The sequence below is a fragment of the Oncorhynchus gorbuscha genome, linkage group LG06, assembly GCF_021184085.1.
Source record: "Oncorhynchus gorbuscha isolate QuinsamMale2020 ecotype Even-year linkage group LG06, OgorEven_v1.0, whole genome shotgun sequence".
Lineage (NCBI taxonomy): Eukaryota > Metazoa > Chordata > Actinopteri > Salmoniformes > Salmonidae > Oncorhynchus > Oncorhynchus gorbuscha.
This window is the reverse complement of record NC_060178.1, coordinates 36255854-36400032: the sequence shown is the minus strand read 5'-3', so window position 1 is coordinate 36400032 and position 144179 is coordinate 36255854. Positions and strand designations below refer to the sequence as shown.

General features: G+C 42.3%; 3 protein-coding genes across 11 annotated transcripts in view; 1 reads left to right on the top strand and 2 right to left on the bottom strand.

The window, feature by feature from the left end:
• gfi1ab (growth factor independent 1A transcription repressor b) overlaps positions 1–9041 on the top strand; it is an 11968-nt gene extending 2927 nt beyond the window's left edge. For both annotated transcript variants that reach the window (XM_046351770.1, XM_046351771.1), the window contains exons 2-7: positions 5806–6018; positions 6538–6729; positions 7062–7471; positions 7630–7767; positions 7886–8051; positions 8293–9041. In XM_046351770.1, the coding sequence (XP_046207726.1) occupies positions 5907–6018; positions 6538–6729; positions 7062–7471; positions 7630–7767; positions 7886–8051; positions 8293–8480 (1206 nt within the window). In that variant the 5' untranslated portion in view covers positions 5806–5906 and the 3' untranslated portion in view covers positions 8481–9041. The remainder of the gene's footprint in view (positions 1–5805; positions 6019–6537; positions 6730–7061; positions 7472–7629; positions 7768–7885; positions 8052–8292) is intronic.
• Positions 9042–75599: 66558 nt separating this feature from the next.
• LOC124037895 (AP2-interacting clathrin-endocytosis protein-like) lies at positions 75600–121033 on the bottom strand. 8 transcript variants are annotated; one of them, XM_046353113.1, is made up of 19 exons: positions 120913–121033; positions 119837–120015; positions 118006–118200; positions 113748–113863; positions 112871–112991; positions 109078–109167; positions 104184–104264; positions 96647–96743; positions 95516–95604; positions 91964–92066; positions 89963–90145; positions 89061–89231; positions 88022–88151; positions 86664–86725; positions 84845–85475; positions 83460–83547; positions 82945–83081; positions 80823–82847; positions 75600–76894 (listed from the first exon to the last, which is right to left on the bottom strand). In XM_046353113.1, the coding sequence occupies exons 2-19, from the start codon at positions 119938–119940 to the stop codon at positions 76353–76355; spliced, it is 4965 nt and encodes a 1654-aa protein (XP_046209069.1). In that variant the 5' UTR covers positions 119941–120015; positions 120913–121033; the 3' UTR covers positions 75600–76352. The 8 variants fall into 8 exon arrangements, with proteins under 8 accessions (XP_046209069.1, XP_046209072.1, XP_046209068.1 ...); XM_046353116.1 differs by having other exon boundaries at positions 119837–120020; positions 120913–120988; XM_046353112.1 differs by having other exon boundaries at positions 119837–120020; positions 120459–120982.
• A 1995-nt stretch (positions 121034–123028) lies between these two features.
• On the bottom strand, positions 123029–140352 carry LOC124037117 (epoxide hydrolase 4-like). The gene is made up of 7 exons (XM_046351769.1): positions 139737–140352; positions 133125–133210; positions 129692–129849; positions 129176–129304; positions 126927–127030; positions 125962–126110; positions 123029–124188 (listed from the first exon to the last, which is right to left on the bottom strand). The coding sequence occupies exons 1-7, from the start codon at positions 139977–139979 to the stop codon at positions 123948–123950; spliced, it is 1110 nt and encodes a 369-aa protein (XP_046207725.1). The 5' UTR covers positions 139980–140352; the 3' UTR covers positions 123029–123947.
• Positions 140353–144179: the final 3827 nt, after the last annotated feature.

Here is a 144179-nt window from a genome sequence, read left to right as displayed (position 1 = left end):
AACCTGACAATGATCCACATCATATGGGTAGGCAAATCATGTAAGTGTGTTATGCAGCAAAACACAAATATCCTTTTTTAGGATGCAAACCAGTAATATGATCTGTTGATCCATCCTGTTCTGATCTAATGAGATGGATGTAGGATTTTCTACGGCCTAGAATCGAGGCCTTTCCCAGTCATGACGGACGAAGCTAGGCACCTCTTGGTTCTCATAGGTGAAGACTGAAGTCAAGTCTCCTATACCACTTTGCCCAACATGTTATACCCCAGAGGTTGTAAATAAACTATGTTTAAGGTGATATAACTTGTTTTATTATAGAGCTGTGAAACCCATAGCTTCAGTCTGAATGGCTTCTGGCTGAACATTTCTCACTGGAAATGTTTGTTGACATTGAACATAGCTTAGGGTTATTATGGTATTTAATTCATTTCAGACTCACCTATGCCACTATTCCTAACATCTTCTACCCCAATAGGTTGTAAATAAACTCTTTTTAATACTTCTTGAGGATCGGACCCTTAATCTCAATTTCCGACCCTAAAATGACATCCCAAAATCTAACTGTCTGTAGCTCTGGACATGAAGCAAGGACATGCATATTATTAGTACCATTTGAAAGGAAACACTTTGAAGTTTATGGAAATGTGCAATTCATGTAGGATAATATAACACATTAGATCTGGTGAAAGATCAACCAAACAAAAAAACATGCATTTTCTATATTTGTTTATTTTTGCATCATTTTTGAAATGCAAAAGTAAGGCCTTACATTTACCTAGGAAGATGGGTGTAAGTTAGATGTTGTCCACAAGAAGACAGAAGTCTGTGTGTAAAGTTTGATACATTCAAGAATGAGAACTCTACATAATATTTTGTATCAAGTTTCCCAGGTGTCCTTCACAAATTTTCCCAAATGTACCCAAGAGGCTGAATCGTTCAATTTATACATTTCCTAGTACATAACTATAGAGAACATAATGAAAATGCTATGGCAATAGACAAGTTTACACACTCCATGAATGTCATACATGATGAATCATTAGCCTCCCTACATAAAAGGTACTAACCTCCACACCTCTAGATGACCGGGTGGGGGTGGGGGTGGAGCCAGAGACAGCAGGGGGGTCAGACTGGAGAAGCCAGTTCCTACATTTGAATGAGTGGGGGATGGAGTACTCGAATGTGGTGTCTTCTAAGTTGGCTCCCACATGTCAACTTACTCTCTACCACTATTGAGGTACAACAACAACAACAAAATCAGTTGGAACTCAAGTTTACTACTACTTATTTGATTTAACCTTTATTTTAGCAGGGGGGTGAGCACTGCATCAATTCATCAAATACACAACACATATCTAGAAGCATATACACTTCAAAAGTTTGGGGTCACTTACAAATGTCCTTGTTTTTGAAAGATAAGCACATTTTATGTCCATTAAAATAACATCAAAATGATCAGAAATACAGTGTAGGCGTTAATGTTGTAAATGACTATTGCAGCTGGAACCGGCTGATGCGAGAAATTGCCAAGAAACTGAAGTTCTCGTACAACACTGTGTACTACCCCCTTCAAAGAACAGTGCAAACTGGCTCTTCCCAGAATAGAAAGAGGAGTGGGAGACCCTGGTGCAAAACTGAGCAAGAGGACAAGTACATTAGAGTGTCTAGTTTGAGAAACAGACACCTCACAAGTCCTCAACTGGCAGCTTCATTAAATGGTACCCGCAAAACACCAGTCTCAATGTCAACAGTGAAGAGGCGACTCCGGGATGCTGGCCTTCTAGGCAGAGTTGCAAAGAAAAAGCCATATCTCAGACCGGCAAATAAAAAAAAGATTAAGATGGGCAAAAGAACACAGACACTGGACAGAGGAACTCTGCCTAGAAGGCCAGCATCCCGGAGTCGCCTCTTCACTGTTGACGTTGAGACTGGTGTTTTGCGGCTACAAATAAATGACAACTAGATACAAATATTTAATAAAAAATGATTCACACAAAAGTCAAGAGTTGGCTATAACATGAGTACAAAAAAAGTGAGTGTGTGTATATGTGTGTCAGTGTTTGTGTGTATGTGTATTATAATTTCCCACCATAAAAAATGTTTCACCATTCCCCAATCAAATACCTTCATCAATACCACTAACAACAACAAAAAAGCTGTATTCTTTCTCCAATCTGGTAACCCTCATACAATTCGACATAGCCTTGTATAAAATGCATTGTGAAAGAAATGGTGTAATGTACACAACAAAGTGGAGCCTTGTAATAAATGCATTATGAAAACAATTGTGTAATGTAGGCTCCATGAAATATGAAATGCATTATGAAGAAAATCATGTAGGCCTACTGCTGCATACATTTTTATTTTATTTTTTTTATTTCACCTTTATTTAACCAGGTAGGCTAGTTGAGAACAAGTTCTCATTTGCAACTGCGACCTGGCCAAAATAAAGCATAGCAGTGTGAACAGACAACACAGAGTTACACATGGAGTAAACAATTAACAAGTCAATAACACAGTAGAAAAAAATGGCCAGTCTATATACAATGTGTGCAAAAGGCATGAGGAGGTAGGCGATGAAAAAAGGGCCTTTTTTCTGACTGCTGTGCACCAGTAACGCAAGGTAGCCTAGTGGTTAGAGCATTGGACTAGTAAGCAGAAGGTTGCAAGATCGATCCCCAAGCTGACAGAGTAAAAATATGTCGGTCTACCCATGGCCACTGTTCCTAGGCCGTCATTGAAAATAAGAATTTGTTCTTAACTGACTTGCCATGTTAAATAAAATGTAGTGATAAAAAAACAACAACAACGTAAGGCTACTATTATTATTTTGGTGACTACCTGGTTGATTGACAATGTTGGGTTGTTAGCATGTTTGTTTTTATATATAAATAAATTTGGGGCACACACAAAAAGGCAGTGTAGAACACCATTTCCCATCATGCATTGTTCTAACAACTTTCAAAAGAGTGTTCCAAAGTTTTCCCCCCAAAAATGTATTTTCCTATGAAAGAAATCACACAAAAATGTGTCTTTTCACGCTAATTAAGCTACACAAAAACGCACAAAATCTGCTGAAATACTTTTTGTACATATTTGCAGGAATTGAGTGTGAGATTGTGTTGCGGCTAAAGGTCAAATGTTGGTATGAAAACTCAGTAGAGTTAAAAATGTGCGGGATTTTTTTATTCTGCACATGGGAATTGAGTCTCAAAAGGTATTTTTTAAATGCACTACATCACTCACAGCCTTTTATTCGCAACAAGTTGCCTACATTTGATGGAAACACATATCTGCCCAAGGTTATTCGAAAAACTTTGAGGAGCTTACAGGAACCCTTTTTGAACCCCCTATTCTATTTAGTGTGTTGAGAGTAAATCTTAATACTGTTTTTATGTGGATTTGTGTCGTCAGTGGGATGGAAACCTAGCGAGTGTCATTGATTCAACCCTTCAATTTTGGGATTATATTGAACATTTCAATAGGCAAACCATTCGTGTTTTAAAAACAAAGAAGTTAGCCTAGTAATTAGAAATATTTCAGCAATTATATTTGTTTGTACCCTACTCCATAAAATAAATGTGCCTATTACAGAAAACTTTATGCACATAAAACAGCTGATAACCCATAATTACAAAACATCTGGAAAAATACACCAAGGACCTGTTTCATAAACGGTGCATAGAGGTCAAACAAATGAATTAGATGACTGGTTTGAATGGGGACACACGCAAGAAACGCTCTACCAATGCTCCTTGTGTGGAAAGAGTTTTACCAAGTTGAGGGGCCTAATTATTCATGACAGGACACACTCAGGAGGGGATAAAACCTACCACTGCTCCCATTGTGGAAAGAGATTTAACTACAAAACATTGAATGTATAGGCCTGCTGCTGAATAATGATACATGGCCTCATAATGTATGTTTATTTACATAAACAAACAACAATAACTGATAGGCCTTGCATTGGTGTTGCCAAAGGCATTCATAAGATTTTGGGTGGCCTATCGGATTTAATAACCTCAACTCTTAGATGTGTTTGTGCTATTATGTTAAATTAGAAGTCTATATTGAATTGCATTCAACGTTTTTCCATTGAAATAGGCTAATGTACTTATACCTTAATGATTTGCTTGGATTATGCTAAGCATTTCAAATAACGTTTGTGGTTTGATGAGTTTAATAGATTTTCTAGGTTGCTATGTGAAAGAGAAAGTCAAATTGCACCACAATTTGGGCAATGGTTAACTCGCGTCAGTGTATCTTATGTTTTTATCGTAGCCTGTCTTATCTCCTCCAACCTAATGCAAGGTCCGGATGCAGCGGTGATGTTTCTAATCGACAGAGGGCATATGGCGCTTTGATTTCCTGCAAGTCACTGTTTTTTCTACTGTATCATGGTCTGGAGGACCTGCCTGCCTTCCTGCGCCTGATAGAATACTTCTGCATTAACTGACAGAGAATTAACCGAAAACATGCTATGTCATATGAGCCTGGTCTTAAACAAAAATGAGTGACTATTAAATGTTTTAAGTCTATTGCTGACACCACTTTATTGTCTCACGTCAAAGTTCATAAACGAATAGGCTTAATCAATTATTTAGTATTTGTAGCCTAAATGGTATCTGCTATAGGCCCGGCAAATCGTACCAACATTGCCATTTCGTTTTTCTTTATTTTCTCTTAATAATTTAATTACGTTGTCGTATTTTCTACGTCATTTCAAAGACAATACAGGCCTATACATATGTTTTGTATGTTAATAATTTCATGTGAAATGTTTATCAAATGAATAGGTCTGTCATGTTTGGACATTGAAATGATGTATTTTCACTGCACCAATACAACAATTTAAATTATTCTGAATGGCACGGGCCGGCGGCTGGTTGAAACATTCTAAATGTGGCGTACAGATAGTCTCGGTCCCACTGGTTGTCTGGCGTGTGAGCTCCAGCTGAATGCGCTCGCTGCATGCCTTATTGTTCTGTGCGTAATTTGGCCAGAACAGGTCATCAGCGGTCCCACTGTGCAGACAGGGAACAGACGTATCTGTTTACTCACTGAGCATATTATAATAATACAGGAAATACGAAACTCCGGTGACACCGCAGGCAGACGTGTGCAGTTGTCTGCAGTTATCAAATATAGCCTGTATGTATGGAGACACCGAACAAATTGATGTTTGAAAATACACTTGTGAATGACGCAAAACAATTCAATACCGATGCAGTGTTATCATGCATGAGTCTTTTAACAACATTTCGTCATTCTACAAAATGCTATAGCCTATATTATAAACCTATATTATAAACCATAAACATATTATGTGACGTGACTATTTGGTCACATTACCATTATCAAGCACATTCTACATGTCTCATGATGACGAACGTGTGGCACGGTCCACTGTTCATAGCTGGCACCCTGGTGCTGCATACCGCGTTTCCTCTCTCCCCTGTCCTGTACTGCAGCTAAGGATAGGGAGGGATTAAGTAACACATTGATAAAGCAGTGTATCACTTATCCGGATTGATATGGGTTGTAGTTCCCCCAGTAGAGCTACAGGCTGATCCGTGAGATGGAGCTGCCTGGGGAGCAGTTGGTTCTGGAGGCGGACCAATCATAGCCCCCCGAGCGGCAGCAAACGGAGGAGGAGTTTCCTCTAGCTTAGGCACCTGTCCCTAAAAGGTCCCCACAACACCTGGCAGACGGGAGAGGGCGTGTGCGCATGCTTCATCCCCAGCTAGAACTCTCTTAAAGTTGACCACACATTGTCAACCAATAGTCTTCTAATCTTTTCAGGAATAAAACAGCAGCACCGCATCCCAGGAACAGAGGAGCAGATTGCTGTTGGATCGCCAGTGATTTTGGATATTAGCAAAGGTCGAACAAGGAGAGTGAAAATGCCTCGGTCCTTCTTGGTGAAAAGTAAGAAGGCGCACAGCTACCACCAGCCCCGCTCTTTTGAAGATGACTACAATCGACTGGATACTATCTTAGCTCATATATGTGCAGGTATGTGGATGTTATCTCCATGTTAATGTCTGGATGCTGTATGAGGTGTACATATTTCATACAAATGCACAACCTCATTCGTTTTTCTGTAGCCTAATTATGTTGGTATAAATATACACTTTTATTTGTATTTTTGTACTAATTATTAGGCTATATTTTGAGGCATGGCTTCATTCAAAAGAACCTGCAATATATTATAAATATAAGACTATGATTTAGAATTTAAATTCTAGCTGTTAATTGAAAGAGATATATAGCCCATGTAGGCTTATCCTGTATGCAAATCGGAATGTTTACCTTATTTTGATAGTTAGGTTGACCTCAATAGAATGAATTTGCAAATCCTATCGTTATTCTTCATAACATATCATTGTGCTGACATTTCTAGGCTATTAATAACGGTATTATATTATGTCTTCTATGAATAATTAGGCTGTCATTATCAAAGTTGTATTTTTGTCGTTATACTTGTAAGCTAAGGCTACTTTAATAGGCTACTGCTCGTTTTAATTAAAACAGAGAATAGTAAGATTCCAGAGGACTTGGATGCCTTGACTGGCGGCGATGCCATAGGCGGGTTCTCCCCGGACTCTCACCTGGCTGACACGGCTGATTTCTCCAAGTCCCCGCTCAGCTGTGGGGACAGTGTGTGCGGTCCAGCCTCGGATTATGAAGACTTCTGGCGGCCTCCATCGCCCTCAGCATCACCAGGTAGAGATCTAGTCTGTGGTGCATTCAAATGTAGTCCTTTAGATACCTGAATATGAGAGATAGTAGCAGGCGCAATGATCCTCTTCATACGTTTATCGAAAAAATAATATTTGAAAAGTAATTTGATGTTTTGTGAAAGCCTCATTTTACATAGGCTAAGTTAAACAATCATCATCAGACATATCACATCGAAAATCAACATGAGTTTACTTTAAACTGAACGTTTGTGATTACAATTTCACCATTTTGATGACGGGACATCCTGTTTGCCTGTCTCCTTCCTGAGTTAAGAACTGCGCGCTAATCAATTATATTTATTTGCAACTCAACAGTAGATTCTGATAAATCCCTGTCTCCCTCCGTGGACGAGACACAACCCTTTGCTGTTCCATTCCGACCCTATGCATGGAACAGTTACTCTGGTTCTGACATTCGGCATCTGGTCCAGCAAAGTCTCCACCACCAGCACCACCATCCCATGGACCTGGACCGGAGCCCAGCTCTGGGTTACTATGGTGACCGGGCCAACGAACCGACCCTCTTCGAGGGAAGCCCGGTACCTGAAAATTACAGTGATTACAGGGCCGCTGCCTGTTTGTTCGATAGAGCCACCGCCCCCGGGGTTGGGTTGTACTCGGAAGGGAACCTGCAGGGGAAAAGCTCAGAAATCAAGGCTGAGTCTGACCTTCTGTGCTCACGGCTCATTCTGAATGGTGCCTACAAGTGCATCAAATGCAGCAAGGTAAGATAATATATGCAAATGTAGAGGATTGAAACATCTTATGCTTGCAATGACATGCTTGAGGATTTGTGGTTGTGGACACACTTTTTCCGGCATAATGATCACTATCTTTATCAACCTGTCACCATCACCCTCACGAATTTCAAACAACTCTGCAGGTGTTTTCGACTCCCCATGGGTTGGAGGTTCACGTTCGCAGATCACACAGTGGCACGAGGCCCTATGGTTGTGATATATGTGGCAAAACCTTCGGACATGCTGTCAGCCTCGAGCAACATAAAGTTGTGCACTCTCAGGTGACCATTCTGGAATCTAGACTATTCTCGTCTCGTTTGTCACTGATTATTCAACGCAAACTAGCAATATAGGATATATGTCCGATTTAGACTAATATTTGCCTGTATACTTCCACAGGAAAGAAGTTTTGATTGCAAAATCTGTGGTAAAAGCTTCAAACGGTCGTCGACTCTCTCCACGCACCTCCTCATCCACTCGGATACACGGCCTTACCCATGCCAGTATTGCGGGAAGAGGTTCCACCAGAAATCAGACATGAAGAAACACACATTCATCCACACAGGCAAGTATACGTCAGAAATTGTAGTGTATTAGTAAACATACCTCGATGCAACACTAAATATGTTCATTGCGTAAACGGCCACCTCAAAGCGGCTAATAGTGATAAGTCATGCCTAATTGACCTGACCGGATACAATAAAATAATAATAATAATAATAATAATAAAAAAAAACAGCTTGCTTGCCTATATGGTTTGGCTAATAAAGGTAAGATGACGGTTAATGTGTACATTTGTCATGCAGGTGAGAAGCCGCACAAATGCCAGGTGTGTGGGAAAGCGTTCAGCCAGAGCTCCAACCTCATAACTCACAGCCGGAAACACACGGGCTTCAAACCGTTCGGATGCGACCTCTGCGGCAAGGGATTCCAGAGAAAAGTCGATTTAAGAAGACACAAAGAAACCCAGCATGGATTAAAAGCCTCAAACTAAAATCAAATAATGGACACCAAACACTATTCAAGAAACCACTTTTTTTTGGAAACCGGAAATAAGCTAGTTATCCATTCCTCAAACATGTTAGACTAAGACATACTGGTGGAGTATTGTAGAGTCTTTTGTGCAGTATAGGTTAAGACAAAACCGGTTTGAACCAGGGAGGGGCATTATCTGAACCCAAAATATTAGTACAAAATAACCGGATAGGCAATATAACCACCAAGAAAGCGCAAAAACAAAAACAACAGACGAACAATTTCCAACGGACAGTTGGGAAAACAGCCCTTGTCTAAAGAATGTCACTTTGTTTTCAGTTGGACGCCATGGATGCTGGCACAACAGTCACTACAACAAGGCTATGTGATTTAATAAACAAAAGGTTTGTGCTTTTATTTTATAAACCAGAAATGTTTTTTTTTTTTTTTCATTTTCGTTCTTCCAATTCAAGTTGCACATTTGTATTTTATATCAACCAGACTGTATATCCAGATGTTGTTTACTATCATGCTATACCTTATTTATTGATCAGATTATCATTTGAATAAAATATGAAAACTGTAATCAAACATGTTTTGAGAGTTTTGTTTATTTTATTTTGTTTCGTAGCCTACTGCAAGGTGTTTCAAGCAGTAAAAGCCACGGATTACTCAAATACATATATATCACTGTCAACCCCAATACATTTTTTACTCAAATTTTAACTCAAATAGTTACAGTAAATTCAACTCAAACTCAACTGAAGTCATTATTACTTCAAATGTTTGTGGTACTGAGTAAAAACTAAATAAGAAGTCACATGAACTCTATTTGTTTTTCCAGCATACCCTGCAGGTCGATTTCTTGGAATTGTTTAAAAAAAATGTTTTTGCATGTACATTGAGTGATTGATTGATTAATCTTATGCTACACAAAGACAAATAACATAACATTTTCTAAACTAACCAGTCATTTAGTTATAATTTTTGCACCCTTTCCTGAAATGGTTGTTCCTATTTAATTGGCTCCTCCCACTGTTCCCAAACCTGGCAGTCATTATAAATGCAGATTGCTGGTGAATAAAATTAAACTGTTGGCTATCCTAACTCAGCTTGGATACCAATAGGAATACACATCACTTTGCAAGACAGTGATTTGCAGGTAGGGTACCAAAACGCTGGTAGATTTCCTATGCAGGTTTTCCAGAAATCCTTTTTGTAAGATTCCTGGAAATCTTTCAACCAGTTTTTATTGAGAATCTGGGAATTCTGGGAAAGATATTGGAATTTTGCAACCGTTCTTCCAGGCCTTATGTGGCCTGTAAACTATGAATTTCAGGCAACTGCATTAGGGTAAAGATAGGTCTCAAAATATGGCCTCATGAAATATGTCATGTATTGTCATAAAGAGTTCAATTAAGAGTTAAATTAAATTATACTGATAACATTCGCCTAGGAACTCACTTGGTGAAGGCCACAGGACAGAAAATGTCAATAACCATGTCTCATGCCATTAACAAATACGGTCATGGGTGGTAACTACAATTCATTCACTCGGAAAAGGCAAGGCGTACTGGAAAATTATATTGGAGTCATTGCTTAGTGAGGGCGTTACTCAAAATGTTCAAAATGATTCAACTCAAATGTGGGCCCCCTACACATTGTCACAGTGACTATCGGTTTGAGTAATCATTTTTAATTAACTGTACTCAGATATAGATGGCTTCTTCAACAGTTTTGAGTAATGGCAGCACATTGGGGTTTACCTTGTAGGTCATTCTGAATTCTTAGGACTGCCAATGTAAATATTCATAAATTATTTTTCAGTCGAGTTCAGATGATCTGCATTCCTTATAGTAAATCTTTGGTCCAAATAATACATATACATTCATAGACAGCATACAACCCCTTGAAATGCATCTGTCTTGGAGGGGGACCTGTGATATTGTTAATATTAGGCAAATCATTGAACTGAATAGTTTAATCCATTATTGTTATATTTCCACTCTGTGTCGGGATTGTCCTCCTGGTTAACCTTCAGTGAATTTTCATAGAAAACATTTATCTCGTCTATTCATTGAGGTGTGTAATATTAATCGAAAAACTTGACTGAGCACAAATTGATTTGAAGTCTCTTTTAATAAGACTATGTGAAAAAGTACCTATACAGCAGCCAGGTTTATTCTCCACTCCATGTAATAGGTCTTTAAAGTGCTTTCTTGCCGTTGGCTATTTTACTGGAAATCTGAGAGGAGACCACAAAATAAGTCGTGTCGCAAAGGTCTTCAAGTGCCTTTAGACTGGAAGGTTTCTGTTCTCCCATTATTCATTAATCAAAACATCTAGTTTTCGTCTCGTTTCTATCTGATCCACGAAGTTTTTTTTAAGGCTTTAGAGTTGACATCTTAGTCATCTATTTAGCAAATGTTTTCGGTTTGAATAAATAATTAGATGCTTAAAATATTTAGTTAACAGTTATAATTTTAAATCTAATTTTAAATGATATCCAGGCATAAAACCATTTTTTGTTATCATGATGAAAGCAATAAAATATAATTTATACATGGAAATTGGCATGGGAAAAATAAACTCGATTCCTCCCAGACCTAGGGTACATGATGCTGCTAAAAAGCTCCTATATCTGTCTCCTATATATCTGTCAAAAGCTCCTATATACATTTAGTTTGTTTTTACCAAGGCAGTAAGAAGTCTTTTGTTTAGACCTCAAACATTGCCTGAGCGCATTAACCGTTAACCTAATGCTTGGTTTGAGGCTTTGGCCACTGTGTATAAAACTCAGGTTGGGCACCTAAACCACCGCTGTCCGGATTACAGCTTGTTGGCGCAAGAGCATGAAAAGTGACTCAGGTCTATGTGTAGGCTACTGATATCCCTTCAATTGAGGACAAGAATAATTAATTTAGTCAAACATTTGTCATTCGAAATTTGCTAACATAGAAATAGACGATGGGAAAAAAAACACGTTGAATCGACGTTGTTGTGATGACTTTGAATCAATGGGGACAACTAATTTGACTTGCAAAAACGAATCAACATCAGGGCATTTCGTTTTTTCCCACCCAACTTTTAACCTAAATCCAATGACATGGCGAATTTATTTAGTTGATTTCCCATTGAATTCACGTTAGTTGAGAACTGTAAATCAAACTGGATGTTGAACTGATATCTGTGCCCATTGTGAGGACACATTATAAAACAAGAGAATGAATAGGAACAAAAACAGCACCAAACAATACAAGCTGCCCAGTCATACAAAATGGAAAGTTAATCATAATCGAGAACGTTGTAGCCCTTTCCTGCAGTCAAATGATCTAGTGGCCTCATGGGTTGAATGTTATTCATTTGTTTCATAATGTCATAATTAATAAACACAATTGTTTAAAAGACAACACTAATCCAGTGTTTCTATGTCAAACGGTTTTGTTATTGTTCAGTCTTCTGCAATCTATATAAAGTGTAATATTGGGATGCAAACTCAAAATTGAATACATGTCACCTCTATATCTGACATGGTACAGGTGTCTTCTTTTTCTTAAAGCTCATGTGTGTGAGGTGTACACTTTTTTTCAACTAGATTTGCATAAAACTACCAAGAAACCCTGATTTAGCCCACTGCAGTAAATAAAAAACATTCAATGTATATATTCCTTTAGTTAACATTTTTAGGCCTGACATACTGTATAGACCTATTTTAGTCAATTATACAATATTCCATATCTTGGGAGGCCTATAGTCTACATCAATGTTATAATTTCATCTCCAGACAAAATTAAATCAGGAAGTGCTTGTTCAAATCAAATCCAATTGTATTTGTCACATGCACCGAATACAACAGGTGTAGTAGACCTTACCTTGAAATGCTTACTTACAAGCCCTTAAACAATGCAGTTCAAGAAATAGAGTTAAGAAAATATAGGTCCTGGATGGCAGGAAGCTTGGCCCCAGTGAGGTACTGTGCCATACGCACTACCCTCTGTAGCGCCATACGGTCGGATGCAGTTGCCGTACCAGGCGGTGATAGAACCAGCCAGGATGCTCTCAATGGTGCACCTGTAGAACCTTTAGAGTATCTAGGGACCCATGCCAAATATTTTCAATCTCCTGAAAGGGAAAAGGTGCCCTCTTCACGACTGTCTTGGTGTGTTTGGACCATGATAGTTTGTTGGTGATGTGGACACAAAGGAAGTTGAAACTCGTGACCCGCTCCACTAGAGCCCCGTAGATGTTAAAGGGGGCCTGTTCGGCCCTGTCTTGGTCACATTGAGGTAGAGGTTGTTGTCCTGGCACCACGCTGCCAGGTCTCTGACCTCCTCCCTATAGGCTTTCTCATCGTTGTTGGTGATCAGTCCTACCACTGTTGTGTCGTCAGCAAACTTAATGATGGTGTTGGAGTTGTGTTTGTCCACGCAGTCGTGGGTGAACAGGGAGTACAGGATGGGAATGAGCACGCACCCCTGAGGGGTCCCAGTGTTGAGAATCAGCGTGGCAGATGTGTTGTTGCCTACCCTTACAACCTGGGGGGCGGCCCGTCATTAAGACCAGGATCGAGTTGCAGAGGGAGGTGTTTAGTCCCAAGGTCCTTAGCTTAGTAATGAGCTTTGTGGGCACTACAGTGAAGACCCGTCATACAGGGCAGGTGGGGCAGAGCCTATTTTGAGCTCCACATAAAAAAAAAATATGTGTCACATATCAGTTTGCAAACAATGTAATATATATATATATATCATTGAGTTAATAAAGCCACATACAAGCATGGTCTCTTTTTTGTTTTCTTGAGTAATGCAGCTCCAAAATGTGTGTATTTCAGCCCAGTTCAGTGCTTTCTGTGATGGTGAGGCAAGCCAGAAGAAAATACGGAGTATTGCGCCATGATTGGCTGTGTTCTGTCGCTCATGGGGAAACTACATCACGCAAAGTCTCAAAAATTCTAGCCCTTTGGGTGCTGACAAGAGTTACATTAGAAGAGCCCATCCAAGAAGGCTCAAGGTCATTGGCCACAGATAAAATTACGTCAAATAAATGTATATGTACAGTAGCTTTGATTGAACTGATCATGTCAACGTCATACTTTCAAAATCTTAGCTATCAGTCATCATCATGAATAAAGTCAACAATCTACTGGCAAATCCTTTTAAATCCAAGTCATATGAAGAGAAATAATGAAGAGAAATTATAGATACAACGTATTGTGCTCATTGGACATTAACATTACAAAAGAAGTTGGAAATTGCATATTCAACAATGAGTGGTTTCGAAGGAAGTAAGCACAGCACAACAAGGTGAGTCTAAAAAATGTCTTGTATGCTGCTGCATAAATGATGTAACATGCCAGGGAGATATGTATACTGTAGCTAAGAAAGTATTACTAAGTGTATGTTGTGTTGTAAGCTGTTAGTAGCCGATGTGCCTGACACTAATATTTTGGTCCCTTTTCCCTTATTCATTTCGTTTACTGTTCTGACCTGGTGGTGCACATGCACATGTAGCCTATGGCCTGTTTTAGAGAAATGTAATCACAGAATATTGAGCTTTCATTGACTGCTTATATGTCCCCATTATTTATCCTACGGTTCTGACTTGGTGTACAGGGAGAATATTGTAAGAACGGGCCATGTTCTGAATTCTGTTGCTGTACATTTCAAAAGTGCTGAACGAATAGTTATGTTGACAAAGTCCATCCTAGCTTGCTCATTAATGTCTTAATCAAAATTATGGATAGCCTCCTATAGTTTGTACATCTAAATTGTCAGTTGAAACCACATTTGTTTAAACAAGGTAGCCTTATCACCTATATTTTCTTAAAGGCAGTAAATGAGGCTGAATTATCTGTTTCGCTGCCAGACAAGGCTCCTTTGATAGCCAGGTGTTGCAGTGGAGAGATGTTGGGCTGCTGTTTGCACATAGGTGTTCATTTTGTCCAGGTGGGAAATGGCAGTAGGGAGGGCGATTGAGATCCCGAAATCTGTGTATCTTTTGGGGCGGTATGCAAATTGGAGTGGGTTGTGGGTTTCCGGGATGATGGTGTTGATGTGAGACATAATCAGCCTTTCAAAGCATTACATAGCTACCGACATGAGTGCTACGGGGCGCTAGTAATTTAGGCAGGTTCCTCTACTACAGGGTTCCCATTTGACCTGCAGGTGATTTTACCCCCCCCCCCCATGTTTTCTGAGCAAAAAAATAAATACAGTGCATTAGGAAAGTATTCAGCCTTGTCACGCCTTGGTCATTGTATCTTGTGTTTTGTTATATGTTTGGGTAGGCCAGGGTGTGACATGGGTTTATATGTTGTATTTCGTATTGGGGTTTGTATTAATTGGGAGTGTGTATTATTAGGGGTGTGTCTAGTTAGGCTTGGCTGCCTGAGGCGATTCCTAATTGGAGTCAGCTGATTCTCGTTGTCTCGGATTGGGAACCGTATTTAGGCAGCCTGAGTGCACGTTGTATTTCGTGGGTGATTGTACCTGTCTTAGTGTTAGTCACCAGATAGGCTGTATTTGTTTCACTCGTTTGTTGTTTTTGTATTTTCAGTTATCTCATGTACCGCATTATTCTTCATTAAAAGTCATGAGTAACCTACACGCTGCATTTCGGTCTGACTCTCTACAAACAACAGACGAAGTTCATTACAGAATCACCCACCACCATTCACAGACCGAGCAGCGTGTGAACTGGCAGGATCTAAAGGAGGACGCTATGGACGGCAGAAGCAGGGATTATACGACGTGGGAAGAAATCGACAGGTGGGCGGCCGACCCAGAGCGAGTGCAGGAGCCCGCCTGGGATTCCCTACAGCAATGCGAAGAGGGCTATACACGTATGGAATCAAGAAGGAAAGCATTGCTATACAGAGCGAAAACTGAAGGTAACAGGGGAAAGCGCAGAGAGAGAGTGGCTGAGTCAGGAAACAGACCTGAGCCTACTCTCCCTGTTAATCGTGAAGAGCAGTTGCAATGGGAGAGAATGCATCATTTGGAGATTTGGACATGGGAGGAGGAATTAGACGGTCAAGGACCCTGGGAGCAGCCGGGAGAATATCGCCGTCCCAAGGAGGAAATAGAGGCAGCTAAAGCGGAGAGGCGCATGTATGAGGAGGCAGCACGGCGACGCGGTTGGAAACCGGAAAGTCACCCCCCAAAAAATATTGGGGGGGGGCTAAAAGGGAGAATAGTTATGCCAGGTAGGAAACCTGCGCATACTCCCTGTGCTCACCGTTGGGCTAGAGAGACCGGGCAGGCACCGTGTTATGCTATGGAGCGCACGCACGGTGTTTCCAGTGCGGGTGCAGAGCCAGCTGCGACACATACCAGCCCTTCCTATTGGCCGGGCTAGAGTGGGCATCGAGCCAGGTAAGCTTGGGCAGGCTCGGTGCTCTAGAGCTCCAGTGCGCCTGCACGGTCCGGTCTATCCAGAGCCACCTCTACACACCAGTCCTCCGGTAGCAGCTCCCCGCACCAGGCTTCCTGTGCGTGTCCTCGCGCCAGTACCACCAGTTCCAGCACCACGCACCAGGCCTCCAGTGCGCCTCGCCTGTTCAGCGCAGCCAGTGCTTTTCTCCCCTCCTGCGCTGCCGGAGTCTCCCGCTTGTTTAGCGCAACCAGAGCTGTTCTCTTCTCCTGCGCTATCGGAGTCTCCCGCCTGTTTAGCGCAGCCAGAGCCTTTCTCCTCTCTTGCGCTGCCGGAGTCTCCTGTCTGTCCAGCGCCACCAGTGCTCCCAGTCGGCCCAGCGCGTCCAGTGCGCATCGCCTGTTCAGCACAGCCAGTGCTTTTCTCCCCTCCTGTGCTATCGGAGTCTCCAGCCTGTTCAGCGCAGCCAGAGCCTTTCTCCTCTCCTGCGCTGCCGGAGTCTCCTGTCTGTCCAGCGCCACCAGTGCTACCAGTCGGCCCAGCGCGTCCAGTGCGCCTCGCCTGTTCAGCGCAACCAGAGCTTTTCTCCTCTCCTGCACTGTTGGAGTCTCCCGCCTGTTCAGCTCAGCCAGAGCCTTTCTCCTCTCCTGCGCTGCCGGAGTCTCCTGTCTGCCCAGCGCCGCCAGTCGGCCCAGCGTCACCAGTCTGCCAGGATCTGCCAGGATCCAGAAGTGCCAGTCTGCCAAGATCTTCTAGATCGGCCAGACAACCTGAATCATCCAGGTCCACCAGCCAGCCTGGATTTACCGGAGCCTACTACCTGTCTGAGCTTCCTCTCAGTACTGAGCTTCCTTTCAGTACTAGGCTTCCTCTCTGTACTGGGCTCCCTCTCAGTACCGGGCTTCCCCTCAGTACTGGGCTGCTTCGGTCCCGGGCTGCCCCTCTGTCCCGGGCTGCCCCTCTGTCCTGAGCTGCCCTGCTGTCCTGAGCTGCCCCTCTATCCTGAGTTGCCCCTCTATCCTGAGCTGCCCCTCTGTCCCGAGCTGCCCCTCTGTCCCGAGCTGCCCCTCTGTCCCGAGCTGCCCCTCTGTCCCGAGCTGCCCCTCTGTCCCGAGCTGCCCCTCAGTTATGTGGGGATCAGGGTGAGGACTATTAGGCCATGGTCGGCGGAGAAGGTGGATTATCCTCGGACGCGAAGGGGAGGAACTAGGACATTTATGGAGTGGGGTCCACGTCCCGAGCCAGAACCGCCACCATGGACAGACGCCCACCCGGACCCTCCCTATGCTCTTGAGGTGCGTCCCGGAGTCCGCACCTTAGGGGGGAGGTTCTGTCACGCCTTGGTCATTGTATCTTGTGTTTTGTTATATGTTTTGGTAGGCCAGGGTGTGACATGGGTTTATATGTTGTATTTCGTATTGGGGTTTGTATTAATTGGGAGTGTGTATTATTAGGGGTGTGTCTAGTTAGGCTTGGCTGCCTGAGGCGATTCCTAATTGGAGTCAGCTGATTCTCGTTGTCTCGGATTGGGAACCGTATTTAGGCAGCCTGAGTGCGCGTTGTATTTCGTGGGTGATTGTACCTGTCTTAGTGTTAGTCACCAGATAGGCTGTATTTGTTTCACTCGTTTGTTGTTTTCGTATTTTCAGTTATCTCATGTACCGCATTATTCTTCATTAAAAGTCATGAGTAACCTACACGCTGCATTTCGGTCTGACTCTCTACAAACAACAGACGAAGTTCATTACAAGCCTCTTGACTTTTTCCACATTTTGTCATGTTACAGCCTTATTCTAAAATTGATTACATCGTTTTTTCTCTCATCAATCACACAATACCCCATAATTACAAAGCAAAAACAGGCTTTTAGAAATGTTTTCTAATTTTTAAAAAACAACTGAAATATCACATTTACATTTGAATTCAGGCCTTTTACTCAGAACTTTGTTAAAGCAATTTGGCAGTGATTACAGCCTCGAGTCTTCTTGGGTATGACGCTACAAGCTTGGCACACCTGTGTTTAGGGAGTTTCTCTCATTCTTCTCTTCCGATCCTCTCAAGCTCTGTCAGGTTGGATGGGGAGTGTTTCTGCACAGCTATTTTCAGGTCTCTCTAGAGATGTTCGATCAGGTTCAAGTCCGGGCTCTGGCTTGGCCACTCAAGGACATTCAGAGACTTGTCCCGAAGTCGCTCCTGCGTTATCTTGGCTGTGTGCTTAGGGTCACTGGCCTGTTGGAAGTCCTGAGCGCTCTGGAGCTGGTTTTCATTGCTCTGGAGCTGGACCTCTGTACTTCATTCCGTTCATCTTTCCCTCGATCCTGAGTAGTCTCCCAGTCCCTGCCGCTGAAAAACATCCCCACAGCATGATGCTGTCACCACCATGCTTCACCGTAGGGATGGTGCCAGGTTTCCTCCAGATGTGAAGCTTGGCATTCAGGCCAAAGTGTTCAAACTTGGTTGTAATAGACCAGGGAATCTTGTTTCTCATGGTCTGAGAATCTTTAGGTGCCTTTTGGCAAACTCCAAGCAGGTTGTCATATGCCTTTTACAAAGAAGTGGTTTCCCTCTGACCACTCCACCATAAAGGCCTGATTGGTGGAGTGTTGCAGAGATGGCTGTCCTTCTGGAAAGTTCTCCCATCTCCACAGAGGAACTCTGGAGCTCTGTCAGAGTGACCATTGGTTTCTTGCTCACCTCCCTGACCAAGGCCCTTCTCCCCCGACTGTTTGGTTTGGCCGGGAAGAATCTTGGTGGTTCCAAACTTTTTTCATCTAAGAATGAAGGAGGCCACTGTGTTCTTGGGGACCTTAAATACTGCAGAAATGTTCTAGATCTGTGCCTCGACATAATCCTGTCTCTGAGCTCTACGGACAATTCCTTCGACCTCATGGCTTGGTTTTTGCTCTGACATGCACTGTCAACTGTGGGACCTTATATAGACAGGTGTGTGCCTTTCTTCAATCATGTCCAAACAATTGATTTTACCACAGGTGGACTCCAATCAAGTTGTAGAAACATCTCAAGGATGTTCAATGGAAACAGGATGCACCTGAGCTCCATTTCTAGTCTCATAGCAAATGGTTTGAATACCTATGTAAATAAGGTATTTCTGTTTTTTCTCTATTGTGTGTAGATTGCTGAGGATTTTTTTGTATTTAATACATTTTAGAATAAGGCTGTAAACATAAGACAATTTGAAAAAAGTCAAGGGGTTTAAATACTTTCCCAAAGGCACTGTTTTTATGTTTTATTGTTGGACATAAAAGACTAAAAACACCAGCAAATCAGCTTGAAGTGATATTACTTTTGGAAATCTGTTCCAAAGTATTCCCACGCATAATAAAGAGATATCCGAATGTATATGTGATCGTTTACAAATGTAAGGAAGGTTGGAAATAATTGTTTTAGTGAAATAATATATCTGTTTGTTCCTCTTGCGGTCAATTTGCAGTCTACAAATGATTTGTAATTATGTTACGGCCTTCTGACCATCCACTCAAGAACAAATCATCCCGTGGCTGAATCTAGTTGATGATACCTTCTCTACTAACATTGATTGAAATCACTGACTCACAAGGATTTTACACGCCTCACTTCTCACAAATCTTACAACGTAGAGGCCTGCAAAAATACTGAATATTTTAAACCCCCTGACGAATAGACTGAGGAGTACAGGAAAATGCCTGCTTATTTAATGAGGGAGAGAGAGAGGCCAGAGGAAAGGAGTATAGGCTTTGCTTTCGGCCAACAACTACAGAAGGTAGAGCTTACTTAAAAAATAACCTGTGAATTATTTGGGGAAAGACCAGGACTAACCATGATAGTGGTATGCTACTGTGTATAATAATGATTTACTCTCTCCTTTATCCACTTGCAATAATCAAGGGGCTCTATTCAATCCACATCGCGGAAGTTCAGTTTTACAGCGCAATTGAAATTTAAAGGCAAGGTTCCCGCTTAAGCGGAGGCTGCATTCCCAGTAAACGCTGCATACGTCTGCTCAATCGTTACCTTTACATTTCTATTACGGAATGTGTAACGCTTCAGCAACACAGATTGAATAGAGCCAGAAGATTGTTCAATGTTTTAGAAATAGCAAACAGGGAAGGGTGTAACTGACAGTTAGACTTACAGGTTATGTCGTTGTCTTTTGTTTGAATTGTTTACGTGTCCTCTGTGCGGGGGAAATGATAATACAAGCGGAACTACGTAGCTAATACTGTTATGACGGGGATCTTTATTGTAGCAACAGACTTTTGGAGGGAAGGCAATCCTGCGCTGCGTTAGCTAAGTTTTCATGTCATCGGGTGTAGTTCATAAAGGTTGAAGAGTGTATGTTAGGATGAAGTGTGAATTCATGCCAGGAATAATAAGTGTGAAGTTTGATATCCTCCCTTCTGTAATAAGCAGCCAATGAGGTATTTGTTCCTTTATTCATGTGTTTAATCTGAACCCGTTATAACGCCGGTTAAACTGTTATGTATGTGAGCACTTCAGAGTTATACCAAGCTAATAAGTCACTCGTAAGATAAGGTTGTAAGAGTGTGCTTAACTGTATTTTTCATTTACTTTATAGTTCTCACGGAAGGTGATAATTCTGACTAAAACTACAGAATAAGGCCGCCAGTTAAAATCAAGGAACGGTTGTGCTCGTGGTTACTGAAGGGAGCTACAAAGGGACCAATTGTGGAGCTGCATTGAGGGAAAGATAATTTATTAAGTGTGTACTAACTACGAACGTCATAGTAAAATAAAACAAATAAATACAAAGTAAACTGTAATTACTGATCCTATTCTAGACAGCTGATTCTGTCATCATTTGCTAAGTGACAGGAGCCCTCTCCACCAGGGCAGGTGTATGTATGATCTATCCCTCTACATCTGATCTGAGCTGTGTCTGGTTCCATGGGGACTTCTGGCAGAACGAACAGTAGGCAGCTAGCTAGTACTCTATGAAGTGGCTTTAACACCCGGAGGCAGCCTGAAGCTACAACACTATTTAATGCTCCCATCCCCATCGTCATAGCTACACAGTATAACCCAGCCCAGGCCTGTGCCCCTAACACCAAATGGATTCCTTAGGTATTAGTTAGTGACTCAGGTTACCCAAGTCACAGGGCTTTAGTGTCAGCCGGGTCAGGTTGAATGTGTCATGGGCCGACTTTGAGCGATCATCAATTTGCAAAGCACTACGTTGAAAGCCTACTGTGAAGAATATGTAAGTCACACGATTTCCTAAATACAATGGCTTTGGGAGACAGAAAGTAATCAATGTTTCGCTCTCCGCATAATGCTGCCATAGTTCAAAATGCTGTGAGATATGTTTGCAACAGCAGAAAGCATTGACTATAACTGAGTAACCTATATTAACTATGCCTATAAGAGACAGGAGAGCAGTCCTCCATCTTTTCGGCCGAATGACTGACTGGTTGGCTCTAAAATAGACTCAGTAACTCCAATCTTTTGTGGTTTACTCTGAGAGGAGACCGAGGAGGCTTTTCAAGCAAAGCCTTCAAATGAGCCATTAGTCTGGCCAGATTTTTTCTCCAAGGCCTCTGGCTGCTGCCTGGGCTGAAGTTTTAAAGCATTACCCCATTGCCCCCAGGCATATCAAATATGAATAGAATAAGTCCTGAAATGGTCCAATCGATTCGAGCTGGCGAATAATCAGAGCACTGCATTCTGTTGCTTAAATCTAGGCCTTCTCTCTCTCTCTCTCTCTCTCTCTCTCTCTCTCTCTCTCTCTCTCTCTCTCTCTCTCTCTCTCTCTCTCTCTCTCTCTCTCTCTCTCTCTCTCTCTCTCGCTCTCTCTCTCTCTCTCTCTCTCTCTCTCTCTCTCTCTCTCTCTCTCTCTCTCTCTCTCTCTCTCTCTCACACACACACACACATGCACACACACACAGTATACTACACACACACAGCTGAGATGAACAGCTGAGACATCTGAGATGAACCAATTTCATCTCTCTTGACGAACATAGTTGTTCAATTAGAGAGTTGAGAGTTGAGTGCGGTGGTTTTGGTGGTTTGGGGCAATTTATTATTGATGTCAAATAACACATGAAATATAAAAGAGATACATTTTAAGTCATGCTTTGGTTTTTGATAAAATTCTTTGCATCTTCCGCAACTACAAGTAAAGAGCATAGTGCATAGCGGTAATCCACTGATTTGGAGAGACAAAACAGCCTCCGCAACAGCTACGTTTAGGGTTCAAACACTGTTCCTTACCAGCATCTTTTTCTCCCCTTTCCATGTACATATAGAGCCAATACATAATGTGGCCTGCTGTTGTCCGGTACAGAGTACCGGCACCTATACATTTTCTATCGCTCGAGTACACTTCAGGTACCGTGTAGACTAGAGCGCATCCCTCAATCTGCAGACCCATAGACAGACATACATCACCTTTCTCATCAGGGCCTGTTTGGACAGATCACAGTTCAGTTCTCTGTAGACCAGCCTCCACAATGCTACCTACCTCATAATATCAACAATCCAGCTGCTGCAGCCGGTGGAGAGAAAACAAATAAATCACACACAGTCATCAAAGCCTGTTTACAGTTTACTATCAATCATTTTAGTGCAATTATCACAAGTAGGCTATGTGGTACATTTTCACAACTCTAAGCACAACAATCTAAACAGATCATCAAAATGGCTCATGTTTCAAAACTAAGCACATTTTCAATTGACTAAGTCACTTGTTTACTGTTCCAAATCACTCTTTGAGAGTACATACTAATTCAATATACACTGAGTGTGCAAAACATTTGGAATACTTGCTCTTTCCATGACATAGACTGACCAGGTGAATCCAGGTGAACGCTATGATCCATTATTGATGTCACTTGTTAAATCCACTTCAATCAGTGTAGATGAAGGGGAGGAGACAGTTTAAATAAGGATTTTTAAGCCTTGAGACAATTGAGACATGGATTGTGTATGTGTGCCATTCAGAGGGTGAATGGGCAAGACAAAAGATTTAAGTGCCTTTGAACGGGGTATGGTAGTAGGTGCCAGGGGGGTATGGTAGTAGGTGCCAGGTGCACCGGTTTGTGTCAGGAATTGCAACACTGCTGGGTTTTTCACACTCAACAGTATCCAGCCAACCTGACACAACAGTGGGAAGCAATGTAGTCAACACGGCATGCTTTTGACACCTTGTGAAGTCCATGCCCTGATGAATTGAGACTGTTCTGAAGGCAAAAGGGGGAGTGCAACTCAATATTAGGAAGGTGTTGTTAATGGTTTGAACACTCAGTGTATGTCTCTGGTTTACACAATACAATATTCACATTACTTTTTCAATTTGTAATTTTATTGATTGTTTTAGCAAAAATTATTGCACACGAACATAGGATGTAGTTGCACACAATAATTCATAAAGCAAGAAATATAATTTCATGCGTCCCCACCTGTAACGATCCTTGTTGGAAGGATGTTCGGACCAAGATGCAGCGTGGGGTAGGTTAATAATTTTTATTTATGATAACCGGCACAAAACAAGAAAGAGTAACAAACGAAACGTACAGTTTGTAGGGCTAAAAAGCAACAATACAAAATCAAGATACCACAAAAAAACAGGTGGGAAAAGGCTGCCTAAATATGATCCCCAATCAGAGACAACGATAGACAGCTCTGCCTCTGATTGGGAACCATACCAGGCCAACATAGAAAATAAAAAACTAGACAACCCACCCTAGTCACACCCTGACCTAACCAAAATAGAGAAATAAAAGGTTCTCTAAGGTCAGGGCGTGACACCATTCATTACTTTTTTGTTGTTGTTTGTTAACAGTTCATTTAACTACCACTTAATCACACCGCTCAAAACTGATAATGACTGAACCAAAATTGTATTGTGAAAATTGACCTAATTTTAGGTAGAAATAATCAAAATAATTTATGGATGTGGCTGTAAATACTACATGATCATCCTCCTTCAGCCAGTGTGCTTCAATGGGTCAGGGAAAAGTGGAAAGAGTCACTATGCGCTACCATTGGAAATGATGGTGTATAATACAATGCACTGCTGAAATACTTTTGTTGTAAATTACAGTATATTCCACTCATTATCTAAATTTCATTGATACACTCACTGTAAGCTGGGGATTTTAGTTGGTGATACTGTAGCAGTTACAGTAACAAGTCACGTATAAAGGTTTACGTTGTGCAATGGGTCAGAAATGACATACATATACCTAGCCGAATTAATTCAACTCCACGATTTACGATGGAGTTGAGCAGCGACTAGTTTGGGAGGACTGGACCTCCGACATCACATAAAATGAAGTTTTTATCAAAAACTACGGATTTCAGCAACCAAAGAATAGCATAAACAGGAATTCTCCTGTTTATACGAACAATAAAATGGACATTCATTTTACTCACTGTAGCTGGTTTTAATTGTTAGACCTTGGCAAATCACCCAACAGGTCAGAGAGAAAGATAAGGTAACTCTTCCTCACCTGCCACCCCCCTGACTGGAGAGGTAGGGAGGGGGACAGTGTGGGAGGGAGGGCTTATATGGGGGAGGCATTCATTTGACTTAGCTTTGTTGTAAATGTTAGACCTTGGTTATCCAACAAGTCAGAGAGAAAGAGAAAGTAACTTTTCTCTTCACCTGCCTCCTCCCCCCTGACACGAGAGGTAGGGTGGGGGAGGGATGTGGGAGGGAGGGCTCATATAGAAGAACGGCTCTGACTTCTTTTGTGGCAGGGGGTTATTCATTATTCACCTGATCTAAAAAAAAATGACTGAAGCCAACTGCACAGCTGTCATCAAGCAGCAAGACTAAGGCACAAATTATTAATGATTCTGGAAAGATAAAGGGAGGAGAATGAGAGAAAAATAATAACAAGAGACATGGCTGAACCAGGCAGATGACAGGCTGGGCAGGGTAGGGTGAGTGGGAAAGGTGGCATCTACAGGGTAACAAGAATTCTCTGCTCTGAGAGGCTTGGGTCACCTCCATCTTTACTGGCTTACACTGGAGTGGGCTTTATGCACTCTGATAATCAAATTAATTATTTACATCTCCATGCAATACAGCAGCCAATTCACATTATACAGCAGTGCATTTAAGTCTATAGCCATGTTTTTAATGTCATATATTGGCATACATACAGTGGGGCAAAAAAGTATTTAGTCAGCCACCAATTGTGCAAGTTCTTCCACTTATAAAGACGAGAGAGGCCTGTAATATTCATCATAGGTACACTTCAACTACGACAGACAAAATGAGAAGAAAAAAAATCCAGAAAATCACATTGTAGGATTTTTAATGAATTTATTTGCAAATTATGGTGGAAAATAAGTATTTGGTCAATAGCAAAAGTTTATCTCAATACTTTGTTATATACCCTTTCTTGGCAATGACAGAGGTCAAATGTTTTCTGTAAGTCTTCACAAGGTTTTCACACACTGTTGCTGGTATTTTGGCCCATTCCTCCATGCATATCTCCTCTAGAGCAGTGATGTTTTGGGGCTGTTGCTGGGCAACACGGACTTTCAACTCCCTCCAAAGATTTTCTATGGGGTTGACATCTGGAGACTGGCTAGGCTACTCCAGGACCTTGAAATGCTTCTTACGAAGCCACTCCCTCGTTGCCCGGGCGGTGTGTTTGGGATCATTGTCATGCTGAAAGACCCAGCCACGTTTCATCTTCAATGCCCTTGCTGATGGAAGGAGGTTTTCACTCAAAATCTCACGATACATTGCCCCACTCATTCTTTCCTTTACACGGATTAGTCGTCCTGGTCCCTTTGCAGAAAAACAGCCCCAAAGCATGATGTTTCCACCCCCATGCTTCACAGTAGGTATGGTGTTCTTTGGATGCAACTCAGCATTCTTTGTCCTCCAAACACAATGAGTTGAGTTTTTACCAAAAAGTTATATTTTGGTTTCATCTGACCATATGACATTCTCCCAATCTTCTTCTGGATCATCCAAATGCTCTCTAGCAAACTTCAGACGGGCCTGGACATGTACTGGCTTAAGCAGGGGGACACGTCTGGCACTGCAGGATTTGAGTCCCTGGCGGCGTAGTGTGTTACTGATGGTAGGCTTTGTTACTTTGGTCCCAGCTCTCTGCAGGTCATTCACTAGGTCCCCCCGTGTGGTTCTGGGATTTTTGCTCACCGTTCTTGTGATCATTTTGACCAGAAGGGGTGAGATCTTGCGTGGAGCCCCAGATTGAGGGAGATTATCAGTGGTCTTGTATGTCTTCCATTTCCTAATAATTGCTCCCACAGTTGATTCTTCAAACCAAGCTGCTTACCTATTACTGATAACAAGTTCAAACAGGTGCCATTAATACAGGTAACGAGTGGAGGACAGAGGAGCCTCTTAAGAAGAAGTTACAGGTCTGTGAGAGCCAGAAATCTTGCTTGTTTGTAGGTGACCAAATACTTATTTTCCACTATAATTTGCAAATAAATTCATAAAAAATCCTACAATGTGATTTTCTGGATTTTTTTTCTCATTTTGTCTGTCATAGTTGAAGTGTACCTATGATGAAAATTACAGGCCTCTCTCATCTTTTATAAGTGGGAGAACTTGCACAATTGGTGACTGACTAAATAATTTTTTGCCCCACTGTATACTAAGCTTTTAATTTCCACAAATCCTTTTACCTTGTCTACAGTAGCACCATCTCTAACTCCATGTCATGTAGAGGTCTAAGACGCTGCATCTCAGTGCTAGAGGCGTCACTACAGTCCCTGGTTCGCATCTAGGCTGTATCACATCCGGCCATGATTGTGAGTCCCATAGGGCAGGGCACAATTGGCCCAGCATCGTCTGGGTTTGGCTGGGGTAGGCCATCATTGTAAATAAGAATTTGTTCTTAACTGACTTGCTTAGTTAAACAAAGGTTAAATAAAAATAAAAGTACTGTGGGAAGATTTACATCTAAATCCAATATGTGATTTGCGATATGTGTTCATAAATTTCAGAGATGCCCGTATGTAAGATAAAGACAGCTAAACACCAGCTAAATACTAGATGGACGCAAAACACTAGATTACCCTCTCCCAGCTTGATGTGACACCTCCCTGCCTTCTCAAGAGGAATGGGAGGCTTTACAGACAGCCTACTCTGGGTCTGGGATGTCCCATGTGCACATGATGTGATCTACACTTTCTGAAGCCCTTGTTTTTTTCAAGCATGTTTACATGGCAAGTCCCCTGTGTGTGTGTGTGTGTGTGTGTGTGTGTGTGTGTGTGTGTGTGTGTGTGTGTGTGTGTGTGTGTGTGTGTGTGTGTGTGTGTGTGTGTGTGTGTGTGTGTGTGTGTGTGTGTGTGTGTGTGTGTGTGTGTGTGTGTGTGTGTGTGTGTGTGTGTGTGTGTGTGTTCATGTGTGTGTGTGTGTGTGTGTGTGTGTGTGTGTGTGTGTGTGTGTGTGTGTGTGTGTGCTTGCATGCGTGTACGTGCAGGAGGGCTAGCCTGAGGGCTGTCAAGCCAGAAGAATGGGGTGGCCAGTGCCCGCAAGCAGGCGGTGACATCACATCAGAGCAAGGCAGGCAAAGGCCAAATGAGAGCGGACGTTTTTGTGGAGCATCATGCCTTGAAAGCTTTCCATTAGTCCTGCAGGGAGGGCTGAGACGGGGCCAAGAGGGGCCCTGAACAGCATGGCTCCTAAAGGAAAGACCTGACCCTGCACCACTAGGCTGACTGATAAAAAGGTGCGGTCGGATTCTAGTCGGATCCCAAATGGCACACTATTCCCTATATAGTGCACTACTTTTGACTAGATCTCTGGTCAAAAGTAGTGCACTATGAAGGGAATAGGTTGCCATTTGGGGCGCAGTCTCTGACTGACTGCAAGGTCGTCTGCTCATTTAATTTAAAGACATGTTTATCCGCTTCATTTAGCATTACATATCACTACACTATTTGGATGTGAGCTGTCACTCACTCAGTCTGAAGAAAAGAGGGGGCTGGTTTTTCTGCTCAGCATGCAGTGCACTACTGTAGTCTACCGTATGTATCAGTCAGATTCCTCAGCTCTCACTGCTGCAGACACTGACAGACAGGCCTCTTTTCACATTTATGCTCATATTATATTCTGCGCCATCATGTTTCACAAAGCATAGAGACAACCTTCGTCAGATGGGCCATTAAAAGTGTAAAGCGAAGAAGCTTTTATTTCTACAAATTATTTTACCTTGTCTACAGTGGCACCGTCTCCAACTCCATGTCATGTAGCCTTCATTTCATCTTGATTTTAAGTTCCGTCTAATGTCAGGTGACTGTGGTGCTAAAAGGATTACATTTGGTTACAAGGGTTGATGACAAAGTGTTTCTCCAGGAGATAAACACAGCATGGAAATCCAGAACACATCAAAGTGTCAGTCAGAGAGAAGACCTTAGAACACCTTGCATTTGAAAAAAGGGTCATTCTTGAATTGTGGTGGTAATGCTGCTCCTGGTCTTTGACATTGTGTAAAACCAATTTAAAATGGCAAATGATAATTGTTTTGTTTTATTAAACTGTTATTTAATAAGAAAACATATGTATTTCCTTTTACTGCAAAACATTATTTTTTTAAAGCATTTTCTCCTTCCAATGATGATGTGTCGAGGTGTAGTACTTTTTTTTATATATATACTGAATAAAAATCTATAAGCAATGTGATGTTTTGGTCCCATGTCTCATGAGCTGAAATAAAAGATCCCAGAAATGTTCCATACATAAAAAAGGCAATTTGTCTCAAATGTTGTGTACAAATCTGTTTACATCCCTGTTAGTAAGCTTTTCTCTTTTGCCAAGATAATCCATCCAACCGCAGACCACGTTGTGATGTTGAGCGGTGTGCTGATGTCAACGTTGTGAACAGAGTACCCTGTGGTGGGCGTGGGGTTATGGTATGGGCATGAATAAGCTGTGGACCACGAAAATAATTGCATTTTATCGATGGCAATTTGAATGCACAGAGATACCGTGACGAGATCCTGAGGCCCATTGTTGTGCCATTCAACTACCGCTATCACCTCATGTTTCAGCATGATATTGCACAGCCCAGACCTTCCATAGCCTACATACTCACAAGACATGTCACCTAATTGAGCAGGTTTGGTATGCTCTGGATCGACGCGTACCAAACCAGACGTGTTCCAGTTCCCACTAATATCCAGAAACTTAGCACAGACATTTAAGAAGGGTGGGACAACATTCCACTGGCCATAATCAACAGCCTGACCAACTCTATGTGAAGGAGATGTCTCACGATGCGTGAGAAAAATGGTGGTCACGCCAGATACTGACTGGTTTTCTGATCTACGCCCCTACTTTTTTAAAAGGTATCCATGACCAACAGATACACGTCTGTATTACCAGTCATGTGAAATACATAGATTAGGGACTAATGAACTTATTTCAATTGACTGATTTCCTTATATGAACTGTAACTCAGTCAAATCTTTGAAATTGTTGCATGTTGCATTTATATTCATGTTCAGTATATACAGTGTATTGTTTTGAATGCCATTAAGTAATGAATAGCATTAAACAGAGCATTCAGATAAAGTATTCAGACACCTGGACTTTTTCCACATTTTTGTTACGTTACAGCCTTATTCTAAAATGCATTAAATACATTTTTTCCCTAATCAATATACACACAATAACTCACAATGACAAAGCGAAAACAGGTTTTTAGAAATGTTTTCAACCCTTTTATTATGGCAAGCCTAAATAAGTTCATGAGTAAAAATATGCTTAACAAGTCACATAATAAGTTGCATGGACTTACTATATGTGCAATACTAGTGTGTAACAAGATTTTAGAATATCTACCTCATCTATGTAACCCACTCATACAATTATCTGTAAGGTCCCTCGGTTGACAAGTGAATTTCAAACACACATTCAACCACAAAGACCAGGGAGGTTTTCAAACGCCTCACAAAGGACCCCGATTGGCACATGGTTAAAAATAAAAAAATAAAGCAGACATTGAGTATCGCTTTGAGCACGGTGTAGTTATTAATTATACTTTGGATGGTGTATCAATACACCCAGACACTACAAAGATACAGGCATCCTTCCTAACTTAGTTGCTGGAGATGAGGGAAGCAGCTCAGGGATTTTTCACATTGAGGCCAATGGTGACGTTAAAACAGTTATAGAATTGAATGGCTGTGATAAAGAAAACTGAGGATGGTTCAACAACATGGCAGTTACTTCACAATACTAACCTAATTAACAGAGTGAAAAGAAGGAAGCCTGTACAGAATAAAAACATTCCAAAACATGCATCCTGTTTGCAACAAGGAACTAAAGTAGTACTGCAAAACATGTGGCAAAGCAATTCACTTTTTTTCCTGAATACAAAGTGTTATGTTTTGGACAAATCCATTACTGAGTACCACTCTCCATATTTTCATGCATAGTGGTGGCCGCATCATGTTATGGGTATGCTTGTAATCGTTAAGGACTAGGGAGTTTGTCAAGATAAAAATAAATGGAATGGAGCTAAACACAGGCAATCTCCTAGAGGAAAACCTGATTCAGTCTGCTTTATACCAGACACTGGGAGATGAATTCACCTTTCAGCAAGACAATAACCTAAAACACAAGGCCAAATCTACACTGGAATTGCTTTCCAAGAAGACAGTGAATGTTCCTGAGAGGCCAAGTTGCAGTTTTGACTTAAATCTACTTGAAAATCTATGGTATGACCTGAAAATGGTTGTCTAGCAATAATCAACAACCAATTGGACAGAGCTTGAAGAAATTTGAAAATAATAATGTGAAAATATTGTTGTTAGAGGCTTACCCAGAAAGACTCACATCTGTAATCACTGCCAAAGGAGCTTCTACAAAGTATAACTCAGGGTTGTGAATTCTTAGCTATGTTAAATATTTATGTATTTCATTTTCAATAAATTTGCCAAAATGTCTAAAAACATGTTTTCACTTCGTCATTATGGGATATTGTGTGTAGATGGGTGGGAAAATATATATTTAATCCATTTTGAATTCAGGCTGTAACACAACAAAATGTGCAATAAGTCAAGGGGTATGAATACTTTCTGAAGGCTCTCTACATGTGTTTAAATCAAATGTGTCATTGGTGTTTGTCATTCTTATGTAAAGAAAAATATAATTACGAGACAAAACAATTAATGAAATAACAATTCACGGATGTTCGTATGAATGATTTACTCTGGTAACTCTCTGGTGACTCTCCTGCTGGTAACACCAGTGACTATCAGTAACACCAATGACCTTTTTGTCTATGTAAGTTATTATCAAAGTTCCTACAAATATGCTATCAACACAAACAAGCATTCCGTGTTGTTGTGGTATCTTATCCAAATCCTACCTCGTTACTTTTGTTAGGTATGGACAACTTACGTGCAGCAAAGAAGCAGAAGCTGTACAGACAATGCAGGGAAACTGCAACAACAAAAACATCAGCCTTTTCCATGTCAATTGGTGTCGAGTGCGAAATTGTAACATATTCTGTTTTAAGATGTAATAAATGATTGAATTTATTTTAATTGGTTTTACATTATGTGTGGTGTGTAACAGCATAGGTTGTTGGTATTTTCCATATGTTACAGTACCTAATTGTAAAATCATTAAAAAGTAAACATTTGAAGGACACAATTATTACATTTTGATGACTCACCTTTAATTATTGATGACGTTACAGCAAAACAAAGGATAGTACAAATAGAAACATTTTGCACAATACAAACATACACACATAGCTGATTAAGTTCAAAGAAATAACAATCAAAACCTTTCTTCAAATTACCATGACCCTTTATCTCCTTGATTAGATATGCAAATTGATTGACAGAAACAGCATTATGGAAAGCCAGAATTGTAATTTAAGGTATGAATAAAACCAATGGCAAAATGTCAGCACAAGTATTATTTGAATGTATTTATTCAAATAAATAAAATTAATCCAGCTATAATTCATGTTGGTTAATAATGTTAAATAGTTACCTAACATTGTACAATATGTTTTGGTATAGAAACATCTATTTAAACAATTATGCAAGTTGAAATGCCACCGCAATTCAAGGACGACCCCTCATGTAAGAGTCAGTGCACTAGCTTGTTCATATTTCATAGCATAGGTAATACTGGTGCTCACACACCACTTACAATATGTCATCTACAAGGGGAAATGTCTGGGGTTCATCCCAACCTAATTGAACAGCACATTGCATTTCCGACCTTAACTCACAGAATCTGATAGCACACACACATTTGTCAGAAAAGCACAAAATTGTTTTTCACAATGTTCCATTCAGCCCCACTCACATGCCTCTTTCTCTCCATATCTGTAAAAATCTTGTCTATGCAAACAGCATGTGATTTTCAGAGAGAGAGACAGAGAGAGACAGAGAGAGAGAGAGAGAGAGCAGCAGATGTTGCTTTGTGATACAGTGTCCCACTTAACCAGGCCTGATTGCAGCTATGAATCTCTTTGAAACATTTATAAGATCCATTTCGCCAGGCGTGTGTGTGTATCCAAATAGGAGAGAGAGAGAGAGAGAGAGAGAGATAGAGAGAAAGAGAAAGACAGTAAGTGTTGGGAGCTTTAAGAGAAGAGAGAGAAACAAACTGGAGGAAAAAAGGAGAACAAAATGACAAAAGATTTATTCTCAGCTATTTATAAAATATTAATGCAGAGGCATTCAAGTAAAGTTACTTTTTGTGTTCTGATTTAATGAATGATTTGAGCGGTTACGGTGCATGCGGTGCGGGGGAGACACAGATGCTGGGGTAGCTGAAGCCTGGTCTAATGGTCGTTCAGGGGGCTGTGTGGTCATGTGTCAGACTGAGGCAGGATCAAAGCAGCGTAATGCCAGGGCCCAGGCAACGTGGGGACCAGAGTGGAGCGGTGGGGATACACATGGCCGGTAAGTACTTCCACAGCCCTAGAGGCCTTCTCCTCTCTGCGTTGGCTCGTGCAAAACAGGAGAGAGAAGAGAGCCCCAATGAAAACCAGCTGCCATGTTGGGTATAAGTCACCCACGTGCATGGGATGGACACGCACGGATAAACACACACACGCAAGCATGCACGGACAAGGGCAAAAATCACAAAACACAATGACAAAATACCATAAAGATCAATGTATCAAAATAAACTAGAAAATACTTGTATTTTGAAATGTACTTATTTCAAATACATGTACTTTGTATTTTAATGTACATACACTACCGTTAAAAAATTGGGGCCACTTAGAAATGTCCTTGTTTTTGAAATAAAAGCATTTTTTTGTCCATTAAAATAACATCAAATTTATCAAATTGGCAGCTTCATTAAATAGTACCACCAAAAACACCAGTCTCAACGTCAACAGTGAAGAGGCGACTCCGGGATGCTGGCCTTCTAGGCAGAGTTGCAAAGAAAAAGACATATCTCAGACTGGCCAATAAAAATAAAAGATTTAAGATGGGCAAAAGAACACAGACACTGGACAGAGGCCTAGAAGGCCAGCATCAAGGAGTCACCTCTTCACTGTTGATGTTGAGACTGGTGTTTTGTGGGTACTATTTAATGAAGCTGCCAATTGAGGACTTGTGAGGCATCTGTTTCTCAATCTAGACACTCTAATGTACTTGTCCTCTTGCGCAGTCGTGCACCGGGGCCTCCCACTACTCTTTCTATTCTGGTTAGAGCCAGTTTCATCTTTCTGTAAAGGGTGTAGTACACAGCTTTGTACAAGATCTTCAGTTTCTTGGCAATTTCTCGCATGGAATAGCCTTCATTTCTCAGAACAAGAATAGACGGACGAGTTTCAGAAGAAAGGTCTTTGTTTCTGGCCATTTTGTGCCTGTAATCAAATCCACAAATGATGATGCTCCAGATACTCAACTAGTCTGCAATTTCCAGCTACAGTAGTCATTTACAACATTAACACTGTCTACACTGTATTTCTGATGAATTTTATGTTATTTCAATGGACAAAAAATGAGCTTTTCTTTCAAAAACAATGACATTTCTAAATGACCCCAAACTTTTGAATGGAAGTGTAAATAGCAATAGCAATTAGCAAGGCCGAGCAGCAAAAACATTCGAAGTAATGTTTACAGAAACTTTTTACTTGCTATAACTGTGATAGACCCTCTAGTGAAAGTCTACACACCCCTTGTGAAGTCTTCACATTGTGCTGCCTCAAAATGTTTATCTAAAAGGCATTACATTTGATATTTTTCCTACCGATCTTCATATGCTACTCCACATTTCCAAAGTAAAAAAAATGTGCGAAAAGTATCCAAAATCAAATATTATTTTCAACCGAAAATGTCTTGATATGCGTCTGTTTTCAGACCCAAGAGTTAATACTTGGTGGAAGCACCTTTGGCAGCCATTACAGCTGTGAATAATTTGGAATAAGATTCTCCCAAAGTCGGACAATTCTTAGAGCAACATATCCATTGTTTTTGTCAAAATCGCTCAAGCTCAGTAAATTTAGTTGGGGATCAATGTTGGACAGCAATATTCCAACCTTGTCTTTGATTTTCAAGCCGATTTAAGTCAGGACTGAGACTGGACCATTCAGGAAAAGTCAACACCTGTTGAAAAGCTATTATTGTGTGTCTTTGGCATAAAAATGTGTGTAATTATCCTGCTGAAAAATACAACTTTATCCCAGTGTTAGGTTTTCAAAAGACTACGGCAGGTTTTCTTAACATTTTTGCTTGGGCTTTGCTCCTTTCCACCACAATACTGAATAACATATTTATTTTGATCCTGACAAACTCCCCAGTCCCTGCCGGTGACATGCATACCCATAACATGATGCTGCCACCACATCGCTTGAAAATACAGAGGATCAACAACGTTGCACTCACTCCATATTATTGGCCTGTATGAAAAAGTAAAATGAAGGAAGGCTGTGTTAAAAAATCCACTCCAAAACATGCATTCTGTTTGCAATAAGGCCGTTAAGCAATACTGCAAAACAACACAGCAACAAAGGATTAGACTTTTTACCAAAATAAAAAATGACAGGTTCGGGTCAGATCTAATACAACACAACCCCTCTATATTTTCAAGTATTGTGGTGGCCACATAAGTGCATTCAGGCTACCCGGAAGGCCAAAGTTATTTACTTTAAGGAGGAGTTCTCTCCGTTTGGGTCTAACCCCAAGAAGTTCTGGAAAACGGTTAAAGACCTGGAGAATAAACCCTCCTCCTCATAGCTGCCAATGTCCCTTAATCAATCAATCAATAAATCAATCAATCAATCAATCAATCAAATGTATTAAAAAAGCCCTTTTTACATCAGCCGATGTCACAAAGTGCTCTACAGAAACCCAGCCTAAAACCCCAAACAGCAAGCCATGCAGATGTAGAAGCACTGTCACTTGGAAAAACTCCATAGATAGGCCAGAACCTAGGAAGAAACCTAGAGAGGAACCAGGCTCTGAGGGGTAGCCAGTCCTATTCTGGCTGTGGAGATAATAACAGAACATGGCCAAGATGTTCAAACGTTCATAGATGGCCAGCAGGGTCAGATAATAATAATCACAGTGGTTGTAGAGGGTGCAGCAGGAGTAAACCTCAGGAGTAAATGTCAGTCGGCTTTTCATAGCCAATCATTCAGAGTTAGAGACAGCAGGTGCGGTAGAGAGAGAGTCCAAAACAGCAGGTCCGGGACAAGGTAGCATGTCCAGTGAACAGGTCAGGGTTCCATAGCCACAGGCAGAACAGTTACAACTGGAGCAGCAGCATGTCCAGGTGGACTGGGGACACCTTAATGTTGATGATGTGGTTGTTACTGACAAGGACATGGCTGAGCTCTTTAATCACCACTTCATTAAGTCAAGATTCCTAATTGATTCAGCCATGCTTCATTGCCTGTCCAACATTTTCTCATCTCCCACCCCTACAAATGTGACTAGCCCCACTGTTCCTCCCTCTTTTTCTCCTGCCCTGCTACAAAGTTTGAGGTGCAAAAGGAGTTCCTTAACTGGGTCAGAGGGTTTAGATCCTTTATTCTTTAAGGTTGCAGACCCTATCATCACCAAGCCTATCTCTGACCTTTTTAACCTGTCTCTCCTCTCTGGGTAGGTTCCCATTGCTTGGAAGGCAGCCACGGTGCATCCTTTATTTAAAGGGGGAGATCAAGCTGATCCTAACAGTTACAGGCCAATTATTTTTTTGCCCTGCTCATCAAAAGTGTTGGAAAAACTTGTTAATAATCAACTGAATGTCTTTCTTGATGTCTATAGTATTCTCTCTGGCATGCAATCTGGTTTCCGCTCAGGTTATGGACGCGTCTCTGCAACCTTAACGGTAGATGATGTCACCATTGCCCTTGATTCTAAGCAATGTTGTGCTGCTATTTTATTTGACTTTTGATATGGTAGACCATTCCATTCTTGTGTCTCTGAGGGATCTTTGGCCTGGTTTGCTAACTACCTCTCAGAACATCTGCTGTCTCAGCCACTGCCTGTCACCAAGGGAGTACCGCAAGGCTCGATTCTAGGCCCCACACTCTTCACAATTTACATCAACACCATAGCCCAGGCAGTAGGAAGCTCTCACATCCATTTACATGCAGCTGATACAGTCTTTTTGTGTTAAATGCTCTACAACAAAGCTTTCTTAGTGACTAACAAGCTTTCTCTGCCCTTAACCTTGTTCTGAACACCTCCAAAACAAAGGTCATGTAGTTTGGTAAGAATAATGCCCCTCTCTCCACTGGTGTGATTACGACCTCTGAGGGTTTAGAGCTTGAGGTAGTCACCTCATACAAGTACTTGGGAGTATGGCTAGACGGTACACTGTCTTTGTCTCAGCACAAATCAAAGCTGCAGTTTAAGGTTAAATCTAGACTTGGTTTCCTCTATAGTAATCACTTCTCTTTCACCCAAGCTGCCAAACTAACCCTAATTCAGATGACCATCCAACCCAAGCTAGATTACGTAGACGTAATTTATAGATCGGCAGGTAAGGGTGAACTTGAACGGCCAGATGTTCTTTACCATTCAACCATCAGATTTGCCATCAATGCTCGTTATAGGACACATCACTGCACTCCATACTCCTCAGTAAACTGGTCATCTCTGTATACCCGTCGCAAGACCCACTGGTTGATGCTTTTTTATAAAAACCTCTTAGGCCTCACTCCCCCCTATCTGAGATATCTACTGCAGCCCTCATCCTCCACATAAAACACCCGTTCTGCCAGTCACATTCTGTTAAAGGTCCCAAAAGCACACACATCCCTGGGTCGCTCCTCTTTCCGTTCGCTGCAGCTAGCAACTGGAACGAGCTGCAAAAAACACTCAAACTGGACAGTTTTATATCCATCTTCATTTAAAGACTCAGTCATGGACACTCTTACTGACAGTTGTGGCTGCTTCACGTGATGTATTGTTGTCTGTACCTTCTTGCCTTTGTGCTGATGTCTGTGCCAAATAATGTTTGTACCATGTTCTATGCTGCTACCATGTTGTGCCGCTGACATGTTGTGTTGCTACTAGAGGTCGACCGATTATGATTTTTCAACGCCGATACCGATAACGATTATTGGAGGACCAAAAAAGCCAATAGCGATTAATCGTCCGATTCTTTTATTTATTTATTTGTAATAATGACAATTACAACAATACTGAACGAACACTTATTTTAACTTAATATAACACATCAATAAAATCAATTTAGCCTCAAATAAATAATGAAACCCTAAAATGAAACCCTAACCCATGTTCAATTTGGTTTAAATAATGCAAAAACAGTGTTGGAGAAGAAAGTAATATGTGCCGATATGCAATATGTGCCATGTATGTGCCATGTAAAATATGAGCCATGTAAAAAAGCTACCGTTTATGTTCCTTGCTCAGAACATGAGAACATATGAAAGTTGGTGGTTCCTTTTAACATGAGACTTCAATATTCCAAGGTAAGAGGTTTTAGGTTGTAGTTATTATTGTAATTATAGGACTATTTCTCTCTATACCATTTGTATTTCATTAACATTTGACTATTGGATGTTCTTATAGGCACTTTAGTATTGCCAGTGTAACAGTATAGCTTCCGTCCCTCTCCTCGCCCCTACCTGGGCTCGAACCAGGAACACATCGACAACAGCCACACTTGAAGCAGCGTTACCCATCGCTCCACAAAAGCTGCGGCCCTTGCAGCGCAAGGGGAATAACTACTCCAAATCTAAAAGCGAGTGACGTTTGAAATGGTATTAGCGCTCACTCAGCTAACTAGCTAGCCATTTCACATTGGTTACACCAGCCATTAGGCTGATAGGCTTGAAGTCATAAACAGCGCTGTGCTTGCGAAGAGCTGCTGGCAAAACGAACGAAAGTGCTGTTTGAATGAATGATTACGGGCCTGCTGCTGCTCAGTCAGACTGCTCTATCAAATCAGACTTAATTATAACATAATAACACACAGAAATACGAGCCTTTGGTCATTAATATGGTAGAATCCGGAAACTATAATTTCGAAAACAAAATGTTTATTATTTCAGTGAAATCGGAACCGTTCGGTATTTTATCTACATTTTCTTGTTACATTGCACAACCTTCAATGTTATGTCATAATTACGTAAAATTCTGGCAAATTAGTTCGCAATGAGCCAGGCAGCCCAAACTGTTGCATATACCCTGACTCTGCGTGCCATGAAAGTAAGAGAAATGACACAATTTCACCTGATTACTATTGCCTGCTAAACTGGATTAGTGATTATGATTGATTGTTTTTTATAAGATAAGTTTAATGCTAGCTAGCAATTTACCTTGGCTTCTACCGCATTCGCGTAACAGGCAGGCTCCTCGTGGAGTGCAATGGTTAGAGAGTTGGACTAGTTAACTGTACGGTTGCAAGATTGGATCCCCTGAGCTGACAAGGTGGAAATCTGTCGTTCTGCCCCTGAACAAGGCAGTTAACCCACCGTTCCTATAACAAAAATACAATTTTTTTTTTTTAAATCGGAAATCGGCGCCCAAAAATACCAATTCCCGATTGTTATGAAAACTTGAAATCGGCCCCAATTAATCGGCCATTCCGATTAATCGGTCTACCTCTAGTTGCTACCATGTTGTTGTTGATGGTTCCCCGACCAAACACACACACACACACACACACACACACACACACACACACACACACACACACACACACACACACACACACACACACACACACACACACACACACACACACACACACACACACACACACACACACACACACACACACACACACACACAGTGTACAAAAGATTAAGAACACCTGCTCTTTGAGACTGACCAAGTGATTCCAGGTCAAAGCTATGATCCCTTATTGATGTCACTTGTCAATTCCACTTCTGTCATTATAGATGAAGGGAAGGAAACAGGTTAAAGAAGGATTTTAAAGGCCTAAGACAATTGAAACATGGATTGTGTATGTATGCCATTCAGAGGGTGAATGGGCAAGACAAACGTTTTAAGCGCCTTTGAAAAGGTATGGTAGTAGGTGCCAGGCACAACAGTTTGTGCAATGCTGCAGGAGTTTTCACGCTCAGCAGTTTCATGTGTGTATCAAGAATGGTTCACCACCCAAAGGACGTACAGCCAAGTTGACACAACTGTGGGAAGCATTAGAGTCAAAATGGGCCAGCATCCCTGTAGAGTCCATACCCCGACAAATTGAGGCTGTTCTGAGGGCAAAAGTGGGGGATGATACTCAATATTAGGAAGGTGTTCCCAATGTTTGGTATACTCAGTTTATACTGGAACAACAAACATTGTTGCGTAGTCATAGCAGTAAAGTGTTACCCCTTTACCTAATCTTGGCATTGTGACTAGGCTGAAGGTAGCTGAAGGCATGTGGGAAGCAACAGCAGTGTTGCAGGAGAGGAGGTATATCTCAGGTCACTGCTATCACATAGCCATGTATATTTAATAGGCAGAACAACAAGAAGATCATTATTGTGTAACCTGACCAGCTAATAGATTCATCATGGCTCTGCAGGGTTACACTCCAGGATTATGTTTTTGTTTATCTCTCCTGAAAACAACCATACAAAAAAAATATATATATATATATTATGATATATAATTTATGACGTTATTAATGACATTTATATAGACAATTAATACAGGGTTGAAATAATGTGTTTATAACAACATTTTATTTGTATGGTCAAGTATATGCAGCAGGGGTATGCAACTCCATGGAGGACCTAGAGTCTGCGGGTTTGAGTTTTTTCCCTTTCAATTAAGACCTAGACAACAGGTGAGGGGAGTTTACGGAGACTGGGGAATTTGTCAGGCTTGACTAATTAGTGACCATAATTCATCAATCAAGTATAAGGGAGAAGTGAATACTCTCAGACACTCGGCCATCCGTGGAACGAGTTTGACACGTGATATACAGTATACATACAGATTTAAAATACATACAGTAATACAGTACATACATAAAGTGCTTTCAGAAAGTATTTACACCCCTTTTCCTGTCACACCCTGATCTGTTTCACCTGCCTTGTGCTTGTCTCCACCCCCCAACAGTTGTCTCCCATTTGTTCCCATTATCCCCTGTGCATTTATACCGGTGGTTTCTGTTTGTCTGTTGCCAGTTTGTCTTGTCTCGTCAAGCCTACCAGTGTGTTTTTCCATACGCATGTTTGTCTAGTCCCTGTTCTCTAGACCTTCTGGTTCTGACCTTTTCTGCCTGCCCTGACCTTGAGCCTGCTTGCCTGCCGTCTTGTACCCATCTGACTCTGACCTGGTTTACGAACTTCTGCCTGTCCACTTCTCTGTCTCTTCCCTGCCCCTTGTATATTAATAAATATCAGAGGCTGCCTCCTGTGTCTGCATTTGGGTCTCGTCCTATGTCGTTATAGTACGAACTGGCCATGACTAATCCAGCAGATTCGGACCAACTCCACAACACTGTCTCCCTGCATGGAGCCACCATTGGAAGACATGTGGAGCTACTCCAGAACCTTATGGAAGGACTCCATACTTTGGCTGAACGCCATGACCAGGGTTTCAAATCCTTACTCAAGCAATTCCATGGACTATCTATCAGGCAGCATGCCACAACGGAGACCTCCCGGACGCTCAGTAATCACCCTACCAGTAGGGATTTTGTCCAGCCTACCTCGGCTTCCAGAGAACCCCACTTACCTCCTCGAGGAGCACTATGCTGGGGATCCTGGAACCTGCCAGGCGTTTCCTTCCCAGTGCTCCCTCATCTTTGAGCTGCAGCCCTCTTCATTTCCTTCGGATCGTTCGAAGATAGCGTATGTCATAACGCTGATGTCTGGAAGGGTGCTCACCTGGGCTACGGCGGTTTGGGAGCAACATTTGCCTTTGTCTGGAGGATTTCATGGCAGAGATGATAAAGCTCTGACGAAGGCTGTGAGGCCGATACGTTAAGCTTATTAAAGAGCAGTGATACTATCAAGGGTAGTGTGCAGGTTTCTTATTTTTACTCATGGCAGAGGTGAGGAAGGTTCTCTGGTGTCTGGGAGAGAGGCGACCCCAAAAGCTACCTCTGCTGCGTCAAGACTCCTGTAATGTGGAAGACTATGTTGTAAACTTTTGCATGTTGGCCGCCGAGAGTGCCTGGAACCCGGAGTCCCTGTTCGACACCTTCATTCATGGATTATTGGAAGAGATGAGCTCGCAGCTCGGGAGTTACCCTTGGACCTCAAATTCCTCATAGCCTTAACCATAAGGATCGATGGGCAATGGAGAGAAGGACTGTTCTTGGCCACACTCGCACGTCCACGGCTGCTTTCTCGCCTCCGAAGAACCCCGGAAATCCCCGATGCCTGCATTCCTGAGAGGAAACGAAGTCACCCGAGCCCCCTCGGGAATTATCGGGGACGGGCAACTCGTTTACTCCAGAGCCTTGTGCTAGTCTCCACCCCCCACCAGGTGTCTCCCATTTGTTCCCATTATCCCCTGTGTATTTACACCGGTGGGTTCTGTTTGTCTGTTGCCAGTTCGTCTCGTCAAGACTACCAGCGTGTTTTTCCGTACTCCTGTTTTACTAGTCCTCCGGGTTCCGACCTTTTCTGCCTGTCCTGATCCTGAGCCTGCCTGCCGTCCTGTACCCATCTAACTCTGAACTGGTTTACGAACTTCTGCATGTCCCCGACCTGCCTCTTGCATGCCCCTTGTCTATTAATAACGTCAACGATCCACACAAAATACTCTAATGTCAAAGTGGAAGATATTATTTTTATATTCGTAAAAACATTATGAAAAAGAAAACACTTACATATCTTGATTTAGATAAGTATTCAACCCCCTCAGTCAATACATGTCAGAATCCCCTTTGTCGGCAATTACAGCTGTGAGTCTTTCTGGGTAAGTCTCTATGAATTTCACACAACTGGATTGTGAAACATTTGCCCGTTATTATTTTCAAATTTCTTCAAGCTTAGTCAAATTGGTTGTTGATTATTGCTAGACAACCATTTCAGGTCTTTTCATAGATTTTCAAGAAGATTTAAGTCAAAACTGTAACTCAACTACTCAGGAACTTTCACTTTGTAAGTGTAACGGATGTGAAATGGCTAGCTTAGTTAGCGCCAAATAGCGTTTCAATCGGTGACATCACTTGCTCTGAGACCTTGAAGTAGTAGTTCCCCTTGCTATGCAAGGAGGCCGTGGCTTTTGTGGAGCGATGGGTAACGATGCTTCGTGGGTGACTGTTGTTGATGTGTGCAGAGGGTCCCTGGTTCGCGCCCGGGTATGGGCGAGGGGACGGTCTAAAGTTATACTGTTACATAAGTAACTCCAGTGTAGATTTGTCCTTGTGTTTTAGGTTATTGTCCTGCTGAAAGTTAATTAATCTCCCAGTGTCTGGGTGGAAAGCAGACTGAACCAGGTTTTCCTGTAGGATTTTGCCTGTGCTTAGCTCCATTCCATTTCATTTCTATCCTGAAAAACTCACCAGTCAACTACAATGTTGTTGATCCATCCTCAGTTCTCCTATCACAGCCATTCAACTCTGTAACTGTTTTAAAGTCACCATTGGCCTGATGGTAAAATCCCTGAGCAGTGTCCTTCCTCTACGGCAACAGAGTTAGGAAGGACGCCAGTATCTTTGTAGTGACTGGGTGTATTGATACAACATGCAAAGTGTAATTAATAACTTCACTATGCCCAAAGGGACATTTCATGTCAGCTTTTTTTGTTGTTACCCATCTACCAATAGGGGCCCTTTGCGATGCTTTGGAAAACCTGCCTGGTCTTTGTGATTGAATCTGTGTTTGACATTCACTGAGTCGAGCAGTGAATGTCAAACACAGATTCAATCACAAAGACTGAGGGATCTTACATTTGTCTGTATGTGTGAGTTCGTCCACCTCCAATCACAAAGACTGAGGGATCTTACATTTGTCTGTATGTGTGAGTTCGTCCACCTCCTAAGGATCCACCCCTTTTTTCAATTTTCGCCTAAAAGACATACCTAAATCTAACTGTCTGTAGCTCAGGACCTGAATCAAGGATATGCATATTCCTGATACCATTTGAAAGGAAACACTTTGAAGTTTGTGGAAGTGTGAAAGGAATGTAGGAGAATATAACACAGTAGATCTGGTAAAAGATAATTGTATATTTTTGTACCATCATCTTTGAAATGCAAGAGAAAGGCCATAATGTATTATTAATTTTGATTTTGGCCAATGGACGGCAGCGGTGTATATCCAAGTTTTAGACTGATCCAATGAACCATTGCCTTTATGTTCAAAATGTTGTATCAAGAGTGCCCAAATGTGCATAATTGGTTTATTAATAACTTTTCAAGTTCATAACTGTGCACTCTCCTCAAACAATAGCATGGTCTTTTTTCACTGTAAAAGCTACTGTAAATTGGACAGTGCATTTAGATTAACAAGAATTTCATCTTTCTGCCAATATCTATGTCAAATCAAATCAAATCAAATCAAATTTATTTATATAGCCCTTCGTACATCAGCTGATATCTCAAAGTGCTGTACAGAAACCCAGCCTAAAACCCCAAACAGCAAACAATGCAGGTGTAAAAGCACGGTGGCTAGGAAAAACTCCCTAGAAAGGCCAAAACCTAGGAAGAAACCTAGAGAGGAACCGGGCTATGTGGGGTGGCCAGTCCTCTTCTGGCTGTGCCGGGTAGAGATTATAACAGAACATGACCAAGATGTTCAAATGTTCATAAATGACCAGCATGGTCAAATAATAATAAGGCAGAACAGTTGAAACTGGAGCAGCAGCACAGTCAGATGGACTGGGGACAGCAAGGAGCCATCATGTCAGGTAGTCCTGGGGCACGGTCCTAGGGCTCAGGTCCTCCGAGAGAGAGAAAGAAAGAGAGAATTAGAGAGAGCATATGTGGGGTGGCCAGTCCTCTTCTGGCTGTGCCAGGTGGAGATTATAACAGAACGTGGCCAAGATGTTCAAATGTTCATAAATGACCAGCATGGTTGAATAATAGTAAGGCAGAACAGTTGAAACTGGAGCAGGAGCATGGCCAGGTGGACTGGGGACAGCAAGGAGTCCTCATGTCAGGTAGTCCTGGGACATGGTCCTAGGGCCCAGGCCAGTTGAAACTGGAGCAGCAGCATGGCCAGGTGGACTGGGGACAGCAAGGAGTCATCATGTCAGGTAGTCCTGGGGCATGGTTCTAGGGCTCAGGTCCTCCGAGAGAGAGAAAGAAAGAGAGAAGGAGAGAATTAGAGAACGCACACTTAGATTTACACAGGACACCGAATAGGACAGGAGAAGTACTCCAGATAAACAAACTGACCCTAGCCCCCCGACACATAAACTACTGCAGCATAAATACTGGAGGCTGAGACAGGAGGGGTCAGGAGACACTGTGGCCCCATCCGAGGACACCCCCGGACAGGGCCAAACAGGAAGGATATAACCCCACCCACTTTGCCAAAGCACAGCCCCCACACCACTAGAGGGAAATCTTCAACCACCAACTTACCATCCTGAGACAAGGCCGAGTATAGCCCACAAAGATCTCCGACACGGTACAACCCAAGGGGTGGGGGGGGGGGGAACCCAGACAGGCCGACCACAACAGTGAATCAACCCACCCAGGTGACGCATCCCCCCCCAGGGACGGCACGAGAGAGCCCCAGCAAGCCAGTGACTCAGCCCCCCGTAACAGGGTTAGAGGCAGAGAATCCCAGTGGAAAAAGGGGAACCGGTGAATCGCATCAGCCTATGTTAGCTCAACTGTACCATGTGGGACCCACCGATCCTGTAGAGGTTTTAATACATTGCTACTCCTGAACTTATTTTGGATTGCAATAACAAAGGGGTTGAATACCTATTGACTCAAGACATTTCGCCTTTTCATTTTTTTAAATTAATTTGAAAAATATAATTCCACTTTGACATTATGGGTTATTGTGTGGAGGTCAGCAACAACAAACATCTAAATTTAATCAATTTTAAATTCAAGCTGTAATACGTCAAAATGTGGAAAAAGTAAAGTTGTGTGAAAGTTGTACTTTCTGAAGGCACTGTACATACAGTACCAGTTAAAAGTTTGGAGACACGCACTCATTAAATGGTTTTTCTTTATTTTTACCATTTTCTACATGGGAGAATAATAGTGAAGACTTCAAAACTATGAAATAACACACATGGAGTCATGTAGTAAACAACAAAGTGTTAAACAAATCAAAATAGATTATATTTTTGAGATTCTTCAAAGTAGCCTCCCTTTGCCTTGACAGCTTTGCACACTCTTGGCATTCTCTCAACCAGCTTCACCCGGAATTCTTTTCCAACAACACTTGTTGGCTAATTTTCCTTCACTCTACGGTCCAACTCATCCCAAACCATCTCAATTGGTTTGTGGTCGGGTGGTTGTGGAGGCCAAGTCATCTGATGCAGCACTCCATTACTCTCCTTCTTGGTCAAATAGCCCTTACACAGCCTGGAGGTGTGTTTTGGGTCATTGTCCTGTTGAAAAACAACTGATAGTCCTACTAAACGGAAGCCAGATGGGATGGTGTATTGCTGCAGAATGCTGTGGTAGAAATGCTGGTTAAGTGTGCCTTGAATTCTAAATAAATCACCGACAGTGTCACCAGCAACCCCCCCACCCACCCACCCACACACACCATCACACTTCCTCCTCCTTCACAGTGGGAACCACACATGCAGAGCTCATCCGTTCACTTACTCAGTGTCTCTTAAAGCTACGGCAGTTAGAACCAAAAATCTCACATTTGGACTCATCAGACCACTTTTCTAATGTCCATTGCTCGTGTTTCTTGGCCCAAGCAAGTCTCTTCTTATTATTGGTGTCCTTTAGTAGTTGTTTCTTTGCCGCAATTTCGACCATAAAGGCTTGATTCACACAGTCTCCTCTGAACAGTTGATGTTGAAATGTGTCTGTTACTTGAACTCAGTGAAGCATTTATTTTGGCTTGAATCTGAGGGGTAGTTAACTCTAATGAACTTATCCTCTGCAGCAGAGGTAACTCTGGGTCTTCCTATCCTGTGGCGGTTCTGAGAGCCAGTTTCATCATAGCGCTTAATGGTTTTTGCAACTGCACTTCAAGAAATCTTTAAAGTTTTTGAAATGTTCTGTATTGACTGACTTTCAAGTCTAAATTGTAATGATGGACTGTCTGTCAGCGCCGTGTGTATAGGTGGCAGGGAAGTCAGGCGCAGGAGAGTCGACATAGAGTGTAAATGGAGTCTTTTAATAACTGTCCACAGAACATGCTCCATCACACTAAAAAGTATAGACATGAAAAACATGGGTACGAGGACCCGTCACACACCAATACAGCAAATAAACAACACTGACAATAAAACTATCTCTAACAAAGACATGAGGGGAAACAGAGGGTTAAATACACAACAGGTAATGAATGGGATTGAAAACAGGTGTGTGGGAAGACAAGACAAACCCAATGGAAAATGAAAAATGGATCAATGATGGCTAGAAGACCGGTGACGTCGAACGCCGAGCACCGTCTGAACAAGGAGAGGCAACGACTTCGGCAGAAGTCGTGACACTCTAGTTTCTCTTTACTTATTTGAGCTTTTCTTGTCATAATATGGACTTGGTATTTTACCAAATAGGGCTATGTTTTATATACCTCCCTTACCTTGTCACAACACAACTGATTGTCTCAAATGTATTGAGAAAGGAAAGAAATTCCACAAATGAACTTTTAACAAGGTACACCTGTTAATTGATATGCATGCCAAGTGACTATCAGGAAGCTGGTTGAGAGAATGCTAAGAGGGTGCAAGGCTATCATCAAGGCAAAGGGTAGCTACTTTAAAGAATCTCAAATATAAAATATATTTAGATTTAAAAAAATACTTTTTGGGTTACTACATGATGTGTAATTTCATAGTTTTGATGTCTTCACTATTATTCTACAATGTAGAAAATAGAAAAAAATAAAGACAAACCCTTGAATGAGTAGGTGTGTCCAAACTTTTGACTGGTACTGTACATATACTTCCATGAAACAACCCAAAATCCCCTCTCTCCCCCTTTTCCTTATTTTCTCCTTAGTGACCTCTTAGAGAACAAACACACAGAGTGAGTGGACCATTTACCAGCCAGCCATCTATCTCAGCCCTCAACCCAACACAGTGTGAAGAAACAGGCCCCCAGGGGCCCCTAACAGACTGACTCTCCCTTCTGCTGCTTGTCAAGAAAAACTGCCATGTTTAGGTCCTCTCCCTCAGGTCCCCAAACCCACTTCAGCTGCTGTTTACTGTGGTTGGTCTGGACTGAATGCTGCGTCTGATTTCAAACACAGATATTCTTCTGATATGCTAGCCTTGATTTGCTTCTTTCAATGGATGGTGGTTTCCATTTTATCTCAGAGTACTGTAACTTAAAGAAGAGAAGTAATAATTGAGCACAGAGTAAATTAGCAGGAATCTCACAGTTTTCTCTCTGATTTGTAGTTCCTTTTTTTAACCAAAGGTTAGCTAGTATGTGTAGAAATTGCCCACATAAGAAACATGACGTTTGCTGAAATATCAGTCTCTACCTTTGCAAAATGTTACTGCAAAGTTGCATCACAAAATATGTGTCAAGTTCCCTTGAGTCAAGTATGAACCCATAGACCACATTTTCTTAAGAATCACCAGCTTCATATGAAGTGCTTTCTTGTACTTCCCAAATTGTGCTAAGAAGTCTACACACTCCTCTACAAAACCTAGTCCACAAAGTGAAAGAAAGTTATCAAACATTTTCCAAATTAATAAAAAAGAAAATTAACAAATACAGTTGAAGTCGGAAGTTGACATACACTTGGAGTTGGAATCATTTAAACTCATTTTTCAACCACTCCACAAATTTCTTGTTAACAAACTATAGTTTTGGCAAGTCGATTAGGACATCTACTTTGTGCAGGACACAAGTAATTTTTCAACAATTGTTTAAAGACAGATTATCACTTATAATTCACTGTTCATCATCACAATTCCAGTGGGTCAGAAGTTTACATACACTAAGTTGACTGTGCAATTTAAACAGCTTGGAAAATTCCAGAAAATTATGTCATGGATTTAGAAGCTTATGATAGGCTAATTGACATACCTGTGGATGTATTTCAAGGCCTACCTTCAAACTCAATGCCTGTTTGCTTGACATCATTGGAAAATCAAAAGAAATCAGCCAAGACCTCAGAAAGAAATTGTAGATCTCCACAAGTCTGGTTCATTGTTGGGAGCAATTTCCAAATGCCTGAAGGTACCACATTCATCTGTACAAACAATAATAAGCAAGTATAAACCCCATAGGACCATGCAGCAATCATACCGCTCAGGAAGAAGACGTGTTCAGTCTCCTAGAGATGAACATACGTTGGTGCGAAAAGTGCAAATCAATCCCAGAACAACAGCAAAGGACCTTGTGAAGATGCTGGAGGAAACAGGTACAAAAGTATCGAGTCCTATATCGACATAACCTGAAAGGCTGCTCAGCAAGGAAGAAGTGAGGTAGGGAAATTATGTGGATATGTTGAAGCAACATCTCAAGACATCAGTCAGGAAGTTAAAGCTTGGTCGCAAATGGGTCTTCCAAATGGACAATGACCCCAAGCATACTTCCAGAGTTGTGGCAAAATGGCTTAAGGACAACAAATTCAAGGTATTGGAATGGCCATCACAAAGCCCTGACCTCAATCCTATAGAAAATTTGTGGAGACCTACAAACCTGACTCAGTTACACCAGCTCTGTCAGGAGGAATGGGCCAAAATTTACCCAACTTATTGTGGGAAGATTGTGGAAGGCTACTCAAAACGTATGACCCAAGTTAAACAATTTAAAGGCAATGCTACCAAATACTAATTGAGAGTATGTAAACTTCTGACCCCCTGGGAATGTGATTAAATAAATAAAGCTGAAATAAATCATACTCTCTACTATTATTCTGACATTTCACATTCATAAAATAAAGTGGTGATCCTAACTTACCTAAGACAGGGAATTTTTACTAGGATTAAATGTCAGGAATTGTGAAAAACTGAGTTTAAATGTATTTGGCTAAGGTGTATGTAAACCCCCGACTTCAACTGTATGTCTTGATTGCGAATGTCTTCACACCCCAGAGTTCATAATTGGTGGAAGCACCTTTGGCAACCATTACAGCTGTGAATATTTTTTTATAAGATTCTACCAACTCTTAGGGAAAAATACAGTGAGCCCCAAAAGTATTGAGACAGTGACAGATTTTTGTTGTTTTGGCTATGTGCTCAAGCCCTTTGGTTTTGAAATTATACACTGTTTATGGGGTTAAAGTGCAGACTGTCAGCTTTAATTTGAGGTTATTTTCATCCGTTTTGGGTGATCCATTTAGAAATAACAGCACTTTTTGTACATAGTCCCCCATTTCAGGGGACCAAAATGATTGGGACAAATTCCCTTATATGTGTAAAGTAATCAAACGTGTAATATTTGGTCCCATATTCCTAGCATGCAATGATTATTGCAATTGATGGCAAGACGGAGCTGCTCTTCCTCCCGGGGAAGGACTGCCCGTTCCATGATCTCGCCATCACGGTTGACAACTCCATTGTGTCCTCCTCCCAGAGCGCTAAGAACCTTGGCGTGATCCTGGACAATACCCTGTCGTTCTCAACTAACATCAAGGCGGTGGCCCGTTCCTGTAGGTTCATGCTCTACAACATCCGCAGAGTACGACCCTGCCTCACACAGGAAGCGGCGCAGGTCCTAATCCAGGCACTTGTCATCTCCCGTCTGGATTACTGCAACTCGCTGTTGGCTGGGCTCCCTGCCTGTGCCATTAAACCCCTACAACTCATCCAGAACGCCGCAGCCCGTCTAGTGTTCAACCTTCCCAAGTTCTCTCACGTCACCCCGCTCCTCCGCTCTCTCCACTGGCTTCCAGTTGAAGCTCGCATCCGCTACAAGACCATGGTGCTTGCCTACGGAGCTGTGAGGGGAACGGCACCTCAGTACCTCCAGGCTCTGATCAGGCCCTACACCCAAATAGGGGCACTGCGTTCATCCACCTCTGGCCTGCTCGCCTCCCTACCACTGAGGAAGTACAGTTCCCGCTCAGCCCAGTCAAAACTGTTCGCTGCTCTGGCTCCCCAATGGTGGAACAAACTCCCTCACGACGCCAGGACAGCGGAGTCAATCACCACCTTCCGGAGACACCTGAAACCCCACCTCTTTAAGGAATACCTAGGATAGGATAAAGTAATCCTTCGCACCCCCCCCTTAAAATATTTAGATGCACTATTGTAAAGTGGCTGTTCCACTGGATGTCATAAGGTGAATGCACCAATTTGTAAGTCGCTCTGGATAAGAGCGTCTGCTAAATGACTTAAATGTAAATGTAAATGATTACTTCAAGCTTGTGACTCTACAAACTTGTTGGATGCATTTATTGGTTGATTTGGTTGTGTTTTAGATTATTTTGTGTCCAATATAAATGAATGGTAAATAATGTATTGTATCATTTTGGAGTCCCTGTTAATTGTAAAAGAGAATAGAATATGTTTCTAAACACTTCTACATGAATGTGGATGCTACCATGATTGCAGATACTCCTGAATTAATCGTGAATAATGATGAGTGAGAAAGTTACAGATGCACAAATATCATACCCCCCCCCACAAAAAAAATCCTCTGTTATTGTAATGGTGAGAAATTAGCATGTCTTCGGGGGATGATATTTGTGCGTCTGTAACTTTCTCACTCATCATTATTCACGATTCATTCAGGACTATCCGTAATCATGGTAGCATCCACATGAATGTAGAAGTGTTTAGAAACGTATTCTATTCTTCTTTACAATAAAAGTGACTCCAAAATGATATTATTCATCATTCATTTCAATTGGAAACATAATCATCTGAAACACAACCAAATCAACCAGCAAATGCACCTAACAAGTTTGTAGAGTCACAAGCTTGATATTATCATTGCATGCTAGGAATATGGGACCAAATATTAAACTTTGGACTACTTTAATACACATAAGACAATCTGTCCCAATACTTTTGGTCTCCTGAAATGGGGGGGACTATATACAAAAATGTTGTTATGATCTAATGGTCTAATGGTCTAATGTTGTTATGGTCTAATGGTCTAATGTTGTTATGGTCTAATGGTGTTATGGTCTAATGTTGTTATGATCTAATGGTCTAATGTTGTTATGGTCTAATGGTCTAATGTTGTTATGGTCTAATGGTGTTATGGTCTAATGTTGTTATGATCTAATGGTTATCTAATGGTCTAATGTTGTTATGGTCTAATGGTCTAATGTTGTTATGATCTAATGGTCTAATGGTCTAATGTTGTTATGGTCTAATGGTCTAATGTTGTTATGGTCTAATGGTGTTATGGTCTAATGTTGTTATGATCTAATGGTCTAATGTTGTTATGGTCTAATGTTGTTATGGTCTAATGTTGTTATGGTCTAATGTTGTTATGGTCTAATGGTCTAATATTGTTATGGTCTAATGTTGTTATGTTCTAATGTTGTTATGGTCTAATGGTCTAATGTTGTTATGGTCTAATGGTCTAATGTTCTAATGGTCTAATGTTGTTATGTTCTAATGTTGTTATGTTCTAATGTTGTTATGTTCTAATGTTGTTATGGTCTAATGGTCTAATGTTGTTATGGTCTAATGTTGTTATGATCTAATGGTCTAATGGTCTAATGTTGTTATGGTCTAATGTTGTTATGTTCTAATGTTGTTATGTTCTAATGTTGTTATGGTCTAATGGTCTAAGCATGGTCTAATGGTCTAATGTTGTTATGGTCTAATGGTCTAATGTTGTTATGGTCTAATGTTGTTATGATCTAATGGTCTAATGTTGTTATGGTCTAATGGTCTAATGTTGTTATGGTCTAATGGTCTAATGTTGTTATGGTCTAATGGTCTAATGTTGTCATGGTCTAATGTTGTTATGGTCTAATGGTCTAATGTTGTTATGGTCTAATGGTCTAATGTTGTTATGGTCTAATGTTGTTATGTTCTAATGTTGTTATGGTCTAATGGTCTAATGTTGTTATGGTCTAATGTTGTTATGATCTAATGGTCTAATGTTGTTATGGTCTAATGTTGTTATGGTCTAATGGTCTAATGGTGTTATGGTCTAATGGTCTAATGGTGTTATGGTCTAATGGTCTAATGTTGTTATGGTCTAATGTTGTTATGGTCTAATGTTGTTATGGTCTAATGTTGTTATGGTCTAATGTTGTTATGATCTAATGTTGTTATGGTCTAATGGTCTAATGTTGTTATGGTCTAATGGTCTAATGTTGTTATGATCTAATGTTGTTATGGTCTAATGTTGTTATGGTCTAATGTTGTTATGGTCTAATGTTGTTATGGTCTAATGTTGTTATGGTCTAATGGTCTAATGCTGTTATGATCTAATGGTCTAATGCTGTTATGATCTAATGTTGTTACGATCTAATGTTGTTATGATCTAATTGTCTAATGTTGTTATGGTCTAATGGTCTAATGTTGTTATGATCTAATGGTCTAATGTTGTTATGGTCTAATGTTGTTATGGTCTAATGTTGTTATGGTCTAATGGTCTAATGTTGTTATGATCTAATGTTGTTATGATCTAATGTTGTTATGATCTAATGGTCTAATGCTGTTATGGTCTAATGGTCTAATGTTGTTATGGTCTAATGTTGTTATGGTCTAATGGTCTAATGTTGTTATCGTAGAATGTATGCACACATGACTGTAAGTCGCTTTGGATAAAAGCGTCTGCTAAATGGCATATATTATTATTATATTAAAAGTGCTGTAATTCCAAAACAGCTCACCCAATATGGATGAAAATTTCCTCAAGTTATAGCTGACAGTCTGCACTTTAACCTTATAGTCATTGAATCATTTCAAATCAGGGCCAAAAGAACCAAACATTTGTCACTGTCCCAATACTTTGGAGCTCACTGTATATCATTTTTTTTTGTCCAAATAGCTCTAGGTTGGTGGCAAATTATTGATGCGTGGCTTTGCTCCTTTAATATTTTTTGGACCCTGACAAACTCCCCAGTTCCTGCCAGTGACAAGAATACCCATAACATGATGTTTCCACCGCAATACTTGAAAATATAGAGGGTTTCACTCTGTGTTGTATTTGACCTGAACCTGTAGTTTCTAATTTAAGCCAAAAAGTGAATGTATTTGCCGTGTTTTCTTGTTGCAAACAGAATTGATGATTTGGAGTAGTTTTCTTAACACAGGCTTCCTTTTCACTTTGTCATACAGGCCAGTAATGGGGAGTGAATGCAATGTTGTTGAGCCTCTGTATTTTCAAGTATTGTGGTGGCTGCAATAGCATCATGTTATGGATATGCTTGTCACTGGCAGGAACTGGGGAGTTTGTCAGGATCAAAATAAATATGAAACGAGCAAAGGCCAGGAAAAAAGTTAGTCTTCTGAAAACCTCACCCTTGGATATAGTTTTATTTTCCAGTGGGGTAATTACACACATTTTAATGCCAAAGACACACTAGTATTGCTTTCCAAGAGGTGATGGGTGTTCGTGAATGGTCCAGTCTCAGTCACTCAGACTTAAATCTGTAATTTTGTAATGTGGGTGAACTTTACCTTTAACTTTGGGGCGTAAAGAGATACACACTCAATACATATTTTTCTTTTAAATTAATTTGGAAAGTGTTCCATCATTTTTCTTTCACTTTGAAAATGTGAAGTAGGTTGTGTAGATCTGTAGGAAGAAATCCGATGTAGTTGCTATTTAGAATTCATTTGAACATTTTAGGTAATTGTGAAAACTGTGCAAGGGGTGTGAGACTTTTACTAGCAACTGTATAGGAATAATTGTGTGTCACTGTCAGGGAAGATTTTAGGAATAGGTTTTGAAGAGCAAGACTAGTTTTGACAAGGATAGTAAAAATAATAACACTTGTATAGCACTTTTCAATGCATGTAACAAAGTGCTTCACATCATAAAATAATCAAATAAAATGACTAACAAAGACAGTAGGAAGGAGAATGAAAGAAGATAGCCAATTAAATCTTACATTGAAATCATCTTTATTAAAGTGTGTCTTCAGCAGAGATTTAAAAAGAGATAAAGTGAGATGCCCTAGTGGACTGAGATAATGGCGCTCCGGACCTCACAAGGGAACATCCAGTCCATACCAAAACAATTCAAGGGAGGGGCTGTGCCTCTGTGTGGGAGCAGAGGACAGCTCTAAGTGTGTCAATGCATTTGTGGGCATTTCTGTGTACTTTGGTGAAGGCTACCGTGCCATGGTACGCATGTTGTCTGGCCCTTTTTTTAATCGACATCTTTCAACAGGCCTTAATGCTGCTTTATCCAGCAGAGTAGAGGGAGGTGACAGCATCCAAGGCACAGGGACAAAGGCCCAGACGATGAAGCAGGTTTCACTGTTTCCTGGACACTAGTATTTGCCTGTTGGCCTGTTGTCTGGGGCCGCTGGGGGCTAACACACACCAACAGATCCATACTGACTGTCGCTGTCACTGTACCATGCTTCCTCGACCAGCCTCTGCTCTGCTTGACTGTTTGTAAATCGGCATTTTGATGACAATTACCAGTGTTGAGTTGTTCCCCAATCAATACAGACAGAGAGGGGACCTTTAATAGACTTTGGAGGGAGACACTGCTGGCTGTCTGCTGTGTCTCTGAGAATGACACCCTGTCTGGCTGTGATCAATAATCGACTGTGTGTCTCGACTCACAGACATGGGCCATGGTCGAGGCCTCTCTCTCTGCTATGGTGTTCATGGCAACTCAGGCATGGTTACCCCCGGCGACGGAGCCCCGTCTCCCGAGCAACTCTCCAAGGTGGAAGCGTCGGCGATGTTACATATGAACCGGCTGTCAAAGCAATTTTGTCACCCCCCCTCCCCTCTCCCTCTTCCAGTGTATAGAGATGCTGACACACTGAGTTTTGGGGTTATACTGTCTTGTTGGAAGTGATAGAGGCTTTTAGCCTTTTAGAAAAAAATCTCTCTTCATCCGTTTAAGTGCTCGCTCAAGTGTTAGATTTTCTATTTCACCTGTCACAGACATCTCCTGTCTACTCTGTTTTCTTTTTCCGGTCCACTAGTCCTCCCTTATTCCATTCTCCATCGAGGGGCAGAGTTACATTCTCTGAAATATCTTTCATTTAGCTGTTGTTGAGCAATATTCAAATCTGCATTTTGAGCATGTGTGCCAATATATTGCAAAAAAATAAGAATATACATTATAACATAATAATGCAGTAGAAAATGTTATTTTTCAAAACATTTCAATGACTATGCTGATTGGTTCTCCTGCTATTCTTGTGTAAATACGTCCGTCAGTTGTCATTCCTAGTTTGCTAAATAAAAGTCTATCATCAACACAAAGTGCTGTATTTCAGTACTGCTCATCCTGGCCCACGGGCTTCCTATCCACTGGCCTCCTTTTTCAAGCAGTGATGTGAGAAGAGAAGGCTGTAGCTTGGTGGGGCGGTGGTTGAGGTGGAGAGCTGTAAGTGGCATTGGCCAGGCAGATCACATTCTCCTGGTGATCATTAATGTTTCAGGTTGTGCCAGAGGGTGAATGGTAGAGTCACTGCACAGCCAGAGACAGAGAGACACCCTGCCTGCCTGGATCGCTTTCCTCTAACTGGCGCAATGTCATCTGGGAAGAATCCAAACGATACACAGTATACAGCTATAGCAACCAAACCTATTCCACCTTTTGACTGTTTCAGGGTAATCCGTTTGTCTCTTTTCAATATGATTTGACAGCCACAGCACTGAAGTTTCCAATAACACAATATGAATGATATTTACAGGTTATTACACAAAACTACAAATACAGTTCAACTTTTCTGTAGCTCATCTCACTTATATCTTACTCAGTGTATTCCACGTGTCACATCCATAACATCCCTTGAGATTTGTATTTGTATTTATGATGGATCCCCATTAGCTGCTGCCAAGGCAGTTATACATTTTAGGGACATTACAGCACATTCATAAGAGATTTCACAACATATTCAGTGTGTGCTCTCAGGCCTCTACTCTACTACCACATATCTATAACAAAACATTCATGTGTACATGTGTGTATAGGTCGTATGTTATTGTGCGTTTGTATGCTTGTGTCTATGTTTGTGTTGCTTCACAGTCCCTGTTGTTCCATAAGGTGTACTTTTATCTGTTTTTTAAATCTAATTTTACTGCTAGCATGAGTTACTTGATGTGGAGCAGAGTTCCATGTAGTCATGGTTCTATGTTGTACTGTGCGCCTCCCAAAGTCTGTTCTGGACTTTGGGACTGTGAAGAGACCTCTGGTGACATGTCTTGTGGTGTATGCATGGGTGTCCGAGCTGTGCGCCAGTAGTTCAAACAGACAGCTTGGTGCATTCAACATGTCAATACCTCTCACAAATACAAGCAGTGATGAAGTCAATATCTCCTCCATTTTGAGCCAGTAGAGATTGACATGCATATTATTCATGTTAGCTTTCTGTGTACATCCAAGGGACAGCCATGCTGCCCTGTTCTGAGCCAATTGCAATTTTACAAGTCCCTCTTTGTGGCACCTGTAGGACATGCCTTGTTGATAGTGCTGTTAAATAAAATAAAATCAAATCAAATGTATTTGTCACATGCACATGGTTAGCAGATGTTAATGCGAGTGTAGCGAAATGCTTGTGCTTCTAGTTCCGACAATGCAGACTTCTCCCCATCCTAGCTACCGTCATATCAATAGATTTTGACCATGACAGTTTACAATCCAGGGTTACTCCAAGCAGTTTAGTTTCCTCAACTTGCTCAATTTCCACATGATTCATTACAAGATTTAGTTCAGGTTTAGGGTTTAGTGAATGATTTGTGCCGAATAAAAGTCATTTAGTTTAAAAAATATTTAGGACTAGTTTATTCCTTGCCACCCATTCTGAAACTAACTGCAGCTCTTTGTTAAGTGTTGCTGTCCTTTCAGTCGCTGTGGTAGTTGACGTGTATAGTGCTGAGTCATCCACATAAATAGAAACACTGTCTTTACTCAAGTCATGCCGTTAGTAAAGATTGATAAATGTAAAGGGCCGAGACATCTGCCCCGGGGAATTTCTGATTCTGCTTGGATTTTGCTGGAGAGACTTCCATTAAGGAACACCCTCTGTGTTCTGTTAGACAGGTAACTCTTTATTGACAATATAGCAGGGGGTGTAAAGCCATAACACATATGCTTTTCCAGCAACAGACTATGATTGATCCTGTGAAAAGCCGTACTGAAGTCTAACAAAACAGCTCCCACAATCGTATCAATTTCTCTCAGCCTATCATCAGTCATTTGTGTAAGTGCTGCGCTTGTTGAATGTCCTTCCCTATAAGCGTTCCGAAAGTCTGTTGTCAATTTGTTTAGTATAAAATAGCAATGTATCTGGTCAAACAGATACTAAGGGTTGGTAACAGGCTGATTGGTCGGCTATTTGAGCTAGTTAAGGGGGCTTTACTATTCTTAGGTAGGGGAATAACTTTTAAACAATGATCAATCATCGGTCACAAATACAACAGCCAGAAGACTCTCATTTCCATGTGTTTTACCATATTTCATCAAGACACTGTGCAAACTGATTTCTATTCACAAACACAATGTATCTTATACATTGTTCACCTTATTGCTTGGCTCCACTTGAAACCCCACAGCTCACTTTGAGAAAACAGTGCTCTCTAGAGGTAGAGTTTGGTCATAGGTTACTACTGAGCTAAAAGGGTTTGGCTTTTTTCCAAGGCACAATTTAGTAGACCCTCTTATCCAGAGTGATTTACAGAAGCAATTAGGGTTAAGTGCCTTGCTCAAGGGTACATTGACTGATTTTTCACCTACTCTCTCTCCAGCTGCAGGACAGACTCCTCTGTGTAGCTCAGGTATTCAAACCACCAACCTTACAGCTACTGGCCCAATGCTCTTAACCACTAAGCTACCTGCCTGCCTATGAAATATTTAAATATTGATGTGAAGTTTTGCTGATTTTCCCCTTTGGAAAAGAGAACAACTCTTCTATGTCAATCTGTATTGTGTCCAGGAGTCTGAAGATACCAAGTGATAGGCATTGCGGCAGGGTAGCAGTAATGGTGGCAGGGTAGCCTAGTGGTTAGAGCGTTGGGTTAACAACCAGAAGGTTGCAAGTTCAACTCCCCGAGCTGACAAGTTACAAATCTGTCATTTTGCCCCCTGAACAGACAGTTAACCCACTGTTCCTAGGCCATCATTGAAAATAAGAATTTGTTCTTAACTGACTTGCCTAGTTAAATAAAGGTAAAATAAAAATTGCATTTCAATGCTTATCATTTGGCTTCACGTCATAGCATTTGGCTTCACGTCATAGCATTTGGCTGTCTCAGACGGCATCATCTAAATGCCTAATGAAAACAAATGCCCCAACGTATCATTGTGGTTGTTTTTGATATTGGAGTGAGTACAGTGCTTGAAAAATAAGTACCACTTTTTTACAAGGCTATCATCCTTTACACCTGATTACTTTCCCATTTCCCTCTTTCCCCTCTTCTTTCCAGATATTTCTTAGACCTACAGAGATCCTCTGTAGCTCAGTTAGTAGAGCATGCCATGCTTGCTACGCCAGGATAGTGGGTTTAATTTCTGGGATCACTCATACTTCAAATGTATGCATGCATGACTTTCAGTCACTTTGGTTAAAAGCGTCTGCTAAACGGCATGTATTTTTTAAATGTATTGTAGTAAGAAGCTTTGAGGTCACAACATTCATCAGCCTCCAATTAAAGATGACTAAATCAGAGTCAACACAAGGTCCCATTTCCTGGCACTGTGTGTATTTGCTTTGTGGCTTTTGTTCAGAGCTTTGCTTTCATCAAGACGCAATACAGAGAGCAAACCTATCCTAACCAGCAGCTGCCGGCTAAATCCTATCGTTCAAACACACTCCTGGCTAACCCTATCTATTTATTACAAATAAGGACCAAGGAGAGCAGCCCCTCAACTGGCTACAGCCATGTGTGTGTGTGTGTGTGTGTGTTCCTGTCTTTCTATCTGGCTGTCTGGGGCAGCAAGCTGATATTATATTACTCGGCTAGAGCCTTCATTCATCTCCCCTGTAACTATTCCCCAGGTCGTTGCTGCAAATGACAGCACCCTACACATAGCAGTGTCCCCAATCACCACCCTGGGGCATTGGGATGTTTTTTACGGCCTGCAACGAAAACATGCGGACTCTCCTTCACTGCAGCCGAGGTGAGTAAGACATTTAAACGTGTTAACCCTCGCAAGGCTGCAGGCCCAGACGGCATCCCCAGCCGCGCCCTCAGAGCATGCGCAGACCAGCTGGCCGGTGTGTTTACGGACATATTCAATCAATGACATACCCTACATTATTCATCTCATATGCATACGTATATACTGTACTCTATATCATCTACTGCATCCTTATGTAATACATGTATCACTAGCCACTTTAACTATGCCACTTTGTTTACATACTCATCTCATATGTATATACTGTACTCTGTATCTTGCCTATGCTGCTCTGTACCATCACTCATTCATATATCCTTATGTACATATTCTTTATCCCCTTACACTGTGTATAAGACAGTAGTTTTGGAATTGTTAGTTAGATTACTTGTTGGTTATTACTGCATTGTCGGAACTAGAAGCACAAGCATTTCGCTACACTCGCATTAACATCTGCTAACCATGTGTATGTGACAAATAAAATTGGATTTGATTTGATTTGAAATGAGAATGGGTTCTCAGTCAACTTACCTGGTAAAATAACAGATATATAAATGCTAACAGTGGCTCATATCAGAATGATAACAACTAGCTATGCTTATAAAAATACAATTAATATGAACTGTTCTCCAATAATATGATGTGTCAGATGCATAACACTGTCAAAACTATTACTTTGAAATAGCTGTCTCTGTGAGTGGTGGTGTCAGACGACATCTTGTATCTGTACAGCGAGAAGATATAGTGGAAGACGGTTTGAGGCCAGAGGACCATGAACTGTTCCAGAACACTGGGTTGACACGGCAAAACTGGTGGACTTCATTCAAGAAGAGAAGAACCAGGTAAATGCATCGATCACCATCACATGTCCTCCTATGAAAGGCCCTCTCAGTTTCTGCCAAAATAGTAATTCAATTCAAAGATATCCTCACACCTTACTTCTATGGAGTGAACAGATTTTTTTTTAAACATAGCTTGTGTGTTTTTACACATTGACAGTACAGTTACGATTTATCGTTAAATCCCATAGGTCGATAATAGTGAAGGCAGACTCAGTCACACTCCAGTCTCCTCTGTGACAACAACAGCAAGTCTACTAGTACAGGCCACTTCGCCACCTTGCCACCATGAACATATAGGGTGCATTCCAAATGGCACCCTATTCCCTACATAGTGCACTACCTTTGACCAGGGCACTATGCACAGTATAGGGTGCCCTTTGGGGATCCATACATATAATAATGTTCGGGACTCTGCCACTACCCAGACAGAACTTGTTGTTGCCTGTTGACCTGAAGGTGTGAGGACTGAACCAGCCGATATCCAGTCGGATTTCTCGCTCCACTGATGGTAACCCTGTTTGCAAAGGCTCTTCTTTAAGTGCCCTTGGCTGTCCCACCTCCCCACGCCTCCCTCTCCTCTACAGCCTACACTTACATGAGCATTTGTCAGGATGGTTTTTCTATGTCTTTCAGGAGCTAAAAGAGCCTCAGAGGGTTTCTGGCTTGAAGAAATTGAATTGACTCACAAATTAGAAATTTGTGGCCTTAAACTTCGATGTCAAGGATTCTCTAACTGTAGTGAAGGATATTCGCTTTGAAAAGAGAACATGTACTAAAAAATGTTTAGTTAATTTTGATGAGAGTCATGAAAGGGTCTATATTCTGCAAGAACATCAACTAAGCTTTATTGATTGATGTGAAGGGCTACGGTGCTCATTTGCAAGCCCACATGCAACCAACATTTTGTATACCCCCCATGCACTTGTGCAAATGTTCTTTATCACCAGCTGGAGCTTTCTTTCCAAATTTACATAGTAGATACAGAAGGTAGCCTAACGGTTAAGAGCATTGGGCCAGTAACAAAAAGGTTGCTGGTTTAAATCCCCGGGATGACTAAGTGAAAAATCTGTCGATGTGCCCGATGTGCATTTAACCCTAATTGCGCGGGATAATAGTGTCTGCTAAAATGTAAATGACTCAGGAGTCTTCGGTTCTTTCATCTGACTCATGGCATAGTGGAGTCTATGGGCTGTAGCCTCCTGGCTTCCATGGTGGCCGAGGTCCTGAAGAAGAAGAAGAGCTCCTCTACCTGTCAGGCCGCTATGGCACACCTGGCCAAGGTAAGCTAAGCACTATGTATTACCTTTGACAGAAGTGGCTAGCAGGAGGCTAAACAGTGGGTAGATAAACATGGCATGGCATCAGAGTTAACAGTAATGTATACATCTGCTCTCCCAGGCATGCAGCCCAATGGAACTCATGCTGGTTTTTGTAGGCCAAGTAGATGACCTTCATCCGAACCTTATCGCAGATACCATCATACTTATGCCCCGCATCTTCAGACAGGTAATACCGAGCAGTGGTTGAGCTGCTACAGGTAACACTATGCATTGTGAAGTCAATCTGCTGACGATGGTGTCTGCTGCCCTCTACTGGACATTACAGTAACTTTCTCGTGATGATCTTTTTCTTTCCAAATATATATTGGTAAATTCCAACAAAACAAGTCAGAACGCAGTCAAACAACCTATGCATAATGCATTGCTTAAATGGCTTTTTAAAAAACGTATCATTACCTCTCCTAGTGCTACTCATCTTGGTGACTTTTGAACATCTTATTTTCTCTCGTAGTGCTGCTGTGGCTAATTGTATCAGTAACATGCGCCGAATACAACAGGTGCAGACCTTACAGTGAAATGCTTACTTACGAGCCCCGAACCAACAATGAAGTTAAAAAGAAAATCTGGATGAGAAGAAGAAATAAAAGCGACAAGTAATTAAAGAGCAGCAGTAAAATAACAATAGCGAGACTATATATACAGGGGGGTACCGGTACAGAGTCAATGTTCAGGGACACCAGTTAATTGAGGTAATATGTACATGCAGGTAGAGTTATTAAAGTGACGATGCATAGATGATAACAACAGAGAGTATCAGTGGTGTAAAGGGGGGGGGGGGGCAATGCAAATAGTAGCCATTTGATTAGGTGTTCAGGAGTCTTATGGCTTGGGGGTAGAAGCTGTTTAGAAGCCTCTTGGACCTAGACTTGGCGCTCTGGTACCACTTGCCATGTGGTAGCAGAGAGAACAGTCTATGACTAGGGTGTCTGGAGTATTTGACCATTTTGGGGGCCTTCCTCTGACACCGCCTGGTATAGAGGTCCTGGATGGCAGGAAGCTTGGCCCCAGTGATGTACTGGGCCGTTCGCTCTACCCTCTGTAGTGCCTTGCGGTCGGAGGCCTTGCAGCTGCCACACCAGGCAGTGACGCAACCAATCAGGATGCTCTCGATGGTGCAGCTGCAGAACCTTTTGAGGATCTGAAGACCCATGCCAAATCTCTTCAGCCTACCGAGGGGGAATAGGTTTTGTCGTGCCCTCTTCATGACTGTCTTGGTGTGCTTGGACCATGTTAGTTTGTTGGTGATGTGGACACCAAGGAACTTGAAGCTCTCAACCTGCTCCACTGCAGCCCCCTCAATGAGAATGGGGGCATGCTCGGTCCTCTTTTTCCTGTAGTCCACAATCATCTCCTTTGTCTTGATCACGTTGAGGGAGAGGTTGTTGTCCTGGCACAACACGGCCAGGTCTCTGACCTCCTCCCTATAGGCTGTCTTGTCGTTGTCGGTGATCAGGCCTACCACTGTTGTGTCATCTGCAAACTTAATGATGGTGTTGGAGTCTTGCCTGGCCGTGCAGTCATGAGTAAACAGGGAGTACAGGATGGGGCTGAGCATGCACCTCTGAGGGGCCCCTGTGTTGAGGATCAGCGTGGTGGATGTGTTGTTACCTACCCTTACCACCTGGGGGTGGCCCGTCAGGAAGTCACAGGATCCAGTTGCAGAGGAAGGTGTTTAGTCCCAGGGTCCTTAGCTTATTGATGAGTTTGAGGGCACTATGTTGTTGAACGCTGAGCTGTAGTCAATGAATAGCATTCTCACATAGGTGTTCCTTTTGTCCAGGTGGGAAAGGGCAGGGTGGAGTGCAATAGAGATTGCATAATCTGTGGAGCTGTAGGGGCAGTATGCAAATTGGAGTGGGTCTAGGGTCTTTCAGAACAGCTGGTGCTCTCATGCATGTTTCAGTGTTATTTGTCTCGAAGCGAGCAAAGAAGTAGTTTAGCTCGTATGGTAGGCTCGTGTCACTGGGCAGCTCTCGTCTGTGCTTCCCTTTGTAGTCTATAATGGTTTGCAAGCCCTGCCACATCCGACGAGCGTCAGTAGTACGATTCGATCTTAGTCCTGTATTGACTCTTTGCCTGTTTGATGGTTCGCTGGAGGGAATAGCGGGATTTCTTATAATCTTCCTGGTTAGAGTCCCGCTCCATGAAAGCGGCAGCTCTAGCCTTTAGCTCAGTGTGGATGTTGCCTGTAATCCATGGCTTCTGGTTGGGGTATCACTGTGGGTACGACGTCATCAATGCACTTATTGACGAAGCCAATGACTGATGTGGTGTACTCCTCAATGCCACCGGTGGAATCCTGGAACACATTCCAGTCTGTGTTAGCAAAACAGTCCTGTAGCTTAGCATCTGCTTCATCTGACCACTTTTTTTATTGATCTATTCACTGGTGCTTCATGCTTTAATTTTTGCTCTTAAGCAGGGATCAGGAGGATATCATTTTGGTCAGATTTGCCAAATGGAGGGCGGGGGAGAGCTTTGTATGCATCTCTGTGTGAGGAGTAAAGGTGGTCCAGAGTTTTTTTCCCTCTAGTTACACATTTAACATGCTGATAGAAATTTGGTCAAACGGATTTAAGTTTCCCTGCATTAAAATCCCCAGCTGCTAGGAGCGCCGCCTCTGGGTGAGCATTATCTTGTTTGCTTATGGAGGAATACAGCTCATTCAATGCTTTCTTAGTGCCAGCCTCTGACTGTGATGGTATGTAAACAGCTAAGAAAAATACAGATGAAAACTCTCTAGGTAGGTAGTGTGGTCTACAGTTTATCTTGAGGTACTCAACCTCAGATAAGCAACAGCTCGAGACTTTTTTATACAGTGGGGCAAAAAAAGTATTTAGCCAGCCACCAATTGTGCAAGTTCTCCCACTTAAAAAGATGAGAGAGGCCTGTAATTTTCATCATAGGTACACTTCAACTATGACAGACAAAATGAGAAAAAAATCCAGAAAATTACATTGTAGGATTTTTAATGAATTTATTTGCAAATTATGGTGGAAAATAAGTATTTGGTCAATAACAAAAGTTTATCTCAATACTTTGTTATATACCCTTTGTTGAAAATGACAGACGTCAAATGTTTTCTGTAAGTCTTCACAAGGTTTTCACACAATGTTGCTGGTATTTTGGCTCATTCCTCCATGCAGATCTCCTCTAGAGCAGTGATGTTTTAGGGTTGTTGCTGGGCAACATGGACTTTTAAATTAACACAGACACAGGGAACAAATGGGGAAGCAGACAGTCATAGGCCATGCAATCAACAAAGGGAAGGAGTCCAAGTGAGTCCAGTGTGCGCTGCTGCGCGTAATGATGGTGACATGTGTGCGTAATGAAGGACAGCCTCGAGTGCCAGAAGGGGAGAGCAGGAGCAGGCGTGACAGTGCCCCCCTCTAGAGGCGTCACCTGGCATCTCACCTGGGCGTGCCTGATAAGGCATGGGCACAGGACAAGCCGGCTGGGGCGTAGAAGCCCGACGAACTGGCACAGGCGTGGGAGCCTGGGGAACCGGCTCAGGTGTGGGAGCCTGACAATCCTGCTGAGGTGTGAAAGCCAGACGATCACGCTGAGGCGTGGGAGCCCGACGAACTGGCTGAGGCGTGGGAGGCTGATGGGCCGGCTGAAGCATGACATGCGGTGGGCCCCTGCCGAGCCCACCGAGGCAAGACAACCTCTCGAGCCAGCTAAGGCGTGGAAGCCCGACGAGCTAGCTGGTTCCCTCGACGATAGCACCCGGGCCCAAAACTCCCTGAGAGGGAGAGCGGGAGCAGGGGTGACAGCCATAGGGCGGCGCACAATTGGCCCAGCGTCGTCCGGGTTATGGTTTAGCCGGGGCAGGCCGTCATTGTAAATATGAATTTGTTCTTAACTGACTTGCCAAGTAAAATAAAGAATAAAAAAAATGCAGTTATACTGCACTCTAACTGCAGTTACACTGCAACATTTCTGCAGTAAAAAACTGTGTTATTTTGGACTGCATTTATACTGCAGTCTGACTGCAATCTTTTTTCGTAAGGGTCCAATCAAAATAGAAGATTGTGAGAAATACTGTAGCCTACTATTATTATATCCAACCCAAATCCATTTGTTACCACTATTATGTATACTAGTGGTTTGCAAACTTTTTGACTCTCGACCCCCAAAAAGAGTGGTAGACCTATGAAACTTGCTTCAGAACCAAAGAGTTGTGTGTTAATTCTCATAACCTGCAGCCCAAGTTATTCTAAACCTGCAACGAAAAGTCCATTTTGACAAAGGCTGTATCACTTCTAGACAAAAACATAGTAGCCCTAGGCCCAGGTTTATCATCCATATAAACTCAGCAAAAAAAGAAACGTCCCTTTTTCAGGACCCTGTCTTTCAAAGATAATTCGTAAAAATCCAAATAACTTCACAGATCTTCATTGAAAATGGTTTAAACATTCTTTCCCATGCTTGTTCAATGAACCATAAAAAATTAAGGAACATGCACCCGTGAAACGGTCGTTAAGACACTAACAGCTTACAGACAGTAGACAATTAAGATCACAGTTAGGAAAACTTAGGACACTAAAGAGGCCTTTTTACTGACTCTGAAAAACACCAAAATAAAAATGTCCAGGGTCCCTGCTCATTTGCATGAACATGCCTTAGGCATGCTACAAAAAGGCATGAGGACTGCAGATGTGGCCAGGGCAATAAATAGCAATTTCGTACTGTGAGACGCCTAAGACAGCACTACAGGGAGACAGGACGGACAGCTGATCGTCCTCGCAGTGGCAGACCACGTGTAAAAACACCTGCACAGGATTAGTACATCTGAACATCACACCTGCGGGACAGGTATAGGATGGCAATAACAACTGCCCGAGTTACACCAGGAACGCACAATCCCTCCATCAGTGCTCAGACCGTCCGCAATAGACTGAGAGAGGCTGGACTGGGGCTTGTAGGCCTGTTGTAAGGCAGGTCCTCACCAGACATCACCGGCAACAACGTCGCATAGGGGGACAAATCCACCATCGCTGGACCAGACAGGACTGGCAAAAAGTGATCTTTACTGACAAGTTGCGGTTTTGTCTCACCAGGGGTGATGGTCAGATTTGCGTTTATCGTTGATAGAATGAGCGTTACACCGAGGCCTGTACTCTGAAGCAGGATCGATTTGCAGTGGGAAGGTCCGTCATGGTCTGGGGCAGTGTGTCCCAGTATCATCGGACTGAGCTTGTTGTCATTGCAGGCAATCTTAATGCTGTGCGTTACAGGGAAGACATCCTCCTCCCTCATGTGGTACCCTTCCTGCAGGCTCATCGTGACATGACCCTACAGCATGACAATGCCACCAGCCATACTGCTCGTTCTTTGTGGGATTTCCTGCAAGACAGGAATGTCAGTGTTCTGCCATGGCCAGCGAAGAGCCCGGATCTCAATCCCATTGAGCTAGGACCATTCTCCCCAGAAATGTCCGGGACTTGCAGGTGCCTTGGTGGAAGAGTGGGGTAACATCTCACAGCAAGAACTGGCAAATCTGGTGCAGACCATGAGGAGGAGATGCACTGCAGTACTTAATGCAGCTGGTGGCCACACCAGATACTGACTGTTACTTTTGACCCCCCCCCCCTTTGTTCAGGGACACATGATTCAATTTCTTTTAGTTACATGTAGGTGGAACCTGTTCAGTTTATGTCTGAGTTTTTGTCTCAGTTTATGTTGAATCTTGTTATGTTCATACAAATATTTATACATGTTAAGTTTGCTGAAAATAAATGCAGTAGACAGTGAGAGGATGTTTCTTTTTTTGCTGAGTTTATAATACAGTTAAGCAATCTACTACTGACCAATCTTTGCCAGAACAATAGGCTACCTGGCAATTTGATTAATAATTGTAATATTTCAGATAGGCTTAGTTTGGGTTGCTGCTACTGACTATATGTGTAAAGATAAGCAGTTGTAACATCGCACTGCCTTCAATATTATGGGATGAAGATGTAACATATTATGGCAAATTTACTACGATATTTGTAAGGAAGAACAGGGCTACCTCTAGTGCTTGACTTGGACAGGAGCTGACCTGAGCCGAGTACAGGCACCTCAAGCCTTCTACTTCTTGAGCTCCTGTTCCTCTTATAGAATATTAGCTACAAATTGTTGTGGAGCTCCTGCCCCTAAAAATAAACAGTCCCCGCCCCCACAATGAGTACCGGCATCTATTTCAGTCCAAGTCAAGCACTGGCTACACCGCTGGCAACGAGCACTCTGCAGGCAGGCTGCCCTTCAAAGTGATGTAGCAGTGCAGACAGAATAGGATTTTCCATCCGATCCTGCAACTTTTGCTACAAGTAGGCCGTGTGATTTAGCTTTTTCTGGACTCCAGAGACGTTTCCCACGGGGCCCAGAAACGGATCTGTTCAACAGTATGAGTACAGAACTAAAGTCCTGGACTAAAAAAGCACTGTCAGAGAGCATTGTGCATACTTCTTCTAGGACTAGGCTTAATCAGTGTCGGGGAAACTGGCCCAAAGGGTGTGTGTAAGCAATCCAGCTACCTCTCTCAAGTCTAAAAATACACACCATGGACTGGTGAGCCTGCCCTGCCCCTCTACAAGCTATGAATGTAAGCTTACCCCGATCTGGTCATCATAAATACTGCAGTAGACAGCTGCATATTCTAGCCACATACAGTATATCTGCTGCCCAGCATAAGGCAGATGGAACATGGGTTACGGCACAGATCTAGATTCTCTAATCAAGATCAGGTTTCATTCCTTGAATCCCTTTCTTTCGAGCAATGGGGATGGTATTCATAGCCAACAAGATATCATTGATTAATCAATTCTACGTCCAGTTTAATTAAAACATAGACAGTAGCAGTGTACCAAACTTTAAGAACCTACTCTTTCCAAGACTGACCAGGTGAACCGGGGAATCCTTATTGAGATCACTTATTAAATCCACTTCAATCAGTGTATATGAAGGGGAGGAGATAGGGTTAAAGAAGGATATTTAAGCCTTGAAACAATTGAAACATGGATTGTGCATGTGTGCCTTTCAGAGGGTGAATGGGAAAGACAAAATATTTAAGTGCCTTTGAACAGGGAATGGTAGTAGGTGCCAGGTGCACCAGTTTGTGTCAGGAACTCTAACGCTGCTGGGTTTTTCACGCTCAACAGTTTCCTGTGTGTATCAAGAATGGTCCACCACCCAAAGGACATCCAGCCAACTTGACACAACTATGGAAAGCATTGGAGTCAACATGGGCCAGCATCCCTGTGGAATGCTTTCGACACCTTGTAGAGTCTATGAACCAAAGAATGTAGGCTGTTCTGAGGGCAAAAGGAAGGTGTCCTTAATGTTTTGTATACTCAGTGTCGGTCAACATAAGCTGACTATCAGTTTGTAGTGCTTGATTGAAAATATATACTTTACAAAAATATAAATGAAACATGCAACAATTTCAAAGATTTTACTGAGTTACAGTGCATATGAGGAAATAGTCCATTAAAAATTAATTCATTTGACACTAATCTATAGATTTCACATAACTGGGAATACAGATGAGCATTTGTTGCTCACAGATACCTTAAAAAATGGTCCTCACAATGAGCCTCAGGATCTCGCCAGGTTTTTTTTGAGCATTCAAATTGCCAGGGATAAAATGCATTTGTGTTAGTTGTCCGTAGCTAATGCCTGCCCATACCATAACACCACCACCAACATGGGGAACTCCGTTCACAAAGCTGACATCAGAAAACCGCTCACCCAAACGAAGCCATACATGTGATCTGCGGTTGTGAGACTGGTTAGACGTAACACCAAATTCTCTAAAATGATGTTGGAGGTGGCTTATGGTAGAGAAATTAACATGAAATGCCCTTTTATTGTCCCCAGCACAAGGTACAGTGGCTTCTGAAAATATTCACCCCCCTTGGCATTTTTCCTATTTTATTGCCTTTACAGCCTGGAATTAAAATTGATTTTTGGGGGGGTTGTATCATTTGATTTACACAACATGCCTACCACTTTGAAGATGCATTTTTTTTTTTGTGAAACAAACAAGAAATTAGACAAAAAAAAACAGAAAACTTGAGCGTGCATAACTATTCACCCCCCCAAGTCAATACTTTGTAGAGCCACCTTTTGCAGCAATTACAGCTGCAAGTCTCTTGGGGTATGTCTCTTGCTGGTTCCATTTTTTCAGTGCTCTGTTTTTTACTTAACAAATAAGGAATACTCCAAATGTGCACTTATAAATCATAACAATTTTAATCTAAATACAGCTGTAGACAGAAGTCAAAGATCAAACATCACACATACAACTGATGTCTCTCCTGAGTTCTGCAAAATAGGAAAGGGTCCAAGTTATTTTATTAAGCCTGAAGTCCAGCCCTAGTGATGTCACTGCATACGTCATTACCTTCTACTCATGAGACCAAGCCCATGCATACACAGCTATACAAACAATAGTTTCAGTGTTATCTAAAGGCTCAGCAGTAAATGTCCACTCCTCAAGTTGATTTATAGTGGTATGTCTGATCCTATCATGACCCCAAGTTGACCTCATCACTCTATCAGCTTGGCACATCTAGCCATTGGGATTTTTGCCCCCATTCTTCAAGGCAAAACTTCCCCAGCTTCTTCAAGTTGGATGGGTTCCGTTGGTGTACAGCAATCTTTAAGTCATACCACAGATTCTCAATTAGATTGAGGTCTGGGCTTTGACTAGGCCATTACAAGACATTTAAATGTTTTCTCTTAAACCACTCAAGTGTTGCTTCAGCAGCATGCTTAGGGTCATTGGCCTGCTGGAAGGTGAACCTCCTTCCCAGTCTCAAATCTCTGGAAGACTGAAAATGGTTTCCCTCTAGAATTTCCCTGTATTTAGCGATATCCATCATTCCTTCAATTCTGACCAGTTTCCCAGTCCATGCCAATAAAAAACATCCCCACAGTGAAGCATGGTGGTGGCAGCATCATGCTGTGGGAATGGTGTGGGGATGGTGTTCTCGGGGTGATGAGAGGTGTTGGGTTTGCGCCAGACATAGTGTTTTCCTTGATGGCCAAAAAGCTCAATTTTAGTCTCATCTGACTAGAGTACCTTCTTCCATATGTTTGGTGAGTCTCCCACATGCTTTTTGGTGAACACCAAATGTGTTTTCTTATTTTTTTCTTTAGGCAATGGCTTTTTTTCTGGCCACTCTTCTATAAAGCCTAGCTCTGTGGAGTGTACGGCTTAAAGTGGTCCTATGGACAGATACTCCAATCTCTGCTGTGGAGCTTTGCAGCTCCTCCAGGGTTGTCTTTGGTCTCTTTGTTGCCTCTCTGATTAAATGCCCTCCTTGCCTGGTCTGTGAGTTTTGGTGGGCGGCCCTCTCTTGGCAGGTTTGTTGTGGTGCCGTATTCTTTACATATTTTAATAATGGATTTAATGGTGCTCCATGGGATGTTCAAAGTTTCTGATATTTTTTTATAACTCTCACTGATCTGTACTTCTCCACAACTTTGTCCCTGACCTGTTTGGAGAGCTCCTTGGTCTTCATGGTGCCGCTTGCTTGGTGGTGCTCCTTTCTTAGTGGTGTTGCAGACTTTGGGGCCTTTCAGAACAGGTGTATATATACTGAGATCATGTGACAGATCATGTGACATTTAGACTGCACACAGGTGGACTTTATTTAACTAATTATGTGACTCTTGAAGGTAATTGGTTGCACCAGATCTTATTTAAGGGCTTCACAGCAAAGGGGGATGAATAAATATGCACACACCACTTATTTCCCTTTGAATATACGGTATATATATATTTTTTTGAAACAAGTTATTTTTTCATTTCATTTCACCAATTTGGTCTACTTTGTGTATGCCCATTACATGAAATCCAAATAAAAATCTATTTAAATTTAGGTTGTAATGCAAACAAAATAGGAAAAGCGCCAAGGGGGATGAATACTTTGCAAGGCACTGTACATCTGTGTAATGATCATGCTGTTTAATCAGCTTCTTGATATGCCACACCTGTCAGGTGGATGAATTATCTTGGCGCAAATTTGTGCACAAAATTTGAGAAATAAGCTTTTTGTGCATATGGAGCATTTCTAGGATATTTTATTTCAGCCCATGAAACATGGGACCAACACTTTACATATTGCATTGATATTTATGTTCAGTGTAATATAGTAGATATTCTTTGTCCATCTCTAAGTTAGGGTAATGGAGTGTCTCAATCTGTTTTATGATGCCTGCTTATGCGAGACAAGGACTGGTCTTTTTTACAGATTCATATCATTCAAAAGATTAAACTTTGCTACAACAGTCAGTTTAAAAAATATATATATAATATGTTTATTATTTTCCAATGAAAAATACATTTAAAAAGACAGCGATACAAACATTGACATTCATTGTACTGTTGAATGGGATGGCAAATTTAGAGGACAAAACTAAACTTAACTCACACACAAAATAAAAATAAATCCTATTAGGTGGTACATATATAAAAAGACAGAATATAGTCATTACAAGCAGTGTAGTTAAGCCAAAAATAAACATTGAGAGGAGTGCAGCACAGAATAGCAGCAGATCATCAACCCAGTTATGAAGTGGGGACTAGACCATTTATACAGAATTGGCTGCCATATTTGATAAAACATTGGATATCTATGTATCAAATCTTTTCCATATCTATTACATTCCCTAAATCCCGTAACCACATTTCAAAGGTAGTTACAGTCTCCAATTTCCAAAATTGCAATATGAGCCTTTTTGGCTAATAGAGTACAAAGAGAGACAGCCTTCGCCTCCTGGTTATTCCCATCAACCGTATCAAACAGAGCCATCAATGGGTCTGGGGCTATTACTCTATCAAAGGCTTTAGATAAGTAATCAAAAATGGGAGCCCGGTAAGCATGTCCAAAATAAGTGGGTCAACGTCCCCTCGTCCTGCTTGCAACTCTCACACAGTGGTGAGGTGTCCGGGAATGTTTTATGCAGTTTCACTTTTGAGTAATGTAACCTGTGTATCACCTTAAACTGTACAAGGTTGTGTCTGGCATTCACTGAACTGTGGTTTATATTCCTGAGATCTTCTTCCCAGTCCTCATGTGAGATTTCTGAACCAAGTTCTTGTTCCCAAGCCCTTTTAGTGTCTGTGGATACCTCTATGTGAGCCTGTAGCACACCAGTTTAGAGACCGACCCTTTTGAATAGAGTTTGACACCGGTGTCTGCTCTCCAGGACACCTACAGCACCCGTTGTCACAGGAAGACCAAAAATATAATCAAGGACATCAACCACCCGAGCCACGTCCTATTCACTCTGCTATCATCCAGAAGGCAAGGTCAGTACAGTTGCAAGCTGGAACTGAGAGACTGAAAAACAGCTTCTATCTCAAGGCCATCATACTGTTAAATAGCCATCACTAGCACCCTGCTACTCATCCCTGCACCTAGAGGCTGCTGTTCTATATACTGTACATAGACATGGAATCACTGGCCACGTTAGAAAAGGAACACTAGTCAATTTAATAATGTTTACATAATGCTTTACTCATCTCATATGAATATGCAGTATTTTATTCTACTGTATTTTAGTTAATGCCACTCCGACATTGCTTGTCCTAATATTTATATATTTCTTAATTCTATTATTTTACTTTTAGATGTGTGTATTGTTGGGAATTGTTAGATACTACTGCACTGTTGGAGCTAGGAAAACAAGCATTTCACTACACCCGCGATAGCATTTGCTAAAATATGTGTATGTGACCAATACAATTTGATTTGGTGCTCGAGGCACATTAGTCCAGACTATGACCGTGAAAAATGAGAAGGTATCAGACATGACCCCAGAGATTCAGTATCATTATTTGAATTGGCTTTGATAGTAATAATGATTCATTTCGACTTAACAGGTAGTGTGCTCTGGTGACCTGATGGAGAGTCTTGCGGTCAGTATTGAAGAAACAGAGGAAAAAGTGAAAACTGGGACTGCTGTCTAACAGAAATGGCCCAGTCATTCATTTATTGTTGCTTTATTTGAATTGTAATGTTTTTTATTCTTATTCGGGCTATTTACACGATCAACACAAAATGCTCCCTTGTGAAAATATCCTGTAGGATTAGCGATGATTCCAATAGAATCCAATAGGATTCTCGCAGTTCTGTAGGATTTTGTGTCACCTGTGTCAGAATCATATTGGACCACTTTTTTCCTATTGGGAATCAAAAGTAATCCTATTGGACCCTATATGACTCTCGCAATCCTATATTGTGTATTGTGTATCACCTTTATCAGAACCCTATTGAACTACTTTTTTCCCCTTTTGAAATCAACAGTAATCCGATTGGATCCTATACGTTTTTGATAAATATTGTAGGATTGTTTGACCCCAATCAGAATCCTAGCATTCCTTTTTTCTTAACGGAACCCATTAAATTATAGTTGGTTGAAATGAGTTCCAGTACAATATAACAACATTGCTTGGAAACAACACTTTTATTTTAATTTCTGTTTTATTCCCCTGTAATAAAAACGACAGCCCTTTAAGAGTGACTGAAGGCGTCACAGCTAGCTCAGAGGGGCGCTGTTTCGCTTGGTCGGAGGGCTTTATCTGACATCGATGCCTCTTTCTGCCCGTGCGCGTTTTGGTCAAATAAATGATCATTATTTCAATATTTAATTTGGACGGGCACGGAGGTAAAGCAGTGCAGCCTGAACTTGAAGCAACAAGAATGGTGACAGAGGACACTTTCTTGTGAGCTACGTTTTGCATATAGGATATAGTGTACCTTTTAGGAAGACGATTTGGAGGCAGAGACAAATAGATGGGTGGGCTAAACAATATTTGTTGAAAATGAAAGGCGCAACGCTTACTCACGATGGGAACCGAAGCGCGCGTTGCGCCTTTTCCTTTATTATGAACTGTTTTTGATTGCACCTCGACTCACGTTCGTTGAGCGCCCTCCACTTTCTCCCATGATCAATATTTATTTACAGACACGAGTAAACTATAGTGTAACTGCCAGTGCCACATGATTCTCCGCACATGCATAGGCAATTTACTCTATTTCATTTGAGACCACACATGTAGCCAGGCGCACTAGATTTCAAACGCGGACTGCGCCACAACGATCTCTGTCGGAACCACAGAATGCAATCTAACTGGATCCGAAAGGCAGTGATTGAAAAATTACCCAACTGTCATACTTGAGTAAAAGTAAAGATTCCTTAATAGAAAATGACAAAGTAAAAGTCACCCAGTAAAATATGCTTGAGTAAAAATCTAAAAAGGTATTAACTTTTAAATATACTTAAGTATAAAAAGTTAATGTTATAGCCAATATACTTATGTATCAAAAGTAAAAGTATAAATCATTTCAAATTCCTTATATTAAGCAAACCAGAAGGCACAATGTGTTTTTTAAATTTAGAGATTGACGGTTGGAGTGTGCCCCAGGCTATCATACTTTACAAATGAAGCATGTGTGTTTAGTAAGTCTGCCAGATCAAGGGCAGTAGTTATGACCAGGGATCTTGATAAGTGTGTGAATTGGACAATATTTCTATTTTACTAAGCATTCCAAATGTAACAAGAACTTTTGGATATAAGGGAAAATGTATTGAGTAAAAAGTACATCATTTTGTAAAGTAAAAGTTGTCAAAAACATATAGTAAAGTACAGATACCCCAAAATACAACTTAAGTAAAAAATATTTAAAGTATTACTTAAGTACTTTACACCAATGCCAAAAGGTGATTCTATTTAGTGCATTAGATGCAGTAACAAACGCTCAAATATTCCTTTTGAAGTGTATCCCTCATTTTAACCGGACATGTGCAATAAAAATCGATATCATTTCACAAATGATCTCTTCATTTTCTAAAATAATTGAGTATTGTATTTGAATCAACTGTCACTAAACTAAAAACAATCAATGAAACCATTGTATTTAGAAGCACACATTTTTATTTTCATATACAACAATTAATGTAAAGCCAACATGTTCTCTAGTTTCTGTGAAACTCCACTGTCTGACCATCATAAAGACTAAAGAGCATGAGAAAGAAAGCTTTGTTATTTTCTTCTAAATGTTGCAAACACCAATACAAAAAAATGTCTGCATGCACAACAGCTCATGTGTCTAAACTCTCAGTCCATTAAGTATTAAGGATATAAAGGAAGGTGATGGACTGAATGCAAACAAACAAGCGCAGCTTGAGAGTCCAAAACAACCTCAAGAGTTCCATGAAAAGCAGCATAAAAAGCAGTAAATAAATAGAGGAATCAAACATAACGAAATCAAGGTATAAAAACGGAAGAATTGTTGTACCGTAGTTGTCAAGAGAGACAGAAGACATGTAAAAGTCCAGACAAAGTGTAACAGCTCCCTGATAGACAGTACTGTAGCAGTGTCAGTCTCCTAAATGCAGTCATAAGTGTTGTATAGTTCAGCGGTATTCAACCGGGGTACTGCAGCGGTCAGGGGGTCGCCGGTTTGCCTGGGAGGGGGTCCCTGGGCAAGAAAAGGTTGGTACAGTATAGTTGATAAATGTACCAGACACCTGGTACAGTATAGTTGATCAATCCAGAAAGAGGTTAAGAGGCTACTGTCTCTTTAATCCTTAAAGCCATCAATCAGTCAGTGATGTGTTTCTAACACCATGATGATCCATTCACTTCTAATTCTTTATAGTCTTTGTCAGTGATGTGTTTCTAGCTCCACAATGGTCCACTCCCCCTGCGGCGAGGCAGCGTCTTCAGGAGAGAAGCTGGTCACAGTTATGCTAGTTGTGGAGTCCTCCAGGGGTGATATGAGCTCCGCCCAGCGTTTAAATGTCTCCTTCTCGTGGGGCAGGAAGATCTGCTGGGCGTCAAGGCAGTCCCGGGAGAGGGAAAGGGTCTGCTTGATCAGATACTGGGCTAGGTTCAGGTCCTCAGGGACTGGATTTATGATGCCCAGACTGGACTCCTGGTCTGAGCGGAGTTGCTTCAGCATGCTCCAGTCACGCTCTGCAAACTTACTGCTCTCCTCATTGTAACCTTCATCATTCTCCTCCTCCTCCTGCACCACTGTGCTCCTCCTACTCCTGTGCTTTATGTTGTCCGAGGAGCTGAGGTGCTCAAAGGCTTCTCCCACGTCCAGTTCGAAGATGGGAGAGAGGGCTTTGGACGGGCGGCGGTCTTGTGTACAGGTCGGGGTTGTTGTTTGATCCAATCTGTCACAATGTCCCTCATTGTCCCCTAAAAACAATTGACAATACTGCACAATGACTTAACGATTCAGCTTTCCATAAGTCCAAAGTCATTACACAGGCATTCTTCTGGTCAATTCTTTCCAATATCATCCCAACATCAACATGACTAAAGTTTCCCCCTTAATGCAACTGTGTCCTCTTAACCATTTAATAATCAATGACTGGATCAGGCAATGGCCTGTATTCTACTAGGAGATGGGAGGGGGCCCTCATTTCACCATTGTATTGGTACTTGCGTTACAGACCAATGGATTATGATATGATATTGTTGATATACTGTACATTTATATCAGGTGTATAAATCACGAGTAATCACTGACCTGGACTGTGGGTGACAGGGAGGATGCACAGCTGCCTTAAAAGGTGAAGCACAGAGGGATGTAGTTGTCTGGATGTGTCTCTTTTATCCAGCAGTAATTAACACAGTAAGCCATGCATTGCATTGTCAGCGCTGGTTAGTTAGCCTAACTCTGCATAACTCAGTTTGCTCAGGCACCAGTGATATGTTTGAAGAAGTAAACCGTGCAGGTCTCTAACTATTGAGCAAACCTTTTGTATTGTACAGATATGATTATTATACTGTAACAACAATCTAAATGCAGGCAGAAATTATTTAATTTGTAGAACAAAAGGAAGTACGCACATCACTCGTTTTCTCTGACATTTCCCATTTGTTTTTATATCATAAACACTGCTTCAATATCACTAAATAAGAGGTCTATACAGTCGCGGACAAAAGTTTTGAGAATGACACAATTATTCATTTTCACAAAGTCTGCTGCCTCAGTTTGTATGATGGCAATTTGCAAATACTCCAGAATGCAATTAATTGCAAAGTCCTTTTTTGCCATGCAAATGAACTGAATCCCCAAAAAAACATTTCCACTGCATTTCGGCCCTGCCACAAAAGGACCAGCTGACATCATGTCAGTGATTCTCTCGTTAACACAGGTGTGAGTGTTGACGAGGACAGGGCTGGAGATCACTCTGTCATGCTGATTGAGTTCGAATAACAGACTGGAAGCTTCAAAAGGAGGGTGGTGCTTGGAATCATTGTTATTCCTCTGTCAACCATGGTTACCTGCAAGGAAACATGTGCCGTCATCATTGCTTTGCACAAAAAGGGCTTCACAGGCAAGGATATTGCTGCCAGTAAGATTGCACCTAAATCAACCATTTATCAGATCATAAAGAACTTCAAGGAGAGCGGTTCAATTGTTGTGAAGAAGGCTTCAGGGCTAACAAAAAAGTCCAGCAAGCACCAGGACCGTCTCCTAAAGTTGATTCAGCTGCGGGATCGGGGCACCACCAGTACAGAGTTTGCTCAGGAATGGCAGCAGGCAGGTGTGAGTGCATCTGCAAGCACAGTGAGGTGAAGACTGAGGATGGCCTGGTATCAAGAAGGGCAGCAAAGAAGCCACTTCTCTCCAGGAAAAACATCAGGGACAGACTGATATTCTGCAAAAGGTACATGGATTGGACTGCTGAGGACTGGGGTAAAGCCATGTTCTCTGATGAATCCCCTTTCCGATTGTTTGGGGCATCCAGAAAAAAGCTTGTCCGGAGGTGAGCGCTACCATTAGTCCTGTGTCATGCCAACAGTTAAGCATCCTGAGACCATTCATGCGTGGGGTTGCTTCTCAGCCAAGGGGGTGGGCTCACTCACAATTTTGCCTAGGAACACAGCCATGAATAAAGAATGGTACCAACACATCCTCCGAGAGCAACTTCTCCCAACCATCCAGGAACAGTTTGGTGACGAACAATGCCTTTTTTTGTATGATGGAGCACCTTGCAATAAGGCAAAAGTGATAACTAAGTGTCTCGGGGAACAAAACATTGATATTTTGGGTCCATGGCCAGGAAACTCCCCAGAACTTAATCCCATTGAGAACTTGTGGTCAATCCTCAAGAGGCGACAAACAAAACCCCACAAATTCTGACAAACTCCAAGCATTGATTATGCAAGAATGGGTTGCCATCAGTCAGGATGTGGCCCAGAAGTGAATTGACAGCATGCTAGGGCAGATTGCAGAGGTCTTGAAAAAGTAGGGTCAACATTGCAAATATTGACTCTTTGCATCAACTTCATGTATATGTTAATAAAAGCCTTATAAAATAAAACTTATGAAATGCTTGTAATAATACTTCAGTATTCCATAGTAACATCTGACAAAAATATCTAAGGACGCTGAAGCAGCAGACTTTGTGAAAATTAATATTTGTGTCATTCTCAAAACTTTTGGCCACGACGGTACTGGCAAAATATCATAAAAATGTCCAAAAACTTATAAAAACTTATCGCTGTTGACAGCAGAAACAAGATTGACATGTTTTGTTCTAGGATACCCCCTACCTTGTATGCATCCAAAATGTCACCATATCCCCTATATAGTGCACAAAGTAGTGCACTATATAGGGAATAGGGTTCCATTTCAGATGTAAACCCCTAACTAAGTAATAGCATAGCATGCTGTATAACATGAGTGAAAAAAGAGACATATCAGAACTATGGAAGATAAAGATTGTTCTAGACACACTACACACAGAAGGCTACCAGGCAGCACCACACAAAGGCTATTGAACCAAACCAGTACTACAGAATAAAACTAGTAAAAAAATCAATACAAACACAATAATATTGGGTGGAATAAATAAAAAGACAGACAACAAATGGCTTGTATTACTGGCATGCAGATGTCTTTACTAGATAAGCAGACTGAGGAACAGACACAGGCTAGGAGGATTTGACAAATTACAACAAAAACAAGCCGATCCTGGGTAGGTAAGGGTCCCTGTAGGTAGGTAACACGTAGATTGACATAAGACTAAACCTTTCTCAAAAGCAATCTGGTCATCGTGACAGTTTAGTACTGTGGTCCATAGTACAATACAGATATTTGGGGATTTACCTTCTAAATCAAATGGCCATAATATTATGTGATTTGATTTGGTAGTAAAAATCATAGCTTGGCTGCATGTCTTTTGCATAAAACACAAATTATAAAGACATCAATCCCAATAAATAATATATTCAGCTATTATCTTATTGGCTGGACAAAGACCAGAAGCTACTGGAGTTCATGGCATTCAATAAAAGAAACAACGAAAAATCATTGAATAGGCCTATTTGCATTTTTATGTACATCAAAGTGCATTGGTACAACTAGGCCTATAAGTCAATCCACCACACCTTGTCACAAGGCAGGTGGTTTATAACCAACACATGGCATAGTACTTGACACTACATTATTACGTTTTGGTCCCCAAATGGCACTCTATTCCCTACATAGTGCACTATTTTTGACCAGAGCCCCATGGGCCCAGGTCAAAACTAGTGCACTATAAAGGGAATATGGTGCCATTTAGGGACTAAAACGTAATAATTTAGTGTCAGTTTTCGCATTGACATTAACATAGCTCCCCCCCTTTCATATGTAATCTGTGTAGTCAGGGTCAGAATGCCTCTGAAAAAGTTGAATCATTAGGATGATTATAGCTAAACTACTCCTGCATGTTTTTTTGATTGACCAATCTCCATGTTTTAAATTGGTGTTGCAAATTCAAATCAATGGATTGGTACATAAACAGATGTTTTGTGTAATGATAGCAAGGTTTTAGCTATATGGGCATATACAAAAATGATCCCCTCATTGAATTTGAACTAGTTATATAATCTGCATAATACCCTTTTTGAGAGGAGTGGGATAGCTAAGTGTACGTTTCATGATGCAAATGAGTAGTCCGAGCATTATATCATATGAGACAGAGGAGATTGTATCTTGCAAAGGGTAAACTAACTAACTATGCCTTGACTGATGGAGTTTGGCTGGGTGGGGAAGGAAAATGGGTGAGGGGTTTGGTTTTAGGGTTTAAATTAGGAGGGGTCCTAAATGTAGATTAGTATACATTACCTGCTGGGGACTGTGGGATAGCTGCATGTGCAGGAGACTCCCCTGTCTGCTGAGGGTAATTTAAGTCTAGATGTAAGTCTGCTCTCTTGCTCTCTGCAGGTACAGATGTTTGGTTAGGCTTGGTTGAGGGGTTCCTGCGTGGTGTCCCTCCGTTGCTGTACTGTTCAGCAGGCCGGAGGTCCAGGTGGCAGGGTCTCTCCCGCTCCTGGGGAGGCAGGTCACTGAGGTCAGGGTCCAGTGTATGGCAACCAGGGCTGGGCTCTACTCCCTCCACCTTGGTGGGGTTATGGTCATCTACCAGAGGATCCTGGATCTCAGTGAGGAAAACAATGGGTTTGGTGTTGGACTCCTGCTCGGTACCTTGTTCCTGCTGAGGTGTGCTTTTGGGAAGGTCAGACGCCAGGTGCTCCCCAGAGTGAGACACGGAGTTGGGGGCTGACTGAGAGGCTGGAGGAGGGTCACTCTCGAAGACTTCGCAGGGTGTGAGGGGGTCGTCAGGCTGTTGCTGGGGTGGAGTCTGCGCCCCGCCCTCCTCTGATCCCAGCTCCTCACACTCGTCCACAGAGATCAGAACAGAGCGGCGGAAGTTAGAGGCTGACTGGTAGTCCTGCTGCTCATTGTCCTGGTCAGGGTCAGCTCCATCCTCGAAGGCCAAGTTGATAATGCCCTGAAACTGAGGGGATGGGTCAACAGGAGGCAGAGGGGCATGATGACAAGGAAGAACCTCCACCTCTGACTTCTCCTCTTCCTCATTCTCCTCTTCCTCAGACTCCTCCGACTCATCGGAGGAGAAGAGCTGGCTGTCGGGGACCTGCTTCACTGTAACACTGGCCTCCACTTTCTCTACCTCCTCTTCAACAGGGACCTCCTCTCGGTCCCTGCTCAGCCAGGAGCGTGGCCGTCGCCTCACCCCTTCCTCCTCACTGGTGGTCTCAACCTCGCGCCCCTTCAGCCTCACCTCGACCCGCAGCCCACCGTCCACCATCTTCAGCTCCTCGGGCGTACTCGTGTCACTACTACTGCGGCCCAGGAAGTCATGGCAACGCATGGTTCCGCCTCCCTTGGTTCCGCCGCGGTCGTTGGAGCAGCAGTCGTCCACGTCGTCCTGCGAGCCTCCGGCATCGTAGTCCTCAGAGCGGGGCTTGATGTCGTCTGAGGAGGTGGTGGCGCTGCCGGACTCTGACTCAGGGCTGACCTGGTGGTGCAGGCCGCTCCACGAGTCCTCTAGAGGGTTATCTGTGCTGCTCAGGCTGCCTGGGTTCGGGGTGTCCAGGGGAAGATCGGTGGTTGAGCCGGGAGTGTGTTTACATGTGTGTGTTCCCTCTGTGTGCTTAGCAGGCTCTCCGTTTACAAGAGCATTCCCTTGAGAGATGTGGTTGGTTGCTGGTGGCTGACTGGACAGAGCCCTGATTCCTCCTGTGCTGTTAGGTTTACCTGGTTGTTTGGCAGACTTCTGGGGACTCTGCTTAGGGCTGGTGTTCAGGGGTAAGGAGAGGAAGTCCTCTCCTCCACAGAGGCCCTGGGGGCCTGATGGTAGTATAGTGTTATGTGTCGGGCTCTGCTCTGTTGATCCTGCTGCTGGCTCAGAGGCCGCCTCCCTGGGATTTGAATGGGAGGAGACCTCCTCTGCTTCAGCACCAGTGTCATTAGCCTGTTGAGTCTCCGCAGAGGTTTTACCATTATATCCCTCTTTCTCTTTAGCTGCAGGCTTTTTAGAAGAAACGACAGAGGAGGAAGAGTTTTTAACTGGCCCCGCTGACTTTGGGGAGGCTTTCTCTGTAGGAGATTCAGAGGTACTTTTCTGCTTAGGTCCAGATTTGGCCATTGCTTGCGGAGGCTGTTTGGAAGGTGCACAGCTAGAGTTGGATTTTGTTGGTTTAGAAGCAGATTTGGCTGCGGTAGCTGGGGTGGGTTTTGTGGTCTTCCTGGCTGCCTTGTCTGCTGAGGCTTTAGAACCATCCTTATCCTCCTCTTTCCTGGGAGACGCATGCTTTCTGGCACTCAGGGAGGACCCAGGTCTAGAGACTTCATGAGAGGAGAAACAAGAAAAAGGGAAGACTATTTCAATCATTTGGCCCACAGTGAGATGTTAGGATTTGTATTGGCACAAACACGCACGCACCATGGTTCTCAGCGGAGCCTGTTGGTGTGCTCCTTCCCTTCGTGTCTGCTCTGGCTCCTGTTCCTCTAGTTGTTGCTCTTCCTATAGAGGGAGGCTTGGCTTTATTGGCCTCTCTAGCGCTGGGCTTATTGGTTGGGCTGAGGGAGATAAAAAAGACAATCAAATCAAAAGCATACACAGTCCCAGAGAGCAGAAAATTAAGCCTGACACTCACAGAAATTAAAGCTATTTTTAATTGTAAAAATATATATATTGTAATTTAGGAAAATAACAACAATCAATACATTATGGACACAATATCACAGGGCTTGATACCATAAAGGGACAAAAGCTCATAAACCTCATAAGGCCTTAACAACACAGTGCTTGTTTATGCTTCATCCATCTCTATCTCTGTATGGACTAGCAACTACCAATATATAACAGTGGGGGGCAGAAGAGCTTTTTCTACCATTTCTCAGGGACGGTCTTCTATCTAAGTAGGAGGTTCTGATTGTGGGTGCAATGCTGCTTACCTGTTGGTCTTTGCAGTGTCTGTTTTCTGGGGGGGTTTCGTCAGTGGAGATTTGGTCAGAAGTTTAGCCTGTGTTTTTGACTTAAGACCTAAAACACAGGATTGTTATAGTGTGCTTTAACCTTGCACCAAAACACTGATATGTATTGTTGGAAAATGAAAACCCCTCATTCTAAGTGAGCAGTTAAGAGGAGGAATAGGATTAGTTTAGCTATACAGCTTAGTGGGGAAGAGGAGTGCAACAATAAACAGACATTGTTTTGGAGGGGAAAAATGCACATTCATCTAAAGAAATTCTCAAACAAAGTACACCAATGATTACATTTTAGGGAGAGCTAACAGGGATGTCAATACCTGACAAACAATTAGTGTTTTTTAAATTCATATTCAGCAAGCTAAAGGCTAGGAGCTGATAATAGTACTGTACTCCAGAGCCAAAATAATGCACAATCAGGGCCAATAAAACTGATAGAGCTGGAGTAGAGTAGGTGAATAGGGATGACTGGTTTGGTTAGAGAGAGAGAGAGAGGGAGGGAGGGGGAGCATATGGCACTCTGACTCTCTCTTCTTCTCTTTTGTATGAAAAAGAGAGACAGGCCGGCTGAGGCCCAGTTCCCCAGACAGACAGAGTGTTGCTATCAGTCTACACACCACACAACTCCCCTCCTTCTCCAAACGAGCATACACCGTCACCACGGGAGCTTGGACCAGACTGGGTGTGGAGAAATAAATTGGTCTCACCCCTGTGTGTGAGCTATGTTGGTTTTGACCTTCAGCTCTGCGGCTTTTTGGGGTGTCTGTTGCCAGGCTGTGCTACCCATAGGGATATTTATTTCTGTGGTTCTACATTGAACTGATTAATATGCATGAAAGAAAGGAGTGCTTCTCCTCATGCACACCACTACTGTATATAATGTGTTTCTACTTCAATGTATTCTCTTCCTTCTCTCTGGAACACCTCAGGGTTAAAGCATAACTCATGTAAATCAGTCTGCTACTTATTTCCACAAAACTTGCTGCCAACTATTTCTGCGTCAAGCTAATTTTTCAGATACTCTAACTTCCTGCCATAAAATATAATTATTGTCATCATAAGAAAAAAGAATGAGTGAATTAACCCAGCTGGCAAAACTGGTTCGGATGACTTTATTAAAGCGTCATTATCACAACGTCATTAAAACATAATTACAAAATCATCATGACGTCTTTTCAACCATTTTTCCCCATCTGGGAGGCAAGTAAATAACATTGGATGTTAAAACCTGGAAATTACAGTTACCCAGCTGGCAAAACAAGTTGAACGTCATTACAACGACATTATGATGCATTTTCAACTAGTTTTGCCCACTGGGGAGCAAGTTTATAACGTTGAATGTTAGACCAGACCTGGGATGGCGTGGCTGTTGCGTGGGCTTCCGGAGCTGTTGTCAGGGGAGGCACTGCCTGATGTGGAGGGGGTGGTGGTGGCGGGGTGGGCTGTGCTGCTGTCTGCCCCCTGAAAAGAGTCACCCTTGCCTGCTGTACTCTTCTGCAGCTTCCCTGGCCTCGCCTGAGCTGTGGAGGTGGTACCTGGAGGAGAGGTCTTGGGCCTGGCTCCAGGGTTAGGCCTCCTGTCCTGGTCCTTAGCCCCTTTACCCCCTGTCGGGGAGCCCCTGGATCCGTTAGCAGTAGCTACATCCTTCATAGCCCCCCCTGGGCCAGCTGTACCGTTGAGCACTGTGGCGGAGGTTGTAGTCTTGGCTTTAGCCGTGGTGCTTCGGTGGTCGCCTGGCTGCTTGGTCTTGCCGTTCTTTGCTCTGGATGGGTCACTGTCTCCAGGCTTGGTAGCGTTAGTCCCTCTTTCTGCGGTGGCTGGGAGGACTGGCGTGCCCAGCCCATCTGACTTCATGGTGGGTGATGATGCAGCCGTAGTGCAACTTCCTGTTCCTGTGTTCCCGACGACCCGATTGGCCCTGTGGACAGGAGGGCTCTCACACGGAGCTGCAGGACCTGAGGCGCATCTTACACCCCTTGGCTGCTAAAAATAGATGAGAGGTTTTGGAATGGAAAAGTTCCAATCACACAACATCATTTAAAGTAATGGCATAGTGGTCTACGGACTCGATTTAACAGCTAAATACAGAGAAGGAAGTCCGACCTAAACTGGAATTAACACGCTATCTAGAAACTGATTAGCCAGATTTTGTAGATACTGGCTAAGAACATTTTACTTGTAATGATCGTGATACGTTGTTATTTAACCTACATTAGTTGAATCAATGGAATGAATGACTAAGTTGATCGCGATAAGAGCTTTCGCTATATTACTCAAATGAAATGGAATTGAATAGAATTGAATAATACTGTTGAGGATGCCTGCAAGCTACTGAGCTGTACTGTATACTCAGGCTTGTAAAACAAAAGCAGCCCCGGACCTCATCACATCCTTCCAGGTGCTCACTGCCTTGTGTCACAGTTCATCAGTCTGATAAGACACAAGGTCTGTGTATTTATCACTGAGGGGCTGAAAAGGTAATTGCTTTCTGTGTCAATTACGAAATGACAGCCGTCAGCAGCCCTGTGTCGGGGTCAGCAGAGCGACAGAAGTATAGCATCCCAAATGGCACCCTGTTTCCTATATAGTGCACTAATTTGGACCAAAGCCCTATGAGCCCTGGTCAAAAGTAGTGTACCACAATATCTGTCAAGTTGCTGTTGGCGGGGCCCCTCTCAGCCACTCATGTCACACACACACACACACACACACACACACACACACACACACACACACACACACACACACACACACACACACACACACACACACACACACACACACACACACACACACACACACACACACACACACACACACACACACGGAGGCGTGTGTATGTGTGTGGCTGGCTCTAGGTTTCCCACCATTCACATCTCTGTGATATGTGAAGTGATTACAGGCTTTCAAAAACCAAAAGCCACCCTCCTAGATCATAATCGCGCCATTACATCCACATTTGTGTCATTTAGCATCTAGATGCTCTTATCCAGATTATAATTTGTGCATTCAACTAAAGTAGGTATCACAACCACATATCATAATAATTACTCAGGTTTCTCGGTGTTATAGATGGGTTCATATCACCCGACTAAGTGACTTAACGACAAAAAAAGAGGAACAAAACAATTGCTTTTAAAAGAGAATAAATCAGCTTTTATCATACATTACCTGTGAGCTGGTAAAAACAGGCTTTTTCCCAAGTCTTCTACTGTCTCCTTTATCAAGAGCAGCTATAGGAGAGAACACAATTAAAGCAACGTTTAAAACATGTTCAAATTACCATTACATTCAAATATACCAACGTTCCTGAAATATCAAATCCAAGACATGTCCATTGAAGATACTGCAATGTGGCTATTCCACCTCAGGCTTCCTGATTTTCATTTCAATGAGATACAGTGCGTGAAACAATGCGTACAATCCTGATGTGGTGAGATTTTCATTTAATCAATGGAACATCAGTCAACTGTGTCTGCCGAGCAAGAAGAGACTTCACAGCTTATCTTACCATTTCCCCAGAGATGCTCCAAATCAAGACCAAACTGCTGCACCGGAATGTAGTCGAGTGTTTGAGTGTGTGTGTGTCTCTGGTGGGTGTGTATGATGTGACATGTGTGACTAGATTACTGTATGCAACTACCAGTATGCATATTCATTCTATGTGCCTTGCCGTGTGTATGCATGTGTAAACTAGGGTCTCTATGTGAGAGACAGAGAGGGAGATTCCGTCAGTATGGAATGTCAGTGGAATTCTAAAACCAAGTTCAATAAATCATTCACGTAAGGCATTTCAATGGATCGCAAAGCTAAACAGTCAAAACGAAGCAGTACTTCATTCGTTTCTCAGAGAATGCATGTAATCATGTGTGAAAACCACAAAGAGAGAGAAATTCAAGCATCCACCCCCGCCCCTTTTTTTACAACACAGAACATGCAGAGTATGCTGCAGTTACCATGTTAGCCTTGACTCCGATTGGCTGAAAATGGGGTGAGAGAGACCGAGGCGGCACCCTCCTCGCCCAAACAATAGATGAACCTTCAGGTTGTGGCTGTGGGTGCTCTGTTCTGTTCTGCAGATGTGCTGAAAGCAGCCTTTAATTGTGTGATGTTACCCAGAGGCAGCATATGCCTCGGGGGGCTTTGGTTCCTTCCTCTCTAACGATACAGAGACAGACCCTGTGCTCCATCACTGAAGCCTGGTTCCAGGTCTGTTTGTGCTGTCCCTTTCCCATCTCCTATGGGCATTGTCACTATAGCCTGGTCCCAGATCTGTTTTGTGCTGTCGCTTGTCATCTCCTATGGTCATTGTCATGCCAAACAAGATCAAACAGAAAACAGATCTGGGACCAGGCTACCATCACTATGTGGTTGGGTTGAATAGAACAAACAAACACACCCTGCATAATATCCCATCTGAGCCGAGAGGAAGAGAGCTCTGGCTCTCTGCAGCGAGGGACAGATCAGATCATCTCCCAGCTACAGCTAAAGCCCCATAGATTAAAGATGGCCGTTTCCCCTCGTCTTACCTGCCAGTATCCGCTCTCTGTGCTTGGAGGGCAGGGTCTCCCATCCCCGCGTGTGGCGGACGGCGTAGAATGACTGGAGCAAGAAGGTCCACAACCTAGTGCGCAGCGCACCAATCTCTCGCCTGAACGGCTGGTTTAGAGAGGAAAGGAGAGAGGGGAGGGAGGAGCAGGAGGAAGAAAGGGAGGGGGAAAGAGAGAGAGAGAGCGAGCGAATCAGCAGCTGCTTAAAGTACCCATCACCATAGTAACCATCCCCCTTCCCCCCCTTTCTCTCTCCCTCCCTCTTGCAGAATCCACTTGAGCTCCTTTGAGCTAAATGGATGATGTCATCAGCTGAGGCTGCTGCTGTGCTCCCGCCTCCTCTTCCTCCACATCGCCTCAATGTTTATAAGAAACAGAGCTGGGGGGGGGGCTTCCTCCCTCACACAAACCCTCCCTCCATTCAGTCCTCTCGCTCTCCCACCCTCACACACATACACACCCTCCATCCCTCCCTCCCTTCCTCTCTCGCCCACCACCATCTAACACGCCCACCCTCTTTCCCTTCCTCTCACTCGCTCTGGCTCTCACGCCCTCTGACTACTGGCCACAACACAGAGGCAGATTAGAGAAGGCCACTCCCATGTCTCACTGCTTTCCCTCCCTCTTTCCAACTCTAATCCACTCTGCCATATTCTGCGTAAGGACATGTGATTTAACTCAGCCAGCCTAACCCTGGCTGCAGCTCAAACCCAGCCAGGCCTCTACGCCCCTGGGAGTAATTACACAGGAATCATGGAGCTCTGGAACTGTGAATCTCTACCTTTCACCCAACGTGTGTGTGTGAGTGAAAGAGGGAAGAGAGAGGCAGAGAGCATAGCAGGGAATGTTTTAATGTTCACCCTTCACAGCTCTTTCTGTGTCATTTCACCATTATATTTTGAAATGGAAGAAAACCCTCGTCATGCTTAGTCAACAAATAAAAAAAAAGGCAAAATCGGAATAACTAGATTTTTGTTTGGGGGACTGTAAGTGAGTGAATGTGAGTACTTGTATTCACCTCCTCCCTCTGACCCCTCTCCTCCAGGGGTGTCTCTCCTTCAATGTCTTCCTCCCCAGCCAGGTGATCCACAGCGGTGAACAGGTCACAACAGTTATCCACCGTGACCCTGTCCCGTATGGCTGAGCACAGCTTCTTCAACAGGGCCGGTTCCCGCGTCGACTCCTCTCTCTAAAACAGACACGTTATTTTATTAATTAGAACACAGTAAAAGTAGAGGATTTAAATATAACTAAATGTATGTGAAAGGGAGGTGGAGAAACCCAAGGTGGATGAAGTTGAGAAACCCCACACCAGACCACGAGAAACCCCTTGCTTACAACCAAACGGTTATTTCACTGTAGTACAGAACAATTGCTACACTGTAGTACACTGACCACTACACAGCTCAAACACATTAGGATGGATTATAATTACATCTCAGACTCCCATGCTAATACATGAACTGAATCAGACCAATTTCAGAGGCTGATGAGGATAATCCTTCAGGAAACCCATTGTCACCACCACTGTATAGCTCTGTGTCTGTGATAACAGGGTGGAATGATTGGGATTGGAATGCGTATTTCTATCAGGGCAGAGTCAGACACAGTGAGTTGGCACATTGAGGACAGACACCCACAGAATGAAATAGACCATTTACATGATGTATGCAGACACCAATGTGAGTGCAAACTTCTTGGACTGTGACTCTGCATCTAGAACTGCCTCAGCGTCCAGCGGGATGTTTACTATGAAGTTTTTGTGCATAGCATTAGCCTCATTTAATAAGCAACAATGAACCATCTACAACTGATCAAAAGAATCAGTTTATAATTGGCTGTGAGTCTCTGTGTATGTTGTGTGTATGTGTGTGTATCCGCCACATGTCCTGTGTCTGTCATGAGTGCGTCTCCCCTTACCCGTCGTAGGCTGTGGAAGGCCTGCGTGTGTGAGACCTGGGCCAGGTTTGTGACAATGACAGACAGACACTGGTCCTGCAGCTCTATAGCCAGCAACACTGTCTGTTTAGCCCACTTGACCTCCGGGAGACTGCCCAGCAACTGCTCACTGCCACACAGCAGAGTCACCGTGTTCTGTACAGTCTGGATAGAACAGGATTATTAACGGTTATGTCTTATTTGAGAGACGTTTGTATTTCTCTCCTTCACATCACAACACACCCAGCAGGAGCCCAGCGCTCTGTCCAGTCTGGATGGAACAATAAAACATTACATCTCTGGGGAACTATTTTTATCAGAGCTCTTATGAGCTCTTTCTCTCTACCTCACACCCCCCCCCCACCCACCAGGGCAGAGGTGGATACCTGTGCAGAGGTTAGAGTGCATATCCCAACAGCATGTCTTCAATGTGACAGGGAGGAATCCAGTGGCAAGGGGGACACCCAGGACGACAGGCACCCTTTCACAGTTGCAGGAGGCTACCGGAGCTCCAGTTTTCCGGGGGAGCGCCTGTCGTGCGCCGCCAGCACGTTGTTTTTCTCTCAGGGTGAAATTCCCTAGCCTTCACCTTCCCAGACTTACCCACAGGCAGCGGGACAATGGTTGGCCGATGCCAGGGCGTGCCCACATAACGTGGGCCTGCACACCGCACCCCTGCAGAGTTCGCCTGGGACTGCAGAGACACCCAGTTACTGTGTTGTCACGAGGAAGGCCTGGCAGAAGTTTTGGTGAAGGAGAGCTAGGCTGTGTAGTGGCAAGAGGAGGCTTACGCACAGAGCTGCTTCCCGGTTTACCACAAGGACTAGCCAGCGGCAGCAAGCTGTAAGCAGGTGCGAAGTAGGTATGCACATCCCCTCTTACAACCACACACACAGTTCAGTGAACAATATTTCAAGTCAAATCAAATTGTATTAGTCACACACGCCGAATACGAATGCTTACTTACGAGCCCCTAACCAACAATGCAGTTTAAAAAAAATACAGATAAGAAAAATAAATAAAAGTAACAAGTAATTAAAGAGCAGCAGTAAAATAATAATAGTGAGACTATATACAGGGGGGTACCAGTACAGAGTCAATGTGTGGGGGCACCGGTTAGTTGAGGTAATAGGTAATATGTATATGTAGGTAGAGTTATTAAAGTGACTACGCATAGACGATAACAACAGAGAGTAGCAGCGGTTTTAAAGAGTGTGTGTGTGTTGGTGGTGGTGGTGGGGGGCAATGCAAATAGTCTGGGTAGCCATTTGTTACAGCTCTTATGATCTCTTATTTTAGAGACCTTTCTCATACTCAGTACTTCTCTTTCTCACAACACATACACACATACAAAGTGTTTCACCAACTATCTCATAATTGATCATTCACAGTCTGTGTAACAAGTTATTACGGCTCTTATGTGACCTGTTATCGTAGAGCCATTTCTCAGCACATACAAATAGTTTGTGAAACACCGTGCATCTCATCATTCATAATTCACAATTAATTATATTATGGACAACAAAACACACATTTACAGTCTTTAACAGTTGTTAAGACATTTACACCTTTGATCAACTCTACTGTGTCCCACCACAGTTGTTCCTTCCGAAACTGCACTTGGCTATCTATGCAGGGGGAAACCCAAATTATGCAACACATTTTGGCAGCAGGCAGGCCCTCCTCAGCAGCAGTAGAAGTAGTAGTAGGCTGAGCTCCAGAGTGGTGTACCCAGGGGAGGCGAGGGAAAGACACGGGCTGTGTCCCAATTCTCTACCCTTTTGTGCACTTGCACACTCCCTGTCATGGAATCCTTACAGCCAAAACTAGACCAATCCAATGCTTTTAAATCTGGATTACCCTGCTACATCTGTCTGTATCCATACTGGACTCCTGAACACGCCTGCAATGAAGGACTATGGAAATTGAGGTGAGGAAGTTGGGGTGTGTGTGTGTAGACTTGTGAGTGTGTGTATAACCCACCATGGCTCCAGTCACAGCATTTAGACAGGCTCTCTGGACCTCACAAGGCAACAGAGCAAAGTGTCTCTCTGACCAGCTCTTCACATAGTGTTCAGCCACCCACCTGTAACACACAGTACAAACGAGTGTTCGAGAGCCTGTCACTTCAGTACATATTCTGACATATTGCGTGTTAAACACCTTTGAATTGTGTTTTTATAGAAACGGGTATGAACGAAGGGGAGAAAATATTGAGTTGGGTGGAGCGGGGATTTGATGCCACACAGGCGGGGGGGTCATACATGTGCTGTAAGCAGCAGCCCTAAGCACAAGACCAAGCCTAGGTACTTGCTAAACCACTGATATACAGTAACTATCCACAGAGTATCCAGCCAGGCTCAGCGTGACTGTGCACGGTGTGTGATTATGTTCAGTGTGTGATGATGTTCAGTGTGTGATGATGTTCAGTGTGTGATGATGTTCAGTGTGTGATGATGTTCAGTGTGCTGAAGGTCTGGGTGAGTGGGGATTAATGAGATTGTGGGACTCAGTGAGAGAGCATGTGATTTGCATCAGTAAAACGGGTCAGGTCCGTGACCCAAACCACTTATACAGCCTGACATCACACAGAGAGAGCTGCCAAACTCTATATAAGACACAGGCAGGAGTCCCAAATGGCACGTTATTCCCTATAGTGCACTACTTTTGACCAGAGCCCATAGTGCATTATATAGCGAATCGAATGCCATTTGGGACTCATTCATTAACCTCACTGGTCCTGGTGCTAGGAAGGAACTGAAGCCAGAAGTGTCCAAAAACATGGCACAGCTCCCAATTACATATCAATATCCTGCTGCCCCAAATTTCCCAGGCAATGTGTGGCCGCGTTCCAAATGGTACCCTATTCCCTTTATCATGCACTTCTTTTGACCAGGGTCATAGTACTGCACTATAAGGAATAGGTTGCCATTTGAGACACATCCTAGGAATATAAAACAACTTTTAGTTAAGGCAGCGGCACTGAGAGAAGTGAGGAGATCCAGTGTCGTTGCGAAACTGAATGATGTGCCATCTTAGTTGCTCAGTCCCATTTTCTCAGTCCCAGCCTCAGGCCCTCAGGGTAGTGGCCAGAGATGGTTGGCTAGCTCCAGAGGCCTGAGGGATGTGAATTGCAGCACCCCAGGGCTATAAACACAGTTCAGCTCGCATTACTATCATACACACAAGGGACGTGACAAATGTAAATAGAATCTTAATGTTTAAACTGACATTTATTAATAGTTTAAACGTTAAAGAAATCAATAAAAATAAAATGACGTGAATTCACAATCCAGATATGGTTCTGCATATGACCACTAGGAGGCAATGCAGTTCAATCTACCACAGTCCTGGCTACGTCCCTACCAGTCGTCACTAGTTACTTCAGCCACAAATTCATAAAGCCCGCCTATTTCTACAATTTCTATACTTAAAATGTGATTTTAACCCTAACAATAACCTTAACTACACTTCTAACCTTATGCCTAACATTAAATTAAGACAAAATATATATGTTTGTTTTCATTAATTTTTACATAGCCAATCTAGACTTTGTGGCTGTGGTAACAAGAGAAAACCCTAACAGACAGCGCTCACCTTACTGCTGTCCCCCACCCACTCAGCAACAATGGTATTAATGCTGTTTTAGGTTCTCTGTTGTGTGCTTATCCTTCATGTTCTCAATTGTCAGTACGTACTTCATGTCCGACTTCTCATCAATGTGATGGCTCGTAGCAGTGATGCAAGTCTGATTGTTTGAGAGCTTGCGCTTTGTACTTGCAGAGCAATCATTGTACAATTTCTCCACCCGGGCCATCCCTTTTTTTTTGGAGATGGGATTTTGTAGTCTGGTTCTAGATATGCCATCAGGGCATTGAAGCCACCATTCTATACCTTTGACAATGGCTGCATGACAACGGCAACCATTTCTGTAGTCAGAGCTGTGATTTCCTCACTCTGTCCCTCATCACACTGCTGCCAGCAATGGTTTGGGCCTCACAGTGCCACTCTTTTCGCATTGGACCTGTATTGCCGCTGTAGCTCAATTCCACCTTGCAAAAGTTTAACTTCATTACCTTGTCAAAGTATTGCCATACAAGACTTAGCTGCTGTCGCCTCCAAGTCGCCCTCTGACATTTTTCCAACTTAACAACAATGTCGTGCAGAGCGCTTTATACCGTGACGAGATCCTGAGGCCCATTGTCGTGCTATTCTTCAGTCACCATCATCTCATGTTTCAGCATGATAATGCACAGCCCCATGTCGCAAGGATCTGTATACAATTCCTGGAAGCTGAAAATGTCCCAGTTCTTCCATGGCCTGCATATTCACCAGACATGACACCCATTAAGCATGTTTGGGATGCTCTGGATCAACGTGTATGACAGCGTTTTCCAGTTCCTGCCGATACCCAGCAACTTCACATAGCCGTTGAAGAGGAGTGGAACAACATTCCACAGGCCGCAATCAACATCCCGATTAACTGCGAAGGTGATGTGTCATGCTGCATGAGGCAAATGGTGGTCACACCAGATACGGACTGGTTTTCTGATCCAAGCCCTTACCCTTTTTTTAAGGTATCTGTGACCAACAGACGCATATCTGTATTCCCTGTCACGTGAAATCTATAGATAAGGGCCTAATACATTTATTTAAATTGACTGATTTCCTTCTATCAACTGTAACTAAATAAAAACCTTTGAAAAAGTTTGCATGTTGCATTTCTATTTTTGTCCAGTAAAATGTAAAAGCTTGCATATCTCCTCCTACTTACAGCATTGTTATATTAGATATTTAAAAAAAAAAAACTTTGCCTTTTGGTTGATGATTGGTAATTTTGTGATAACTGCACTGTGATATCAAAACATTTAATAGAAAAGTGGGAGTTTCGGTTTAGTTGTATTTGTTTTTTGCAATGTTAACGATCCCAAATTAGTTTAAAACGTCACACCCCTAACACACACAACTCATCAAAAGCTTTCCCCTCAGCAGAGCAGAAGGCAGGCAGCACGGCTCAGCCCACGCACCACATTTTAGTTGTTTTATGTCTGTATCTTACTGCCAGATGGAATCTACACACAGATGGTGATGTCAGAGTTAGCCCTGAATGACCAGACTTAAACACTATCAAGGCCATAATTATTCATACCACTGCCTGAGGGGTGACTGTTTCTGGCATTAGTGCAATTTAAGTTAGGTTTTCAGAGACTTTTGGACAGCTATTACATAGATTGTGACCTATATAACATGGTGACCTTATGTTGACCCTGTTCCTCCATCTATTGTGCTCTGGATTATGCAGATTAAGCCAAACCCTTCTTATACAACTACAGATGTTGAAGGTGATAAACAGGCTTGGGGTCAATTTTTATTCATTTTCCCAATCAATTTACTTCCTGAAGTGACTGAATTGCAATGGAATTGACACAAACCTCGTTGATAAAAATATGTCAAACTGACAGCACCTAACTAAAATATAATGTCCCATAGAAATACACTCTAAAATGCTCCATACACACACACACACACACTCACCTCATACACAAGCTGTGCAGGCTCTGGAGTCCAAGGGTGTGGGTGAGGGAGAGGCACTCGAGGATGGTTTTCTGAACCCCATCTATAGGCTGCAGTAAGAATAAAAGGGAAAACAAACATGTCTAAATGACGGGACTTTTAATGATAAGCCGTCTTTTCAATTGGACATGGATTATAAAGGTACTTGCAAGTGAAGGATCTCGAATAAAAGCCTTAATAAACTAAGGTACAAAAACATATCTACACTGATAGAGTAACGTCGTACACTGGTCACAGGAATATTATTGTAAGGAGTGAAAATAGATCAAAAAGAGAGTTCTCTCTGTGCCTGCTGCGGGGTAAAGTGAAGCTGCCTGTCGCAGTGGGCAGAACGGAACACCCCATATGAACTGTATCTGGGCACATGATGAGGTAAGAGTAATGAAACAGAGGCTGTTCAGAGAACCGGAACACAGCGGGACATTGTTTAAGGGTGCAGGAATGCCCGTGAGATACAAAACAGTACCAAAACAGCTAAATGTGTTCTTAAACATGGCTTTCCTCCTGACGCAGACTGGTATGAGACTACAGCAAGCTCTCTGGAGATGTAGCACTGATCTAGGCTGGTCCCAGATCTGTTTTAGCTGTATAGGCAACTCCTATGAAATGTGGCAAGAAAGCACAAACAGATCTGGGACCAAGCGAGGGCAGATCAGAGAAGCACTGCAATGGTAAGGAAGAGCTAAAACACTCCACAAGAGAGCCATGTAAAAATAGAAAGAAAAAAAATGTTATTGTGTATGTGTGCGTGTGTTTGGCGGCAGGTAGCCAAGCAGTTCGAGAGTTGGGCCAGTAACTGAAAAGTTGCTGGTTCGAATACCCAAGCGGTCAAGGTGAAAAATCTGTAGGTGTGTCTTAGTGCCTTGACTAAGGCACTTAACCCTAATTTGTTCCAGGGTGTCGTATTACTATGGCTGACCCTGTAAAACAACACCTATCGTGTGTATGTGACAATAACATTTGATTTTGTGTGTGTGTGTGTTTGCGTGCATCACACAATACTGCATTAAGACATTAAGACAAAAACAAGTCGGCTAAATTGGTCTGCCAAACAGACATGTCAGACGTTTTCCCTCACATTCAGAAACCTACCTTGGGGAAGAAGCGGCAGTAGTCTCTGGTCAGCACCATCTCCACCACGTCCTTCAGTCCCTCCAGACCCAACATGTCTGCTGCCAACACCACCTGACTGGGAGAGAGGAGAGAGGCGAGAGGGCCGGTTGAGGTGGTGTTGTGGTTCTGACTGGGAGAGTAGGCTGGGTGAGGTTGTGGTTCTGACTGGGAGACAGGAGAGATGGCTGGGTGAAGTGTTGTTGTGGTTCTGACGGAGACAGGGGCGAGGTGGTGTTGCGCTTCTGCTTGGGAGAGAGGGCTGGGTGAGGTTGGGTTGTGGTTCTGACAAAGAGAGGGAGAGGTGTTGTGGTGTTGTGGTTCTAACTGGGAGAGAGGGACAGGTGTTGTGGTGTTGTGGTTCTAACTGGGAGAGAGTGAGAGGTGAGGTGGTGTTGTGGTTGTAACTGGGAGAGAGGGACAGGTGTGGTGGTGTGGTTCTAACTGGGAGAGAGGGACAGGTGAGGTGGTGTGGTTCTAACTGGGAGAGAGGGACAGGTGTGGTGGTATTGTGGTTCTAACTGGGAGAGAGGGACAGTTATTATTATTATTATTATTATTATTATTATATTATTATTATTATTATTATTATTATTATATTATTATTATTATTATATATTAGGTAGGGTGGTGTTGTGGTTCTAACTGGGAGAGAGGGACAGGTAGGGGTGGTGTTGTGGTTCTAACTGGGAGAGAGGGACAGGTAGGGTGGTGTTGTGGTTCTAACTGGGAGAGAGGGACAGGTGAGGTGGTGTTGTGGTTCTAACTGGGAGAGAGGGACAGGTGTGGTGGTGTTATGGTTCCAACTGGGAGAGAGGGACAGATGTGGTGGTGTTGTGGTTTTAACTGGGAGAGAGGGACAGGTAGGGTGGTGTTGTGGTTCTGGTGCTATACATGTAGGTTCACCATCAAGCCCTATAGTAAGTACTGAAGAAATCAACTATTATTAAAAACACTTAAGACAACTGAAGCAAGCTAACACACTGACCTCAGGAAATGTACCTTTACTAGTTGGGGATATTCATTTTTGCTTCTGATGGATGAATTATTTTCTATTCTATATGTATATGGGTTATTCCACAGAGGTGGTGGTGTAAATTGCTATCCCACCCCAAAATAATCTAAGACAAACATATTGTTAAATTAGTAAAGTAGAAAGTCATTGTTTATACACCTATTTCTAATGAGAGGTGGCTGTCCCAAACCCTGACTGCTAAACGTCATGTTTAAAAATAAAGCAATTCATGATTGTCACTTTTCTAACTATTATTTCAATAGAACATATATTTGTTCTATTATCACATTGAAAGACACTGATCTAATAATTAGTTGATTTATTTTAAAAAACATCTTTCTCTGAAAATGCTGTCCCCAACTTTTGATGTCACTATCAAAACAGACATTATAAAATAAATGTCAAATGAATGTGCCATAAGCCACAACCCTACAAATATTACCAGGTGATGGGATTGCACTCCTCTCCAATATGGCACAATGTCACTAGTCTGTATGTCTAAACATTATGAAGAAAATTAGTAAGAAAGTTGCTAAATCTTAATGTCATTTTAAGAAGTGTCACTACCGAACATCTAATATACAGTTGAAGTCAGAAGTTTACATACACTTAGGTTGGAGTCATTAAAACTAGTTTTTCAACCACTCCACAAATTTCTTGTTAACAAACTATAGTTTTGGCAAGTGGGATCTACTCTGTGCATGACAAGTAATTTTTCCAACAATTGTTCACAGACAGATTATTTCACTTATAATTCACTGTATCACAATTCCAGTAGGTCAGAAATGTACATACACTAAATTGACTGTGCCTTTAAACATTCTGGAAAATACCAGAAATTATGTCATGGATTTAGAAGCTTGCGATAGGCTAATTTACATAATTTGAGTCAATTGGAGGTGTACCTGTGGATGTATTTCAAGGCCTACCTTCAAACTCAGTGCCTCTTTGCATGACATCATGGGAAAATCAAAAGAAATCAGCCAAGACCTAAAAAGAAACAATTGTAGACCTCCACAAGTCTGGTTCATCCTTGGGAGCAATTTCCAAACGCCTGAAGGTACCATGTTCATCTGTACAAATAATAGTACACAAGTATAAACACCATGGGACCGCGCAGCAGTCATACTGCTCAGGAAGGAGACGCGTTCTGTCTCCTAGAGATGAATGTACTTTGGTGCAAAAAGTGCAAATCAATCCCAGAACAACAGCAAAGGACCTTGTGAAGATGGAGGAAACAGGTACATAAGTATCTATATCCACAGTAAAACGAGTCCTATATCGACATAACCTGAAAGGCCGCTCAGCAAGGAAGAAGCCACAGCTCCAAAACTGCCATAAAAAAAGACAGACGACGGTTTGCAACTGCACATGGGGACAAAGATTGTACTTTTTGGAGAAATGTCTCTGGTCTGATAAGACAAGGATATAACTGTTTGGCTATAATTACAATTGTTATGTTTGGAGGAAAAGGGGCTTGCAAGCCAAAGAACACCATCCGAAGCACGGGGGTGGCACCATCATGTTGTGGGGGTGCTTTGCTGAAGGAGGGACTGGTGCACTTCACAAAATAGATGGCATCATGAGGAACGGAAATTATGTGGATATATTGAAGCAATATCTCAAGACATCAGTTATGAAGCTAAAGCTTGGTCGCAAATGGGTCTTCCAAATGGACAATGACCCCAAGCATACTTCCAAAGTTGTGGCAAAATGGCTCAAGGACAACAAAGTCAAGGTATTGGAGTGACCATCAGAAAGCCCTGACCTCAATCGCAAATTTGTGGGCAGAACTGAAAAAGCGTGTGTGAGCAAGGAGGGCTACAAATCTGAATCAGTTACACCAGCTCTGTCAGGAGGAAAGGGACAAAATTCACCCAACTTATTATGGCAAGCTTGTGGAAGGCAACCCAAAACGTTTGACCAAAGTTATACAATTTAAAGGCAATGCTACCAAATACTAAATGAGTGTATGTAAACTTCTGACCTGCTGGGAATGTGATGAAAGAAATAAAAGCTTAAATAAATCACTATTATTCTGACATTTCACATTATTAAAATAAAGTGGTGATCCTAACTGACCTAAGCCAGGGAATTTTGCTAGCGTTCTTCTGGCAACCGCCAAACCCATATTTGTTCGTCGGACTGCCAGATGGTGAAGCGTGATTCATCACTCCAGAGAACACGTTCCCAGTGCTCTTGAGTCCAATGGGGGGGGGGGGGGGGGCAAGCGTTACACCACTCCAGCATTGGGATCTTAGGCTTGTCTGGGGCTGCTCGGCCATGGAAACCCATTTAATGAAGCTCCCGACGAACAGATGCTTCCAGAGGCTGTTTGGAACATGGTAGTGAGTGTTGCAACTGAGGACAGATCCAGTTCTGTGAGCTTGTGTGGTCTACCACTTCACAGCTGAACCATTGTTGCGCCTTAGATGTTTCCACTTTACAATAACAGCACTTGCAGTTGATCAGGGCAGATCTAACAGGGCAGAAATGTTGGCAAGGTGGCATCGCTATGACAGTGCCTCATTGAAAGTCACTGAAAGTCACTCTTCAGTACGGGCCATTCTACTGCCAGTGTTTGTCTATGGAGATTGCATGGCTGTGTGCATGCAAAGTGTGGTTGAGACTAAAATATATGTTTTCTGGGATGTACAGTGCATTAGGAAAATATTCAGACCCCTTCACTTTTTCCACATTTTGTTACATTACAGCCTTATTCTAAAATGGATTAAATATAAAAATAAATACCAATATACACAATATCCTAAAAAGGACAAAGAAATGACATAAGTATTCAGACTCATTGCTACAAAACTCAAAATTGAGCTCAGGTGCATCTGGTTTCCATTGATCATCCTTGAGATGTTTCTACAACTTGGAGTCCAGTTGTGGTAAATTCAATTGATTGGACATGATTTGCAAAGGTACACACCTGTCTATAGAAGATCCGACAGTTGACAGTCCATGTCAGAGCAAAAACCAAGCCATGAGGTAGAAGGAATTGTCCATAGAGTTCTAAGACAGGATTGTGTCAAAGGCACATATCTGAGGAAGGGTACTTAAAAATGTCTGCAGCTTTGAAGGTCACCAAGAACACAGTGGCCTCCATCATTCTTAAATGGAAGTTTGGAACCACCAAGACTCTTCCTAGAGATTGACAAGGCTCTACAAGTCCTTGGTCAGGGAGGTGCCCAAGAACTCGATGGTCACTCTGACAGAGCTCCAGAGTTCCTCTGTGGAGATTGGAGAACCTCCCAGAAAGACAACCATCTCTGCAGAACCTCACCAATCAGGTCTTTATGGTAGAGTGACCAGACGGAAGCCACTCCTCAGTAAAAGGTAAATGACAGCCCGCTTGGAGTATGCCAAAAGGCACATAAAGGACTCTCAGACCATGAGAAACAAGATTCTCTGATATGATGAAACCATGTTTGAATTATTTGGCCTGAATGCCAAGCGTCACGTCTGGAGGAAACCTGGTACCAACCCTACGATGAAGCATGGCGGTGGCAGCATCATGCTGTGAGGATAGGATGTTTTTCAGCAGCAGGGACTGGGAGACTAGTCAGGATCGAGGCAAAGATGAACAGAGCAAAGTACAGAGAGATCCTTGATGAAAAGCTTGTAGCGTCATACCCAAGACTAGAGGCTGTAATCGATGCAAAAGGTGCATGAACAAAGTACTCAGTAAAGGGTATGAATACATATGTAAATACAATAATACATCTTTTTTCTATATAAATTAGCAAAAATTTCAAAAAAACTGCTTTTGATTTACCATTATGAGGTATTGTTTGTAGATTGATGAGGGGGGAAAACAATTTAATCAATTTTAGAATAAGGCTGTAACGCAAAAAAAAGGAAAAAAGTCAAGGGGTCTGAATACGTTACGAATGCACTGTACATCTGTCCAAATGAAAGATATAGCAAGCCATATGTTAGCTATGGTGATAAGTAAAACATTTTTTTCCAAACCGAAACAGTCACAACTGAAACAATTGACACCATAGAGATATATAAAGAGATCTCATCTTTTGTATATGTGCCATTATGGAGTTTGTGACAGCCATTGAGGCTACCTTCAATTTAAAGTTGCATGTGCTATGCTCTACCAACTGACCTACAGTGGACCACCATGTGGGTAGTGGAAAAGTGCACACTTCAGGAAAAAGTGTAGAGTATTGAGATGCATAGACAGCAGGGGGGCTTGCAACCCTCCAACAGCCCAAACACTTTCTATAATGTGCTCTACTGTACCCTATTCTACTGTTCGGTTATCTACTATACCCTACTCTATTATACTGTACTCTACTGAACTGTACTCGAGTTTACTCCACTTGAGTTTCTTACAATTTAAGAAAGGGCCCTTGGTCATGGTCTCAACTCACTGGGTCTGGATCTTGGGACCAATGTCCTGGTATAAACATGGTCTTGGCTCCTGGATATTATTTTAGTCTTTGGTTTACAAACCATATGCAACCCAATTCAGGGTTAACACACATTTTGACAGATGGGAATTTCATAACTTCTCCATGACTTTTCACCAAATTTCCATGACCAACAATTGGCGGCATCTCGATGTAAAAAGTATGCGTAATGTGGTATGTTTTTGGGACATAACGAAAACATTAATACATGCTAATAATAGGTAAACGAGAGGGTACAAGATATGTTTTGAATTGGCTAACTAATTATTAGTCTATCGTCAATCATATTTTATAGGCCATGCCTACCTGCAGCTGCAACGTCCAACTGTCTCTCCCTCCTTGAGCAACGGCACACATGTCTCACACACATGCATGTGATACGCACAAACACAGACGTGCTTGTGTCATTCCGATCCTGGCTGATTTTTATTTGATTGATAAAATATCTAAAAGCGGTGCCTAAATAAGTGATATTATTAACAGAAATGACTAAATACATTTCCATTACTTTTCCAAAAACTTTCAGGATATTATCATTTTCCAAAACTTTTCCAGGCCAGGAAAACACAATTTTTGTATTTTCATAACCATATGAACCCTGCCAATTTGAAGAAGATAATGCTCTCTGATAATTGGCTGATCACTCCCAACCCATAGGAAACCACACCCACTTGGACTACTTTTAAATGGTGGAAACCCTTAATAGCAATGTCTATACCAAAACGAGTAATTTCCATCTACAGTCCTCTATTTCTCTCTATGATTGACACGGAAACGCGTGGTATTTTGCCAAAATAAAGAAAGGAAACGTGATAATTTAAACATCTAACAACATAATTAATTAGATGCACAAATACTTCAATCAATGAAGTTTCAGATTCATGCAATCAACATTGAACATTTTACAGAGAATAATCAAGATTATTTGAAATATTTAACTGAATTCTTTATCACCCCACTAAATGGATCAGTACTGAAACATAGTGGTAAAAGTTGCAATAAAAGGGAGAACCATGTACAGTGGTGATCATTTTGATTAACCTTCGATTACAGATTCATTTTAAAGAAATGTTATTTTCATACCAAATTAACAAAATGGTAAACATTATTTTTAACCTGATTTTCAAAACCTTTCAATTTAATTCAGAGAGATATATGCGATGCAAACAAAGTGTGTAAGACGTATACAGTGCATTCAGAAAATATTTCAACACCTTGTCTTTTTTCACATTTTGTTACGTTGCAGCCCTATCCTAAAATGTATTAAATTGTTTTTTTCACGCTCATCAATCTACACACAATACCTCCATAATGACAAACTATCACATTTACATAAGTATTCAGACCCTTTACTTTGTAGAAGAACCTTTGGCAGTAATTACAGCCTTGAGTCTTCTTGGGTATGATGCTACAAGCTTTGCACACCTGTATTTGGGGAGTTTCTCCCATTCAGAGTGACCATCGGGTTGTTGACCAAGGCCCTTCTCCCCCGATTGTTCAGTTTGGCCGGGCGGCCAGCTCTAAGAAGAGTCTTGGTGGTTCCAAATTTCTTCCATTTAAGAATGATGGAGACCATTGTGTTCTTGGGGACCTTCAATGCTGCAGACATTTTTTAGTACCCTTCCCCAGATCTTCGTCTCAACACAATCCTGTCTCGGAGCTCTACAAATAATTCCTTTGATCTCATGGCTTGGTTTTTCATCTGACATGCACTGTCAACTTATATAGACGGGTGTGTGCCTTTCCAAATCATGTCCAATCAATTGAATTTACCATAGGTCGACTCCAATCAAGTAGAAACATCTCAAGGATGATCAATGGAAACGGGATGCACCTAAACTCAATTTCAAGTCTCATTGCAAAGGTTCTGAATACTTATGTAAATAAGTTGTCATTATGGGGTATTGTGAGTAGTTTGATGAGTAAAAAAAATGTATTTAATACATTTTAGAACATGGCTGAAACGTAACAAAAAGTTGAAAAAGGGAAAGGGTCTGAATACTTCCAGAATGCACTGTATATGTCTACCTGACAGTATGTTTGGATACAACTTCACATTGTTTAAGGTACATACCTGGCACTGGCTCTAGGTGGTAGGTCTATTATGGCACCATACATGAACTGTAGGAGAATCTCCATCTCATCTGGACCCAGACTGAAAATAACAACAGTGTCGTTACCTCTGTAGGCAAAGTAGAACCATCATCCCACTTCAAATCTACTGTCTGATCTGCCGTCTGATCTGGGGTGCTGTAGGCTTTTAATTCAAGCTATAAGCGTGAAGAAATGGTACAAGTGTCTCTTGCAAAACTGATTTTATCTTACTAAACTAAAAATAATGGTTCAATAAATAATATCTAAACATCCATTTATTGAGCCAAATTATGTTTATCATAAAATGCAATTCTAAGTGAAGAGCAGCACTAAAAAACATTGTCGCGAGGGCCTACGGGGTATTTCCCCCAGAGTCCTCCAGTACAGTGCCTCAGCACACCCATCCTGCATGGTGACAGAGTGTCATCCCCAATTACTCTCAGATCAGCCAAGCTGAGACGAGTGACATTACTCTCCCTTAGGAGAGTGCAGCCTCGTTTGTCTCTGCTGCCACACCACTCTGACGGCAAGGGTAGAGAGGACTTAAAAACAAGGGTAGATGACCTGGTTTGGAAATTATCTGAGTGAGTGGAATCACACTGTAGTTAGCGGTTTGTTTGCAGTCAATTCAGATAGTATACAAAAAATGTAAATTCCACTTAATGACTTCTCAATAAAGTAGAAGCAATTTATTTTAAACATTTTTACATTTCTGAATGTTAAATTCAAATAATTTCCTGAAATGACTGCTTTCAATTCAAATTGAGACTAACCCTGGTGTGTGCATGAAACTGCATAAAGAGCCAGCCTGATATAGGCTAATATATTCTCAGCACCCACAGTATGAATTATTAATGCAGTATAGGATAGGCAGCAGACTTCAATTGTTGTTGGGAGACAATGAGCCTTGTTATTGATACACCAGAGTGGAGGTATAGGTTACGTCCCAAATGGCAGCCTATTCACTTTATAGTGCACACCTTCTGGCAAAAGTAGTGCACCATATAGGGAATAAGCTGCAATTTGGGATGCAGACGTAGACATTACCGACGAATAGACATTATAGACGAAGAAGGACTTCAGTCCTAACCATCCCTTGGCCAGTATGTACAGTTGAAGTCGGAAGTTTACAAACACCTTAAACTGATATTAAATGTATTTGGCTTTCACAATTCCGGACATTTAATCCTAGTAAAAATTCCCTGGCTTAGGTCAGTTAGGATCACCACTTCATTTTAAGAATGTGAAATGTCAGAATAATAGTTGAGAGAATTATTTCTTTCAGAGTTTATTTCTTTCATCACATTCCAAGTGGGTCAGAAGTTTACATACACACAATTAGTATTTGGTAGAATTGCCTTTAAATTGATTAACTTGGGTCAAACATTTCAGGAAGTCTCCACAGGTCGGGTTCATCCGTGGGATGAATTTCCAAACGCCTGAAGGTACCACGTTCATCTGTACAAATAATAGTACGCAAGTTTAAACACCATTGGACCACACAGCCATTATACCGCTCAGGAAGTAGACGTGTTCTGTTTCCTAGAGATGGACGTACTTTGGTGCGAAAAGTGCAAATCAATCCCAGAACAACAGCAAAGGACCTTGTGAAGATGAAGGAAACAGGTACATAAGTGTCTATATCCACAGTAAAACGAGACCTATATCGACATAACCTGAAAGACAGCTCAGCAAGGAAGAAGCCACTGCTCCAAAAGCTCCATAAAAATTACAGACTACGATTTGCAACTGCACATGGGGACAAAGATCGTACTTTTTGGAGATATGTCTCTGGTCTGTTGAAACAAGAATAGAACTGTTTGGCCATAACGACCATCGTTATGTTTGGATGAAAAGGGGGGACGTTTGCAAGCCGAAGAACACCATCCCAACCATGAAGCATGGGGGTGGCAGCATCATGTGGGGGTGCTTTGCTTGCCGGAGGGACTGGTGCACTGGTGCACGACCAGCACAAAAACATCCTGTGGCGGACTGCAATAGCATCGAATAGTCCCCGCGATATGCAACTGTTCAGGGAAGTCAGGAACCAATACACGCAGTCAGTCAGGAAAGCAAAGGCCAGCTTCTTCAAGCAGAAATTTGCATCCTGTAGCTGTAACTCCAAAAAGTTATGTTACTCGCCCAAGCCTCCCCAGCTTCTCCTTTACCCAAATCCAGATAGCAGATGTTCTGAAAGAGCTGCAAAACCTGGACCCGTACAAATCTGCTGGGTTTGACAATCTGGACCCTCTATTTCTGAAACTATCCGCCGCCATTGTCGCAACCCCTATTACCAGCCTGTTCAACCTCTCTTTCATATCGTCTGAGATCCCCAAGGATTGGAAAGCTGCCGCAGTCATCCCCCTCTTCAAAGGGGGAGGCACCCTGGACCCAAACTGTTACAGACCTATATCCATCATGCCCTGCATATCTAAGGTCTTCGAAAGCCAAGTCAACAAACAGATCACTGACCATCTTGAATCCCACCAATCCCAGTACCTTCTCCGCTGTGCAATCTGGTTTCCGAGCCGGTCACGAGTGCACCTCAGCCACGCTCAAGGTACTAAACGATATCATAATCGCCATCAATAAGACAGTACTGTGCAGCCGTCTCCCTCGACCTGGCCAAGGCTTTCGATGCTGTCAATCACCATATTCTTATCGGCAGACTCAGTAGCTTCGGTTTTTCTAATGACTGCCTTGCCTGGTTCACCAACTACTTTGCAGACAGAGTTCAGTGTGCCAAATCGGAGGGCATGTTGTCCGGTCATCTGGCAGTCTCTATGGGGGTGCCACAGGGTTCAATTCTCGGGCCGACTCTTTTCTCTGTATATATCAATGATGTTGCTCTTGCTGCGGGCAATTCCTTGATCCACCTCTACGCAGACGACACCATTCTGTATACTTCTGGCCCTTCCTTGGACACCGTGCTATCTAACCTCCAAACGAGCTCCAATGCCATACAACACTCCTTCCGTGGCCTCCAACTGCTCTTAGAACACTAGTAAAACAAAATGCATGCTTTTCAACCGTTCGCTGCCTGCACCCGCACGCCCAACTAGCATCACCAACTAGCATCACCACCCTGGCGATGGTTTCACGACATCCAGTGGAACAACCACTTTACAATAGAAAATATTTTAAGTGGACATCTATAATTCCTTAAAGTCCCCGGAAGGTGGTGATTGACTCCGTGTCTGGGTGTCTGGAGACTGTAAACTCTCCTTCCAGACTCATATCAAACATCTCAAATCTAAAATCAAATCTAGAGTCGGCTTTCTATTCCGCAACAAAGTCTCCTTCACTCACACCGCCAAACTTACCCTAGTAAAACTGACTATCCTACCGATCCTCGACTTTGTCGATGTAATCTACAAAATAGCTTCCAATACTCTACTCAGCAAACTGGATGCAGTTTATCACAGTGCCTTCCGTTTTGTTACTAAAGCACCTTATACCACCCACCACTGCGACCTGTATGCTCTAGTCGGCTGGCCCTCGCTACATATTCGTCGCCAGACCCACTGGCTCCAGGTCATCTACAAGTCCATGCTAGGTAAAGCTCCGCCTTATCTTAGTTCACTGGTCACGATGACAACACCCACCCGTAGCACGCGCTCCAGCAGGTGTATCTCACTGATCATCCCTAAAGTCAACACCTCATTTGGCCGCCTTTCCTTCCAGTTCTCTGCTGCCTGTGACTGGAACGAATTGCAAAAATCACTTAAGTTGGAGACATATCTCCCTCACCAACTTCAAACATCTGCTATCTGAGCAGCTAACCGATCGCTGCAGCTGTACATAGTCCATCGGTAAATAGCCCACCCAATTTACCTACCTCATCCCCATACTGTTTTTATTGATTTACTTTTCTGCTCTTTTGCACACCAGTAGCTCTACCTGCACATGACCATCTGATCATTTATCACTCCAGTGTTAATCTGCAAAATTGTAATTATTCGCATACCTCCTCATGCCTTTTGCACACAATGTATATAGACTCTTTTTTTTCTTTTTTCTACTGTGTTATTGACCTGTTAATTGTTTACTCCATGTGTAACTCGGTGTTGTTGTCTGTTCACACCGATATGCTTTATCTTGGCCAGGTCGCAGTTGTAAATGAGAACTCAACTAGCCTACCTGGTTAAATAAAGGTGAAATTATTATTATTATTATTTTTTTTAACTTCACAAAATAGATAGCATCATGAGGTAGGGAAATATGTGGATATATTGAAGCAATATCTCAGGACATCAGTCAGGAAGCTAAAGCTTGGTCGCAAATGGGTCTTCCAAATGGACAATGACCCAAAGCATACTTCCAAAGTTGTGGCAAAATGGCTTAAGGACATCAAAGTCAAGGTATTGGAGAGAACGTCACAAAGCCCTGACCTCAAACCAATAGAAAATATGTGGGCAGAACTGAAAAAGCGTGTGCAAGCAAGGGGCCCTACAAACCTGACTCAGTTACACCAGCTCTGTCAGGAGGAAAGGGCCAAAATTCACCCAACTTATTGTGGGAAGCTTGTGGAAGGCTACCCGAAACGTTTGACCCAAGTTATACAATTTAAAGGCAATGCTACCAAATACTAATTGAGTGCATGTAAACTTCTGACCCGCTGGGAATGTGATGAAATAAATAAAAGCTGAAATAAATAATTCTCTACTATTATTCTCATATTTCACATTCTTAAAATAAAGTGGTGATCCTAACTGACCTAAGACGGGGACTTTTTTACAAGGATTAAATGTCAGAAATTGTAGAAAACTGAGTTTAAATGTATTTGGCTAAGGTGTATGTATGTAAACTTCTGACTTCAACTGTATGTATGCATGTATGCATGCATGCATGTACGTATGTGTGCCAGGACCTACCCCTGTAGAGTGATGCATTGTCTGGAGCTCTCCATCCAACTCCCACACAGCATAGCTCGGAAATACTGAGACCGCGCACACAGGACCGCCCTAAAAACAAAAACACACACAAGTCAAATTTCAGCTGTGTGGCCCGTGCGTGTGTATGTGTGGTGATGGTGTAGCTGGCCCTGAAGGGACACATGGTGACGGTGTGTCTGGCACACAGACCTTCAGAGAAGTGACTGATCTGGACATCAAAGAACCATTCTGCAGTCTCTGAAGCGAAGCCCATGATTTTACCAAGATGATGCTCAACTGCTACTGAGATGCACATATGACCCTGCAGCACATTGCATATCTAATATGATCTTCAGATCATCTCTAGCATCATGACAGCTCATGAAAATCATCAGAGTGGATCCACAGTTTTACAGTCACCATTATTCACTAGCTTATCTTGTCATGGACGAGGAAGCCCCCCCCCCCCTCCACAGTCAAACCCCTCTGCTTTTCTCTCTCACACACCCACATACTGTAAATAGTATAGTCTTTATTTAACCCCCCCATTGCCATGCTGTGATTCCATATACTTGGAGTGTGCTATAATTCTCTCAGAGTGATCATTTAACTACACTTCAGGAGGGGTGTCCTCTTCTGTAGCAGATCTTATTATAGAAGCAGAAATAGACGACGTGACTGGAGAGAATTGACAGTAAAAAAGGCTGCTGAAAGAATCGTGAATGTCTCGAAGCTATTGCAACACATTTCCATCAATTCTAAGTGATTACTGTCACTATTCTTTAAAACAGTGGCTGCCATCTCCCTGGGGCCACCCATACGAAAATGTATGCACGCATGACTAAATTGCTTTGGATAAAAGTGCCTGCTAAATTGCATACACTAAATACACAAAAGTTTGTGGACAGCCCTTCAAATGAGTGGATTTGACTATTTCAGCCACACCCGTTGCTGACAGGTGTATAATATCAAGCACACAGACATACAATCTCCATAGACAAACATTGGCAGTAGAATGGCCTTACTGAAGAGCTCAGTGACTTTCAATGTGGCACCATCATAGGACGCCAACTTTTCAACAAGGCAGTTTGTCAAATATCTGCCCTGCTCGAGCTGCCCTGGTCAACTCTAAGTGCTGTTATTGTGAAGTGGAAACGTCAAGGAGCAAAATGGAAAGTGGAAAGCCTTCCCAGAAGAGTGGAGACTGTTATAGCAGCAAAGGGGTGACCAACTCTATATTAATGCCCGTGATTTTGGAATGAGATATTCGATGAGCAAGTGTCCACATACTTTTGACACATACTTTTGACCATGCAGTGTATATTAAGAATATTGGCCACACTTGTGTTATTGGGTTATTGGGAGACACTAAAGTCGTTTAACAAAAGGTAGTCATGATGGTACAGCGTTGTACTCCAAACTTTAGTAGCACCATCAGCCTAACGTATAGAACATGACAAGTCCTCCTGTATGTGGAACAAAAGAGTGACTTCATACAAAGAGCTGTAGAAGTCTTGCTGCTGTAAATGAAAGGCTCCAGATTGTGAATGTCAGTCAGTCTCCATGAGGAGGGGAATAAATCTTCTCTTCCCTCAGCAGAGGTAGGTGTGTGTCTGTGTCAGTCAGTCTTGATATCGCTTCTCTTCCCCCAGCCGGGGGAGGGTGGGGGTGGAGGGATGGATGAAAGTGATTGGTAGATCACAGCTCAGACCCAGTGGAGTGGCATCGAGAGAAGAAGGGAGCGAGAGAGAACTGCGGAAGGCAGGCAGGCACCACTGGGCTACCATACTAATCAGATTCAGCAGTGTTGCACTGCAGTCAAGGCTCACACGGCATGGAACGCTAGAAAAACACCAAAAAAGGTTTTCCCGCTTTCATCTGAAGAGGAGCTGCATTACACTGTCTGTCTGTCTGGGTAGATCCCCTGAGCACAGGCAGGGAGGGAGAAACCTGTCTCCATGTTTAGTACTAGCACTACCTCTGCACCACTGAATGACCTCACCACAGCGTAACGGCTTGGTGAAACCCTCTGGCCTTGAGGACTGTGATTGTGTTGTACAGCTTACTTTTTTTAATCAATGAATGATAACAGAAACATGAAGATAAATCAAGTAACATTTTTGGACACAGAAAGATGGTTGTGCTTGGTGCACATTATTGGTTTAAATGCTGGTCTGTGGGGCTTTTTCAGATTGATGTTTGATTGAAAGGTCAATGTATAATCGTGACCATTTATTGATGCCTGAAATCCAACTGTTCAGATTGCATGCCAAAATGGTAACCAATCTATGCAAATATCCCTTCAAAGTGACGCCTGTATGCAAATGCATAACACTGTTCTAACATGATTTCATGTGACGCACAAATACATGAAAAAAAACACAAGATCAGTAGCTATTATCCAACTCTTCCTGTACAATAAGTGCATCAGTATGTATCAGCATATCATTAGCAGTATCTGTACTCAATCCACTTCCAAAAAGCCTTGCATGTGTATCACTATTACATGAGGAACTGCCCAACAATCGATCAAGTTTGAGCATCAGGGAAGTCAATCAAATGCCAGAGAATGTTAATGTAGTAACGAAAGTTCAATCAGTAAGGCTGGTCTGAATAGATCATCCCTTCATTTATCTCGTGAGTAAGGGGTAATAAATGATGGGCTGTTATTTTTATGGAAAATAATTCACGTGTGGAACTGACCTTTCACAGAGTTGCATTATTTTACAGAGAACGCATAGAGCCCTGAGTTGATTATACCTTTTATACCATGGCTATAATTGAACACAGTTGCCCCTAGAAATGTGTTCATTTGCAGGTAGAAATGTGTTCAACATCCACTGAAGTAGCTAGCAAGTTTACTAGATAGCTACAGTAGTTGTTATGGTAACCAAATAAACAAACTCAACAATCCCACTACTGTTTTCAATTGGACTTTTACCTTCAAAAGCAGCTCCAACAAAACTTGTAAAAATGAACTATAGCTATTGAATTCTACTGTGCGCTACAGGGAAATAATGCACGTTTATAATGTTACCTCATTAGCATAGCAGGATAGCAGGTATCCGTGTTAGTGTTTATGTTACCTCATCAGCATAGCATCACGTCTTTAATCCTCCTTTACTATAAGCAAGTGTGCGGAACGTCATTCATCAATTAACTTCAGCCTATGAGCATGGCACACTAAGGCAATTCCACCACGCTCAATGATTAATCTATGGGGTTACTCGTGCAATAATCACTTTCCTTTCCTTCAACATATGAGCATGAATGTAGCGGAGTATTTATATGTCAACTCAAACCTTATGTCTCCCACTTGCTGGGGGGGGGGACAAGGCCTTCCCAAAATTATTCAATAAAATTCCATATTGTATTCTGTCTCTATTGTCATGGAGTTAAGCCTTTACTCGATTGAACTATATGTAGGCCTGGTGTTATGAACTATAACTGCTTTGTGAAAATAATACACCTACTAACGCCACCTACAACCTACTGAGTTGCATCAAATTATGCATAGATAGAAGAGGAATTGAGATGTACAGAGGTTTGATAGGTCCCAGGCGGGGTTTTGTGTAGGAGATAAAAACAAAACAATCATAGTCATTCTCCTACACAAATATTGATTGACCTTTAGACCTTATTGTGCTAATAGGTTTCTTCCTTCTAGGGAGTTTTTTCCTGGCCACTGTGCTTCTGTTTGGTCTGTGGTGTCTAGGCCAAGTTACACTAAATCCCTTTGTGACCACTGCTGATGCAAAAAGGACTTCATACATTGTATCGGCTGATTGATTACCTGTGACAGGAGAAGACCTGCTCCCCTACTTGGATGCTGATGTCAGATCCTTCTCCTCTCTGGTAGAGATCCAACAGGTCTGCTCCAAGACCAGAGGCTGGCTCCACAACAACAGCATTATCTGAAAGGGATAGGAATGGAGGGCAATAATAAGACAATAGAATGTATGTCCAAAAAACCTGGTCCTTTGGCCTGGGCAGATCTGACTAGAAGGGCCGTGCACTCCATCCGTTGGACCAAACGCAAAGAGTGTTTGTGTGTGTGTGACAGAGAGCAAAGCTAAACTGAATAAACATGCAGAATGAGTAGCGTTAGTGTTTACCTAAAAAGGTCAATAAAGCTGTGTTGCCTTATCTGCACTGGGCTGTTATTGCCAGTAGCAACAACAAGCTACTAAATGCAATTAAGGGTTAAAGGGAAATTTCACCCTTTTCCAACTTCATATTCATCATCACCATCACAACATCAACATATGTGAAAATGCCACTTTTCTATGTGTTGTTGTAAAGGAAGATAACTGTTTCCAATGATATCATTAACCAATTAGTAGACTATTAGTAGGCAATCCCTACTCATAATTGGTTAAAACTCACATAATGCACACTGATGATGTCATTGGAAACACTTAACTTCCTTGATCCCCCCCCCCACAAAACATAGTAACGAGCCATTTTCACATACTGTATGTTGATGTTGGGGTGGTGCTGGAGATGATGAATATGAAGGAGATTTTTCTAATATTTTTTTTTACATGTCCCTTTAAGTCAGATCATTTTGAGTCTCATGGAACGAGGGACCCATAGGGCTTTGGTCAAAGTAGTGCACTAAATAGGGAATAGGAAGCCATTTTGGATGCACACACTGTTGATCTGTTTACCTGAGTCAGTGTGGAGATCGACATCGGGACCATTGAGGATAATAGTAGGTGACTCTGAGTCCTCAGGGATTCCTTCTCCAGCCAAGCCCATGCGTTGGTCTGCTGTGTACAGTCGCCTAAGATTAGTGGAAACAGAAGAAAAGGAATAAGATTATATTGTCCAGTGTACAAGACGAAATGTGTGTTCAGCTTTATCCCAACCCCTCTAAAACACCTAGGATTAGAATGGTAACAAATGCCTAGGTTAGAGCCTTTGTATACATTCTATGAGGAATACTACAGTCAGTCATCATTGCTCTGAGCGACAAGGAGACACTGACGCACAGGGTGTAATGTTCCAGAACACAGAGGTGCGTGAGAGGAGCACAGTGCAGGGATTATGACTGCTGCCAGAGCCCCAGTGCATGTTAGCTAGCACACTGCACCCCAGCCCAGTGCCTGTTAGGTAGCACACTGCACCTCAGCCCAGTGCCTGTTAGGTAGCACACTGCACCTCAGCCCAGTGCCTGTTAGGTAGCACACTGCACCTCAGCCCAGTGCCTGTTAGGTAGCACACTGCACCTCAGCCCAGTGCCTGTTAGGTAGCACACTGCACCTCAGCCCAGTGCCTGTTAGGTAGCACACTGCACACTGCACCTCAGCCCAGTGCCTGTTAGGTAGCACACTGCACCTCAGCCCAGTGCCTGTTAGGTAGCACACTGCACCTCAGCCCAGTGCCTGTTAGGTAGCACACTGCACCTCAGCCCAGTGCCTGTTAGGTAGCACACTGCACCTCAGCCCAGTGCCTGTTAGGTAGCACACTGCACCTCAGCCCAGTGCCTGTTAGGTAGCACACTGCACCTCAGCCCAGTGCCTGTTAGGTAGCACACTGCACCTCAGCCCAGTGCCTGTTAGGTAGCACACTGCACCTCAGCCCAGTGCCTGTTAGGTAGCACACTGCACCTCAGCCCAGTGCCTGTTAGGTAGCACACTGCACCTCAGCCCAGTGCCTGTTAGGTAGCACACTGCACCTCAGCCCAGTGCCTGTTAGGTAGCCCAGTGCACTGCACCTCAGCCCAGTGCCTGTTAGGTAGCACACTGCACCTCAGCCCAGTGCCTGTTAGGCACCTCAGCCCAGTGCCTGTTAGGTAGCACACTGCACCTCAGCCCAGTGCCTGTTAGGTAGCACACTGCACCTCAGCCCAGTGCCTGTTAGGTAGCACACTGCACCTCAGCCCAGTGCCTGTTAGGTAGCACACTGCACCTCAGCCCAGTGCCTGTTAGGTAGCACACTGCACCTCAGCCCAGTGCCTGTTAGCTAGCACACTGCACCCCAGCTCAGTGCCTGTTAGCTAGCACACTTCCCCCCAGCCCAGTGCATGTTAGCTAGCACACTGCCCCCCAGCCCAGTGCCTGTTCGTTCACCTCACTGCAGTTGAACTGATTCTTCTGCGTCTGATGAGACCAAAACACCGGTTCTGTTCAAATATATACACACAGAGGTCAGTTTATTAGGTACACCCATCTAGTAATGGGTCGGACCTCCCTTTGCTTCCAGAACAGCCTGAATTATTCGGGGCATTCTACAAGGTGGCGGAAACGTTCCACAGGGATGTTGTCCACGATGAGGCGATGCCTTCACACAGTTGCTACAGATTGGAAGGCGGTACGAACAGCACGTTCCATCTCATCCCCCAAAAAATCTATTGGGTTTGGTCAGCAACAATGTTCAGCTACGCTGTGGCGTTCAATTGTTGCTCAATTGGACCTAATGTGTGCAAGGAAAACATTCCCCACACCAGTACACCACCAGCCTGTACCGTTGACACCAGGCAGGACGGATCCATGGACTCTTGCTGCTTTCATCAAATCCTTACTCTGCCATCAGCATGACGCAACAGGACCCGGGATTTGTCAGACCAGGCAATGTTTTTTCTACTCCTTAACTGTCCAGTGTTGGTGATTGCGTGCCCACCGGAATAGCTTCTTATTTTTAGCTGATAGGAGTGGAACCCGGTGTGGTCGTCTACTGCAATATCCCAGCCGTGACAAGGATTGACGAGTTGTGCGTTCCAAGATGCCGTTTGGCACACCACTGTTGTACTAAATAAATAAGTACTGTGCTGTAATGTGTGTGTTTGTGGCCCGCCTGTTAGCTTGCACGATTCTTGCCATTCTCCTTTGACCTCTCATAAACAAGCTGTTTTCGCCCACAGGACTGCCGTTGACTGGATGTTTTTTCCTTTGTCGCACCATTCTCGGTAAACCCTAGACATGGTTGTGCGTGAAAAGCCCAGGAGGGCGGCCATTTCTGAAATACTGGATACGGCGCACATGGCACCGATGATCATAGGGCACTCAAAGTCACTTAGAATGGGCAAAATGAGTGACCTAACGCTCAATCAAACATTAACTGTATTCCTCGATGCCTGTCTGCCTGCTTTATACAGCAAGGCACGGCCACGTGACTCACTGCCTGTAGGAGTGATCCATCTTCATGAATGGGGTGGTGTACCTAATAAACTGGACCCTGAGTGTATATCTGCTGCTGAAGATAGTTGGACTGGCACTCAGAGGTTCTCAATGAAGGATGATAGACAGGAATGATGATCTATGATAAATGTAGTGGATTAATTCAGACTCGTTAATTAAGGATCCAAGAATTTAAGCTTTTTGCCCATATCAGATATGTCTATGTCCTGGGAATTTTTTTGTTACTTACAACCTCATGTTTACCAGTAAAGAAGATTTGCAAGTATACACATTGGTATGGTTATGAACATAGCAAATATGTGGTCCATTAAGAGCGAATTGTCCCAATCCAGGAGCTCTCACACATATACTGTACATCTACCAACAGGCTTTGTTTGTACGCCGTTTGTGTCCACATATACAGTATTCCAGAGTCATCATCATGGCACAACATGGTCTGCTCTGCTGCTGCTCTGAAGGCCTGATTAATACCCTGCTAATGAGCTAGCAGCATAATGCATTAGATCAAAGGCTGGTTGTACTCTCTCAGTAGACCATACTGCTGCTGCTGGGGCCAGATCTGACTCTAGTCTACAGTATGCCTAATGGAGAGTATCACTGGATCCATACCCTGATGTTGATATTACAGATGGATGCTATTAGTACTAACATGATCAGATAATCTCACAATGCCTTCATAATCAGATTACACCGTTCTATTAATAATCTGCTTGACAAAATACTTACAGCAGGAGTACTCTACTACTATTTGAGAAGGTCCGGTCGCACATTTCCTATGTGGCAAAGTTCCAGATGGATATTGCATTAATCAGCGTAGTAACAAACCTCCACTTCACAACCCATGTGACACTAAACTGTTCACACCCCCTCTTGTTGGCAGAGAGAAAATGTTGCTATTTTAACTTAATTTTCTGCAATTCTACACACTAGGGCGGCAGATACACGCATTGGACTTGTAACCGAAAGGTTGCCAGATCGAATCCCTGAGCTGACAAGGTAAAAATCTGTCATTCTGCACCTGAAAAAGACAGTTAACCCACTGTTCCTAGGCCGTCATTGAAAATAAGAAGTTGTTCTTAACTGACTTGCCTAGTTAAATAAAGGTAAAAATAATTACAATACCTGACAAAAACAAAGGGGGCCTCCTTGGGGTTGAGGCCCCTGAACACTTAATCTGGCCATGATAACTACAAGATTTAGATAGGTAAATTAGACTAACCAGCTATCTAGTTGATCAACTGGACATTTCTGACAGGTTATAAATAGCTCTCTAAGGTCTGTCAGTGAATGACATAACAAGAGGAAAACTCCCCATGCACTATCAACTTTTGAAATTGCACCTTGTGCATTCTACGGTTACAGCTCTAAACAGCAGTAAGTTCAAAGACTGAGTTCTGACTATTTAAAAAAAGTCAGGACCAGCGGTCCGTATTGAACCTGTTCTGGGTCTGCATCGAGTATGGCTGATTTACAGCATCTTGGTCTGGAGAAAAAAAAGAGAGTATGGCGCCCTCTGGCTGTAATTCAACAGTACAGAAACTACATGCTAAGCACCACCTAACAATCATGTTAATTGACAGAGTTAGATTATCTACAAAGAAACACTCTCTTAAATGATTTAGATTCAAATATATTTTTGCATCTGTGATGTCTATTTGAGTAAGAATAGAGGGCCTACATAAGGATGATTGGACCATAGAACTAGCATTAGTAATTATACGTCTATGGATTGGTGAGTGTACTGAAACTGTAAAAACAATAACATATACTCTGACTCGGAGTGTACCTGATATACTGCTTCAGCTCCGTGCTGTCATAGTTGTTTAGCTGGATGGTCTTCGGGTCTGGATGAGAACCCCTCCTCAGTATTTGTGGGGCCCTGGCCAGGAGAACAGCCCTGTGAACCAGGAGAGGGGTGGAACTGGCGCAGGAGCCCACCGTACACAGGCTGACATCTGCCTCTAACTCCTCCTGCAGCAGCCTGGGAAATCACAACACAGGAGTGGTTCACATCTGCAGTACATAAACACATTGCAACACAAAATAATTTCAGTGGAGCAAGGATAGGAAAGGGACAATGATACAATTAATTTCTTAACTGAAGACATTTACATTTTAGGAGGCAGAGCAGTACATTTGGGAGGTGGATCATCAAGGGGATAGCATGGTTAGTAGTGTAGGGGGGTCAAAGGCAACCATAGAAACCCTACAACCCTGCTTAACTATATATAAATCAAGCTGACTGGACTTGATCTGGGTAAGTCAGCAGCATAGAATCCTTGGTCCTTCCTTCTGCCCCTGTACCACTAACTACCATAATTAACTTCCATTGCTGTGTCTGAAGTGGGTGACCCAGAAATCAGCCAGCCTCAAGCCAAATGGGCCATAAGAACTGTGGTACTACTGTAGCTACTGCCTCTGTGCCTACTGGAACTGGGCTATTTTATTGCCCCCAGGGAAGGCCGTGGCTGGGTAGCATGTATGAGCTGTCCTACTGCATGCTACTGCATGCTACTGCTGCTGTTGTACGTGCCCCCCCCCCCCAAATATTCCTTTTGTAGGGCACTACTTTCGACCAGAGCCCTATGGGTCATGGTCAAAAGTAGCAACTATAAAGAGAATAGGGTGCAGTTTGGGACACAGACAGTAACTGGGTTGCATGTATGAGCTGTGGTGTTACTGCTGCTGTAGCCATTTCATTTTACAGGGCTCAGGCAGATAATCAGAGTGACTGGGAAGTGGGTCACCCATGATACAAGGAGTTAAATGGGAAATGATGTTCCTTTGTCGTTCCATTTCCCATAACCCCTTGTTGTGTGTGACTGTCATGAGCAGCAGGAGCAACACTGTGTCTGACCTGCCAACAGGGGGTACTAATGTTCTTATTACTACCAGGTAGCCAGAGGAAAATGTTTGTTTTAGCTCAGGGGAGTAGGGTGAAGTTGGGTCGTCTCTAGTTACCTCAGCCACAAAGTCATAAACCCTATTTCTAAAATGTATTTTCTTAAAAGATTATTTAAACCTAACCGTGACCCTAAACTGAACCACACTGCATACCTTATGCCTACCTAATGTTAAATCAAGACCCAAAAGTTAATTTTGTTTCCAGGAATTTTTATATAATCTTGACTTTGTGGCTGTGCTATCTAGTGGAAATCGTCAATAAATGGAATTCGCCCCAACCCTAGGGACAATTCAACGGTAACAGTGACACAGACTCCAGATACAAAGTTTGGTAACAGAATGGCAGATTGTGCTGTCATTCTGCTACCAAACTTTGAATCTGCACTATTGGTCAGGTGAATGTGTTTTGTAAAATCTTCGGTGGAAATTGTTAAAAGTAATCATTGTGCATAGAGTTAACTTTGCAATCATTGTTTTTTTGTTAGATTTTTTTTTACATTCAAATGTATGTCAGTCTTAGTGTCACTTTGTTACTGTGCAATGCCCTGTAGGCTGCAATTTAGTTTTTTGCTTAATATGATAATGAGTGTGGGAATATTTTACTAGTAAGTAAATTGCCTGACAACGCCTTATGTAGAGTGAATGTGTTTTTTACTAGACTTCACTGGAAAATAGACTAAGGTTCTGTGTCCATAAACAGTGTTAATCATTACCTGTTGAGGTCTGCAGACAATGCAGAAGCTAAGCATTTCTTAAGATTGCTTCTGGATTTTCTTCCTTTGGCTTCAAATTCTCGTATTGCCTCTGTGTTGATCATAGTAGTTGTGTGCTCCCAAACAACAAGTTTGATGTCTCTCCTAAAAACCCACAAGATTGGGGCAGTTCATCACACCTAGGCTCAAAGTAGGAGGACAGAAGGAGAGAAGATCAAACACAAAGAAGTGTAATAAAACTCAGTTAATATTTCACGAATAACAGACATAGGTGTTTTCCCTAGCCATAGATGAGCTTCTTGTATAACTCAAAGGTCAGAGGGGTATACTACAAAGCAGGTTCAATGAGTTAGCCAGCTAACTTCAATAAACAAATCAGAAATAACTATCGACATTCTGGCTCATTAAAAAAGCAAAACGTAGATGTGTTTTGGTTGTTAAGTGAATTAGACCATGCCCATTTCAAGCTTATCTAAAATAAATAAATAAAAAGTTCAGCAATTTACATTTACATTTACATTTAAGTCATTTAGCAGACGCTCTTATCCAGAGCGACTTACAAATTGGTGCATTCACCTTATGACATCCAGTGGAACAGTCACTTTACAATAGTGCAATTTACCTGGCTAACTCATTGATCCAGTTTTGTAGTAGACACCTCAGAGATCCTAACGGCACTATTTCAATGTCACCTCAAGAATAGGCTAGCTAGCTTTATCAGATTTTTTTTAAACTGTAATTTCGTGAAATTCCCACTTACTTAGCTACTATCAAACGCAAATCACACCCTTTTTAATTGCATGGTAATAGCTACATTAATAATTAATAATAACATATAGTTGTTTCCCTCAGCTGTCAAAACAGTTAGATGGCTACCCTACGTCACTGAAATAGACGCCATCTATCTCAGAGGAACAAAAACAGTGAGTAGGCAGCTCCTAAAAAATCACAAAAAACGAGCCTATAAAATATCTGTCGATTCATACAGCCATAAGAACTCAATATGGTCCAGTCACTGAGTAAGAGTTTGCGTCAGCACTCGACAGAAACAAAGATATTTGTTAATTCATAGCCACCATTTCAATTCCAATTATTTGCAATTAGCACGCTTGCTGTGCTCTCCGACTGACTGTGCTTCCCACCCCAATGACGTATGCAAAAGGAGGTATTTTGACCGTAAATACATTAATATGCACGAATTAAAAACGGGTCCTAAATGTCATACTGTTTGTAGTAAATGCTCATATTGCATTCGATCTCTCCTAACAAATAAATTAAATAAAACAGTTAACGTAGTATATATACCACATGAGGCTGCTAAGGGGAGAAAGGCTCATAATAATGTCTGGAACATAGCAAATGGCATTAAACACATGTAAACCACGTGTTTGAAACTATTCCACTCCAGATATTATCGTTTGGGAAAATTGATTTGAACCGTCATCCAACTCGCAATTGCAACTAGGAAACCCAGAACTCTTTCCAGAGCATTAAAAAAAATATATATATTTTTTTTATTTTATTAATATCAAATCAATACATAAAGCACATGAGGGAACACAAGCATACATAGATTAGAAACAATAGACAATCGAGCTTTGGGGTACAATATCACATTACAATTACACAAGGACCTTAAGGGACATGCATATACTTACAATTCTAACAGCTTTTTTGTTAGTAGAGCATTTAACCGTCTTAAAATACAGTTCAATTTCTTTTTGTAGGGTACGAAAATGTGGTTTTCTGTTTGTAAATTTACATTTGTGTATATGTAATTTGGCCAAAAGAGTAATGATATTAATTACATAAAAATGATTCCGCTTATTTCTATTGTATGTAAAGAATCCAAACAGTACATCTCTCCACAATAGTGTAAAATCTTCATAAATGTGTTCAATTATAAACCTACTCATGTCTTGCCACAGTTTTCTTACATGCATACAATGCCAAAAAAGATGCACAACTGTTTCTGGGTGGTCATTACAAAAGGAGCAATTTGAGTTGATGTTTTCCTTAAACTTCTTCATATAGTGGTTGGCAGGATAATATTTATGAATAATTTTAAAGGAAACTTCCTTAATTTTGTTAACAAGTAGGTATGTGTGTGGCAACATCCAAACTTTTTTCCAACAGATATTATCAATAAATCCATTCCAATAAGGTATGACGTAAGGTATAGATACAACATCCTGCTGAAACAAGGTTCGTATCGCTCTGTTGTTGAATGGACCAAAAGAGAAACAAATCTTTCCTACTGATGAGTCAACAGGGTCAATAGAAGGTAGGCTCTGAGGGTCAGGTCTTGACATGTTCCTGAATAACAGCAACACCTGAGGGAATGGCATCTAAAACCATGGCAAAATCTTTAGGTGTTACAGGGACCTTGTAAAGTGATAAGAATTCTTTATAACTGAGTAAAAGACCCTCTGCATTTACCAGTTGGCTCACCAATAGGATATTATTTTGGAACCAATATTCTAAAACGCAGAGAGGTATTTTTATACAATATATCCTGATTATTCCATATATAATATCTGTGTAACTCTTTCCAGAGCTGTCTTTCCTACCTGAGGAACACTGACGTCATGATTTGACCTCGTAATTTTCCTGAGTTCCCAGTCGTTCTGAACGCGGCATGAACCAAGCTATGCTCCATAACTATAATCATGTTCTAGTACAGGTATTCCCAATGCCGTCGGGGGTACGCCAAATAAAATTGTGATTCACAATTTTCAATTAACAAATAAAGTTGTATATGTAAGATGGTTAAATAAGAGCAAAATGATTGATTATTATTCTATTATTATTTGTGCCCTGGTCCTATAAGAGCTCTTTGCCACTATCCACAAGCCGGGTTGTGACAAAAACTCACGCTCATTCTTGTGTTTAATAAATGTATCATTATAGTGTGTGTGTGTGTGTGTGTGTGTGTGTGTGTGTGTGGCAGGCTTACAATGATGTCAAAAAACATTTGAGAGTGTGCTGACCCTGGTGGTAGAGGGGGTACACAGCTGGAGGTTGAATGTTTGAAGGGGTACGGGACTATAAAAATTTTGGGAACCACTGTTCAAGTATAATGACATAGCATGACAGCAGGCATGCAAATTAGGACAGGTTGTATCTGTCCATTTGTAAATCTGTAGGTCAGGACTGTCAGATGAAAAGATTGACAATGGCTCTCCAGGCTTCACATGATAGTTTATTTGCTGCTTAAAAAACAAAATGGTGCAGACCTGGCTCAGTGGATTTCAGAGAAAGGAATAGATACAAAAAAAAAAGTGTACAATATTTAACCGTCACTGTTGTTCTATACAGGAATCTCATAATGAACAACATTCTCAAATAACTGAACAAACATTCTTTTTTTTTTTACAAAAATAATATTTTCAGTAAGACAACACAACACTACCTGATAGAGAGGGTCTTCGTTCCAAATGACACCCTGTTCCCTGTACAAGTGTGCACTAAAAAGGGAATAGGGTGCCATTTGGGATGAAGACAAGGTGTGGGACAAGAGGGATCCCAAAGGATTGTGAGAGGAGCAATCCAGTGACACATACAGCAGACAAATGCCATAGCTCAACCTCAGAAGACATGGCACAACTTTACAACGCTGCAAAACATTATACAACATTACATTAAAAGGCACAACACAATACAAACTCACAAGGAGATTTTGCCACACATTTGTAATGTTGTAACCTACAAACTTTAAGGCGGATGTCATGTGCAGAAACGTATTTAATATGCGTCAAACATACTACTGTACTACTCAGTGTCCTCTCAATAAAATGTGCTTTTTTCCTCTTTCACTTTTGACATCTTAAAAAATAGCTGAAATGTGTAAAGATTTAAAGAATGATTGCATTATCGTTATGTTGGTTGGTTTTTCACAGGCATATTCTAGGCTTCCAGTGGTAGGAGTGGCTGGTGGGGACAGAGGGTGGGAGGGAGTGACGGAGAGAGGGAGGAGGCCTCGTTCTAGGATTACATCCCAAATGGCACCCTATTCCCCTATATAGTGCACTACTTTTGACCCGGGCCCTGGTCAAAAGTAGTACACTATAAAGGGAATAGAGTACCATTTGGGACGCAAGCCTAGCTAGATTCAGTTCCTGTGCGTTTTGCGCCCCTCTCCCTCTTTGAGGAAGGTCCAAATGAGTGTGTTGACGATGTCAGGCTGGTCCTGCTGTAGCCAGTGGCTGGCTCCAGAGATGATGTTGAGTCGGAAGTGGTTCCGGATGTAGACCCTGCACGCCTCAGCCATCTCCTGCTCCAGGAAGGCATCCCTCTCACCCCACAACAACAACACTGGAGACTTGACATCATTCTGGCTCAGTGGGAGGGAGCTGTGGAAAGTATTAACAATAGAGCTTATATGGGTTGAGGTCAATTCCATTTAAGTAAATTCAGGAAATAAACTGTAAATAAACTGAAAAGCATGGTTCAACGCGGACCTTCAATCACATGATGTAGGCCTCGCCCACAGTACTATATGTTCATGCTTTAAACATACACCACATACGTTCAAAAGTTTGGGGTCACTTAGAAATGTACTAGTTTTTTGAAAGAAAAGCATGTATTTTGTCCATTAAAATAACATCAAATTGATCAGAAACATAGTGTAGACATTGTTAATGTTGTAAATGAATCCTGTAGCTGGAAACGGCTGATTTTTTAACTGGATTATCTACATAGGTGCACAGAGGCCCATTATCAGCAACCATCACTCCTGTGTTCACAAATGCTGATGCTACAGATACTCAATTTGTCTAAAGAAGGCCAGTTTTATTGCTTCTTTAATCAGAACAACAGTTTTCAGCTGTGCTAACATAATTGCAAAAGGGTTTTATAATGATCAATTACCCTTTTAAAATAATAATCTTGGATTACTTGAACACAACGTGCCATTGGAACACAGGAGTGATTATTTGATGATAATGAGCCTCTATCTGCATAGGGGTACATTCCATTAAAAAAATCTGCCGTTTTCAGCTACAATAGTCATTTACAACATAAAAAATGTCTACACTGTATTTTTGATCAACTTGATGTTATTTTAAATGGACAAAACATTTGCTTTTCTTTCAAAAACAAGGACATTTCTAAGTGACCCCAAACTTTTGAATGGTAGCGTACGTGCTTGTAACCTATGTTGTAATCTCTGGAGAGGCTAATTGATTAATTTATTTATAGAGCACGTTTCTCAGACTAATTCATAATAAAGTCAGCGACATCCTTATTATAAAATCCCTGAGCAGAACAAAATATTTGGTTCTGTTTTGAGAGTCACTGACTGGCTGCTTTAAGGAAGCAGAGCAGATGGTGAAGTCAGCCATGCACGTTGAGTTCCCATGTCAAGAACATGCACTCTCTGATGTTGTGTGTGTTTGTATGGGTCAGTGTGGTGTGGACGTGCTTAACTATACTTTTGGGGACAAGAAGTCCCCACACGAATAGTAAATGAACAAAAGTCCCCACAAGGTCAAATGCTATTTCTAGGGGGGTTACGGTTAAGGTTAGTATTAGGTATAGGGTTAGGAGCTAGGGTTAGGTTTACGGTTAAGGTTAGTATTATGGAATAGGGTTAGGAGCTAGGGTTAAGGTTAAGGATAAATTTAGGGTTAAAGTAAGGGTTAGGGAAACTAGGATTATGAATGGGACTGAATTGTGTATCCCCATAAGGTGTTGAGAGAGAGAAAGAACAAGAGAGAAATTACATTGACAAGTTGACTCTTGTAATGAGTCAAAGACAAATAGAAAACAAACAAACCAAAAAACAGAATACATTCTTCCAAGACCAATTATTTCTCATCGTGCATCTGATTCCCAGACTGCTGTACCACTGGCAAGTGAGGGGACTCATTATATAGACCACTGAGTTTTCACAAGAGGAACTCGCTGAAAGTACAATACTATTGTATCAGATGATATAATTTCCAACACAAGAGGGCAGTAATGATTTACATTTTTAGAGGGTGCTTGTGGTAAAATGAAGAGGCAAAATAACAATGGTCAGCTTCGACATGTTCACTTTGTGCATGCCCTACATAAGTATGGATGCCCACAGGAGACATCCTAATACAGAGCTCACTAATGAATCATTTCATCATCTTCCTCACCTGAAGACATTCCTGTAGTAGTTGAGGGCCCCGGTCAGGGCCCCTGGCTGGGAGAAGGCGTAGAGATAAGCCTCCATGTCCTCTGCAGTGAGCCACCGACCCTTCCTCCCAATCCCTGTACTACGGCTGGTGAACAGGCCCTTCAGCGCCTATAATACAGAGGGGACAGAAAGACACACTAGGTGGGTGAGTAACTGTGTGTGTGTGTGTGTGTGTGTGTGTGTGTGTGTGTGTGTGTGTGTGTGTGTGTGTGTGTGTGTGTGTGTGTGTGTGTGTGTGTGTGTGTGTGTGTGTGTGTGTGTGTGTGTGTGTGTGTGTGTGTGGATGCGCTCAAGGTGTGATTTGATCTGGATGGCACTCACAGACAAGGTCCCTTATGTCACCATCACAGTAATACAGATCAGACGATCAGTTACTATAAATGGGATGGTCGTTGTGTTGACTACTGCGAGATGACCTACACTCAAATGAGAAGGACTTAGGCACAACACAATGATTTACTGCTGTTTCTCTCCCTATAATTTGGAACAAAGAAAAAATGTGAACGCATTATTTATTTATTTATTAGGCCTGATCAATTTGATCACCATAATTGTTAGATATGTCTATTAATGATAGCTACCAGGAAGAACAATCATGTTTTTGCCAATAACAAAAAACAATTGTAGCAAATATTTTTTGCTCCATTTACAATGAAATCACAGCTGCAATCCATAAATTGTTGCCATACACAGACTCCTTGAGAAACAGCCATCACAACCATTACCTCTCCACACACACACACACACACACACACACACACACACACACACACACACACACACACACACACACACACACACACACACACACACACACACACACACACACACACACACACACACACACACACACACACACACACACACACACACACACACACACACACACACACACACACACACACACACACACACACACATCACCTTAAAATCATTGATTGAGAGCATGAGCTCTGGGAAGCGAGGCAGCTGGAAGAAGAAGAAGTAGCTGGATTTCAGCAGCTGGCTGGGATGACGCAGTGCATAATCTGGAAACATGGAGGAAAGCGGAGCGTAGAGAAGAGAGACGGAGAGAATAGAGGTAGAAAGAGGAGAACAGGAGAGAAGAACAGAAGAGAAGAACAGAAGAGAAGGGAAATAATGCAACATCAATAAAAGAGGATGAGAAGAAATCAAGAGTAAGGAGTTCCAAAATATACACTTGGATAACACTTAGAATGAAGCAAGAGTTTTGGCATGTATGGCATGCAAGTATGGACTTTGGCATCTTGCAAGTGTGCAATTTAGGCAAGACACAAATGCAGCACAGTGCATTTGCAAGGGACAGAGAAGGGCTGTGGATGGGCTGTCGGTCAGTGACATCCACTCTACAGTGCCATGCATTCGGAAAGTATTCAGACCCCTTGACTTTTTCCACATTTTGTTGTATTACAGCCTTACTCTAAAATGGATTAAATACTTCCCCCCTCATCTACACACAATACCCCATAATGACAAAGCCAAAAAGGGTTTAAAATGTTTTTTTTGTTATTGCTAAAAACAGAAATACATTATTGACATAAGTATTCAGACCCTTTGCTATGAGACTCGAAATTGAGTTTGTCATCCTGTTTCCATTGATCATCCTTGAGATGTTTCTACAACTTGATTAGAGTCCACTTGTGGTAAATTCAATTGATTGGACATGATTTGAAAAGGCACACCTGTCTATATAAGGTAACACAGTCGACAGTGCATGTCAGAGCAAAAACCAAGCCATGATGTCGAAGGAATTGTCCATACAGTTCCGAGACAGGATTGTGTTGAGGCACAGATCTGGGGAAGGGTACCAAAACATTTCTGCAGCATTGAAGTTCCAGAGCGCTCAGGACCTGACTGAGGCGAAGGTTCACCTTCCAGCAGGACAACGACCCGAAGCACACAGCCAAGACAATGCAGGAGTGGCTTCGGGACAAGTCTCTAAATGTCCTTGAGTGGCCCAGCCAGTGCCCGGACTTGAACCCGATCTCTGGAAATACCTAAAAAATAGCTGTGCAGCGACGCTCCCCATCCAACCTGACAGAGCTTGAGATGATCTGCAGAGAAGAATGGGAGAAACTCCCCAAATACAGGTGTGCCAAGCTTGAAGCGTCATGCCCAAGAAGACTCAAAGCTGTAATCGCTGCAAAAGGTGCTTCAACAAAGTACTGAGGAAAGGGTTTGAATACTTATGCAAATGTAAGATTTCCATTTTTAATACACATGCAAAAATGTATACAAACCTGTTTTTGCTTTGTCATAATGGGGTATTGTGTGTAGATTGATGAGGAAAAACACGATTTAATCAATTTTAGGCTGCAGCGTAAGAACATGTGGAAAAGGTCAAGGCGTCTGAATACTTTCCGAATGCACTGTATCCTCTTCACCCATGTCCTCTCATGTTAAAGCATTACTCTATAATTAGCATTACTCTATAATTACCTCCTCCATCTCCCCTTAAGGAAGGAGACTGAGGAGCTACTAGATGAATGGAGTAAACACTTCGAGGTTATAACACCTTATAATTAAAGATGGTAATCATGGTAATAACCCCCAGAGCCAAACATATTTTTCTCTAATTAGCACAAGGAGGAAGAGGTTTCTCTCCATTCATATTGAACTACTAATTGTACTAGTGACACACAGTAGGTCGTTTCATCTGTTGTTTATCTAAGGATGGTGGTTGGTGATGACGTATCAGTGAGGGATGGGAGCAGTTCAGGACAATGACGTGGTCAGGGACTAGTCGATTGGTGTATTAAGTCTATTGCATTCAGTTTACCCACCTATGTATTCGCCTATGTAGTCCATGTCAATTTGTCAATGTATTTTGTTATGGCTTTTATGTTTGACTATTGCTGCAAAACAAATTTCCCTCTGAGGCACTAAAGTTGAAACTTCAACTTGAACACAGAGGGGATGGTAGGACGTACCAGTGAACACAGAGGGATTTGGGCAGTTTGAGACTCTGAGTTTGGATTGTGATGACATACTAGTGCTTACAGAGGGGTGGGGGTAGTTCGGTCCCATACCAGTGAATGCAGAGTTACCATAACCAGGTGTTTTTGGGGGGTTGAGTGCTTTCTAGCAGCTGCAGGGCCCTAAGTGGCTGTATATGTCAATTATTGGCTGGGCCTGCACGGACAATGACCTACCGGTGAAGACAGAGGGATGGGGGCAGTTTAAGACGATGAGTTTGGTCACCATCTCGGGGTAGTGGATGGCGAACAGCCAAGCGATGGTTCCTCCCCAATCATGGCCGACCAGGTAACATCTGTTGTAACCTGAGGAGAGATGGAGGAGAGTCTGAGTGCTCCGTGCTTCCAGGTCTGTAGTGTGTGTGTGTGTGTGTGTGTGTGCGCATTCTGTATCAGCACGACTACCCATAGTCAGTCAACATGAGTCAGAGGAAGCCTGTCATGTCCTGCTGTGTTGTGGGCCCACGGGGTGTTCACAGGCTGTCCAATCCACATAGTATAGCTGCAATGAGAAACTTTGACTCAGCTCAGGACACCAGGCCGTGTCACCCTAGTCATGGTCCCTAAAGTGTTCATCCCTGAATCAGGGCATGTTTTGTTTCATCTTCCATCATATATACAACATACACATGTCTCCACATGTCTCCTTATGTCTAGAGAGATAAGACGTGTTCGTCCACTCTCCCCTCTTACCTAGGTATTCCACAATGTCCTTGACGTCGGTGACCAGGTAGTCAAAGCGGTAACTCTCTGTGGATGACGGCAAGTCAGACTCCCCGTATCCTCGCAAGTCAACGGCCACCACACGGAACTCACTCTTAAACTCACGCAGCTGGTGGCGCCAGGAAAACCTGGAGGCAGATGGACAGACGAGAGAGAGAGAGAGAGAGAGAGAGAAGACAAGAACCATCTTTGTCTTAATGGCAGGGGAAGGTCACACACAGGACAGTATTTCATAACTAAACCCCATCTTCACTACTGCAATCAAGAGATGACATTCAGTAGAGCGCACAGTTGAAAAACCACTCACAGATAAACCGTGTTTCTCTCTTGAATACACCTACAGAGTTTATAATTCCTTAACTGCATTTTTTCAACTGGCACTCAGTTTCCCTTCTTCCCTTCCAAACTGAGTGAAGGTCACCTTTGTATAATATATGTCATCACAGCGGAGAGGAAAAGCTCTCTGGTTGAAGATCCTGTCTGAGGTGGACTGGAGGCCGATTCTCCTCTGAACTGAAAGCCCTATAGAGGAGGACCACAAGGTCTGACTGGGGTTCTGATGAGTCAGAATAAGACCTGGGCGGTGTCCCAAATGACACCCTATTCCCTATGTAGTGCACTGCTTTCAACCAAAGTCCTATGGGCCCTGGTCAAAAGTAGTGCACAAGGGAATAGGGTGTCATTTGGGACATACATCGAGAACAGAGAAACCCAACTTCTCAGAATATAGAAGTTTAAAATAAACACAGGCACTTCCAGTTCCTCCACATAACCACATCTCAAACAGCAACCCCCCGCACCCCAGACCCTCTCTCTCTTCAGAGTGATATGGGAAGCTGTGGTTTAGCACTTTTTCAACACTGAAATAATTGAGAGGGGGAAGTTGTAAGTGTAAAAGAGTCTTTCTGTCCAGCTAGGAAGGCAGAGATAGAGGTCATGTCCCAAAAGGCCAGTGCCCATAGGGCTCTGGTCAAAAGTAGTGCACTATATACGGAATAGGGTGCTATTTGGGATACACAGAGAGTTCATCATGAATTCCTGTACAGTAGATGGGCAGTGAGGCAGTGTTCATTAATAATACACAGTGAGCTCCAAAAGTATTGGGACAGAGACAAATGTGTTGTTGTTTTGGCTCTGTACTCCAGCACTTTGGATTGGAAATGATACAATTTAATTTACATCCATAAATCGGGTGAACCGTTTAGAAATTACAGAACGTTTTGTACATAGTCCCCCCCCCTCCCCGTTTCAGGAGACCAAAGGTATTGGGGACAAATTCACTTGTGTATTAAAGTGGTTAAAGGCTTATTAATGCTAAACTCCCCTGTTATGGGGAGTTGGTCATGGTGAGTTTAGCATGTCTTGGGGGATTGATATTTAGTGAATAATGATGAGTGAAAAAGTTCAACACACAAATATCATATCCCCAAGACATGCTAACCTCTCACCACTACAATAACAAGGGAGATTAGCATTTGTGGGGGCGGCTATGATATTTGTGTGTCTAACTTTATCACTCATTATTATTAACTATCCATTCAGAACTATCTGTAATCTTGGTTGCATCCAAATGAATGTAGAAGTGTTTCGAAACTTTTATTTACAATAAAAGTGATGACAAAATTACACAATACATTATTGACCATTAATTTCTATTGGGCACAAAATAATCTGAAACACAACCAAAACAAACTTTGTAGTCACAAGCTTGACGTAATCATTGCGTGCTACTGTTGGAATCGGGGACCAAATACTAAACTTTTGACGACTTTAATAAACATCAATGAATTTGTCTCAATACTTTTGGTCCCAAAAATGGGAGGACTATGTACAAAAAATGCTGTAATTTCAAAACGGTTCACCCGATATGGATGAAAACAACCTCAAATGAAAACTTCCAGTCTGCACTTTAATCTCTGTCATTGTATCAATTCAAATCCAAAGTGCTGGAGTACAAAGCCAAAACATCAAAAGATGTGTCACTGTCCTAATACTTTTAGAGCTCACTGTATAACATACATGCCATTTAGCAGACACTTTTATCCAAAGCAACTTAGTCACGTGTGCATACATTTTACAACTGGGTGGCGCGGGAATCAAACCGACAACCCTGCCAGTGCAAGCACCAGGCTTTACCAACTGAGCCATACAGGCCATACTGTAGTATGAAGACTTCAACTAAGATACGTTCTTATGATGCTGTAGCAATGTACAGTAGAGAAGAGGTCAACGCGTTGGTTACATAATAGAGTAGGGTGTCCACTCACTCTGCCCAGATGGAATTTTACCAAGACAAATATGATTCTTCATGTTTTCCGAATCGTTCAGTGGGGTCTTTCTGTAACACATCATTATATCAGAAAAGTCAGATTTCGTTAGATAATACATCCGATAATAAGCACCGAGCTGTTTGACAGAGCGCTAAACGCTACCGCTTCTCGCAGTGACTTTCGAGGATTTGACGTCTTCTGCAAAGTTCTGTCCGCGGGTCGCAAAAAAACGCAAAATTAACATCACACGAGAAAAATTAAATATAAAAGGCTTTGAAAATTTTAAAAAAGCGTCTGGTACGCTCAGTGCTCCGTTGACATTTCACAAAGATATGCTTGTTTTACTCAGAAATGTTAAAAAATAACAGGAATTGTACATTAATATAAATTGTACATTAATATTAATACTAAAATATGAAAATACTACATGTCATGTCTCAAAATCGATATCCATTTTACCTCGTTGTTTTATGTCCTCCGGATTCAAGAAGAAAGAAGATGAGTTCAACGGTGAGCATGTCAGTTTGTCTCTCACAGAGCATTCAGCCTAGCTGACTCAAAGCTATTTTCCAGATTTTGGACCACTTGTTTCTCCACCTCTGGCCATTGATTTAGTCACCCTAATCTCGGCCATCCTATCCTACAAGGGTAAAAACTCCAATAACTTTTGACCGGACTATGATAGAGACATGTGGTTTGGACCATTGATTTTCTTAGAGGAGTATCTACATAACATATTATTTTTACTCATTGGTCAAAATATGTGTTTTTGATAGGACACCCATGATAGAATACTGTTGCATGAGGTTGATACAGCAGTGGGCTATTGTAAGGGGTCGGTGATTCATGGGGGACCTGGTTGGTTAGTTTACAACAGAGCTCCTTTCAAAAATGCTTTCTAACTATAAAAAAACACAAATAAAAAGAACAAGACTTGACAGGCAATACCAATATAATTAGTTTGGTCTATATTAAGACTAGATATTCCTGGACAAAAAAAGCAAGAAAAATTAAGAATTTCTATTGAAAGTGACTATTAGTTCAGGGCTAGGCTTAATCTGTGTCCTGGTTGGGACACAGGCCCCATATGTGTATATAATGTGTAGATGCAGTGTGTAGTCTAGAAGTCTTACCAGAACTCTGGGAAGCCATGCAAAAACAGCATGAGTGGTTTCCCTCGCTCTCCAGCAGCAACATAGTGAAACCTCAGACCAGACTCCTGAGAATAAAGACAGAGGACAGATCAGTCAGTCAGTCACCAGGGACACACTATAATATCGTGTCATCACTTCCCTGCCCTCTATCACATAGGTTGTTACTGTCTGCTCTCTGCCCCAAATTAGTATTTTAGTAGAAGCTGTTATCCAGAGCAACTTAGTTGCATTTCACCCTATTCCATATATAGTGCACTATGTAAGGAATATGGTGTCATTTAGGACGAAGATACTGTCTACTCTCTGTGACATAAACCTCTCATCCTCAAACATCGCTGTGTGCTTTATGGCGCTGTAAAACAGGGAGAGAACAGGGACAGAGCAGGGCCATCGCATAAACACAGCGCTGGCCTGCCTTCTGGTCATTCCAGTATGAAGCATTCTGTATATTATGAAATCTGTCAATGACATTTATAGCCAATTTTATTCAAATTATTGTAAATGCATGTTTTAATGGTTTGTAGAATAGGTTGTTTTTATGGTCAAACCATTGAGTAAAGTGCGAATTCATTTCTTCGGTTTTTGTTCATCTGCATGGACTTGTAGTTTACTGTATCTGTAAAAACAGCCAAGCAGTCAGTTATGGTATGTGTCCATGCCCTCTAGTTTGTCATTTTAGTCAGAATGCCCAACAGCCCATTAGTCAGTCACTAGAGGTTGACCGATTAATTGGAATAGCCAATTAATTAAGGCCGGTTTCAAGTTTGCATAACAATCGGAAATCGGTAATTTTGGACGCCGATTTTGCCGATTTAAAAAAAAACTTTATTTAATCTTTATTTAACTAGGCAAGTCAGTTAAGAACACATTCTTATTTTCAATGATGGCCTAGGAACAGTGTGTTAACTGCCTTGTTCAGGGGCAGAATGACAGATTTTTACCTTGTCAGCTCAGGAATTCAATCTTGCAACCTTACAGTTAACTAGTCCAACTCTCTAATCACCTGCCTCACGAGGTGGGCGCCTGTTACGTGAATGCAGTAAGAAGCCAAGGTAAGTTGCTAGCTAGCATTAAACTTATCTTATAAAAAACAATCAATCGATCATAATCACTAGTTATAACACATGGTTGATGATATTACTAGTTTATCTAGCGTGTCCTGCGTGGCATATAATCGATGCAGTGCGCATTCGCACTGCAAAGGACTGTCGTTGCTCCAATGTGTACCTAACCATAAACAGCAATGCCTTTTTTAAATCAATATACAGAAGTATGTATTTTTAAACCTGCATATTTAGCTAAGAGAAATCCAGGTTAGCAGGAAATATTAACCAGGTGAAATTGTGTCACTTCTCTTGCGTTCATTGCATGCAGAGTCAGGGTATATGCAACAGTTTGGACAGCCTGGCTCTTAGCGAACTAATTTGCCATAATTTTACATAATTATGACATAACATTGAAGGTTGTGAAATGTAACAGGAATATTTAGACTTATGGATGTCACCAGTTAGATTAAATACGGAACGGTTCGGTATTTCACTGAAAGAATAAACGTTTTGTTTTTGAGATGATAGTTTCCGGATTCTACCATATTAATGGCCTAAGGCTCGTATTTCTGTGTGTTATTATGTTATAATTAAGTCTATGATTTGATAGAGCAGTCTGACAGCGATGGTAGGCACTAGCAGGCTCGTAAGCATTCATTCAAACAGCACTTTCGTGCATTTTGCCAGCAGCTTTTCGCAATGCTTCAAGCCTATCAACTCCCGAGATTAGGCTGGTGTAACCGATGTGAAATGGCTAGTTAGCGGGGTGCGCGCTAATAGCGTTTCAAACGTCACTTTCTCTGAGACTTGGAATAGTTATTCCCCTTGCTCTGCATGGGTAATGCTGCTTCGAGGGTGGCTGTTGTCGATGTGTTCCTGGTTCGAGTCCAGGTTGGAGCGAGGAGAGGGATGGAAGCTATACTGTTACACTGGCAATAATAAAGTGCCTATAAGAACATCCAATAGTCAAAGGTATATGAAATAAAAATCACATAGAGAGAAATAGTCCTATAATAACTACAACCTAAAACTTCTTACCTGGGAATATTGAAGACTCATGTTAAAAGGAACCACCAGCTTTCATATGTTTTCATGTTCTGAGCAAGGAACTTAAGCGTTAGCTTTCTTACATGGCACATATTGCACTTTTACTTTCTTCTCCAACACTTTGTTTTTGCGTTATTTAAACCAAATTGAACATGTTTCATTATTTATTTGAGGCTAAATTTATTTTATTTATTTATTATATTAAATTAAAATAAGTATTCATTCAGTATTGTTGTAATTGTCATTATTACAAATACAATTATACATTTTTTTTAAATCTAAAAATCGGCAGATTAATCGGTATCGGCTTTTTTTGGTGGGTCCTCCAATAAATCGGTATCAGTATCGGCATTGAAAAAAATCATAATCGGTCGACCTCTATCAGTCACCCTTCTTTTTCTAACCAGAGACATTCTCGGTCACTTACTCGTTGTAAGTCCCACTTCTAGCTAGTGAGTTGCAGTGAAGACAAGTGGACACTGTGAATAGCACCAAGTTGCACCAAGTTTTAGCGTTGAGCAGAGCATGGACCGCCAGTGACAACACTGTCTGCGTTTACACAGCCAGCGTGACGAGATTAATGAGCTTATTGAAGCAGTCAGGAAGATGGAAGGTTCCTACAGTCCACCCAATCAATGTCGCCAGTACCCACCTGAACCTGATGGACCCTGCCAGTTATCACATGACCGGCTCAGCCAGCCCTTCAACAGTTCTCTCCTTTAACAACTGAAAGAAGTCTCAGAGGGGGAGAACAGGGACTTGTGCAACCAAGCTGTCCAAGAAGTCGATGACATCATCTCAGAGATTGTCATGCAACAGAAGCACCAGAACGAGGTCCAGTGGTTCTACAGTCTTCTCCAGGGACAGAGGTTTTGCAGACCCCTGTTCTGGACCCAAGATAAATCCTCACATCCCTGATTGTTGTCGAGGAGGAAAACTTACAGACTTCTCAAAGTATGGAGGAGCTGCCAGAATCACCCAGAGGGAGAAGCCTACTCCTACTCCATCTGACACCTCCGAATGTCAGTTGGTCCATAATGCAGGTGCTGTAGGCGCCAAGTCCAGCCCTGCCACTCAGACCTTTCCCATCCCTTCCTGGTGGGATCTGCTTAGTCTTACCTTCGACGTCCAGCCTGCTGCTGTCCAAAGATGTCTCCCTGCCCCTCCCTGGGAACCCCTCCAGTCTCTGCTGCAGTAGCTCAGTCTGTGTCTGCTGTCAAATCAAAGTTTATTTGTCACGTGCGCTGAATACAACAGGTGTAGACCTTACAGTGAAATGCTTACAGTCCCTGCTGGTCTTAGCCTTGGGGTTCTTGCTAGTCCCTCCGAACTGTGTACCTCTAGCTCTTGCCTTGGGAGTCCGAGGTGTTCAGTATCCTGTCGTAGGAGAAACCTCACCCTCTGCCCTACTAGGTCCTCAGTCAATAGCTGCAGTAGGTCCAGAGCATCTTAGCCCTCAGTTCCTTGATCCCCTAGGGAAAGGGGATACCTATTCAGTTGCCTAACAATGCATTCAACCGAAATGGATCTTCCACTTTGATGTCTCCCAAACTCTCCAAATCGGAGAGGTGAAGGGGGGGGGCTGTCTTAATCAACAATTAGATCCCCAATTTCCTATCCCAGTAGGCCCCATGCTTTCTGTCCTGATAGATATGACATCCCGTAGCTCACAATCTGTAGCCCAGTCAGGCCCCAAATCACTAGCTCTGTCAGGCTCAAGTCAACAGCTCTGGGCAACAATCAGTCAGTTTCTCCTGCACTAGGGTTCCAGCTTCTCCCACCTTTGGGTATTTTTCTCACTCTCTTTTAGGTGTGCAGCTGTCTCCTGTCCTGAGATCTCTGACTATTGCCGCTGTGGGGATCCAGTTGATCTCAGTTCCTGACGCGCAGCCCTCTCCTGTAGCTGCCGTGGGGTTCTGGCTGGCTGCTATCCTGAAATCGCCGCCCCTTGCTGTTGTGGAGATCCAGCCGACTTCAGCCCGTCCTGGGGGCCTCTCCTGTCGCTGATGGGCGGGATCGCCATCTTCAGTCCGGAGGCTCGCGTTGAGCTCTGCTACGGCCCTGCGATCTCCGGTCCTGAAACCTTTGTTGATACCTGTGACCTTGCCATCTGCAGTCCCGGGGCCTTGTCTGGTCTTCCTGCTGCAGCCTGACCTCCTGATCCAGGGCCTTCACCTCGTCCCTCTGCCCGTGTCCGGACTGTCCGGTGGCCACCACCCATTGCTACTTTGTGGATCCAGTCACCAAAGTATCCAGTCCCAGGGTCCTTGCCGAGCTCTGCCACTGCAGCCCTGATGTCTCCAGTCCTGGTGTCCTCAGTTGACACCATGCCGGGGGTCAAGATGACTCCTGCTCCTCTGCTGGGGGGCCTTACAAGCCTTCACTGCATCCTGTTTCTCCCACCTTCTAGAACAGCCTTACAGCCTAAACTGGCTCCCGCCATGGCACATGCCCTGATCTGGTGACCTCATGCACCTTTGTGACGAGGCAGCCAGCTGCACCAAGAGACAGGACATCTGTTGGACCAGTCGCCCGTCTGGTTTACGTCTCTGCCTCGCTGGATGACCACAAGTCTTCATGTCATCCCTCTCGGTGACTGTCTGCCCTTGCTGCCCTTTGTTATTGAGTGCAAATCTATACAACACATTTTGGGCACGCATGGTCATGCAGTCAGTCATGGTAAGTCTTTATACATCTCTAATTTGTCCCTTTAGTTAGAATGCCCAACATCTCCTCAGTCAATCACCCTTCCATTTCTAACCAATCAGAGACATCTCTATCACTTGCTCGTTGTAAGTCCCACCTCCAGCCAATGCGCTGTGGTCATCTGCTAAATATGTGTATATGACCAAATATGCGACCAAAGTATGTGACCAAAAACATTTGATTCGATTTGTCTTAAAAGTATATATATTTCACTGTGACCTCAATGAAACTGACATTAGGCTAAATGTGAAGAATTATACATTTGCCTCTGTTGGCCATCAACTAGTGTATAAATGTATATGTCGTTGTAGTCTACCATGACTGGAGTCATTGCAAATCAATTTGTTCCACTTCTGTAGCCTACCTGGAGCTGGCAAACCAATTTAATAAAGATCCTTTAACTTCAGTTTATTGTTGTTGTAGCCTTGTGTTATTATGCAGTTATTCATGGACATTTTAAGTTGATTAAATTGGAAATAATCAAAGCTCTATTTCAATTGCCTATCAGTTGTTGGAACGCATTAGATTGACAGTAACAGCAGTCAGATTAGGGTACAGGTAAAACCAATTCTAAAAAATAAACACTGGCTGTTGTTGACAAGCATATTCAGTTCATATACATAATATTTAATTCAGTGATTGAAATTATGACCCCCCCATCCTCAGTAGCCTATTCCAGCAGGCTATTGGGAAACACAAGCACTCTTAATCACCTCGCTATTCATGTTGAATAAATGAGTCTGTTCATTTGAACTAAGCAAGCTGCTAAATCGTTCAGTTTACATTTTACCTACATCTTGACTAGGCTACTGTAGACTATCTGAATTGAGATGTAGGCCTATCATGGGCTATAGGTTACCTGCCTTTATCCAAGAAAACCATGGCAAAATGTAATTACATTCATAAACCCAGATTTTAATCTGTAGCCTATGCCTATTGAAATCAAGTCAAAATCGCAAATGGGCCATTTCTTGTCTTAACATTTGGCACATAATATAGGCACAATTGTCAGAAGAAAAAAAAAACATTAGTTTATGTTCATCCAAGTTTTCTTGCTCAGTGATTTCGAGATCCTCTGTCTATCCTTCATCACTCAAACTCTCAAATGGTCCTTCGATTCTACAACCAAGACATATTTTTTTCAGTATCTAATTTCTGATTTAACAACATCACAGTATCCTAAAATCCCCAGATACACAGCTCAAGTTTATTCTGGCAAAATATAGCTAGGCTACTTACTGACCAAGTTAAATCCCACAGTTACTTTGGATTTCAAGTAACATATATTATTCTTACAGCTGAACTGTCACATTCTTATTATGACTATGCATTTTATGCTATGTGAATCCTACGAGGGATATTGTCTTCATAAATAAATAAATACTTAAACAAAAATAAAAAGGAGAATTTACAGTTTAGCATACCTCCATTCTCCGTACTCACATGAAATCGTGATATTTGTCACGAATCACAACAGGATAATATAACTGCTGCTGCTGCTCCTATGGAGCTCTTTTCAGCACTACCTCAGAGTTGAGCGCAGACATTAATAACAGTAGCCTACCGACACTGAACATCTTATACCTGCATAACGTTTCTCTGAAATACCCCCCAAAAATAAACATATGCGCCCACGATTTGCATGTAGCCTGAAGGCCTATTTTGATTTATTTCTGATTTCAACGCTACAGGCAAGCTAGGCGCATACAAAATGACCTATGCAGACCTCTCATGAACACAAAAGGCTATTTCCTAATCCCAAATAGTCGTATTTTCACCTGCGGTACTTTACCTTTATTCTAACATAACAGTGCGTTCCCAAGGACGTGTCGTTCAGGCATGCAGGGGGTGTTTCGCGAATTCCCCACTGGAAGGTTGTTGACGGCCTTAAAATTATGTTCCACCAAAGTTTCAGCAGCGCTACGGCAGTGCAAAGGGCACAATAACCGTATATCAACGACCAATACCCCAAAACTCGGATCCTCAGCGTGAGTCCGATTGTAAACATGAGCAAGTTATAAAGCACTCTCGCCATCTTTACATTAATGCGGAAAACACCGCGGTTCACGTTACCTACCTAGCTACCTATTTATTATTTTGTTAATTGGTTGATTATCATGAAATATCGCTCATCGTTATCCAGTCATGTCGCCCTACTAACAGTGTATCTGCATGACTGTCTGTCCGCCACTCGCACCAGGGAGGATTCCTGTTCTATTCTAAACCAGCTAAATGAATCGTTCACGATTGGAGCAGCAAATCAGAATTCACGCGTGAGTTTGATGACAACAAAGGTTGTATAGCTCGAGATGGTTGATTAACACTTCTGCTGTATAAATCTGTAAACTCCTAGAAATTAATCTGGGAAAAATACGAGACCCCTCGTCACCTCCAAAACCTTCCCATGTGTTTAGACTGCAAAACAGGAGATATGGAGTTTCTGACTGTAATTGATCTTTACACGTCACCCTCTGGGATTAAAGGTGAAAGACTGTTACTCATGCCTCAAGGGTGAAAAATATTCCCTGATTTCAAGGGCTGTAATCCATTGATCAAACCAAGGGTGAGGGATGCTGACATGGGAAGTATATGGAAGTAAAACGGTTCATGTACAGAACTGACTCCCAGTGAGTGTCTTGCTATTATTGCAACATACTGGCATGCAGTTGGGGACAACAGCCTTTGGGTGCATGAGTAAAAAACCCTGAAATATTATTTCATAGATATTATATACAGTTGAATTCGGAAGTTTACATAGATTTAGGTTGGAGTCATTAAAACGAGTTTTTCCAACAATTGTTTATGGACATATTATTTCACTTATAATTCACTGTATCACAATTCCAGTGGGTCTGAAGTTTAAATACACTAAATTGACTGTGCCTTTAAACAGTTTGGAAAATTCCAGAAAATGATGTCATGGCTTTAGAAGCTTCTCATAGGCTAATTGACGTCATTTGAGTCAATTGGAGGTGTACCCGTGGATGTATTTCAAGGCCTACCTTCAAACTCAGTGCCTCTTTGCTTGACATCATGGGAAAATCAAAATAAATCAGCCAAGACCTCCACAAGTCTGTGTAGACCTTTTTTGTAGACCTCCACAAGTCTGATTCATCCTTGGGACAAACGCCTGAAGGTACCACGTTCATCTGTACAAGCAATAGTACACAAGTATAAACACCTCAGCAAGGAAGAAGCCACTGCTCCATAACCGCCATTAAAAAAGCCAGACTACGGTTTGCAACTGCACATGGGGACAAAGATCGTACTTTTTGGAGAAATGTCCTCTGGTCTGATGAAACAAACATAGAACTGTTTGACCATCGTTATGTTAGGAGGAAAAAGGGGGAGGGCGGCTTGCAAGCCAAAGAACACCATCCCAACTGTGAAGCACAGGTGTGGCAGCATCATCTTGTGGGGGTGCTTTACTGCAGGAGGGACTGGTACACTTCACAAAATAGATGGCATCATGAGTTAGGGAAATTATGTGGGTATATTGAAGCAACATCTCAAGACATCAGTCAGGAAGTTAAAGCTTGGTCACAAATGGGTCTTCCAAATGGACAATGACCCCAAGCATACTTCCAAAGTTGAGGCAAAATGGCTTAAGGACAACAAAGTCAAGGTATTGGAGTGGCCATCACAAAGCCCTGACCTCAATCCCATAGAAAATGTGTGGGCAGAACTGAAAAAGCGTGTGTGAGCAAGGAGGCCTACAAACCTGACTCAGTTACACCAGCTCTGTCAGGAGGAATGGGTCAAAATTCACCCAACCTTTTGTGGGAAGCTTGTGGAAGGCTACCTGAAACGTTTGATTGAAGTTAAGCAATTTAAAGGTAACGCTACCAAATACTAATTGAGTGTATATAAACTTCTGACCCACTGGGACTGTGATGAATGAATTACTTGAGCTTTTATTTATTTATTTACTATGGTTTACTATTTACTCTTTACTGACATTACTCATTCTTAAAATAAAGTGGTGATCCTAACTGACCAAAGATAGGGCATTTTTACCAGGGTTAAATGTCAGGAATTGTGAAAAACTGAGTTTAAATGTATTTGGCTAAGGTGTATGTAAACTGCCGACTTCAACTGTACACATGTACAAAACATTAAGTGCATTTGCTGTTTTTCCATGACACACGGACCATTCAAGTTTCCCGTGTGGATCAAAAATGGTCCACCACCCAAAGGACATCCAGCCAACTTGACACAACTGTGGGAAGCATTGGAGTCAACATGGGCCAGCCTCCTTGTGGAACACTTGACACCTTGTAGTCTATGCCCTGACGAATTGAGGCAGATCTGAGGGTAAATGGGGGGGGGGGGGGGGGCAACTCCACATTAGGTGTCCTTAATGTTTTGTATACTGTGCATATTGCTAAGAATAACACACTTAATCGGCATGTAGTGAGTCCTGCATGTCTTGTCAAATCTCCATCACTTAACAAATTCAAGTGTGTGGATCTGCATACAGTGCCGCGAGCACACTCTTTTTGTCCAGTATTGAGTAATCACCTTTTTATTGTAATGAAGACTTTCTGGATATCCCACTTGATGGGACTGGCTGATCACCCATGAAATCACAACACAAAACACAGAAAATAAACAGTGCTTTAATTACAAATATTTAATGATTTAGCTTTGTGTGTTTTTCTCAAAATTATATTAGTTCTTTCTCTATATGGTATGACATGCACTCATACCACAAGATACGGAGTAAAGTGCTGCTGTTCATGTCAATGTGGAAGAAACCCCCCCCCCCCACTGCAGAACAGCTAGAACCATAGGATAAAAAACAACATTAAAGTCTGTCTGCCAAAATAAATGTAGTCGGGGTTGGATCCCATTAGAAAAAAAAACAACACAATATAGGCACCAACAATGCCTAAAGGTTCCTAAGCACAACACTATATATGGCACCTAAACAAGGTAAAGTGTAGTTTTAAATAAGACCGACATCCCCAGCCTCTGTGTAATAAAATACTAAGTATAATTTTATACAGACAAATATTATGTCCACACAAGTATATAAAAAAATCTGTTCCCAAATAAGTCAAAAATGACATGTACAGTATAGCTCAGAGCATCATATTGAATATTTTTCCACAAAAAGGTGCAGAATTGACTATGAATGACATGAAGGAGTAAAGAACTGGAGATAAACTATACAGTACATGGTATAAATAATAGTATTACTATTGGAGTGAAGCCCCCCCCCCCAAAAAAAGTCAGGTTATGCATTTCAGCAAAGTCAAAAAGTTGGAACGTTAATAAGCGTGTAAACAGGTTGATGTGAAAACCAGATGAGCATGATGGGGGGAGCTATAGGACAGTCTCATTGTAATGGCTGAAATGGAATAAATGGAACAGTCAAACATGTGTTTTCCATATGTTTACCGTTCAATTTATTCCATTCCAGCCATTACAATGAGTCCATCCTGTTATAGCTCCTCCCACCAGCCTCCTCTGGTGTACATGGGAGGACTCACCAAGTCAACTACCGAAATGGCACACTATTCCGTATATAGTGCTCTGATCAGAAGGGCAATAGGGTGCCATTTGTGACACAAGCTAGGTGAAAAGGAAAAGAGGACCGAACATGTTGGTGGAACATTTTTCAACAGCTCTTAATTTTTTACTCTTTCTCTAAGAGTTAAGCATCACTTCAGTGCAGCTGGTATTTACAAACCAACCATCACAAGTACAAAAAGTCAAATTCCATCTATATATGGTTCATTAAGTAAGTGTGTGTGTGTGACTCAGCAAAAGGGGTCCTGAAAAAAGGACATTATCTTTCAAAGGAAAAAAAATCCAAATAACTTCACAGATCTTCATTGTAAAGGGTTTAAACATTCTTTCCCATGCTTGTTCAATGAACCATAAACAATTAATGAACATGCACCTGTGGAACTGTAGTTAAGACATTAACAGCTTACAGACGGTAGGAAATTAAGGTCAGTTATGAAAACTTAAGACACTGTAGGCCTTTTTACGGTCTCTGAAAACCACCAAAAGAAAGCTGCTCAGGGTCCCTGCTCATCTGCGTGAACATACTGCAAGGAGGCATGAGGACTGCAGATGTGGCCAGGGCAATAAATTGCAATGTCCGTACTGTGAGATGCCTAAGACAGCGCTTACAGGGAGACAGGACGGACAGCTGATCATCCTCACCGTGGCAGACCACGCACAACACCTGCACAGAATCGGTACATCCGAAGAGCACACCTGC

Coding starts and splice junctions, on each gene's coding strand:
- LOC124037117 (XM_046351769.1), bottom strand. CDS start 139,979: ATGGCGAGAGTGCTTTATAACTTGCTCATGTTTACAATCGGACTCACG. Junction 127,031..129,175: donor CCATCCCTCTGTCTTCACCG/GTAGGTCATTGT, acceptor CCATGTTTCCAG/ATTATGCACTGCGTCATCCC. Junction 126,111..126,926: donor TCTCAATCAATGATTTTAAG/GTGATGTGTGTG, acceptor TCTGTATTATAG/GCGCTGAAGGGCCTGTTCAC.
- LOC124037895 (XM_046353113.1), bottom strand. CDS start 119,940: ATGATCAACACAGAGGCAATACGAGAATTTGAAGCCAAAGGAAGAAAA. Junction 104,265..109,077: donor CAATGCATCACTCTACAGGG/GTAGGTCCTGGC, acceptor TGTTATTTTCAG/TCTGGGTCCAGATGAGATGG. Junction 83,548..84,844: donor CAACAGCCACGCCATCCCAG/GTCTGGTCTAAC, acceptor CCTGTGTTTTAG/GTCTTAAGTCAAAAACACAG.